Source organism: Cheilinus undulatus, linkage group 4 (assembly GCF_018320785.1).
Source record: "Cheilinus undulatus linkage group 4, ASM1832078v1, whole genome shotgun sequence".
Taxonomy (NCBI): Eukaryota; Metazoa; Chordata; class Actinopteri; order Labriformes; family Labridae; genus Cheilinus; species Cheilinus undulatus.
This window is the reverse complement of record NC_054868.1, coordinates 17,067,570-17,189,465: the sequence shown is the minus strand read 5'-3', so window position 1 is coordinate 17,189,465 and position 121,896 is coordinate 17,067,570. Positions and strand designations below refer to the sequence as shown.

Sequence of the window (121,896 nt, the reverse complement as noted above, 5' to 3'; positions counted from 1 at the left end):
TGTTATCAGAAAAGAAATACGTCATGTGTATTAAAGTACAAAAGCACGGTGCAGGTTCTGAATTAGAGGTCCATTTTTTAAGTAAAACATTCACAGCTCAAATATAAAATTGCCTGGGCCAACGTTGCAGTAAAATAACAAAATATGTAGAAATATGTATAAGCTTTTAATTATCAATGGGGAATCTTACTCAAAGAGTATGAGAGTAGAAATTTGTTGGTCATGAAATAATGGGAAAAATTTGGATTTTGTCTACTACTTCAACGTAGAAAAGGAAGCGGGACTTCTGCTTACAAGATGACGCTATGTCAACAAGAACCAATCAGGGGACAGGATCCTGCCCGGTTGGCGTTTTCCGTTTGTAAACCTCGCACATGCGCATTTCATTTTTAAAATGGCGGCCGTGCAGGGTGGTATGGTGGACGCGGTTGAGGAGAAAGAAATAAAAGCAGAACCATCGAACGATAGCAGTGGAAGTAACAATGCAAGCGATAACAGAATTCTTTCTCCGTCCCCCGGCTCCAGTGCTTCGACAGGAGGGACTAAAAATGCGGCGGGAGCCCCGGAGGACCAGCAGACTCTGTTGGCTGTCCTGCAGTTCCTCAGGAAGAACAATCTCACCGAGTCCGTTGACATTTTACGTCGTGAGGCGGGATTACCGGAGGATTCATTGGAACTGAAAGGGAATGATTCCTCCGGGGCTGGTTCGGGTGCTGCAGGGGGGAATGCGGACACAGAAGGCGTAGATGCGAGCGCTTTACTCAGCAGGGTGACTGGTTCATCCTCCGCTAGTGCCCCGGCGCCAACCAAAGGTAGAACCTGGCCAATGCTGTTTAAAAATGACCCTCTGTTTTAATGCTGAAGGCTACCTCTTACTGTTGTCATGATAGTACCAAACTTTACCCTCATGGCTGCCACCATTGCAATAATAGTATTACTACAACGTACTGTGAAGGTTAATATTTACATTGACTGTTACAATATTTTATGATTTTCTAAGAAGTTGTAAGCAGTGATGGGAGCATGTTGCTGACTGTACTACGTAGATAAGTATTTTTCAGTGTCTTGTACAGTTGGGATCACTTTTGATTGAACTTAAGGGGAGCCGATTTAAATATGGGGAGAAGATGACTTTACCCGAAGTAACCAAAAATGAAAAATGAGGATGAAAAAATAAGAAAAAAACTTTTTCTGGTGTAGATCAGGTTAAAAACTGCAAAAAGTAGAATTAAAGTACAGACATATATTGCTGATATGCGTTGCCAATATGTCTACACGCATGTTCATGAAAGTGATTGGTATCCCAAATTTCCACTGTACCTTTTTTGTCCTCAAATCTTACGCTAATTTCTATGGATTGATAAAAAAAGTTATATGCTATTTGAAATGCCCAACAAAGTTGAAAATATCATCCAGTGTGTCCTTAAGCCCAGCATTATGTGCTTATTGCTTTTATCCTATTAATTAATTTATTTAGTTTCCTGTCATTACAGAGTGAAGAAATCATACAGTATTTGTATTTGAAAAGCTGAAATCTGAGATTTTCCCTCAAAACAAATTATCCAAACAAGCAACCCTCAAAGTTAAATTTCCCATTATAAAAGGAGAAACTTGGCATAACATAAAAGGCTCAATTTTAAAGACTCCAACAGCATTTGAGAATGACCTCCTGAAGGTTTTTCTAAGTGCCTATAGGGGAGATTCTGAACTTAAAATAATCTCAAGAATATATAGAGGGCTTCACCATGTGAAATCAGAAATCACTTTATCCATAAAAGAAATTTGGGACAAATACTGTGAGTTTCAATGGAAAATAACAAACTTTATCCCACCTGCACAGAAACATCATCAGTTAGGATTTCCCAATTGTTGGAGAAACTATGGCTCCCATGAAGCTAATTATTTTCAGCTGTTTTGAGCTTGTCCTGAAATCAACAGGTTCTGATGTGATCTTCACAAAGTATTAACAAATATAGTTGGGACAAATTTACAAAAAAAAAAAACAAAATTGACAGACAAACTTTACTGGGATTGGGACTGGTATGATAGAATTTATGAAATAGCCTATATGTAATGGAAACAATCACCTATCCACTGTGCTTTCAGAAAGACAAATTTCAAGAGTAAATACATCCTCCCTAACCAACTATGTTTTTTTAAGGCAGATATTTATTTTTATGGACAACTGTATGAAAAGATTTTTCCTATATTATAACGTTAGATAGACACCCATGGTCTAATGTTTCAAATTCTAAATTTCACCCCTCTATTTCTTCTATTTGTATAAATTTGTCTTTTTATAATTTCCATTGTTTCTTGTATTTCATATCATTAAGATATGATTGAAAAAACTGTAAGAAATTTAAATGAGGGATCATGCTGGAAGCCACTATACCAGTTTTTGTATTAATGCTGATAAAGTGTGATTCCAAATAAAATTTAGAAAAGAAAAGGGGGCTGATCATAGCAGCTCCTTAGAATCTGTTGTAATATTTACTAGGCAGTCACCACATCTCACACTGTCTCTAGCAACAGTTAAAGTTTTCAGTGTCATCTTTAGGTCTTCTCAGTTTTCAGCTCTGACCCTGAATCAGGAATTTAAACCAAACAATTTTATAAAAAGAATATTTAAATGTTACCACTGATTTTAACATCTGAAAATGGCCTCTACTGAGAGAATGTATGTCTCACCTGGACGTTATTTTATCTAACAGCTCCTGGGGAGGATCAACCAGACGTCAACGTGGTGCTGTCAGCTTACAGCCAACAGGGAGATCCGGCTCTGTATGGGGTTTATTACAGCGGCCTGAAGAAGTTTATAGAATCTGTTTTAGACTGTCACCGAGCAGAACTGTCCCAGGTGTTTTACCCGCTGTTTGTGCACATGTATCTGGAGCTGGTGTACAACAATCATGAAAATGAGGCCAAGACATTCTTTGAAAAGTGAGTTTCCTTACACATTGTGTCCTTCCAGCCATAAACAGCTTACTTGTTTTTAGTACCATGGAATTATTCACATTTAAGTTACCCTGTTTCTTTTATTTCTCCATCCTAGGTTCAGCGGGGATCAGGAGTGCTACTATGAAGACGACTTGCGTGTTTTGTCTGGACTGACAAAGAGGGAGCACTTGAGAGGCAACGAAACTCTTTTGGACTTCCGGACCAGTAAGTTTGTCCTCCGTATCTCCCGTGACTCTTACCAGCTGCTCAAGAGGCACCTGCAAGAGCGTCAGAACAACCAGATCTGGAATATCATCCAAGAGCATCTCTACATTGACATCTTTGATGGCATGCCACGCAGTAAGAGCCAGATCGATGCCATGTCAGGCAGCTTGGCTGGAGAGGCAAAGCGCGAGGCTAATAAGGCCAAGGTAGGTTTTATACCCCAACACACAAATGATGCGTTTTAATTGATTTCCTTAACTTTTCATCAGTTAGTTGAATTAATTGCTTTTTATTATTTCATCATTGTCTGATCAGGTTTATTATGGACTGCTCAAAGAACCAGAAATAGAACTGCCTCTTGATGATGAGGATGAAGAGGCAGAGAATGAGGAGGGTAAACCCAAGAAGAAGAAACCAAAGAAGGATAGCATGGGCTCTAAAAGCAAGAAACAAGACCCTAATGCACCTTCACAGACCAGGTATACAGCGTTATACACTGCCAGCCAGGCATGCAAAGCAGCTGCAGCTGTTTGTTTTACTCACCTGATGATACGGAAAAACATTCACAGACGGCGGCCTAATTGCCAGGGAACAATTCATTTTGAAACCGCAGGATTTTACCTCAGCAACTTCAGTCAAGTTCATTTGCAGACACCTTAAAAACCAGTGTCAGGTTAAAATGCAGGTATTTTTATTAGCTCTGGGGGCTTAATCACTCTGAACGCAGCATTCACAGCAAATGTTCTTCTACTTAACACAAACAATCTCAGATTCTTTCAATCTTTTTTTATTATTGTTATTATTCCAGAGTTTTTTGTCTATCTTTAACATACTTAAGCCTGGAAACCTAAAATAGTACATTAAATTCATTTAGGAGAGTATTGCTAATACTTAACACATTCATAGTTTTCAGAAATATTCAATGCTTTTTTCCAAGATCCAGCCCATCCAATGAATGCCAAATGCCTTGGAATTTCCACTTTTCCCAATTTTTCAACCTCTTTCAAACCTTTATAATCTACTTATGTATTCACTGAGAAACTCCATTCAACCTTTAAAACACTACCCAAAAAATTGGTATCACATATCATTCATGCTTTTCTCACATGGACCTTTTTCAAATTAATTAATTTTTCCAGGCCTTCATGGTATTTTACAATAGAGCCTGTTTAACGTCTTCAACAAGCAAAACGAGCAGTTTAACAACAGCTTTTCCTCAATAAACAGGACTGGAATTGTTTAGACAGTGAAACAATTTTCATCATTTTGCTTCTCTAAACCGCCACAAAGAATCTGAGGTAAAATAATGAATATGTGACTGAAGTGTAGACTTTGTTAAGTCCAATCACATCTTGATTGCTTCATTTTACATCCAGTATGGTGGTACATATGAGTGAAAGAATAAAAACTGTGTCACTGTTCAAACAACTCCAGCCCTAACTGTATATAGATATAGATTTAGCATAAGCAGTTTAGCGCCAGCCTTTCCACAATATATTCAACTTGTACTACAGATAATACTCAACTCAACAGAAGCAGTATTGCCAGGAATACATGAGTGTATTCAGCATGCAATGCAATTTCTGAAGAAACTGCATTCTCTATTTCAATAAATACTCACATTCAGATTAATTACTTAAAAAGGTTGTCATATTTATGCTTTTTTACCTGGAAGCTTAGTGTTTGTTTTTGAAACCTCTCAAACAAACACTGCAATGAATAAAAAATGTTGTTTCTTATTATTAAGGATACCTCTACCAGAATTAAAGGATTCAGACAAGCTGGACAAGATCATGTACATGAAGGAAGCCACCAAGAAGATTCGGCTGGGGCCGGATAACCTCCCTTCGATCTGCTTCTACTCTTTTCTCAATGCTTACCAGGTCATTAAAGAACAGAAACTAACTTAAGGTGTAGCATGTTTTCACATGCAGGTAGTAGGGAGAGGTCATTATTTATTAATATGCAGGAGAATTATTTCTAATTTAGTTTCACATTTGCCCTGCAGGGTTTGACTGCAGTGGATTTCACAGATGACTCCAGCCTGATTGCAGGAGGCTTTGCTGACTCCACAGTACGAGTTTGGAGTGTAACACCGAAAAAGCTTAGAAAAGTCAAGTCTGCAGCAGGTACAGTGTATTACAGTCGCTGATGAATGTTTAATGGCCTCACTGAATGCTTGTTTGGGTTTCTATAAATTGATTAATGTTTCTCCTCTCCTCTCTATAAAGACTTGAATCTGATAGACAAAGAGTCTGACGATGTGCTGGAGAGGATCATGGATGAGAAGACAGCCAGTGAATCAAAGATTCTCTATGGACACAGTGGCCCGGTGTATGGCATCAGCTTCAGCCCAGACAGGTAAAAGTCATTTGGTTACTCATCTGTGCTGTAAATTCAGCCTGAACACATTTTCTCTGTGGATTTGTGGCTCCTCCAGATATACTCCTCATTTTTTGATGAAATTGTCCAGATGAGCTGCATGTGTGGAAAAACAGCTGAATTTTTCATTAAGACTTCACAGTTATTTTTCTGTAAGCCCCCCTCTGAAAGGTCTGCAACAGGTCAGGTTAAGGCCTCAAAATGTGAATACAGTTGGTAATACTCAGAAAACTCAATGAGTAGGGTTTGTACCAGACATTTGTACTCTGTGACCATTAAGTAACTGGTGATATTAGTGCTATTAGGGAACCTCACGATTTAATTCGATCTCGATTCTTTAGGCTGCTATTCGATTTGGTATCGATTCGATTCGATATTGACTTAAATGCTTCAATGTCGATTCAGTAAGAAGTAGAAATACACAAATAACCTGTTGACAATTTTTTAATAATTATTTTCATGCCCATGTGAACATATTTGGTAAGTCACCTCACATTTTTGAGCAACAAAACATCTGAAAATAAAAATTTGCACAATAATAACTTATTTGTGCATATGGAGTACAAAAGTAAAAAACATGACAGTTCTGTATAAACACTGTAAAAGTAAAGTGCATGTAAACTTAAATAATATTTCTGTCCTCTTGGAAATTGTGATAAACCTCACATAACATGGTTATGGTTAGTTGTTGTTTGGTCGAGTGCGGCCTCCGTCCACACAACGCGAATCAGACGCACAGCAACCCCCACTGGCCAGGAGGTGAATCGATTCAGAAGATTTGCTGAATCGATATTGAATTGGGGGAGGAAATATTGCGATGCATTGATTAATCGATATTTTTACCCACCCCTAGGTGATATGTTTATGTGAAGAAGTTGCATTTTTTTGTCAGCTTACGTTGTGAACATTACATTGTGACTCTTGCTTGTTTCTTCCATTTAAAAGGAAAAACGTCTCACTGTGAGGAACATGTTTGAAAGACTGTCCTGAATTTTTCTAGAAAATAAAACCATGTGATAAATACTGAGAAAAACTGTGATTAGAAAAAATGCATGCATAAAGACGCCAGATAAGCCTTTATTGTGTTACGAAAAACAATCTCACGTTACCACTGTTCACCTTTACTTTTGCATTTCAGAAACTATTTATTATCAAGTTCTGAAGATGGCACAATCAGGCTGTGGAGTCTTCAAACATTTACTTGTTTGGTGGGCTACAAAGGCCACAACTACCCAGTGTGGGACACCCACTTTTCCCCTCATGGGTACTACTTTGTCTCTGGGGGACATGACAGAGTTGCCCGGTAGGTTGCTGCAGAACTGTCACTGTGCTTTTATAGCCTAAAGACAACATCATTGTCTCTACACACAGCAGCTTTGTCTACAGATGTACCTCACTGAGTTGTGCTGTGCTTCTTTTACAGACTGTGGGCAACAGATCACTATCAGCCCCTGCGGATATTTTCTGGTCATCTAGCTGATGTCACTTGCACCCGCTTCCATCCCAACTCCAATTATGTTGCCACAGGATCATCTGATCGTACCATTCGCCTCTGGGATGTCCTTAGTGGAAACTGTGTTCGCATCTTCACTGGTCACAAGGTCAGTTGCAGGAAAAACGGAGTGCTCTGAATTTTAACATTCAAACAAACTTCAGAAGGCTTTGCTTCAGTTATCTAAAAGTTGATTTTAAGTACATTGTGAAACCTTTAGACCAAATGTTTTCCCTCGGGATAAACTTTTGTATTTTTCCTGTTTAACACAGAAAGTTTATCCCTCTGGTTCCTAAAAAATAAAGGCTATTATAACTCTTTTCGGCACTTAGGGGTTTAATATGCCTTAGATCACAGTTAGGCATGTGAACCCCAAAATAATTTTAAATTACTGATCAATGTTTTGTCCTTGCAATGATTCTGTGGGGAAGCCTGTTTTTGTAAAAGTTTTATGTGGAATTATGAAAGCTGTTAGAAAATTAAAGAAAAATAGAATTAATAACTGGTTAATCCTTTGATGAAAAATGCATAAATCACTGTGATTCCGTTAGACTGATTAAATAAAGTATTTGATTTAAAAAGTATAAACACTGATACAGTTTTCCTGAAACCTGTTTGTTTCTTTCATTAAATTACAGTGCCGTGAAAAAGTATTTGCCCCTTTTCTGATTCCTGAGTTTTAGCATATTTATCACACTTAAATGTTTCAGATCATCAAAGCATTTTTTTATATCTCACAAAGACAACCCAAGTAAATAGAGAATGCAGTGTTTGAATGATTATTTAAATTTTTAAGGGGTAAAAAAAATCTAAACCTATCTGGCCTTGTGTGAAAAAGTAATTGCCTTCCAGAATCTAACTAGAAAAGCACTCAGAGAGCGCAGACCTCCTCCATTAGCCCTATCTCCCAATAGTGAAAAATCCTTTAAAAACATTCCTGGATCCAGACGGTGATCTGGATAACGCCCAAAATCTAATTTGGCGATTACCCCCCCCCCCAGTGGGGCGGAGACAAGGTGAGGCAAAGCATTGGCTCCGCTACGTGTGGACTGTCATGGCAGAAGCACCCATGGTCTCACTGGACGACTGAAAGTCATGGCAGAGGGTGAATGTTCCTTTATTCCTCCCAGCATTGTGAGTATTCTCGCTACAGTTCACTGTCTTTCTCTCTGTGACGCTCCAACTCGTCTCCTAGACCGGGCGTGCATCTTTCAAACTCTATAAACTCCAAAACTTTCAATAGAAACACACCCAAAAATGCTGCTGGGCTTGAAGTTACTCATGTCCGCCATCTCCTGGTGTAAAGTGGTAACAGCGCAGACCTCTGCCATCAGCCCTATCTCCCAATAGTAAAGAATCCTTTAAAAAATTCCTGGATCCAGACGGTGATCTGGATCACTCCCAAAATCAAATCAGTTCTTCCTTATGCCATTTCTGACATTTCCTGAAAATTTCATGAAAATCTGTCCATGAGTTTTTGAGTTATGTTGCTAACAAACAAACGAATAAACCCACCTGATCACCTAACCTCCTTGGCGGAGGTAACAACTGGTTGTGCCACCCTTGGCAGCATAACTGAAATCAAGCATTTGCGATAACTGGTGATGAGTCTTTTGCATTGCTGTGTAGGAATTTTGGCCCACTCTTCTTTGCAGAATTGTTTTAACTCAGCCATATTAGAGGGTTTTCCAGTATGAACTGCCATTTAAGGTCACACCAAAGCATCTCAGTTGGATTTAAGTCCGGACCCTGACCGGGCCGGTCCAAAACCTTAATTTTCTTTTTCTTTTGAGTCATTCAGAGTTGGACTTGCTGGTATGTTTTGGCTCATTGTCCTGCTGCATAACCCAAGAGTGCTTGAGCTTGAGGACATGAACTGATGGCCAGACGTTGGTCTTCAGGATTTTCTGGTAGACAGCGGAATTCATTGTTCCATTAATCACAGCAAGTGGTCCAGGTCCTGGAGCAGCAAAGCAGCCCCAGACCATCACACTGACACCACCATGTTTGACTGTTTTCATGATGTTCTTTCTGTCAAATTCTGTGTTATTTTTACGCCAGATGTAACGGGCCACACACCTTCCAGAAAGTTCAACTTTTGTCTTGTCAGTCCACAGAATATTTCTCTAAAAGTCTTGGGGACCATCCAGATGTTTTTTGGCAAATGTGAGACGAGCCTTTGTGTTATTTTTTGTCAGCAGTGGTTTTGGCCTTGAAACTCTCCCAGGATGCCATTTTTGCCCAGTGTCTTTCTTATGGTTGAGTCATGAACTCTGACCTTAATTGAGGCCAGTGAGGCCTGCAGGTCTTTGGATGTCATTCTAGGTTCTCATGTGAACTCCTGGATGAGTGGTTGTTGTACCTTTGGAGTAATTTTGGTTGGCTGACCACTCCTGGGAGGGTTCACCACTGTTCCCAGTTTTATCCATTTGTGCACAATGGCTCTGACTGTGGTTTGCTGGAGTCTCAAAGCCATGGAAATGGCTTTTTATAACCTTTTCCAGACAGATTTCAATCACTTTGTTTCTCATTTGTTCTTAAAATTTCTTTGGATCGTGGCATGATGCGTTTCGTTTTGAGATTTTGTAGCCTACTTCACTTTGTCTAACAGCTTCTATTTAAGTGATTTCTTGATTCAACAAATCTGGCGGTAATCAGACCTGGGTGTGGCCAGTGAAATTGACCTCAGCTTTCCAAAAACTGTGGTTACTCACAGTTAACTCATGATTTAACAAGGGGGTGTTACTTTTTCCACACAGGGCCTCTTAGAAAATTAAATAATCATTCAGACACTGCATTTTGTATAATACACAAAACAAATAAATAAATAATAAATAAACAAGTATATTATACTTGGGTTGTCTATGTGAAATATAAAAATTGGTTTCATGATCCGAAACATTTTAGTGTGATAAATATGCAAAAATATCAGGGATCAGAAGGAGGGCAAATACTTTGTCACGGCACTGTATAAGTATTTTAAGTATCTAAGTTGCCTACAGAGTGTAACAAATTTGGCCCTCTGAGTTGCTTGGGTTGGTTAATGTAGCACAAACTTTATCTTCCAGGGTCCAATCCATGCTCTAGCTTTCTCTCCAAATGGAAAGTTCTTGGCCTCAGGCGCCACTGATGGCAGAGTTCTTCTGTGGGATATCGGACATGGAATTATGATAGGAGAACTAAAAGGCCACACGGATACAATCTACTCTCTCAAATTCAGTAGAGATGGCGAGATCCTTGCCTCTGGTGGGTGACCTTCATAAATTTTACATTGGTTCAAAATTCAACAGATTTTCCAAAATTGTTTTAGCTATACCTGTTGATTCTGATGTTTCAAAATATACTGGAGTTGAACATCTTTTCTTGCTTTTTTAGGCTCTATGGACAACACTGCACGTTTGTGGGATGCCATGAAAGCATTTGATGATCTAGAGACTGATGATTTTACAGCCACTACAGGACACATCCACCTACAAGACAACTCCCAGGAGCTTCTGTTGGGAACCTACATGACTAAATCCACACCTGTTATTCACCTTCACTTTACTCGCAGGAACCTGCTTCTGGCTGCAGGGGCCTACAATCCCTGAGACATTATTAAATATTGATAAAATAATTCACAAGAAATTAACAGAAAGCAAGCTTCTGTTCCCACTATGGACAGCCAGTTTGTAGTGCAGTGGGAATAAAATTCAACAAGTAACAAATTACCTCTGGTGAACATTCAACTGTGAATGAAGATATAAGTAAGGTTAGCCAACTTTCGTCAAGGGCCTTCACTTTGACAGATTCAGGCACAGAACCAAGCAGATGGCCTGCAGAAATTCCCTGGACTCCATTAAGTGCCATGTTAACTCAGAACTGTTTTTAAAAATCACTGCCACAAGTTCAGCTGTGTTCAACACGTTGCTGACAATGGATGACTGTATTATAATATTTTATACTGGTGGACACTGTAAATAAAACAAGTGTTTTATATGTTTTGGGCATAAATGTTCTTTATTGTTCACATAGGGAAACCAAATAGTCATTTTTATCACAAGCACATCCAGCAGCTTTCACCACTTCCAGCTGTTAGAAACGATGGTCAAATTTCATACCTGTAAGAACACAAAAAGGGACTTGAGTTACTTGAATAGTGCAACACCTTACTTCCAGAGTCAATGTAAATTGTAGAAACTTTCATGACTTACATGATCACTTTTCTGTGACGGCTGCCTGTTTCTTGGGCTTCAACTTGAAGAAAAGGAAAATGGCTGCTATGCTGGCATATGTAGCCAAAACACACTGAAGAAAAAAAAAAATCAATGAGAAATAAAAGGGGGATGAGGCATGCTGTTTGACAGAAACAAAGTAACAATGTTGTTTTTTGTGGAGTCGGCAAACTCACATTTCTCCTCCCTGTGATTGTGTATGCGTTGAAGTACTTGGCGATCCCAGTGAACTGGTGCTGGGTTCCTGCGTCGTGTCCTCCCATGATGTATTGTTAATGGTCCTACCCAGAAAAACAAATGTTTTTAGCATTTGAGCAAGTTCAGATTTGAGTTTAAGAATATAATGTGACGAATGCATAGAGATAAATGATAAGCCATTCACTAATTTCTGCCGTGGCCTGGTAACTTGTAGATCTAGGCTGTAAGGACTGTTTTTACAAAGCAACATATTTGATGACATCTATAGAAGTGGTAAAAGTTTTAAATGTTTTAAAGATACTATACTGAATTGCTTTTACAGGGGGCGTTTTCTCGACTTTATTTTAAAGAAACACAAGATGATTTCACCCCAGTAAAAAATCTCATTTGAGAGTAGGGATGCACAGACACCGATTCCAGTATCAGGCACTGGCCATAGCTCTCATTTTGTAAGTTTGCAGCTAAAGTTGGAGCTATGGCTGCAGTTTGCAGATTGATATTTTAAGAAATGAAAATGACAAAAGTAGAGGAGAATGAACGCTATGCACTAACAAATTGTCAGGTGGAGCAATGAACGCCTGATGAAAATCAAAAGAAATTTCATAATGCTTAAAAGATAATTTTGTTAATATTACTCATTTGTATTCGGTATGGGTACCAAAGGTAAGAACTCGGCCTCATACTTTGGAAAGAAGTGGTATCAGTGCATCACTAAATTAAGAGGCAATAGCAATGGTTGACAGTCTCATAATAATGCAGTATAATGATTAGGGCTGAACTATTTTGGAAAAAAATTTAATTGGGATTGCCTTTTGGCAGGAACAAGTTTGGGAACACATAAGCTAGAAAAATAATTAAATTCCTCTGAATTTTAGTTTGATAACATCACAGAAAACGAAGCCTGCCCTTGTCTGTACGGAACTGAGGACTGGCGCTTTATAAAACAAAATGTTCAACCTCACAGGCGTTACCTTCTTACAACAAGGGCGCAAACTTTGACGCAAATATTTTAAGCAATGTATTTCATTGACACTTTTAACATCCGAAATACACGAACACTGAATTTCCCATTCAGACTGACTTTCATTGGCACTTATCTGCATTTGTATTTAGCTAGCACACTCTACTAACGTTAGCATGCTAGGTTAGCCGGCCAGCTAGTTGAATGTTCGCACCATTAGCTACATAGTACCTTAACCTACAGGTTTTGTAAACACCACACGATTGTGTTTCGAAATCTTAAAACACCAGCGTGAAAATATTTCTTGGACATTTTAAAAATCAAATGTCTTACCTTTAGCCCACGACCCCTATGGAAACCGAATGTGACAAGTGCCCTTCAGCAGAGGCCGGAGTGCTGTATTCGCAAGGAAATCCCACCCACTCTCATGAGTCCAGAGGTGTGTTATTATTGGCTCAAATCATTGTCACTCAAAGCTAAGAGTTCTCAGTGGCCAATGAATGGCTCAGGGCACTGTCAATCATTTTTGTTGTCTACGATTGGGCAAAACTACACTACGCCCATTTGCGTTTTGCTTCCGGGTCGTACCATGGCGTGTAGCCGAAAAACATGTGAGTTGTGATTCCAGTGAAACGGAGACTAAATGTAAGTAAGCATTTATCATTGATTTTTTTTAATAACCATCAAAAAGCTTTCACTGCACTCATGTTTCACTTCATCTTGTTTGTTTGGCACGCTTGGTCAGTGTTTGCCCGGAGTCCCTATTAAAACAGATAGCTTGTTTTTACGGTAGTAGCGTTAACTACGTGCTACATTGATGCGTATGTGGAGCTCCTATGCTAACTTAATTTATGTCTTTCTATTTGATATTTGCCTTTTGGTGAAGCTAAAAATAATGCCAACTAGCATACGTCTTCAGGCGCACACGTGAACCTATCCACCTTTGTATTAACATGTTTCAGCATCTTGAACAGTGGATGATTGAACCAGTGAGGCTAGATTGAATGATGATTTTTTAAATGACCGATTTGATGACGACACACTTGGTTTCCCTCAGACATCTGAAATATTATCAGTAATGGCATCGTTGGAGGAGGACTTCCCTCGAGGAGGAACAGCAAAGAAACCCTCTGAGAGCAAGATAGTGGTGCATCGGACAGAAGTGGACAACTTGTTTCAGGTACTTTTCCTGTCTTTTCCATCTTTTTTTTTGTGAGAAACTAATATTACTACCTTCAGAAAGACTTTCTGACAACCCATGCCTTTAACAGATTGTAAACCAGTGTATTATTGACCTGAGAGCCTGCAAAAGTAGTTCTTAATATTTACCTCTATTCACTGTATACATCTAGAAAAATTAGGGTATAATAAAAAAATCATTTTATGCTTTTATTCATTTAAAAAAGTGAAACTTTAATAGATTCTAGATCCATTTCATACAAAGTGAAATACTTAAAGACTTTTTTTAATCTTGATGATTACAGGTTACAGAAAATCCACTATCTCAAAACATTAGAATATTGTGGAAAGTTCAATTTTCAAAGGTTTACTGACCTTCTGCTCGCTCACTCTGGTTCAGTATACACAACCACAAACATAGGGAAGACTGCAGACATTATGGTTGTCCGGAAGTCAGTCATAGGCACCCTCCACCAGGAGCATAAGTCACACAAGGTCATTGCTTAAACGAAAGGCAGATTCAGGAACGTAGAGGAGCTTTTCATGGAATGGACTGAGGCTGGAGTCAGTGGATCAAGAGCCACCCCACACAGACATGTCTAGGAAATTGACCACAAGTGTCTTGTTCTTAGTGTTTAACCACTCCTGAAGCAAAAGCAAACAGTTTCTCACCTGGGCAAAGTGGAAAAAGAACGGGGTTGTTGCTCGGTGGTAAAAGTCAACTTGGCATTTCATTTGGAAATCAAGATCCCAGAGTCTGGAGGAAGATTGGAGAGGAATAGAATTCAGGGTGCTTGAAGTCCAGTGTCTAAAGTTTACAAAGTCATTGATAGTTTGGGGTGCTATGTCATCTGTTGCTGTTGGTCCTCTGTGCTTTATCAAGCCCAGAGTCAACACTGTCAGCTGTCTATCTATGTTTCCAACTTTTAAAGATTTATGGAGGTACTGATTTACTGTTCCAGCAGGACTTGGCACCAGCCCATAGTGAAGCTGAAACTACCAGAAACTGGTTTGCTGATTGTTGTATAACTGTGGTTGATTGGCCTGTCAACTCACCTGACCTGAACCCTGTAGAGAATCTTTGGAAAAACGTCGAGGAAGATGAGAGACACTAGACTCAACGATACAGACGAGCTGAAGGCTGCTATCAAAGCAACCTGGCCTTTCACAACAGCCTATGAAAGCAACAGACTGATTGCTGCTGTGCTAAGTTGCACTGATGCAGTAATTCATGCAAAAGAAGCCAGACCAAGTACTGAGTAGATACATTAACAAGGTTAACTTTACTATATCCCAAATCCTTTTTTTGATTTGTGTTTTGAGATATTCTCTTATTATGAGATAGTATAATTTTGTTTTTCATGAGCTGTAAGCTGTAATAATCAAGATTTAAACAAAAAAAACGTCTTTAAATATTTCACTTTGTTTGAAATGAAGCTGGAGTATATGGAAGTTTCACTTTGTGGGTTAAATTACAAGAAAATTTTCTCATGATATATGTATTTTTTTGAGATGCGCTGGTGGTAGTATGGCTTATATTTTGAATCATATACTCTTTTTAAAAGTTATAAGCTACATGTTCTCTGTTTTTTGAAAGTTTATTGCTTCTCTTTTTCAGTCAAATGAACAAGTGGAAACAAAGAAAAGAAAGGGTGCAGTCAAAGATGACGGCAAGAAGCTTAAGAAGCAAAAGAGTGAAAAAGAAAAAGATGGTGGTCTGACACTGAATGCAGCTGCGAAGTGTGTTGAGATTCTGCACATCAAGGTAATATCAGTGTCAAGGACATAACTAATTAAATTGATTGAACATGCAAATTACTTTTAGGTTATTTAAGCTATCCAGCCCTGTACCAGACTTGATCTTGTGTGTGTATTTTGCATTTCTTAGAATATCAAGGAGGGTATGTCCATGCTGGGATGTGTAAAGGAGGTTACAGACTTTGAGGTGACTGTTGGCCTCCCTTGTGGCCTGCAAGGTTTCCTCAGCATCAAAAACATCTGTGACTCATATGCCAAGCTACTCAGTGAGCAACTGGATTCAGCTGATACAGAGGTAGTTCTGCAGAATAATGGTTTTCCACATAGAAGATGCTTAATGATAGTCATAATGGGCACATAATAGAGATTAAACACACATATATTGAAAACTATCTGAAAATCTGGGTTAAGTTTGGGGTGATGTTTTGTATTGATCTGTAGAACCAAGAATCAGACCAAGTTTTATTAATTAAGATTTTGTTATAGAAATCTTTTAAATAGTTCTTTGGATATAGTGTGATAGTTCAGTGGTGGGTGTGGTTTACTTACTTCACAGGAGATCTGCTCTCTCCCTCACCTCTTCTACCCTGGCATGGTGTTGAGGTGTGTGATTGCCAAGTTGGATGTTTCCAAAGGAGGATCTCTCAGCATCCAGTTGTCAGTCAATCCAAAGGAGGTCAACAAGGCGCTTACTTCAAGCTCTCTGAAAGCAGGCATGGTGAGCAGTTAAAAGTAGTCTTTGAACTACATGTTTGGTTTTTAAATTCTAATATTTCCCTTGTTTGTTTCTATCAAACATGTTATGAAAATGTTATTTTGTGCTCAGGTCTTGAGTGGATGTGTGGACAGTGTGGAGGATCATGGATACATAGTTGACATTGGCATCAGTGGAACAAAAGCCTTCCTACCCAAGAAACCTGCAAAAGATACTCAGAGTACAAATGGTATGAATTATTTTGGTTAAACATATTAACTTGGAGTCTGTCTTACTTCAGTCAAAAGTAAGGGACTGCAATGACTTGACCAGATTTCTCTTAAGCTCCTGTGTGTTTTCTTGTTTCCAGAACTAAAAGTGGGTCAGTATTTGACTTCTCAAGTTGAGGAGGTAAAGAATGAGGGCCGTGTGGTCCACCTTTCAGTCAGCCCCCCCAACATCAGCCAGGCTTGTGCTGAATCCAAACAGGGCTGGAACCTTACCAACCTTCTGCCTGGACTCCTGGTCAAAGCTACTATCAAAAAGGTAAAGACAACATATGTTTAGGAGATGTTTGTTCTGCATTTTTTTATTAAAAACATAATATATTTCCTTTCAAAGATCACAGGGAACTCTGATTCAACCAAAACCTTTTATATTTGTTTAATAAATTATCCAACATTGAATTATATCCATTGAGCACTAACTGTGGGTTTTAACATTGAAATCTGGTTGAAAAGAGGGGGCATCATCCAAGATCTCGTTATAACAGTTATTCACTGGTTTAAAATACAGTTCTAACATCAGCTAGAAACATTTGATAGAAAAAAATCCTTTAAAGCATTGAAATGCCTACAGAAATGAGTGGGTAAAATCATATGTGAAGACATGAGCTTGTTTGACAATGCATTTCTGCAACAGTGCCAAAAAAAAGCTCTACAGTCATTATGCTTAAGAAATATCATACTCCAGTGGGGTAGTATTGGTATCCTTGTCTTTTAATTCACATTGGATTAAGGCGCTGCAGAAGTGTGAGAGAGCACAGCACAGTGGGAACTCCACACGCACGCAACATGCACAGACATGCGCACACAAAAACAGCATTGCATCCCCCCACTGGTGCTGCCGATTCTGTCTCACCTCTGTAAAAAAATATTTAAACTAAGCACAAAAAATAAGGCAATTTGTTTTTGGTAGATTATATCTTTGTTGTAAAAATGCTTGGTAACAAACCTGATATCACTGGATAGCCTGTTTATTTCCCTTTTAAATGGTGTCACATTTGTAAAGAACATGCATTTATGGGCTGAATATGTAGGTTGCGCCCGTAAAAGAATACCAAAGCTTCTCTGCTAATGCCAAACAGCTTATTTTGCTGTTGCTATTGACTCTTGTTTTGAGCTTCTGGTACCCCTGGGTACTGACAATCAGGTGCCAGTCCTGACCTTAACCCCACTGAACACTTGTGGGGTCAACCACATTGACTGACTTGCGAAAAATGCTGGTTGAATAATGGGATGCCATCCCACAGCAGTGTGTGACCAGGCTGGTGACCAGCATGAGGAGGAGGTGCCAGGCTGTTGTGGCTGTGTATGGTTCTTCCACACGCTAATGAGGCTCCTGTTTGTCAAATGAATAAATTGTTAAATTGCCAATATGCCTTATATCTTCAAACTTCAATCATCCAATCCACCAAACACCAAACAAGAGTCAGTGGCAGAATAAGCTGTTTGACATTGGCAGAGAAGATTTGTGAATTTTTTTTATGGGCACAACCCACATACTCAGCTCTAAACAGGCTTTCCAGCAGTATAAGATTTATTTCCAAGAAGCATTTTTACAACAGAGAACTGATCTACCAAACACAAATTTCCTTACTTTTTGTGCTAAGTTAAGAACTGTAGAACTAGAACTTTGTCTGAAAAGCACACTGGACTTGAATGTAGGCAGTTGTGAGTTTGAAACCAAGTCTTCTTCCTTGTGTGCATGTCTATCTTTGGGGATGGTGATGTACTACTGTCTTAAAGGTACAGTGTGTAGAGTTTGGCTGTATTTCGCCGAACAGAAACGGTGTACATGGGATATAATGTTTACATATCTATGTGAAGAATGTTAAAATAAGTACACAATCATACCCTTTAAACTTTCGTTTTCTTTTTACAACATTAGAAAAAAGCTTTTTAAATTTACATTACCGTGAGTCGCCCTCACGGAGGCTGACATAACGAACCACCATGTTGTCTACAGCAACGTTTTGGGGACAGAAAGAGCAAAACACGATTTTTAAATACGAACCTGCCCGTCGGTCCTGAAAGCTACCTGGAAGGCAGGTGGAGAAGAAGACTGACCTATAATCTATAAAAACAATGGTTACAAAAATGAATGAATAAACCCTCACATCATCACTGCTGTAAATGATGTCCGGCTCACGATCTTTTTTGGACTTCACAGGCTCTCGTCGCTTAGTGATGTGAAGTTTTGGTAACAGATCGGCTCATTCCAAAATCTGAACGCTAGATGTCGCTAAAATGCCAAATTCTACACACTGTACCTTCAAACAATCATTTTAGCTGCATTTAAGTGGAGTTGCATCTTGAAAATTGCCATGTGTGGATGTGTTATTAATCCTGTGGTAGAAACAGGTTTCCTGAAAAAACTGGTCTAATCTTTGTCATTTTATCAGTGTCCGCACAGAGTTGTTGAAAAATCATTTGTGAAAAAGAAGGATTTGTGGAAAAATGCTCAGTTTAGAGTTGCTGAAAACTCAGTGGAAGCAAAAGTTAGATTTCAGTAAGTTTTCGTGTTTGTGTTACAGGTGACAAAACATGGTCTGCTCTTGGACTTCCTGTCCTCCTTCAGTGGCCAGGTGGACTTTCTCCACATGGAGCCAAACCAGGAATCCAGCTACACTGAGGGATCTGAGGTAAACACACCTGGATCAAATGGGCCACTTTGGCTCATACAAAACAGTAAAACACATTTCTCAGCTTTCTGATGTGGCCAATAATTCTGTTATACATCATCACTCTTTCAAGGTGCGAGCCTGTGTGTTGTATGTGGAGCCATCCACTCGTCTGGTGGGTCTGAGCTTACGGAGCTACCTCGTTCAGCCTGGGAGAAGAGTTGAGGCCTCTCCTGCAGGCAGAGATCGCATTGGTGAAGTGGTGAAGGCCTGTAAGATGACTTGTATGCACCACATGTCTGGAGCCATGTTGGAACTGCCAGACAAAACAGTAGCTTTTGTACATGTGAGTAGGCGGAATACTTCAGCTACTGACCTGCTTTTACTGATGATAATATACATGCTATGACTCCATTTCAACGAATATATTTTTTCAGAGGAACCACCTGAAGGAGCCAAATGTTCCATTAAATGAGAACAGAGTATTAGCAATGCCTGAGCACACCTGCAGGATCCTGACCTACAGCCCCATGGATGAAATTTATTTTGCTTCTCTGCGCAAGTATGCAACACCTCCTTTGTCTTTTGCCATTCAGTATTTATGACAACTCTTTTTTTATTAAATAATCTATAAACCTTTTTTTTCAGGAGTGTGATTGGAAAGCCTTTTTTTAGATACCATGATCTTCAGGCCGGTCAGGTTGTAGAGGTAAGAAGAAGAGCTTATTCATGTGTTTAAGTACTCTGTAACACACATGAATCAGATGTACCTTTCTAAAACTGCAAAGTGAAGAGGGTCAAAGTTGATCCTAGGCTGCCAGTTACATGGACTATTTCCTCTGTATAAGCCACACCTCCTTGGATATAGTTTTAAACTGTCCATTAAACAAATATGACAAGTAGAGACCAGCACTGCACAGTTCCATCCACCTCCACTGGTTAGTTCTTGTTTTGATCACACATAATATCAGGGGATTCCAAACTTTCCATCCTCCAACCCCCAAAATACCAGCTCCATGATAGTTTATTGAACTATTTAATTGATCAGTAGTTTGTCTCCATCCTGCTTTTCTGCTCTATGATGACAAAAGAACTACAATGCACTCTTATACTATGATCCTGGTTTGTTTAAATCCTTGGTGTCCTGTAAGCCCATGTGGGCTCGGCATATGGTTGTATGTAAGACACTATAACAGTATTGATGTGTTGATTTATTGTAGAGGCATTTCAGTGCAAACATTCTGTATATTGTAGTTTTAAAGCATCTCTAAATTTGAAAGAGCAAACTCTAGGAGTAATTTTAGACCACTTTTTTTTTGTTTTGTTTTTAAGATTTATTTTTGGCCTTTTTGCCTTTATTAGATAGGACAGTGGATAGAGTCGGAAATAGGGAAGGGAGCGGGGAGAGACGTGCAGAAAATAGTGCCACGGGCCAGATTCGAACCCGGGTTGCCTGCGTACATGGCACGCGCCTTAACCACTCGATTACTGGCACGCCACTTTAAACCACTTTTATAACACCTGTTATTTTCTTTGAAAACTGTAAATTGATCTATGCTTCCAACCCATCTGAAATATATTACATAATTTACATAGAATTACGCAACACAACATATTTATTGGGGGGGGTGTATGATCATGCTTCTGTTACGGTTCGATATTGTTGCGATTTCAAACATTTTGCAGTACACTGAGTATTGCGATACCATGTATTAGGATAAATTGCGATTTATACCTTGTTCCAACTGCATTTACAGCCACAAAGGAAAACATAATCAACAAAGGCTTTATCAAGTGAGAAAAAGATTCCAAGTCTGTATTCAACTCATTTTAGTCAGCCCTCATGCTTGCTGTATTTCCACAGTATTTTATTTTTATGTGGCCCTTTTTGAAAACTCTGTGAGTCACGTCCATCTCGTTTCACCTTGCTTGATAAAAAAAAAATCCAATGTTTGATTGAAATGCCCACAGTGTGTTTCCAATGTCCAACTCTGGTGCTGCCATATTTGTTTTACTGACTTTCTCCGGCTCCATCACCTGCCGACCTCACTGGACAAAGGGCACTACAATACCATCAAGTGGATGGAAAAAGCGATTGATTTTATTTTTCTAGCATCACTGGCTTCAGTTCATGTTAGAAATTAATATGAAAAAAAAAGGTAATTGGCAGACATAAATCAATAATACCACACAAAATATTGCAATACTATGCTGCATTGTTTCTCCTCTCCCTCCTAATATTAACTAGAGTAATCACACTTTTTATTTGAAATATTATTAATATTAGAATATTGTGTGTCTTTTAACCTTTCAAAACATATGAGCAAATATGACACATAGTTTTTCTGTGAGGTTTGTCTCAGACTATTTCAAGGTCAGGCTCAGTTACTTTCTGGATATTTGGCATTCTTGCTTAGATGCTTTACACAGAGTTTCAATTGATAATTAGTGTATTTCCAAAATATTTGTTCAAAGGCCTTGTCTTGCTGTCAAGGATTGAGTTTGAGTATTTAGTTTTCTTTTCCACCAAACCAGAAACAGACACACTACATTTTAGATCTTTACACTTCTGGTTCTTTTATGGCTGTTGAATCAAACTATTTAACGAGGTTTTTTACAGGGCATTCAAATTTAATAATTAAAAATTTATATGTTAACTGCCTGCAACAGTCTTTCTAACATCAGTGTTATGGGTAACAGCCATAAAAAGATAAAGGTTTTATTTATACACAGGCTAACTACACCCTTTCTAAGGTGTTCCTGTCTCATCCTGTATCTATTATTTGTTCTCTCACTGCCTTTCCTCCGTGTGTCTGTCCCTCCCAGGGGACGGTGTCAGTCTTGCTCAATCATGGCATGGTGGTGCATCTGTCTGACCACATTAAGGGCCTCGTGCCGCGGACACACCTGTCTGATATAATTCTCAGGAACCCCGAGAAGAAGTACATGGAGGGCATGAAGGTCAAATGTCGGGTCAGTCCTCTTTTCTGCTTTGTATTACAATATCTGACTAGACCTTTAAGCTGCGTCAGAAACCTACATGTCATCTTTCATCAGTGTTTTAATCTCTTGTGTTTGTGTTCATTCAGGTAATGTCAGTGGATGCTGAGAATAAGAAGCTGTATCTAACCAGGAAGAAGGCTTTGGTTGAAAGTTCCCTGCCGTTGTTCCTCAGCTACAGCGATGCCCGTCCTGGCCGCGTGTCACATGGCCACATCGTCTGCATCAAAGACTTTGGCTGCATCGTTCGTTTCTACAACAATGTAAAAGGTCTAGTGCCCCCTAGTGAGCTCAGCTCTGAGCCCATCACCTCTCCTGAGGAGGTCTTCTATGTGGGCCAGGTGAGGAGTTGATTGTGTCTGGATGGAATTACTCTGCCTTATGAAAGATGAAATTATAGTTTTCAATGAGCTCCTTAATTATTTTGACATTTTCATATATAATTTCTCTTTATGGTGAGCCATTTCTGCTCTGTTAAGCCTCGTATGTCTTTGGCGACTTGTCTTAATTTCTCTTTAAGATATGTGCTATCAAGTTTCTGTGACTGTCATCCTATCTTTGTCGTTCAAAAGTTACATTTTACATGTTAAATTATAGCACATTAATTTAGCATATCATACTAACAGATGCACACTCTAAGGCTTTGGCAAATATTTTTTCCTTGACCATTTGGTATGCTGTAATCAGCCTTCTTCAATATTTTCATTTGTGATATTACATTCTTGCAGGTTGTTATGTTCATGTATGTTTATGTATTAGCCATGTTGTGGCAGAATTCATAAAGAAATGTAACTTGTTAAACAGTTTTAACAAGGTTGACTTTTCCTAATTATTAATGCTTATAATTTATTTTCAATATCAACGAATAGTTATCAATTGCTTAAAAAGGAGCATTCATCAGTTACTTGAAATAACTTACAAACTGTTGACAACCTGCTTTAAACTTTTACCCTCATTATGCACTTTTGGCAAAACTTTTGATAGCTTGAAACAGCATGTTTGGGGTTATTTTGGTTAATGGTAATATTGAAAAGTTCCTAAGCTTTAAAGGAAAGTAATGTCTAAATTGCACAAACATGTTGAGAGGGGTCTGGCTGAAGACAGCCACTCTCAGACGCCCCCTATTACAGACAACTACTGTGAGACGCTGACTCTGTCAAGAAGTAGTTACATGCTAAAACTTATGAAATAATATTGGATTAAACTCATGGTTTGGGTAAGGGTCAGAGTTAAGGTAAAGGTTAGGATACCAGAAGTTAAAAGTTAAAAGCCTTGCTTTCAAAACCAAATGTTTAATAAAGTTAACTTAACAGTCTGCTTAAAGGAAACAGACCTTCTCCTTCATGAAAACTAATGCAGCAAAAGTAGCTAAGGCTAAAGCTAATGAAGCTACAGTGCTTAACAAATTCATTAGACCACCTATCATATTTGTCTCAGTGACCATCCAGCATCATGAAGTGCTTTAATGCGGACTCTTTCATTTTCAGTGAGCTCTCCACGTTTTACCATTTTGAACAGGAACGAGGAATTTTTAAACTGTATTTACCTTTTCATACCCAAATTTGAGCCGGCTCACTGGGCTTCTCTGAGAAGTCAGAAATTAATCAAGCATAACATTCAACTACTAAAACTAATTTTTCTGTTCAGGAATTCAAGTAAATAACTATAATTTGATGTATTAATCAAGAAGTAATAATGTGCTTTACTGTTTTTTTGTAATTCAGTAAATTTGAAAATTCATGGATAACAATAATAATTATATTTTAGCATTAAAAATATCATTTTGGTTAAAGAGCTTCTACATATTGGTGTATTAACCGTTGCAGAAACATAAAAAATAATTTTGGTAATTACCAATAGTGTTAATTAAGGGCAGCTGTGGCATAAACCTTACTTTGGGTGGTGGTCTAATAAATTTGTTAAGCACTGTATGTTAGCTACGTAAGCTATATAGGCAACGTAAATGAAGACTGTTCACCTATTATAGTTTTGCAAATCTCATAAACCCATATTTTATTCACGTTAAAAGCTAGGTAGGCAACATAGCTAAAGCTAAAACTAACTTAGCGCTTTTACTTTTGTAGCTTCGTTAGCTTTAGCTGCATTTAATAAAGCTCGCATTGATATAGCTATCGTGACTACATTGGCAATAGGGTGATGAGTAGCGGAGCTGCTCTTGCTTTAGCTAAAGCTAATTAAGCAAAAGCGAGCCACTGATCGCCTAACTACTTCTAAAAGGGGTCCGTATGTAGTTTAATCCCAGATTATACCGCTGACCTTTTCCTGTTTTATTTATACAGCGTTCCCTAGTTTGTAATGTTTGCAATGTGGGTATTTCATTATTGTTAATACCAGAATTTGTTTTCGATAAAGTTGAATTAACAACAAACAATCTGTATCACAAGCTGCTGTCTGCAGCCAGACTGTCTTGAACATATTACCAGCACATTGCCAGTGTATTTGTGCAGGAGTTTGCTGCCTAATATTTGATGCCAAAGACTTTAATTTCTGTTGTGATGGTCTTGGTTAAGGTTTTTATATTGTTTGATGTCTGCCATGTCAATGTTTTAAATTCTGGACAATCATAGTGCTATTTTTTTCCTATTTCTTTATGATCTTTTGAACCACATTTCTTTCATTCATGTTGTTAATTTTCTAGGTGTTAAAGGCTAAAGTTCTTCAGTGTGATCCGGATAAGGCAAAAATGATTCTGTCCTTCAAATCTGCAGTGGAACGAAACACGGAAGAAGCTGTTCAGCCCCAGCTTGAATGTGAAGTAGGACAGGTAAGTTTTAGAGTTTTGTGCCTCTTTTAGGTTTCTTATGTCCAAATTAATCACATTTTGACCCATTTATTCCTGTTATGTAGAATCTGGAGGTCAGGGTGGTGAAAAAGTTACTGCACGGTCTTGAGGTGGCAATCCTCCCTGATGAGATTTGTGCCGTTCTACCTACAATGCACCTTTCTGATCACATGTCCAACTGTCCTCTGCTGTGGGAGAGCCTGAAGGAGGGAGACAGCATCTCCAACCTCATCTGCTGCAACAAGAACAAGCAGAATATTGTATCCTGTTCATTCAAATCTGGGGATGTGATATAATCTTTATTGGCTTCAGTGGTAACTGGAAAGTGAATCAAACTTTCAGTATTCAAATTTGCAGAAAATTGTTTCAGTTTTCCTTAGCTATTCCTCTCTTAAAGACCCTCACCAAGAAACCAACAGTGAGACTGGCTCTTGAACAAGGAATGGTTGCTAAAGATTTCTCTGAAATAACAGTTGGGATGCATTTGGTCGGCTGGATCAAGAACATGATGTCCTATGGCGTCTTTGTAGAGTTCCCATACGGCCTTGTTGGTCTTGCACCCAAGTCGGTGAGTGAAGGGTTTAATGTAGCGTCTTTTAACCTGAGAGCTTGTACTTTAAATTATGTTTTACGTCTTCATTTATTTCTCTGCTTTCTTTAGGCCATGACCCACAAGTTCATCACTGATGCAACAGCAGTCTTCCAGCTGGGCCAGACAGTGATCGCTAAAGTCACCAACCTGGATGAGGAAAAGCGGCGTTTCCTGGTCACTCTGAAGATTTCAGAGATTGAATCACCAGAGGGAGATACAGAGACCAGACTCATTAGTGGTCTGGAGGAGAGAAGAGCTGTGACTGAAATGTTAGTTATAAGAGGTATGATTGCATCACTGTCATCTTTTTCTTTATTTCAGTATTGTGTTGAATGCTTAAATAAATTGTTTTCTCATACAATTGTTTTCATATGTGTATTTTACGTGCATTGCTTCTTTTTAATTTTGCCATCCATGTTTACCTATCATTATTTTTCTCTTTACTCTTAGAAAACAGTGATCTTCGCCAGCAGCTGGCTGCTCTGTCTGTCGGGGAGAAGCTGAAGCTTACAGTAGATACAATGAAGGAAAACGGTGCCACCTTTACGTCAGATTATATGGCAGGTGCTACCATAATGGCCACAAAATACCATATCATGGGTATGTATTCAGCCATAAACATGTAAAGTTTATCAAATAACATATCACTCAACAGTGATTTTAACAGTAGTCTGCCATCATGTACATGCAATGCAACGTCTTGATGCATTCTGCATAAGTGAACAAGTGCCTCTATTTTTGATCAAATTTAGCAAAATCAAGACTTAATGGGCATTTAAGTCTTTGTTACAAAGAGAAGAGCAAAAACAGGTAACAATTTGTATTTTTGTATCTTAAACTGGAACTTTATCAACCAATAACCCACTGGTTTCCAACAATGATGCCAGTGTGAAAGCGCAAAAAGCTGTAGTTCCTACTTTCCAATTTTGGCTGGCTGAAGAGCCAAAGAATCCCCATTAGACCAGCGTATTATTACCCATTTTTATGCCTGCCTGCCAGCCTCAGCCAGAGGGGTTATGTTTTAGGGGAGTCCATCAGTTGGTCAACTTGTCTAGACCATTCTTATCAGGGAAATAGCTGAAGATTACGGATTAAACTTTGCACAAATGACAACTGCATCTCATGGATGAACTGATCACATTTGGTATCAAAAGTAAAAGTCACTGGGCCTTACATTCATCCCTTGCTTGGAGGATTTCTATAAATGACACAACCACATAAACCAACCCAGCCTTTCTTCTCGACCCACCACTGAGCTTTAACTGTCTGGCAACTGGATACCTCACGGGGGTGTAGCCATGAACTCCTGGACAAAAAAGATCTTACATTTTGTATACTTTTAGGTTCAGAATTTAGGATAAATATGCATTATTAGGGGCATGGGTGGTCTGCTGACAGCTGGCGTACTGGACCACTGCAACACTGATAAAAGGTTAGGTTAGGATAACTTTTCCGATAACATCTCTTCTGAAACCAGTAGGGGGGTGTTTGGGGGCTCCTGAGATGCAGAAGAAAAAAGAGCAATGCTATAATGCTGCATTTGAAGTTCATGTATCTTGACTATTAAGCTGTTGAATATATCTATGCCTGAAATGTTGGATCCTACTTTTCCCACAATGCAATTGCACTTTTTACCAGGCTTTCACTGACTATTCTATGCCTGTCTGTAACAATGTTGGGTTTATATTTTAAATGTATGGCCAAACCCTAGCCACTAATGATTTAGTTGATGCGAGGTGCGTCTTTTTATTTGACTCTAGAGAGTTACCTACACAGCTACAGATGGTAGTTACCTTACGGCTCTTAGGTTTGTGTTGTGTTATAATGCTTGTCATATTTGTGATTCTGCTTTTTGTCAAAGCATATTTTAAACATCTGTTTTCTATACAAATAAAGTTTTATTATCCTTATTATTATTATTATTTTAATTATTCTCATTATTATTATATACCATCCATAGCTGCGTAGGTAACTCAGAGTCAAATAAAAGGACTTAAGCTGCATCAACTAAATCATCAGTGGCTAGGGTTTGGAGATACATTGGAGGGTTTGAAGGTAAGCATAAGGTTTTATAGTAATAATAATAAGAATAATAATCAGTTAAAAGATATGAAAGCAAAAAGAGGTGAAAACCATAAAGAAGGAGGGAGGGGTTAAAAGTTCAAAATCAAGAGAAGAGAGAGAGAGGGGCAATAAGAATCAAATCAAAGCATAAAACAGAATGGAATAGACATAAAAGCTTTAAGAAAAATAAGAGTACTAAGTGAACATTTAAAAGAGGGAAAATTGACCAAAAACTGGAGGAGACAATAAAAGACAGAGGAGGACATAACATAAATGTAAGTATAAAAATGAGTTTTTATTGAATCAGCATGCCTAATCTTGCCCTGTCCCCTTTAGTTTTGAGTTTCAATTTCATTAGACCAGACAGGAGACATCACAGGCCTAGTAGTTTTAAGACTGGGACTAGTTTACGGATCTTCAATTTTTTTTTAATTAGTCATATTTCCCCAGAGCCTGTAAGCTCCTGGGCTTCCTTAAAAGTGATTTCCGTAAATGATGTAATGTACCGTAATGTTTTTTTTTTTTTTTTCATTTTGTTTCCAGGTGTTAACCTGAACCCTGGACAAAAAGTGACTGCAGTTGTCCTCCATGTTGACATCCTGTCCTCATGTGTCCACGTGTCTGTACTTTCCAAACTTGTGGGGAAGAAGACATCCGTAAGTTTACTTTTCTTGTTACCATTTTGAAGTTTCAAAAGGATGATGATGTTTCAGTTTTTATGAAACAGTTCAATGTAACCATGTTTGACATGCTTCGCACTGCTTGTAATGCAACAGCCTGACATCACACCAAAATGTAGACACAGTATAATGACTGTTAGGATACTCACACTGGGTCTCTTTGTAATTATTCATGTAGTGACTGGCTTTCATTGTTTGCATTTTCTGTTGTATTTGCAGCTAACCAAGGGATTAAAGTGCCAAGCCTTGTTGCAGTACATTGACAATGACTTTGCCGTCATCTCCTTGGACAATACCGCACAGTTGACTGTGATCCAAACGACAAATCACCTGAATGAGATATTTCGGTCCGAGTCAGAAAAGCTGAAGGTTGGGATGAGTTTGGCCATTGAGGTAATAGAACCCAGCTGTCAGGGACTGCAAGGGCTCCCTCTGGTGGCGTGGGCGCGCACTACACCAAATAGACAGCGCACAACCTCAGAGAATCAGAGAGGTCACAGATTTGGTGAAATTGTGCAAGGAAAGGTGAAAACTGTGAAGGCTACTTCCATTCAAGTCACACTTGAGGACGGGAGCACAGGCAGCGTGCACATGTCAGAGGTTTTGGAGGGTTCAGAGGTTTGCCAGGGGTCCTTCCCCACATCTTCTGTAAAAGTTGGCAGCATGGTCACTGCCAGGGTCATCGGAGGACGAGAAGCTTCCAGTCACAGGTGAGGACCACTAGAAGGTCTTATTGGACAAAGTGGGAAATAAATTTTTAATTAAAAGCCTCCTTTTTTATGTTTTTATCACTTTTTAATCTCAAAACCAACAAGAAGTGAAAAAGTAGGTTTGATTTTACACAGTGAACTAACAGTTACACTTAACTGTTTTATTTCAGATTTTTACCCTTTTCCCATCCCAAATTCACCTACACCATTCCTGAGCTCACTCTGATACCAAGGTAATTATATGGTAAAGTGTAATGAATAATGTATTTACCATGGACAGCATTTTCCTTACCTTACCTTCATGATATGCTGCATTACAAGTAACCTGACTAATGTAAGGTGGAATTATCTACACTGTATCTTTTTTCTGTTTGTTTGTGTCTGCAGCAAAATGGACAAGAGTACAGAACTCAAACCAGTCACAACAAAAGACAAACTACGCAGCTACAAGGTCGGGGATGAAATTATATGCTTTGTATCAAAGGTAAGTTCATGAGACTATAAAAGAATGTTGTAGCTTGATTTTGTAAATGAGAATTTTAGAAGCATAGTTTAAAATAAACTGAAGTCCACACTGACTTTGTGTTGCTGCTTCTTCCTCCAGTTTCACCCAGCAAAGAAGTCTTTAGAGGTCGCCATTGATCCATGTCTTACTGGGACAGTTGAACTGTTGGCCATGATCACTGATCCAAAAGTAAGTTTACAAACTGTACCCCCTAATCAAATAGAGAATTTCAGATGTATATTAAATAGCACAGATTGCTTAAATTCTGCATATTTTTAGGATGCTGGCCACCCAGAGAAACTTTTCAAGCTGGGCAGTGCAGCATATGCCACAGTGGTTGAAGTGAGCTCCAAACCTCAGCGCTTAGTGCTATCATTCACAGGTAACAAAAGCTCAGACTGAGTTAAACTACTTTTTATTATTGCAGCTAACATGCTGAGTTGTCTTCTGCAGTCTGCAGCTTTTCATGAAGTTAAGTAAAAGCCAACATGAATTGAAGTAGTTTTTTTTTTTTAATCAGGAGTCCATAAACTTGAAAAGGGCAGCGTTTCTCTTGGGATAGTGACGAATATTCAGCCACATGTTGGCCTTTCTGTCAAACTTCCCTTTGGCGGCACGGGCATTGTTGCTGTCACTGACCTGGCTGACACATACAGGCCGAACCCCCTGGAGAAGTACAGCAAGGATCAGTTGCTGAGGTGAGTTTAATGTGTCAGAAATACTTAAACACATAGCTTTAGCAGTAAAAAGACTGATATAACCTTCATTTTTCTTTAAAATGTTTATTTTTTGTTGGAACCTAAAAAGAACCAACAATTAATCTATTTTTTTACAGAAATATAGGCCAAAAAGAGGATGTTTGAATAATTGGAGTCGTATTCTGAGATTTTATTAGCAGCAGAATTTATACATTTGAGGTGTCACAAAAACCCACTTATATGATTCTTGCAGTGAAAATGTTTCTTTTTTTAATGTCCTCAGGGTTTTCCTTCTTTCAAATGAAAACGGCAAATGGCATTTGTCTCTACGCCTCTCAAGGTATCAGCACCTTTCATTGCTTTGAACATATTCAGGGCTTCTTATGAAAAGTATCTTATTTTACATTTGCCTGCCTGTCTGGTTCATCTGTCTTCAGGCTGAACCCACAGCAGGCCAAGGCAGTGAAGGACCCAGAGCTTTTGTCTTTAGACAACCTAAAGGCAGGACAGATCATCAGGGGCTATGTCAAGTCTGTAGGAGAGCAAGGGGTCTTCATCAGGTACCTGAGAAATACATTAACATTTAGCCCTACCCTTTCATGGCCTGTGGGCAGACAGATAATTAATATTTAATGGGACATTATATTCCAGTTTTTACGTTTTATAGCATACTTATATTCTTGTTCATGAAAACATATTTTTTCTTCTAGATTGTCAAGAAGCATCACAGGAAGAGCTCAGCTTCAGCATTCCACCAATTTCTTTATCAAAAATCCCCAAGTCCTCCGTGATCACCTTCCTCCTCACACCCTGCTCACTACCAAGATTCTCAGGTAAAAAACAACAACAACAAAAAAAAAAAAACAGATAAAACTTGTGTATGCAAATAAAGATAAGATCAAGTCATCACCAGAAATAGATATGGTCAAATCAAGATTGCTTTTACACATGATCTAGTGCAGTGTAATACTGTCATCATGCCATTTTTAGCCTGCAGCTCTTTCTATTTTCATCCTCAGTATTGACAAAGAGGAGGAGTTGGTTGACTTGTCTCTGCTCCCGGTGGACACTGGGAAGTCAGACATCCTCCCAGAGTCTCTGGGTCTGCCACTGCGTCTCATTGGAGAGGAGAAAAAGAAATATGATGCTCTGAAGAAGACCAAACGCCCACTGTCTGAAACTGAACAGGTAACAGCTCCAGTCAAATTTCTTCTTCCTGCTTTACATTAAGGAGCAAAAATTATATATGTGCTCGACTTGGGCTTTAGTTTGCCGAGGTCCTAGAGGTGGAAGGTACTTAATGAAGGGAAAACCACTTTCTTGTGGATCAATACAGTCTTTAGTCATCATTCACTCATAATCTTTTGGTTAGACAGTAATGAATTCTGCATTGATCTGAACCTCTGTTTCAAACTGTCTGCATACTGTGAAAGTTAAATTTCAGCCAGATGGTCAGTGAAGCACTTATCACAACAAGTATGTATTATGCTCTATTTAATCCTCGATGATGTTATTTCCTATTGTTTTACTCACCAGAAAGAAGCAGAGGCTCAGGTCCCAAAGAAGAAGAAAAAAAACAAGAAAGCAAGGGCTGAAGACAGTGACAGTGGAGTGGAAGTTTACTTCAGAGAAGAGGAGGACAAGGAAGATGAGGAGGATCCAAAATCTGGGCCTGTGAAAGTAAGCACATACATACACTGCTCCTATGTTGATTTGGCACAGTGTTGTCATTGTCCAGAACAAGCAAAAATGATTCCCCCTCACCTTCTTACAGCAGGTGGCGCAAAGCTTATCTGGTCCATCCAGACTGCAGGTGGCAGCTGGTTTCTCCTGGGATGTGGGTCTGAGCTCCCTTAAGCCTGCTTCTGCAGCACAAGAGGGAGATTTAAGTGATGGAGATGATCAAGAAGGAAGCAGCAAGGTAAGCTGATGATGACTTGTTCCTGCTTCCCTTTTTGCATCTACACAGGAGCCCTTGAACATTGCAAGTCCACAACACAACAGTGCTTTAACAAAGCCTGCTACCAAATTTATTTGTTGTTTTGCTTTGTAGTGTCGTCGTATTAGAGACTTAGCATGTGATATTACAGAATAATCAAGAGGTCACTATGTGTAAACAAACAGTAGTGGTTTCAAATACATATACCCAGACATGCACACACGCCAAAATTTTACAGTGAAGCTATTTCACCTTTGATATATGTACAGGTACATCTAAAAAAGTTAGAATATCATGAAAAAGTTTATTATTTTTTGTCACTCATTTCAGAAAGTGAAACCCATGTATTATATAGACTCATTACACATAGAGTGAAATATTTCAAGCCTTTATTTCTTGAAATATTGATGATTATGGCTTACAGATAATGAAAACCCAAAATTCAGTGTCTCAGAAAATTAGAATATGGAGGAAGAGTGAAGAGGCACAGAATCCACATTGCTTGAAGTCAAGTGTGAAGTTTCCACAGTCAGTGATGATTTGGGCTGCCATGGCATCTGCTGGTGTTGGTCCACTGTGTTTTCTGAAGTCCACAGTCAATGCAGCCATGACCAGGAAATTTTAGAGCACTTCATGGTTCCTTCTGCTGACAAGCTTTATGGAGATGCTGATTTCATTTTCCAGCAGGACTTGGCACCTGCCCACACTGCCAAAGGTACCAAAAGCTGGTTCAATGACCATGGTGTTACTGTGCTTGATTGGCCAGCAAACTGGCCTGACCTGAACCCCATAGAAAACCTATGGGGTATTGTCAAGAGGAAGATGAGAGACACCAGACCCAACAATGCAGATGACCTGAAGGTCACTATCAAAGCAACCTGGGCTTCCATTACACCTGAGCAGTGCCACAGACTGATCGCCTCCATTCCACCCCGCATTGATGCAATAATTCATGCAGATGGAAGCCCAACCAAGTATTGAGTGCATAGAACTGAACATACTTTTCAGAAGCCTGACATTTCTGTTTAAATTATCCTTTTTTTATTGATCTTATGTAGTATTCTAATTTTCTGAGACACTGAATTTTGGGTTTTCATTATCTGTAAGCCAAAATCATCAAAGTTTCAAGAAATAAAGGCTTGAAATATTTCACTGTGTAATGAGTCTATATAATACATGGGTTTCACTTTCTGAAATGAGTGACAAAAAAATTGAACCTATACCCTGTGACAAAGTAATAATGATGTTTAACTGGAGCCCAAAAGTGCCCCTTAAACTGGCAGTGCTGTTTTCTTTTGTCAAATAATCACTTTTTTGTTTTTGTTCTCTTTTGGCAGCCCCAAAAGAAGTCACGCCATGAGCTTGAGCAGGAGAAGAAGGCGGCAGAGAAGGCCCTGGTGCAGCGAGAAATGGAGCTGATGGATCCCAACCTGAGACCTAAGGATGCTGCCGCCTTTGAGCGCCTGCTCCTTGCTTCACCCAACAGCTCCCTGCTGTGGCTCCAGTACATGGCTCACCACCTACAGGCCACAGAGATCGAGCAGGCCCGCACAGTGGCTGAGAGGGCTCTCAAAACTATCTCTTTCAGGTGGCATATCTTGTTTTATGTATTTTATTTCACTAAATGCGGAGTGTCTTTAAAAATAAGACTTATTTATTTGTGTGGTTATAACAGGGAGACAGCTGTTAAGCAGCAGGAAAGAAGCAAAAGGTGTCAAACTTAATTTGTTTGATGATTGTTTTAGCACCTTCCAGCAGTGTTAAGTTCGTCGACTAAAACTATGAAAAAATGTTCAACAGCTTTTTTTTTCCATGACAAAAAGTAGACTAAGACAAACAAAAATAGATCTGACTAAAACTTAAAAAAATAGAAAAGACTAAAATGTGACTAAAACAAAAACAATTCTCTAAAAAATAAATTTCATTTAAAGACTAAAACTAAGACTAAAATTAAAAATAGCTGCCAAAATTAACACTGCCTCCCAGAGCAATGATAATCAACCAGCGGCCCAGAGGCCATGTTAGGCCTCCAAAAGGCTAGAAATTTCAGAAAAACTCTGGTTTTTGGGGCATCTTTTGTGTTAATATCCCTAAAGCTATTAAATCAACCCCAAAAGAGATTAATACTGAAAATAACTTCAGGCTCTTAGAGAGCAATTTTCCTGGTCTGAGATTTAAAAGTAAAGGCCTGTTTCCTGCGTATGTTGCTCACTAATCAGGACACAGCATAGTAGTGTAAACCGCAGCGATAATCAACATGGCAGCCCCAGAAATGTGGAGCTAAAATATCTCAATTGCTTCCTTGTGGCTGGCTGTACTATAGGAGGTAGGGGTTGATGTCATCATAAATGATGTTCTATCTTGTGTCCAGGGAAGAACAGGAAAAGTTGAACGTGTGGGTTGCTCTATTGAACTTGGAGAACATGTATGGCACAGAGGAGAGCCTCAAGAAAGTGTTTGAGCGAGCGCTGCAGTTCTGTGAGCCCATGCCTGTATACCAGCAGCTGACAGACATTTATGCGAAGTCCAGCAAGATCAAGGTGGGCAGTAAAATACTATACTCGCTTTAGCTTTTTTAAGTTTAAACTGTTGCTGAAAACTGTTTTGTAGTCACTAATATCCGTTCTTGTCCTTTGTGTATCATGTTACTGTGCAGGAGGCAGAGGGTCTGTACAAGACGATGGTGAAGCGTTTCCGTCAGCATAAGGCAGTGTGGCTGAGCTATGGGACCTTCCTGCTCCAGCAGGGTCAGAGTGATGAGGCTAGTGCTCTCCTGCAGAGAGCGCTGAAAAGTCTACCCTCCAAAGAAAGTAAGATGCCCTGTCCAAATAATCAAATGTAATGTTAATTAAATACTTGAAGTGGGGGTTTCTTTTCATTTTGTTGTATAATTTCACTGCTGAATGAAACCAGTAGATTTTCCAGCACCTTGCCATTTTTTGTTTTCCTGCCCCAGCTAAATGCCTCAAAAGGTTTGAACCACTTTCACATTGTCATTTTTCTCTCAGGTGTGGATGTGATTGGAAAGTTCGCTCAGTTGGAGTTCCGTTATGGTGATGCAGAGAAAGGTCGGGCCATGTTAGATAAAGTCCTGACGAGCTACCCCAAACGTACAGATCTCTGGTCAGTCTTCATCGACCTCATGGTCAAACATGGATCACAGAAGGATGTCAGGTAAACACAATTCCTTTGTTGTTTTTTCTAAATCCTCATGTTCCCTTTTTCTGTTAGATTAAGGGCTGTCAAAAGATTAAACATTTTAATCATAATATCTCAGAATTTCTGTACTAAGTCATGATTAATTTCTTTTTATGGCATTTTGAAATTAAATTATTTCGGATTTCAATTTTTGTGTACAGTTTTTGATTTTTCTACCATCTAAAACTAGGGGTAACTGACTTCCTGTTTAGATACAGACCTGCTTTATAGGTAGATTGAAGACTTTAACATAAACTTAACCATGGAAAAAGGAACTTGTTATTGATTGAAAGTGAAATAAGAGAACATTAAAAAGGTTCTGAGGACTTTGACTTGTCCACCTAGTTGTCATTAAAGAGCAGTGGTGGGCTTATTTTACATCACTGTGGCTGCATGGAGAGGCCGACATGCCTTTACCAAAGTGTATTGAAAGGGACAATAAAGTAAGCTATTAATCACAATTAAAAGAAATTTGGCACTAATTAAGGGCTTTGATTAATCATGATTGACTCAATTAATCTTGAAAGTCCTAGTTATGTTGTATCATGTGCAAAATCATATGCCTTAATGGTTTTACATACTGAGAAACAACATAATTGATCTTGTTACATGCAAACATTTTTATAGCCTCACATGAAAATTTCCTCATACAGTTGTGTAACATGTTGCCTCCTGCAGGGCACTGTTTGATCGTGTGATCCACCTGAGTGTTTCAGTGAAAAAGATCAAGTTCTTCTTCAAGCGCTACCTGGAGTATGAGAAGAAGCATGGCACTCCGCAGAGCATCCAGGCAGTCAAAGAAAAAGCCATGGAGTTTGTGGAAGCCAAGGGAACTGAGGCTGCCAACTAATGACCAATTCCATGTAATAACACAAAAAAGATCAAAGAAATGTGACTGATGTCGTGAACCCTGAATAAATCTAAAGCAGCAGAGAGGAGGTGGCCCAGCTGCATGCAGATGCTTCTGCCTTCTCTCCTGACTGTTACCTTTGTGATTTATTCCAAGATTATCATTTGTATGAAGAGGATCCCAAAGTTGTGTTTGTGAGTGGACAGCAATGTGCTGAAATGGATCTGAGCCTCAGTGTTTGGAGGAACATTTTGCACAGGTTTCTCCTGGCAGTGTTCACTTTCTAATCATGTATTTTTTAAAGATTGTGGACTGGGGGCAGAAAAGTGTGGGTATGATAAGGAAACAAACCTTTGTAAAGTTCATCTGTAATCTTCTATAAATGTTAAAAACATTTCAACATAACATCAATTACATGTAACTCTTTTTCATGGGGATGAGTATGAGCCCAGAATTATTAATGTTATGACTCTAACTTTACTGAATTTTGAATACAGTTACATTTTTGTGAAGATTTTCTATTACTTCAGCCAGCCTTTCAATAAATCCAAACACCATTACAATACATTACGTGACGTTTTATTTAAAAGCAACAAATACAAAATAACAATATATAGGGACATGTTTACATACAATACATACAGGCAAGACTAGTTTTCTATCAGTCTCATTTTTTTAAAAGGGAAGGGCCTGGGACACAAAATTGGTAACAATATTGTCTACTTAATCTTCATGGTTCTAATCCCGCTGGTCCTGTGTTCAGCTGGAGGTTGTGGCTACCTCTGACTGCTGGAGAATTTTACCTACATTGGCAGTACTGAAGATGCATGTGTGGCACAAGGTTATAGGGTGATGGACATGGTTTGTGCTGGCTGTAGTGGTAACACCCCTGAGATATTAGAGGTATCCATACTGATCCTGTTCTCTGGTGTCCTGCTCAAAGCCCAAACTGTTGTTGGTCTCTGGCAGTGCTGCACTAGCCATCCTTGACAGTGGCGATGATATCCTGCTTTCTAATGTGGCTCCTTTTTTCCTGTCAAGTCTATTGGTGAACAGTGCAATATGGAAGTAGAACTCGGAGCATTTTTATGAGAAGGTCCTATTCATCCACCACTTCCCTGTTCATGTGACCAAAAAGTTTTGGTGCTGTCGGTATCCAATTTTCACAAAGGCATATTGCTTAGAAGTCAGCAGCAGAGCAGCCACTCGGATCATTATCAATGTTTCCTGTGAGATGTCTTAAAGATGACCGCCGTCCATTATCCCTCGAGTCTTCAGTTTTTTTCTACAAGGTTGATTTTCCTTTTTTCAGTTCCTTCACACCTCCTCAGGGTCCATTGGACCCTCAGCGCCCTGGGGAGCATCTGTGTGGAGCCGGAGGATGGGTTTGTTACACATGGGGCACACACTGCGGATCTCCAGCCACTTAAGCAGGCACCTGACAGGAAAAAGACAGCGATTGTTTCAAAATAAAAAAAAATATGGGCAGATGCAGGATTACCTGGGGCAACTCTGTCCAGCACACACAATGCTTGTTTTGATCTTTTACAGCACTAAAAAAATACTGTTTCCTAGTTTAGTGTTTAAATTGTTTAAAATGTATTGCACCACCACCTATAATGTGTATTTTGTTGACTAAAACTTTGACTAAAAATGTAAGTCAACTACCCTTTTCCATGAAGAGGAGATGAAGACGAGCTAAAAAATATATCTTTGTTGATAAAGACTAAAACGAGACTTGAATGCTAGTGCTGGCCTGTTGGATGATCAAAGTCTCATATTTCTCCACTGAGTATATAGACAAAGCAAAAAAGGAGAGATTGGGTAGAGTGCATTCAAGGTATGTCAGTATTTTCTTTAGTATTTTAAAAAGAATTATTAATAGTGCATTAATATAAACATTTTGAAAGATATTAATTTCTCAAATGCCTTATAAAATTGGTTCAAAGTGCATGTTTGTTTTGACTAAAATAAGAGACTAAACTGTAAATCTTAAAATCTGACAAACTAAAAGGCTAAGCCTTAAATCAGTATAGCTGCCAATATTAACACTTTGGAACATTTTGGAATCACTTATTTGTGCCATTTTTAATCCCTTTTGAACATATTTTTGCCACTTTTATCTCCCACTTTTTTTTGCCTCTTTCTTTTCAGTGGCCATTTTTTGCAACTTCAACCACATTTAGCCACATTTGAACCCCTTTTCGACACATTTTTCTGCCATTTTGAACTTATTTTTGCTGCTTTTAGCCCTTTTCTGCTACTTTAAAAATCCTTTCACTGTCTTTTCCGCCCATTTTTGCAATGTTTAACCCATTTTAATCATATTTTAAGAAAGGTAGTTTACATTTTCAAGAGGAATACATACTATGGCCTGATTTCTTGCCTTGATAAGACTAGTTATTATTTAGGTAAAAATGGTTATGACAGCTTTACTTTACAATGGACGATGATTTTGCTGACCTCCACGGGCCTCCAGTTTGGCTGGGCCCCAAAACATTTTCCCTTTCTCCCTGCTTATGGGTGGCCTTGGCTATACTAATTCCAATATTTGACTGAAACTGAACACATACCAGGCAACCCAACATTGTTTCTGCTGCATTTTGGTACTCTGTGTCTGGATGCCACAGCACATCAGTGGTATGTGAATGTCTACATTCACTTTTAAAATGAACTAAATTTAACATGAAACCAGTAAAATTAGATTTTTTTTTCTGGTACTTGTGGATAAGTAGCTAATTATAGTTACTCAAATATTGTAATTTAGTTCTTTTTTTGGGTGCTTGTACTTTTTTGAGAAATCAGTGCTTTTTCTTCTACCTAAGTTTTAACCAGAGTGATTGTTCTTTTACTTCAGTGAAATACTGTTGTACTTTTTCCACCTCTGTTGACTACACAGTAGTACACAGCAAGAGAATGATTCCATATCACATCCCAAAACAGCTGTTTTTCCCCGTCATGCCTTTGCGTAAAGTATTTAGATGCATTTTATATGTGTTTAGTTGTGTTTGGATGTTGCCTGTTTTACAGTAATCCCTGCTGGGGTACTTTTTGTGAAATACACATTTGCACCATGAGTGAAGTTATCCACTTTGTTAAGCCTCCCACCTGTGGCTTTAGGTGTTACTAAAGGACATACAGTGAATATTCTTCATCAGCTTACATTGCCTCGCTATGAGCTTGACTCTGCTTTTTTGCAAGAGGAGGTCCACCTTGTCACAGATTTTCTGGAGTTACTGCATCTGTCATATTGTAAAATATTTAACACTTTCAAAAGACTAGTTTTACTGCATGTAGTGTAGACCAACAGAGATGCATTTGAAGTTTTGAATTTAGCTCTAAGTTATATTAACACTGTCAATTTTGCAATGTATTTTACTTTATTATCGAGGTGTGACTTTACATACTGCTCCTCTGTAGCTACCCAGTACTTAAAGTAAACTTTAAATTAAATACTTTTACCTGAGCAGATTAACAGGCCAGTACTTTTGCATTTACAATACTTAACTAAATTTTGCCCAGAGTAACTGTACTTTTACTTAAGTACAATAGTCGTGTATGTTTTCGACCTTTGGATATGGGATTGATTGGTAAAGAGAAATGACTTATGGCTGAGGCGGATTAATACTATGGAAGTGGCGTTCTGGTATATCACTGACAGCTACTTGACATTTTTTGCCAATTTTTACAGATTTACCAGATAAAAGAAAAGCAATGCAATTAATACTATATCTGGCTAACTTGTACATTTTAAGATTATCTGAGATAAGTAACATTTGTGACTTCTACAAAAAGACACAAGATAATATATTGCAGTTATTTCATGAATGGCCACAATCATTCTGGAAGGCTGCTAAAAACCCTTTTATAGATAATATACAATGCAGAAGAAGTTGTACACCAAAATATATAATTTTACTGTATAACAACAACAACAACAACAAAAATACTACAAACAACCTCCTAATATTACTAGGTAATGTTATATCCATAAATTATCCAAATTCCACAGAACTCACCCACACCAAAAGCATTCAACACTGAATGAAAAAAAAATCTGAGACCATTATAATGATCAAAAATAAGAAATCTATTCACACTTCAAACCAAAGTTCTTTTTTTAAAGATTAGAATGTTAACACACCCTAACCCTTTAGTTGACTGTTTTTCTGTTTATTTTTTAAATCATTATTTCAAGTCTTCTAACTAAATTTCGATTAGCCTACTTTAGTTGATTGTAAGTGCCCCGTAGCTACTGTTAAATTAGCTGTTGTTGTACACAACGTTTTAAATAAAGATTATTTAAAAAGAATAATACACGTGCGGAACCAACGCGTGTTGTAGATAGTCCATTGATAGGTTAGTTAAAATATAACAGCTAACAGTAATATCAGTAGCTAAAGGGTCAGATAAGAATGTTATGTAGCCAATTATTATTTATTTAATTAACGAGCAAACAGTAATTTTCGGTGCTACAGTTACGTTATGAAACGCTTTATCGACGCTTTATTTAAATAAGACGTACAGTCGATGCTTGATGGGAGTTGTAGTTGTTTGTTAGTGGTAAGCTAAGCTAATACATTTTTTGCCATTCCTCCACATTTGAGTACATGCGATATAATAACTGTGCCTAAATTTTTACTCATATATTTGTCATTTCCAGTTGATGAACACTCACTTCTTGTGAAATGCATGTGAGCAAGGGCACACTCCCAGTTCATCTCGAGTCCTGAATTCTTCCAGACACACAGCACAGGTTTGCTGCAAGAAAAAATATTTCTAAGGTAAGTTTTTGTGAGATTTCTTTGTTCAAAACAGATGTAACAGCACGGTTAGTCCAAGTATGAATTTATTTTGACTTAGGCGCAATGGAGCATTATACACAAGTATGAACGGGAATTGTTATTTTTTCTTCAACATCTTTTTACAGCTGACATTATTATTTAAACCTTGCTGTGGACAGAAAGCTGCCTTAAAAAAAAGAAGAAAGAACTTAGTAGTCTTCTAGGACACTGACAAGACCTTTTTAAAATGCATTTTGAATGAGTGCAGTTATTCTCGGAGTCCTACATTCTGCTACAAATAGAGAGCCACTCACTTTTTAGGGCTGCATTTTAGATAGCCTGCAAGATGTTCTCTGGACTCAGTATGTGTGACAAGATAATCAAATCTGAGATGAGGAATTGATTGAGTTAACAAACCAGATCCTCCCAGCTACTAATGGGTCATCTGATGTAAAAGAGAAGCAGCATGGGCAAGATGAAGCAGATACAGCTGCCAGGTTTTGACAAATATGTTGAAAATGAGAGTGATTTTCAAAAGGAGGGGCTTACTCCAAGGAGGCTGAGTTTCTTGCTTGCTCCCTTCAGCACCACCTGCAGTCAAGAGAATAAAAAGAGAGACAAGCATTGGGTCATATGAATGATGTGTCAGCACTACTGTGCTGGCATAAAATCAGAAGAGTAAAAAAAAAAAAACTTCAAATGGGTTGAATGTCCTGATTTGACCAGTGTAGAAATATCTGCAAGAGCAGAGCACATTTTTGTAACATTGTTTAAAATGCCTTTATAGACAATGAAAGAGCTGCAGCTGGAGTTTAACCTTCCCTTAAGCCATAAACAATGTCAACTATCACCACACCTACAGCTCCACATTGTCACATACTGCTACCTGCTGGGTTAACAGTTTTAAATCAGAGCTAAGGTAATGTTATATATATGGAGTCAAGGTCAGCTATAAGGGGTGGTGTTGGGTTTCACCTCTGACATTGATAACAGTGTGACATGCTATAGTAGTATTAATAACCTTCCTCAGAAGCTGGTGTTACATGTTCACCCACTGTGACACATACAACAGCAACATACCTCATTGTAGCTGAACTGCTCCCTTGTTCCTTGTTGTTTCAACCTGAGAGAAGCAGAAAAACAACAACATCTGAGCAGGAGTGGTTGCTGGGACACCCATAACTTAAAACAGTAGTTACAAAAGTTGGGGGTTTCAAACCCATCAGAGTTGGAGAGATGAATCTAAGAACATGCAAGTTGATTGTCAAGGTAGAAAATACTCCTTATTTGTTTTGCCCAGTTATTTATTTTTTTTTTTTGTAAATAGTCTTTCAATTCTAACATTCTCCTAACAATCAACTTTAATAGTTAACAACAGGTAAACATTTTTATGAATAAATATTCCTGTTGATATTCATTTGTTACATTCAGAACTACTTTTGTAGTTTTACTTTTCAGATGAATAGTCCAGCTAGCTGGGATAGAAAACGATAAATCAGATATGCATTATCAGATATGTAGTTAAAATGCTGTCACAAAAAATGTCACTATTGAGTTTTATTTTTGTTCCATTCCCCCCATTTCCTCCAAGTTTTACTCCAATAATGCTCTGAAAACACCCTGGAACCCCTAGGGGATTCAGACTCAGTATTAACCAGTTTAACCACCACTGCACTGCAGTCCAAATACTACACACTGATGTTCATTCACAATGAACAATTAGGTACGTAAATCTGCAAGTATTTTTATGTCCATATTGTGACAGCACAAAAAGCTGTTGATACAAAACTGATTTCGAGTTGGTTACTTGCACATCCATACACAGAGAAACAGTATTATACATTGAATCTGTGTATGGATGTTCAAATAAACAACTTGGGTGTGTGTGTGCGGGTGTGTGCGTGTGGGATTGAACCTGATTAATGATAGTCCAAAATCCACATTACTACTTGTCAGCAAGTTAATCACTAACTATACTCATCTACTTTTCACAAGGGAGGGAGTAGTGTATCATACTATTTGACCCTTTTAAAAAAGATAATGGGAGCACTGGGAGGAAAATAAATCAGTTAAAACATGACAGAAGCTGTAATGCTCCATGAAAGTGGATGTTTATGGTTTCTTTTGGGGTTTTCAGCACCTACCCTTTTTACATTTCACATTTGTTCTTAGCTTCAATTGAAAACAAAACACAAGGTGATTTAATAAGCGTTAACCAACCGGCCAAACCCCTATTAAATAATAGGGACCAATATTTACATTTGGCCCATAATGCATATCAGTCTTATTTTGATGATTGCCAATAAAGTGTATTAATTTAGAAGTGTGCTACTTTGGCCTTGTTTTTTTTACTTCTCCACATCTACACATACACGATATCATCAAGCGCTCTTGCATGCCTTTTGCAGCTAATCTACTAAATTGTTTCCCTTTTAACTACAGCCTACTTTCTCTCACTGTGGTTTATTTTTCTTCCTCTTCCTCTCCAGCTGGTGTGCCAAATATTTGGCTATTCTTCATCTTTATACTGACAATGGTACATTTATTACATTTTGTTTATTTCTGTCTTTGGAGGTAAGTGTTTTTCAATTAGAGATGTCTCTGTTCAGAATTGATTCAAAGCCCTTGTTTGCAGCAGTAGTTAGCCAGCCCACTGTAGATGATGTGGGCTGGCATTGCTTCTCCACTATGCAGCTCCCTAGTAGGTGGGAGGCAGCGGCTGGTTACTGTCCGCAGTCAGTCAGCAGTGTCTTTGAACTCCAGCTTTATCATTTGCAACACTTAAGCAGTTTTACTATAAATTATTCTGAAATGCCATTTTACCAAGCAACAACAAGTTTATTTTGTAGAAATGCAGAAATGCGTCAGTTTAACTTTGATAATGGATAATATTGGCCCTTTTGACAAGGGGTAGACCAATTATTGGTCCGGCTGATAATTGATGCCATTATTTGGCATTGAATCAGTTAATGGTGTAGGCATTTTATTTTACCAACAGTTTATACAATTTATTGATTAAAAGGTGTCCTACTCCACTACAAGTGTCTTCCCCTGTGGCTTTATTTTAACTCTCTATTCTCACCTGATGTCCAACCTACAACACTGTCTGACTGGCTAAATGTCACACAACTACCAGTCAATCAACACTGAGGCCTGGGTGGCACTGACACAAGGTGTGTATGGCATCCCTTCCTGTTTCCTGCTGCTGCAGTGTTGCTCTGCACCGTTTCTCACATTGATAGAGCTAGTGCTGGTTAATTTTCCTTCATTTTTAACATGCAGTTTTACTTTGATCACATAAAGTACATTTTGTTCGTCATTTCAGGTACACACTGATTGCAAATATCAATTATGAACTACTAGGGCTGGGCAATTAATTGCAAGTTAGATTTAATCGCAATATGGCTTGCTGCAATTTTCAAATTGCAGACAGTGCAATATTTCAAAAGCCTGAATTGTGTCAAAATGAATGTTTCAATATTTTTTAAAGCAGAGATGTTATGCTCTACAAATTATGCAAACATCCAAGGTTCTTATTTATTTTATTTTATTTTATTTACAAAAATCCTACTTTTCTTCTTCATGTAAATGTTTATCTTATTCAGAACAAGAATAACAGAACTGATGTACCCTTCAATGTAACAATTGATGTCTGGCTTAAATTATGTGAGCCAAAATTTCAATTACATTGTTTTTTGAAATTGTTTATCCCTAGTTTAATTTATCTAATATTGTGCTGGTTATGATAAAGAATGATTCATTGCTTGTGTTTGTTGAACAACACATTAGACGAGGAACCTTGAAATAATCCCATATTAAATTGCAATATTGGCAAAAAAATTGCAAATAGATTATTTTCGCAAATTGTTCAGCCCTATGAACTACTAATACTTTGTTTCGGCTCTGAAAAATATCGGCTGACCCTTACTTTTGACAAACATTGGCTATTTATAAATAATAAGGGCATAAACATATATCAGTGTGGTAGATGTTTATCTTTTGTGTCCTGACAACTTGATGCTGGCATTTAGCACTCCTAACTGCTTATTTCGAGAAGAGATTTACTATAGAAGATGTGACCTGTTGGACAAACTCAGATTTGTTTTCATGGTCAAACATGAGATTAGATGATGGCATTGTGAGAGTGTTACATGAGCACAAGTTATGGAAAAACATCAGCATCAGTATCAGTCATTAGCAAAATTTTTATTCTAAATACTGGTATGAACATCAGCCCTGATTTTTCAGATGGTGCATCTGTATCATTTTGTTTGTCCTAATTACATAAGTAAGATTTCTATTACAAGACTTCAGTGTTTTTTACTCTAGCTTGTTTTACTTAATTGAAAAACTGGAGCACTGGTACTACAGGTTAATACATAAACTGTAAAAGTTGTACAGTTTTCACTGATAAAAACTCACTTTTATTGCTGGTGCACCTATTCATCTATATTATTGACTGGTGTACACCCCATCACATGCTGTAAATCTAACAATAACATTACTTAAACTTACTGATAGCTTAGGTTTACTATTGATACGTATTGGCTCTCAATACGGTTTTTCCATCTCATGTACCACCAATAATAGATGTCAGTGTTTGCCTTGAAAATCAATATCAGTCAATCCCTGTTATTTCATCTTAGAAATATTTTTTGTCTTATTTACTGTTTTATTTTATAACCAGAGACCTAATAATAAAACAAATGCTGTGACAAAAGACAAAAGAAAAAAAAACTCATAATCTGGGCAAACACAAGTATACAGTAGGTCTGCACAGTTATTTCATTTAGCACTAGCTAACCATACAAGGTGACAAAGAAAAGAATATTGTTAGAATAAGCAACAGTTTGCAGGGATTCTCCCCGGACGCTCTCCTGTGTAGTCAGGCAGTCCATCCAGTTGTAATTAGGATTACATTTTAGCATCATGATACACATGATTTTTCTCACCCCACAGAGTTTCTTCATACCCCAAACTGCATACCCCAATTTATGTTGGAAAAATATTCATTATTGCTGCAGCAGGATATTTAATATCCTGTATGTTGAATGCAAAATAGCACTTGATGTTTAATTTACTATAAGTGGTGTGCATTTGTACATTAAATGTTGCAAATGCAAGTGTTATTGGCAGCTTTTCAAGGCAAAACTCACATTTGTAGTATGTTTTCTGCCCATGTAATATAATGTTATTTTGTCATCAAGATAGTTTCATAGTTGTATAGTTAGTTTTAAAGTATTTTTAGATGTGTCTTACAATACTTGTTCAAATTGCCAAAACAGTCCTAACTGGATTGACAGTAACTCTCTCACCCAGTCTGTCGTCCTCCCAAAACTCCTGTACCTACCTGAAAAGGTAGCAGCAGAAGATGAGGCTGAGCATAAAGACGAAGAGGCCAATGCCCAGCACAATGACATATACATTGAGCGGGAGGTGATAGATGTCAGACGTCATGCTGCAGTAGTGTTCAGAGCGCTGAGAAGCCAAACCACACAGGCACCCTGCAAGGAGGATTTTGTATAGTTTAGATGCTTAACTGTCACCACTGATTTAGCTTCAGTAACTTTAGTGAATCTTGTATGATTGAATGTCTTTCTGCAAGAGCATAATGACAGTTAACCTGAAAAACATTTATGTATTTCTGTGTTTTATGTTTGCCTCAGCCTCAGGCTTTGAACAGGATATACTTCCTGCAGAGAGCTACTAACACAACAATATCCAGTTGGGCAAGTTTGTTATTTACTTTCTCATTATAAGCACCTTGGCTCCATCATTGCTTTGACAAAGGCAGGTTAGTACAAATCCAAATGGTTGCATCTAAGTTTAGAAGCTGTGATTTGTACAATAAATTGCCCTGCTGTGATCTTAGAGAGCATTCCAACCTTGAGATCTGTGTAAATGATTTTACTTTGTCAATGAATAAGTAAGCCATTTGCAAGCAGTAAAAAACTGTAATTAAAGCATACAGTAAGAAGGCATCTTGGCAGAGAAATTGGAGATTGTAGATCATTAACCACACAGCAAATCTGCATGACAAACACAGGCTTTTAGTGCCACAAGGTTTTTAGTCAATGGCTGCAGACATATACCATTTCACCCTGTGTTTGATTGACGATGAATGTTGGGGTCATTTTTACAAAATAAAACAATCAGTTGAAGTTTTTGATGTAATAATTGCTGTTTGTGTGAATGCAGGTGTGTCCTGGGAGCTGTGACTGGCACTGTGGTGGCAACTGAGGCACCCATAGGACTCCCTGTTAATTAGCTGTGAACAAGACAAACATGGAGGACAGACAGCACTTCCGCCACACCACCATCTGTTCTACAGACTATCGAGGTGACTGGTGGAGTGTGAGTGTGTGTCACAGCCCTGAAGGGTGGAAGGGTGCGGGTGTGGGGTCTGTCTGTGTGTATCTTGAAGACTGATATATATGTGTGTGAGTGTGTGCATGTTGCAGGTGGCAGGGGGTGGGGTCTATTAGACAGAATGAACTCTGGGGACTAAAGGACCATTTGGTAAAACAATAGCTGAGGAAGCCCCACTTCCATGCCACATGTGCTCCTATTAATTTGCAGCGAGGATGCTCTTTGCCAGCCTCTAGATGTCTATGTGTCTCTCTTTAGGGGGAATCAATAAGTACAGCTTGCACACTGTGGGGGGTACGGGTTGGATAATTTAACATGGCTGGGGGTTGGGGGATTTACAAGCCAAGGCAGGGGGAGCTCTAGTGTAGGGAAGACCTAGGGTAGCACAATGAGAGTTGCAAATGTAAACCCAGCACTGATGAACTTCAGACTTGGTCAACAGTAGCAAAACAAGAATGTGGATTGACAAACATGACCTTGAATGCAGCTTTTTGGAACACTACTCCTCCACTCTCTCTGTGATTTGATATTTCACAAGAACATTTGTTCTGTGAATTCAAAAAGCTTGCAGACTACAGATAAGAGTTTATGAGTTACAAGTAAGTACACGTGCTGCCACCTCTTGTGTTTGGCAGACGGTAAAAGAATCAGTTCACTTACCGTTACACCATTGGAATGGTTGCATGAAATATGACTCCCAGCTTAGCAGCAGTAAATTCAGGCCCTGTCAGGAGAAGGCTGGAGAGGAGCCAAACTCGTGGGCTGGCGCTTGGGACACTGGATCTGCTTGGAGCCTGGAGTCAGACACCCTGACCTGAATCGCTCTCTTATAGAGTGGTGTTCTTTCCTCAAAAAACAACCATTAAGATTTCCAGATTTGCTCAGATTCCACAAATCCTCAGGAGGTGCGGTTTTGTTGGCTCAGCAGTCTGTGACGCCCAGCATTCCCAAATCTGGATTAACCCTTCGGTGTAAAGATTGGGAGATTTGGGACTGGGGTTTGGACTGGGACTGAAGACCTCATGTGCTCCTAGATCCCAGTGAGAATGATGTCATCGCAGGAGAGAGAAGGAGAGACAAAGAAATGTTGAGAAGGAGTGATTGTTTTTCACATGCCTCACACCATGTGTTATGCAGGAGTTGTTATTGTCACAAGCTGAATCTCACTCAGTCACAAAATCAGAAACAACACAGACTGCTGGGTGACAAAAATACTCACATTTCCAGCAGAAAACGGGCCTCTTCACTGTACATCTGCAGTATCACCCCTTCTTCAGATTCAATGACAGCCACCCTTCAACATGACAGTCCTCATCCACTGAAGGTAATTATCTGGCATTAGTCTGTGCTTTGTCTTCCTCCCAAAGCTGCTTTTTTAACAGAGGATTTTCACAAGTCTCATCCCCCTCTCCTCTCCTCTGTTGTCTCCTCCTCCAGTCCTCTGATCTTGCGGTGGGTATTCCTCCTCAGTAAGGAAAGACAAAGATGTGCCTCCCTCTAAGCCCAGACAAACTGAGGACAGCTCCATGCAACAACAGTCCTGTAGCTGGGTTTGGTGTTTTGCTGTTGAGCTTGTGTTTGTGTGTCAGTCAGTGCATGTGTGCGTGTTTGCATAGGAGAGGAGGGGGGATCCTACTCTCCCTCTAACCATCTGCTCGTTCAATTGAGAAAAAAAATCTGAGACAAAGGCAGTGTGTGTGCAGGAGTGTGTCTGCGTGTGTCGTATTTAGTCTCTCCCACCTCCAGCTGGCTTTGTCATGGCAGGCTTCCCCTCTTCCTCTTTCAGTCCTTAATGGTGCTCAGAGAGAGCCTGCAGTTCGCCTTTCCCTTCCTCCCCTTGCTCTCGCTCTGCTCTGCCTTGGGTTTGTAAACAGATCTGTGCTCATGTGACCAGCCGTTTTGCCTCGCAACTCTCCTCTCCCTCAGCCCTCCCTCGCTACCTCTGTCCTCCAATCTGTAGGCAGAAGGAAGGCAGAATGAGCCAGACACTGACGAATAGGGCGCCTGCAAGCATGCTGATGTGTATGTGGCTGTATGCGCACACCCATGTGCATGTATATGTGAGAGGGAGACAAGAAAGACATTTGCAGCAAAGTCAAGCAAGGCCTTGGTCAGTTATATGCACATGGCCGATATCCTGACAACCAAAACAAAGCCATTTGTGTGAAGTAAAAGTCAGTGAAGGAAGAGATGACACAACCTCAGGCACTACTGCCTTCCTCTGCACAGACACAGACAGTATTTTTAGAGATGCAGCAGATTCTTTTTCATGTTTGATTTGTTTGATCTATATATAAACATGTTGTCACTCTTTGCAGAGGATGGAGAGGTAGAGCAGCAAAGGAGGGAGGAGGTAGAAATCAATACAAAGAAAAGCTGAAAAGATAGATTTTAAAGAAATTAACTATATAAGGGGAAAAGGGAAAATAGCACAGCTTGGACAAAGACATTGCCTGCGTGTCCACCCCTACACCAGTGGCCATGGCTGCCAATTCACCAAGGGAGAGAACAGCTGCTGGGCTACTGGGCGAGCTGTAGACGGTCAAGGGAGAGCTGCTCCACCAATCCCCAGGGGGAGGGAGGGAGAGGCTTCAATGGGACCCATGCCATTTTCATTCACCCTACTTCCTCCCTCCCCCCTCCTGCTCTAGTAATGACATTAATGTTGGATACTGAGGAACAGCTGGATTGACCGCACAGATGCATGGGCATTAACAGGCATTTGATGTTTACAGGTTTCAGTAGTAGCTACAGGTTTGTTTGCTTTGTTAGTTTTTACAGGGTAGTGGTTCTTGTAGAGCCCATGCCCTTGAGTAAAATAATATGAATAGATGCTAAATCATGAGTTTGTTTTATGAGTTCTGTAATAAGTTTGAAAAATCTGAACTATAAGTGCACAGCTGCAAAGCAATAGTGGTTTTCGATGAAAAGGCTCAATTGACTGACAAAACTTGGAACAGAGCGAGGGAGTGAGAAGCATGCAAATTCTGACCTTGTTTTCTAAGTGACATGTAAATTCTTTTAGCGCAACCTTTTGTTTTTGCATCATAGGTTTAGCTGATGGGAACTATGGTAGCATTACAGGGTTATGTCATGTTGAAGGCCATACATATTTGCAAAGCATGATAATTTTTCATTATAATGTTGTCAGCATGTTTAGACAGCAAAGAGTTATTCGTATACTCTGATATGCTCTTGTTTTGTGCTCCAGTAAAGAGAAACAGTTTGTCTATAAGTTGGCCTCGAATGTAAGGAATAGTGTGCCTTTGTACACCTTTCTCTGTAGGGACCACTGTGAGTCAGAATGTAGCATAACAAAGGTGCTTATGGCCTAGTAGTTTTGTTGATCCCCATGTACAGAGTCTGTTGTCCTCCAAATGGGAAGCCTAGATTCAATGTCCTATCAAAATAAAGGCAAAAAGAAGCTGGACTGAAGCAACAAACAAAGTGCCTTGGCTTATTATGGTCACTGATACTTATAAATGTCATTTTGCATTTTTAATTGACATCTTTAAAACACGCACAGTCATGTTTTCAAGTTAGACACAGTAGAGGTTTGAACTCAGCTATTTTCATCTACCCATCTTCAAACTTTTCATTCTTTTGTCCTGTGTTTTGTGGAATATTTGAGGTGACCAAACCGTTAAAATCAGGACACAGTCAAGTTAAAAATTAAGAATTTTATCCAGGAAATTTAGATTTCTATCAGGCCAATGCAGCTGCTTTACTTTTGTAACCCAGAAATATAACCTCTTTGGATGTTTGCCATTGTAAACTCTTAAAATTTTGGACAGAACATGTATAGTTGGAATGTCCTGATCTGTTTATGACTTGATTTGAATGTTTTGTTTTTCTGTGAAAGGACTCTGGAGACAGATTTCCCTTACAGAGCACTTTAAGCAAATAACCTAATCTAAATCAGTCTTCAAGAGAGCAGTGATGTGCTTTCAGTACTTCATGGCTTTATCAATTGTAAATAAAACATGTTTTGATGGGGGAAAAGTCATTTTAGATTTAAACTCCCTATGTGCTGACTAAAAGCAAGTGGAGTTCTTATTCTGACCAGTGGCAGATCCTGTGGTAGCCAAGGCCGATTAGAGGCACCCTAAAATCCTAAACAGTGTATTTAGGGACGCACAGGCAGCTGGTAGCTGATAGCAAAACTGACACCAATATATTCACATCTTTTTTATTGTAAAAAACACAAAGTGCCTCCAGTGCAAAGAGATGCTGAGTCAAGCGGAGCTGAGAGAGGAGCAGGAAAGTGGACAGTTTGGTGGTTGTTTTGCACTTGGGGCTTAATTCTGAGTGTTCAGGGCTCACAGGTGGTTGCCCTAGGCAACAACCTGCATCTGATGGTACATTTGTAGATCTGGCCAATATTTAAGGCTGATATATAATGCAGTCAGGCAGTATTCAGACCCCCTTTGTTTTTTTTCAGTTTTATTATGTCGCAGACTTATGCTATAATCGAAAAAATAACAAAACGAAACATTTTTTTCTCTCATTAATCTACAATCAGTACCACATCAAGTCAAAACAGAATTTTATACATTTTTGCAAACATATTAGAAATAAAATATTACATTGACACAAATATTTATAGGGCCCTATGAAATCCATTTTATTTTTTTCCAAATTCTGTTTTATTTTTGTCCAAATTCCATTTTTTTCTGTTTTAATTTTTTTTGAATTACTTTTTAAACCTTTCCACTAATTTTACCATTAAAATTGTAAATGACTGAAATGTTCACTAATTAAATAGAAACAACCTTAGATTTATTTATAAAGGGTCACAGTTGGCCCAGGAGCCGTTGTTTGGATAATCCTGATATAAAACAAATATAACCAGTGTAACAGTCAGATATTTCCAACATTTTAAGACACATCCATGTGTATAATCACATCCTAACTGTTGTTTATAATGTGAATGAAGAAATCCTTCTGTTCTCTCAAAGATAATAACTTAATTAAAGTTAAATGGTTCTTAGAAAACCTGTTACCTAAACTTTTCTTTACTCTCACAGTATGTAGCAGTGCATGTAGTGTGACGTTGCATTGTGTTTTACTCTCCTCATCTCTCTGCATGCATTGCTGTCTGTCCATCTGCTTCATATCAGACCGCTACGTTAATGCAGACACGTGTTGGCTCGTTAGGCAACCAAATGGAAAAGTATCTGCAGGAGGAATGATTAAGCTAATTGTTACTCGAATGTAACATCATTTAGACAACGGGACTTCATAAAATCTCGAGTCTCGAGTTTGAAGCCTCCGAGAGGTGAGTAGATCTTCAAGTTGTGACTTCAGCTGTGTTCCTCGTGCGCAGACACACCTCTCTCTCTCTGTGACTCTCTGGTGTGGTGAGGTAAAATAACTCGAAGCATGGGTGAGTTTTCTTGGAAGGTGCAACATTATATTGCCCTGCACTGCCCTGTGTTGAGCTACGTGATGTTTGCCGGTGTTTCATGCAGCTGCTTTGACATGCTGTTATTGTTTAGGAGGGGGCAGGGTGAGCGTTTCTGAAGTGAGGCACAAGTTATGCCACACTTTTGTGTTCCCCGGAATATATTCCTCAAATATACGTTCCTCTTTCTAAAAAACGCAGCATTTTCAGTCAAATTCATTCAATTTCCGTGTTAAATTGTAAATTTGCCAATTCCGCGATTCCATTACTGGGAAATCATAGGGCCCTATATTTAGACCCTTCACAAAAACATTTAAAATTTAGCTCAGGTTCCTCACATTTCTCTTGATCACTGCTGAGAAGTTTTCTGCACCTTGATTGGAGTCCACCTGTGGTAAATTACATTGATTGGACATGATTTGGAAATGCACACACCCTCTATAGAAGGCCTCACAGCTGACAGTGCACATCAGAGCACAAGCCAAGCCATGAGGTCAAAGGAACTTCCTGCATCTCCATGCAGGATCTTTGGTGCTCAGTCAGAGTCACCATTGGGCTCTTTGTCACTTCTCTTACTAAGGGCCCTCTCTCCCGATTGCTCAGTTTGGCCGGGCAACCAGCTCTCAAGAGTCCTGGTTGTACCAAACTTCTTCCATTTGAGGATTATGGAGGCCAGTGTGCTCTTGGGAACCTTCAAGGTAAGATAATTCTACTGTACCCTTGCCCAGATCTGTGCCTTGCAACAATCCTGTCTCTGAGCTCTGAGGGAAGTTCCTTTGAACTCATGACTTGGGTTTTACATTGATATGCATTGTCAGCTGTGACGCCTTGTGTGCCTTTCCAAATCATGCTCAATCAGTTTAATTTACCACAGGTGGACTCCAGTCAAGGTGTAGAAACATCTAAACAGAAATATAAGATGCCTGAGCTAAATTTTAAACATTTAATGCAAAGGGTCTGAATACTTATGTCAATGTGATATTTCAGTTTTGAATTTTTAACATATTTTCAAAAAATTCTAAAGTTCTGTTTTCACTTTGCCATTAGGGGTTACTGAGGTTACTGAGTGTAAAAGAGAACACATTTTTTTAACTGTAGCATCAGGCTGCAGCATAACAAAATTGAAAAAGGTAAAGGGGGTCTGAATGCTTTCTGAATGCATTGTATATACTGTTGATGTGTTGGCTGTAAATATTGGCAGAAATTTCCATACCAGCTAACCTAATTTTTACTTTTTTAGCTATTATCTGCCAAAATTGATGTCACGCCAAATTTATCAATTTTATTTGTGTTGTTTGCCATTCATGGGAGTCTGTATTGTTGGTGTATTTTTTTCTTAAAGCACAATCAATTCCTAAGTACATCTTAAACTACACTGGATTGGTTTTACTCACTTACTAACGGAAAAAAGTTTGGACACAACTTACTTCTTGAATGAAATTGATACTGATTTTTAAAGTTAACTGCATTTGAACTGTTTATATATATTGATAGTTTATTTTTCCCTTTTTGTGGATGACACATGATATGGTATCATCAGTCGAACTATTACATGGAAATTAAATCACATTCCCTCATATGTTGTATGCATTGAAGTAAAACCGTAATGCTACTTTATCATGGTGATGTATATTTTGACTTTCTTTTAATGCAGTAACTAAATGTAATGCAGGCATATACCATAAAATCCCTGAGACTCTGAAACCATATGTTTCAAAGTGAAAGAAGAGCCAGTAAAGTGTTTCATTGTCCTTTTAGCTCTTCAAACTTTGCTGTAATAAACTGCCCATTCCTTTTTCTCCACCTCATGGGTGTGTCCCTTTACAAATCCATTTGCTGCCCCATTGGCAGTGCCATTCATTCTGCCATTGTTTTCTCCATCTATTTGGTCCTTTCTCAAAATCAGAGCTGGCTTGCAGGTGTGCCAGTTCCATAACACTTTGTTCATGTCATCCTGAGCTCTGATACCCAAGAGCTTTTCCTCATCACTTTTCTTCTCATCCTCATCATCGTCATCGCTGTCATCTTGGTTGGAGCGATGTTTGTGAAAGCTGCGCATCTCTCCACTGATGCCCTCGAAGTACTGCTGGATGCAAACCTTGGCGAAACTCTTGGCATGCTCTTTACACGTCTCATCAAACATCTTGCGCTCAATGTCAATATAATGAGACCAGTACTTCGTCTTGAGGAAGGCAGCTTGAGTGAAACATGGTCGGATAGCTCGGATCAGGAAGGCAGTCAAGGTCATCATGAGTAGAAACATCCATCCGCACGCCTGTAACGTAAGGATATTTTTCAGATGTGGGTGTGGCTATGTCACAACTACAATGAGAACTCAAAAACTTAAACCAACACATTTCAACAGAATTAAGACAGAAATCAAATAGACAAATCTGACTACAGCAGAAACTAAATATAACGGGAGTCACACAGCCAACATGATCAAAAAAAGCATTCCTAGCTTTCTGACAGTTTCTCAGCTCATTAACACAATCTGCGTATCAATAGACTTTACAGAGACATGTTACTTTTAGGCCTGAATAATTGCCCTTCAGCTGATCAAAGACCTAAATAACAGTGTGGGTGTATTTGGATGGATTGAAATAGGTCCCAGTTCCATGAATAATAAATTTAGAAGGCTTATCTATGCCCTTAATAAGCGCACAGGAAAGCTTCAAGAGCTCAAAGTGCAGAGCCAGAGTCTGGCAGGGAGATTGAAGTTAACTACGGTTTTTGAGGAATAAAGCAGGGAAATTAAATTCGCAGAGTCATCAGATCCTGTGATGAAGTTAAAAAAGTAGCCTTTTAGAGGGTCTTAAATTGGTTCATGCCTTTGATGGTTTTGATCAGGCTCAACACATGTTTTTTTGATAGAAATTTCCACATGGCGATGTTCTCAAGCTCAAGATGCTTTATTGGCTGGAATGGTAACAACTAATGTTGTTAAGCCCAAATAATAAATCAACATCATAAGATACAAAGTATCTGAAAGTTGTGTTTAAACGTTTCTCACCAAGCTGTGCTGGAGACAACCAACAATAACAGGCATCAAAATGGACTATGTACTTCCTTTATGTCCCTATTCACGTATTTTTTTTCCTACTGTGACAAAATGCCTGTTTGACACTGCCTATAAAAACTGTACACCTACAATGGATGTTCTACACTTTGATTGATTTTATAAATCAGCCATGATCAATATAAATGGGCTTTTTTGACAAAACCTCTTTAATGTCAAAGTGCAAACAGGTTTCTACAAAGTAATGTCAAATATGCCAAAAAAAAAAAAAATGTAATGTCAACAGAGGTCCAGCCAGTTGGTGTTAATTGTCTCACAGTTAGTGAAATGGCGATCACCTGAGTGCTGTGAATGTGTCTCAAGCAATTGTAGAACAAAGACACCTGTGTCTGGAAGGTCCAGTCACTGGTTAATCAGTATTCCTGGCAACTATTACACCATGAAAGTAAAAGAACACTCCAAGCAACTCAGAGAAACAGCTATTGGAAAGTTGAAGTCAAAAGATGGATACAGAAAAAATTCCAAGGCACTGAACATCTCCAAAAGTTCAGTTAAATTCATCTTCAACAAATGTAAGGAATATGTCACGTGTAAATCTGCCTAGATCAGGGCATCCTCACAAACTGAGTGAGCGTGCAAGAAGGAGAGTAGTGAGAGAGACCACCAAGACACCTAAGACTACTTGGAAGGAATTACAAGTTCCAACTGTTGCCTGGTTTCTTCACGTGTCAAGGCTTTATGAGAGAGTGGCAAAGAGAAAACTACTGTTAAAGAAACTCATATTAAATCTGGACTGGAGTTTGTCAAAAGGCATGTGGGAGACTCCATGGCCAATTGGAAGAAAGTTCTGTGGTCTGTTGAGACCAAGATGATGCTTTTGGCCATCAGACAAGGCGCTATGTTTGGTGGACACCAAACACTGCACATAGCCACAAACACAACATCCCCACTGTGAAGCACAGTGGTGGCAGCATCATGAAGTGAGGATTCTTCTCAGCAGCTGGCCTTACGATGCTTGTAAAGGTAGAGGGTAAAATGAATGCAATAAAATATAGGAAAAATCACGGAGGACAATCTTATTCTGTCTGCAGAGAACTCAAGCTTGGGAGAAGATTTATTTTTCAACGTAACTGACTGGAAGCAAACAGTGAAAACTGCACGGAAATGGTTTAAGGACAGCAAGGTGAAACTTCTGGAGTGGTCAAGTCAACGCCAAGACCTTAGTCCATGTGGCTGTTCTTGAAAAGGGCTGGTTGCGTTTGATCCTCGTGCAACCTGACGGAGCTTGAGCAGTTTTGAAAAGAAGAATGGGGCAGTGTCCAGATGTGCAAGCCTGATTGAGACCTATCCACACAGACTCCGTGCTGTGATTCGGTGACATTTTATACAGTAACTTATTTTACATTACATATCTTTATTTAATTGACATTACTTAGCAACTAAAATCTGTTTTCACTTTGACATTAAAGAGGTTTCATTCTTAATTTTTTGTCGAAAATGCCAAATTAAATTGACCATAATTGATTTACATTTTCTCTGTATTTAGAAATTTTGATTTAAGTGTTTGTTTTATTTATTTTTCTTTTTAACTTTTGTACTCCAAAGTTTAACAGTTTACAAACATTCAAGTAGGAAGAGATTGGCATGCTACCTGTGATAAACACTTGATGTACAGCGATGCTGCAATTCTTATTTCTTGATGCTCAAACAGGTCTTTACATGGAATCCTTGCCAACAGCTTAAGTCTCTCTGCCTCTGACAACCCCCTCATCAGACTGTAATTCCCAAACCTGTCCAGATCCAGGTTGACGCTGAAAGCACAGAGGAAGCTCTTCCCATCCATGAGAGTGACAGACACCCATACTGCAGGTGCTATCAAGGATCTCTGAGTGATAGAACAAAACATGTAGCGCAGGATTGTTGGGTCCTTCCTTCGTTTGCCTGTGGGTCTTTTCCACTCCTCTGCTAGCACTGAAACATTATTGTTCATCACAAACCCCAGCATAAAGAACCATATGGGTGGAATGATTAACAGTCCAATCCCATACATGTAGTTATATTCAGGCATACAAGGGCAGCTGAACTCGAAGGAAGAGTACATCTGAGCACTAGCTAGTGCCATGATACCACAGATCCCATTCATGAAAGACTCCTGGTTGGACTGGAGGAACTGGAACATCATACGAAACTTATCCATCTTGGGATGTGTGGTGGAACTTTTATTCAGATGGAACAGAAAAATCTGTAAATTGTAAAATAGAGAATTTGAAAGCACTCAGTTAAAAGAGGTTTTGTTTTTACAATTGATGTTATTACACGTATTAAAGTGTGTTGTTCCTCAGTGAGAAGAACCTTTGGAATTAAGAGCAATAAATGATGGCTTTTCAATAATTAACACATAGTAAAGCAACAAACTGAGCACAGCTGCTTAGACTAACACATTGTGAAACATCAACCTGGTGGAAAGCCCAGCTTTATATTTATATCTCTGTATTTGTTATTTATTTGTTAAGATAAAAGTTAGCGAGCAAAAGGAATAGTGAATGATGTTTGCTAAACAACGGGCCTACAGTGGGGAGGATTGAGGAGCCTGGAATAGAAAGTATTTTTTACTTTTATTTTTTTATCTTTTGAATAGTCAAATAAAGGGCTCCCTACATAAGGGCAGCAACACCTAGAGGAGAGGTGAAAGGTGACCGTTTATCGGAGGAATGATACTGTAAACAGTTTAAATTAGGTGCCCCCCCCCCCAAAAAAAAAGAACACAAAAAAGTGAAAGTAGTCGGACTGAGGGGGAACAACTCCTCACACACAGTGGTTTAGTTGACGGCTTTAAGGCTTTCAGCCTTTGCTTGCCTGGAGCATTGTGTTCTACAAAGTTAACTAATTAGTGTAAGTCTGAATCAGAGGAGGCAACAATGTCATACTTTTCTCTCTATGGTTCCAAGTGATTATTCTCAACATTAACAATGTTAGTTACCACTGATCTCCCAATATGGCAGGACTGAGAGAGCCTATCAATCTCTGTCCCTATCTTTGCATCTCTAGCACCTGAACACTAAAATGGAGTGTATTGTCTCATACTTTGGGAATAGGCCTATAAACACATAAAATAATGTGAAGGAAATAAAAGTAAATTTTATTTAACGATAGTTAAAATATTGCTCATTAATATATGGAAATTGTTGTTCAAAAATGCATTATAATTCATAGATATTTGTAAAATGAAACTTTTTTTTACTGATATTTCACCATTAGTGCACATCCATAGGAATCTGTTCATGCAATGAATGTGTTTATTCCTCACTCATTAACCAACAGTGATAAACTAAATTTCCTCTTGTGGCTAAATAAAGTTGATCTTCTTCTTCTCTTCTTCTTGAATTAACTTAGTAGAAGCCTTTTTCCATGATATTTTAGGCTCAACATTTACCATATTTTGATCAATTAAAAGATGATGCCTTTATTAATGACTTAACATGGTTCTATAAAGCAACAAAAATAATGTATTAACTTTTAATAAAGCTATAAGAAAACTAATAGAGGTATCACTCTATTGGTAAGTCCTTCAAGATTTTCAAACCCATCCTTAAGCCCCTCATGTGTTCCAAACTACTGTATTTTTAGACCAGATGTGCAAAATTTCCTCATTAATTCAGTTTTACGTAGAAAACATAATACAAAAAGCAGCCGTGCAAAGACATTGAAGAAAGCTTCATGAATACAATGACACATAAATGCACACACTTACCTACGTTCTTGAGAGTGGATAAGTCAAAGGAAAGGAAAAGTCATAAAGCACCAGTCTCCATAGTGGATAACTTGCAGTTCTTTATGTGCGTATCAGACATTGTTTCTCTGACCGTCTGTCCAGTGTTTTACAAACTCTCTGTGATGATATTCAAAGCCGACCACATCATCTGTGGTCATGCCCCTCCCTGCACAGGCACCTGTATTTAATTTGACATGACAAAATATCATTTAAAACACATTTCCTCTGATGTAAATATTTTATATTTCTCAGAAAATATTAACAGTCAACATTTTCATTGTTAACAATAATGATTGTTAGTCTTTGTTATCATATAGTTTGTTGTCCCTCAGCTTACCTCAGCCCTGGGTTCAGTGTTGTTCAGCTGTGGCCATCACAATCCAGACATGCAAAAAAGGTTTGGAACAATTCAAATATCTGCGGGTTTGACTGGAAAATTTGTTTGCTGTTAAGGAGATGGAAGGTGAGTCTGTTTCTGTTTGTTAAGCCAAAACCAAAGAAATTAAAGCAAAATGACTTATCTGATCTTATAACCTTTGTTAAATCTATAAGGGATCATTTTAGCAACATTTCACATTACACTTTGATCTCGCCTGCACTCATTGAGCAAGCAGAGCTTGACAAACCAGTTAGAAGCCCACAGAAAGATAAAAGGCTTGGGCTTATTCTCTTATCTCCTACACACAAACCATTTTCTGTGTAGCTTTTCAACAGTTACATGTAACCTGATGTGTCATCCTTCATCTATTGACTTTCAAACTGTGTGATTTATTCAGTGATACCCTGCAGGATGCTGATTTCATGCAGTTTTGAGTATGCAGTTGAGCTTACAGGAAGTCTGTGCTATCTGCTTTCTCCTGTGTATTGCACAGGAAGATGTTACAGCAGAGCACATGGGCAGGGTGAGCAGGAAATAAGTCACAACTGACAACCTACAACAGTTTCTAAAATAGGAAGAGATCGCTGAGACTGCCTGTGCAAGGTCAGCCTGTTCCTTCCTTCTTTGCACCTATTCAGACAAAACCTTAACACTTTTCAGTGACAGTTAATCTCTTATTCAGGTATGTATACCTATTATGTTTTTAATGTAATGTGCCTTGATTTATTAGTGTTTGCTCTGTAATGTGATTCAAAGAAATAAGGATGCTTTAAAGTATCAAGGAAGTAGCTTTGTTTCTACTTGCTGTGCATCACCTTCTCAGTGTTAAACTGAAGTTTTTTTTCCTGTGTATTGTTTTGTCATATTAAAAAGACTATGAATACACTTTATTAGATAAAGCACTTTTTATTGATGCTTTTGATGTATTCACAGACAGCAGTGAAGATGCAGGATATTCTGCTGAGAGTGTTCATGGTGACTGTGGGTCTTCTAACATGTCTGAGGGATGATCCTGAGCCCCAAGATTGGGATGATTCACCCACAGTGCCACTGCAAATTCAGGAGGACAGGCTGGTGGTAGAGGATGAAAAACTGCACCACATAATGACATCTGTCAACAAGGAAATGACCCACGATGACAATAGAGGGCCTCTGAATGATGGACAAAACATTGACAACGAGGAAAATCAAGCCAGAAATGTGCCAGTAATGGAGGATTTGAGTCATCACAAGCCTTCACAAATTGACCAAGAGCATAAGGAGAAATCAGAGATGGACATAAAGAATGAACAGGGAGAAGAACCCATGGCTGATAGCTCTTTCAGAGACCAGAACAGACCGAAGGTGACTCAAGTAAAGCCTGAGGAGAATACAGTGCTCCACTCAGAAGACAAGGAATCTCCTCCATCACACGTTCACACTAAGACATCAGAAAATGAAACTTCTGAGGTGGCCATCACTGACTGGGAGAGGGATTTCCTCTGGTACCTATGGAACACATTTTCCATTATTTCCTTCATTCGCTTCTTAAGGAAATACCTGGGGAGAAATTCCCAAATTAAAGAAGGAGAAACCTGCGTGTTCCCAGGGACTTGCAATGCTGTTGAATTACCACGCTTAGACAGTGACACCCTGCAGAGATTTCATACTAAATATGTGAACGTTTCCTCCAGTAAGATGTGGAAAGAGGAGTTCTTGGAGGGTTTTACAAATGATCTATTGGAGGTCATGAAGACTGTGTGTGATAAAAATGGTGGAATGGCGATTGGAGACTTCCGGATGGTAGATGTGTATAACATCATCGTTCCCTTCACTCCACCTGATCGATGCAGTTTTCAGTGTTCACTCTGGAACAACCAGGCGAGTGACCTGCTGCCAGATATGCAAGTCTGTGGTCAAATAAAGCTGGTGGAAAATAAGGTAATCCAGGATAGCTGCCCCTGCCAGTCCCCTGACGCAGATGATGATATGGTGTGCCTGCTGCATTGTGAGCAAGAGAAAGTACAGATTAAAGTTTGTGATGACCATCTTTGTGGGAAGAACTCCTCTTTCCTGTCAAAGTCACAGGTAACCAGATGGTTTCAGAGCACCATTAAACAAGCATGGGCACAGATTTCACACAAGTATGAATTTGAGCTGAATATACGCTACATTGATGCTCCAGGTGCTTTGGTAGTTCGATTCAGATCAGGGAAGAAGATCTGCTTTAGTATGAACCCTGTGGTTAGATTCAACAACGATGCGCATTTTATCATCACGACTTGCTCCCCACCAGACTTGGATACTTTCTGGACTCTCTCCCTGATCACCTATGAGGACCAATTTTTCAAAAACATGTCTGAACATCTGCCTAAAAACTCATGCCACAGCCAAACTCTTGAAATTGCACGTTTTCTTCACAGGAGGCAAACAGCTCTGTCAGGAAGTACCACTATTAATGATTTTCATTTCAAGACTGCGCTGATGCATCTGCTTTTGACCACAGAGCCTTCACAGTGGGAACCTGATCATGTAGCTTCTAGGCTACAAGACTTACTGGCCTTCATGGGGAGAAGCCTAGAGAAAAAGCTGCTACACCATGCCATTATTGGGAACCCTTTAACTCAGAGGGTTATTGAACTGCCTGCTGAATTTAGTCAAACAAAGCCAGTGAATCTCTTCCATCCCCTTGTGGTACACAGCTGTATCTACAGAAATGCAGTGATGCATTTCCAGGAAATGCTTAAAAACGCACAAATGCTAATACAAGAATATATCTGTCAGTGCATGGACAACTAGAATGTGACAAATTCAAGAAATCACTTGTAAATATTGGCAAGCCACAAACACAACCCACTGGTATTGCTGCTTATACCTCCGTTAGTGCAGAAGTGAGGGTATTACCTGGGCTTGAACCAAGGATCTCATGATTTGCTGGCAGCTGCCCATCCTGCTGAGCTACACTAACCCTGTCCCTTTCCAAGACCTGAGGCAATGACAATGTGTGAAAAACTTTTTCTTCAAATCCTTCAAATGCTTGTGACATTCAAAAATTTATCATTTGAAACATTTTAATGTGAAAGATTTTCCTGTAAATGATTCAATACCTAAAAAAACACAAGGATTAATGTCTTTAAGTGTCTGTGAGGATATCTTGGTACTAGCAGGTTTGAGACTTATTTACTCTCTTGCTTGTGGGACTTACAACCAGTTTGTCCAACAAACTGAGCCAGAAGAAGAGTGGGAACAAAACAGGCATTTCCAGGATATAAGACAGACGGCAGATAGAAAAACCTCTTTTTGCCATGAAACTTAAAACCCTTCTGATATTCTAAATATTGCTCAAAAATTTCTAAAATAAAATGTCCTGAAAGCTTAGAAACTATTATCAATAACTGTGGGAAAGTATGAGCAAATATTTAGTAAGGAAAAACGATATTTTTAATACAGAACTGGTTACAGTAAAAAACATTTACTGTCACCATGGGCACATTTAGGATTGGAACATAATTTAACATGTTCGATAGTGATTATCCAAACAATGTCTGTGCCAATATTGGGATCATTTAAATTATGACTAACGCCCAGTTCACACAGGACTAGTAATACCTAGGGACCTCTTGTAATTTGTAATAATCTCACAAGACGTCTGTGTTTTTAATGCTGACTGAATCAACCATGTTGTAATTTGTGGTGTAGAAATTCCTGGGCAAATTGCCTACCATATTAAGTACACACAGAGGTCCAAAGGTAATTCTCATCCTGTGTGAATCTGCACCTCTGTAATTGAGAGTGGTAATTATGTTCTTTTTAAGATCTGTGCAGCTTTTTCTGCTCTTTTTACTGATCAAAAAAAAAAATAATAGAGGCTTCGCAGGACATTGTTAGCAAAGTTTTGACATTTGGCTATAGATAGTGCTTAGCTTTCAGTTCATTTCAGATATGTGTAAAATGGCTTTATTTTACTTAATTTATTGAAACTCTTGTGTCCAAATGTGCGTGTGCACACAGCTCCTCTCCTCTACTTTCTGCCTGAACTTACATCAGTTTTATTTAACTGTACATTTCATGCACAACACAATTTATGATTTGAAATATCGCTCAACGTTCAGTTGTTAGGCTGCAACAGCTGATCTCTGCGAGAAGGGTTTTTGTGGATGCGTAATGATTCAAATTGAATAGAGTGCAGAATATTCACAGCATCAACTGCATAAAGACTGTTAAAAGTAAAAGGAAAGTTTCATATTGACATGCGGTTAACAGTATGTGAAAGACATGAAGAAAATGTCACCTGAAGAACTTTATGTGCACAACATTGCATCTTTTTTTTTTGCATGAATTTTGGAAATGTAAATTGTGCAATTTCAATGCTGCAGCCATGCAGCACCCTTATGTTTTCCTTCAGAAATGTCTGTAAATTTGAGTACATTACAGACTTTCCTTATCCTGTGCAAATGCACGGCACCAAGCAATGATGTCAGGGGGTAATTCACAAATTACCAGGGCCCTAGGTAAACTCATCCTGTACAAATAGGGCGTTAGAGTTACAGTAGTTGATTGTGCACACTTTTAAATTTAGTGATGAACTTCTGAGTTGACCATAGGTTGCAGCATATTCAGGATCATTCTAGGAACACACTGTGCAAAATTAACTTTCACTTACTGTTAGCAAGTTATTAGCATGCCAAGCTAAGCACTTTGACCACCAAGTGGCATTTTGTAGTATTTTGAGATCATAAATCAAAGTCCAATTTCAGCACCTTAGCACTCTGATTTTGAGATGGTCCAACATTTTCTGCCAAAGACAAAATTCATAGGTATGTTAGTGTCAGGAAACATTCGTGCATATCTCCTGCATAAGATGCATTGTTGAAAGCTTTAATCTTCAAGAAACTAGAGACCATCCAAAAACAGCAAAACAAGATAAAGACTAAGGATAACAGTGAGAGCTGCTGTCCAGGGACTCGCACTAATGAGTTAAGTTATAAGATAGGACACCTTACTTTTGAGGATTACCTCATTTTGGAATGCCATTCATAAAAATCTCAAGGCACAAAAGATAAAGCAAATAGTTTATTTAAAAGTAGTCATCATATTTTAATAATCATGCTCCCAGTAGTTTAGGAAGTCTTTATGCTCCTCCATGTTGATGTCCTCTAGATTGAAACCATCTACAGCCATTTTCATCTCAGGTTCAAAATCCACATTTCCTTCCTTGCTGAAGTCGACCCTCCAAGAGTGACTGGAGATCATGTTCCTTGAAGCTGTCCAGAAAACAAATTTAAAAAATCTTTATATTTTAAGGCAGGTCATGTTACTAGCTTAGATTGTACAAATTTAAAGATTGGCACTGGAGTGTATAACATGTAAGACCAACTGAGTCACTAATGCAATTAGAAAATTTTTTAAACAGGGGGATCAGTTCAGAGCCCCCAAATTCATGTTGATGGTGGAAAAAACAAAAATTTCATGATGTTTCAACTTGCCCTTAGGATAAGCAGAGGAGCAGGTGGAATCACAGCAGGTGCATACAGAATCATCACCGTACAGCTCCTTCCACCTAAAACCACAAGAGTTCATGAGGGCTGATTGATCACTTGGAAATATGACATCAGTATACCCAAGGAGGCAACAAAACTCATCTTTCCCCAGCCAAGCCACGTTTTTGGAGAGTTTGTCCACATTTAACTTGTTAGAATTAACTCACTTTTTAGTTTTTGCATCATAGTTGCAGGCCTTCAAACTTGAAGTTGGTGCAAGTTTCCCCATAGAAACCTCACAGTGCATGTAAAGTTGCTGAAAGACAAAGTTTCATTGTTAAAACAGATTTTATTTATGTTAAACCACAGCACTGCTTGCTTTTACCTGTGACGATGAAGAGGAAGAAGAAACTGACGAACTGAAAATCAATGCACCAACACTGAATTTCTGGACCATCTTTGAGTCTCCAGGGAGAAACTTCGACTGATCAGTCAGCTTTCCATCAATCATACAGCTGCAATTACAGATGAATGCCAATTACCCTTAAGTTTACAGAAAGATGTGCAGGTCTCCTGGTTATGATTTTAGTTTTACCCTTGGTTGTCGATGACTGTATATTTAGTATTCGAGTCTGGGTTCTTGGAGGCTGTCATAAAGCACTTGTTGACATACATTCTCTGATCTCCAGATTTTGCAGCACCACTGGATTTCTTTGTTTCAAAGTACATTGGCTGGCCCAAGGTGTAGGTTTTAGCTCCAACAATTTCATTCCCTGATGCTGTGGGAGAGAAGATAGTCAATCACTGAACAGGACAACATTTAAAAATCAGTCTTAAAAGATGCAACATGAAGTGACCAATTCTTTGGTGTTGAGATATTGTAAATAGTTAAACTAATAAACAAATGTTGAAAGCAGCTCATCACAAAAGCAAATTGTGCTTTAAAAAATGTTAAAATTTAAAGCAAGTGTCTCAAAACTGTCTTCCCTCCATTAAAAGAAAAAAAAATGTCTAAAAATGATTTAGAAGTTATGGGAACCCAATCATGCGTTAGAACCATGTCACATTAAGATCTCAATTCTTTTATTCACATTTTCCTGGTGACTGTTCCATCTTTCAGTTATGATTTTTCAACTCTCTAGGAGGTTTCTTGCCTGCCAGTGACCAAATGACTTACACATATCAATTCACAAATGAGGCATTGAGCAGAGAACTGTAACACATTAGAAAGGCACATACCATCCTGAGGAGTGAGGGTGTAACTACTCTTTGGGGTGAGTGCTTTGAAGACTGTGCCTCCCTGCAGCTTAGGGTAGAAGCCAACTTTGTAAGAGCGGAAAAACCTGCAAGTCAGGACATGAAATTCAATTATACAAAATTTAAGTTAGAACTCCCCTGTAAGAGTTATAGTATGGAATTGCTGCAAAACTTCTCCATGTGAAACTGATCAACAATCTGGCCAAAACGTGGTATAAACTGTACCTGGGGTATTTACACTGCAGTGGGATGTCAAATGGCAGTTCCCTTATGACTGGTGTGGTTGGCTTGTAGCTCAACATGTTGCCAATTTTTAGATCATCTACATTATACTGTGGAAAAAAAAATCAATTTGTTGGTAAAAAGAGATGACTTTTACCAAGATAAAGAAATGCTGAAAACTCACAGACCTCTTTTTTGAATCCACAATCTTTGCTCAGTTGGTACAGGAAGAAGTAATACTCCTTGGTACCTGCGTTAACAGGGCACTTGCCTAATTTCAAATATTTATAAGCATCCCTAGTCTTAAAAATTTCTCGCCTGATTCTGACATAAATTCTGTCCACATGGCAAAGGATATCAATCATCTTCTTTCTGGATGCAGCCTGTTGACTAGGCGGGGCAGTTACTTGTAGCATTTCTTTGATTGAGTTAGGGAGAGGTCTGGCACCCTTTTCTGGCTTGAAAAGCTCTTTCTGGACCTTGGAGGCCGGAATAACCACATACTCAGGGAGCTTCTTTGCAGTAGGTGTTGAAGATCCAGAGCTTGATGAGCTTCTCCAAAGTTTGGCATCAGGAACAGGTGCTTGTGTCTCTGATTCCCCCACTATTGTCTCCATTCTCTCCCACTCTAAATTAGGTTCTCTAAGAAAAGGACTAGATCCAGTCCCACCTTTGAACCGAGAACTACAGGCAGAACAAAAAAGCAATAAAAACAGGCAAGCATGCATGAGCGCCATTTTCACCTAAGCAACTGCCTCCCTCTGAAGCCTACCCCTCACCTAAACAGGTTGTCTGTGATAGAAGTGACTCACCTGGCTTTTGTGTCTTGCAATTAACAGAGAAATCCACCAGCTGTTGCAAATCTCAATCGAGAACAACCAATGAGAAGTGATAAATGATAATCACACTGAACAAGTTCATCTGTCAATTTCAGTTGCCAGAAAACACCAGCTAGATTTCATTGTCAGTCCAAGTCAAAGGATGGATTTACTTGTTAAAAAATATAAACAATGTCAGGCTATATTACCACACCTATTTCAATTCCAAAGGGCTATGGGAAACATATAACCTACGAAAAAAATTACGCAACTGTTAGGGTTTACATTTTCCTTGTGATCAGGCGACAGCAGTGCAATCCCATCGATTTTTGGTAAGTTTACATGCAAATTTTGATCCATTATTTGCATATCTTTTATTGTACATTTGAATTAACATAATATGTCTGTGTATCAAATAAAAAGATAAAGATTTTATCAATAAAGGGTGTTGCAGACATATTTCGTAATGTAATACATATGCAAAGACGCCTACGTCACTAATAGATTTGAAAGTCTAAATAAATTAAAATAAAAAATAATAATAATTAAAAATACTAAAGAACGTGCAGACTTCGACTCTAGCGCTTACAATGTGAGTAATAAAGTTGATATAAAATTATATTTGGTTTATATTGCCTTTTATTTTTAAATGCGCAAACAGGAAGTTACGCGGAGAACGTCATTATAACCAGGAAGTTCCAACATAGTTGACCAAGCTAACCAGACGTTTTTTCGGTAGCTAATAACCCTCGTAGTTAAAAAAAAAAACATTTAAACATAGTGCAGTGCTCGTTTTTGTGTTGTAGAGTTTGATTTTATTCAAGAACCACCGGAAACGTGTAATTGTAACATAGGTATTGGCAAGAACTTATTATTATATGTTTTAGCAAGTGAGCTAGCTAGCAGGCTAACAGCCAGTTAAGGTTGTTTTGATTATAAACGTGAACAGCTACGTTACATAGACAATGTCTGGTATCTGCTTTTGGTAACAAAGTCGTACAAGGACAGTTTTAGTTGCTCGACACAGTGTTTGTAAAGACGTAATTTATGTGGTTGACCATAAAACAGCGACGTGATGTAAATTGTTTGTAATGTATCCGCTAGCTGGTTAGCTAAAATAACGTCAAACGGTAAAAAAGCATCGCAGGGTCCCGTCAGTTTAGTCCCTCGGTGGACATCTGGTGAGCTTTTAAGCTCTCCTTGAGCCGGATCCAATGCGTGGAATGATGGGGACCCAGAGCAGCCCAGTCAAGAGTTACGATTATCTTCTGAAATTTCTTCTGGTGGGAGACAGCGATGTTGGAAAGGGAGAAATCTTGGAAAGCTTGCAAGACGGATCAGTAGAGTCGCCTTATGCCTACAGCAGTGGTAAGTATCCTTTTGCCTTTGTTCAGGATTTTATTAAAAACTATCAAGATCCAGCATTAACGACCATGGTTTGGATTTTTTTCCATCACAGGGATTGATTACAAAACAACTACGATTTTGCTCGATGGACGAAGAGTGAAACTCGAATTATGGTAAGTGTTTAACTCTAAATTGCTACGTCAGTATTGGCTACAGATTTGAACAAACCCAGAGCACATGGTTTGCTAACATAATCGTACGTTTCTATGAATACAGGGACACATCAGGGCAGGGTAGATTCTGCACAATCTTCAGATCGTACTCTCGTGGAGCACAGGTGAGATCATGTGAAGCAGATTTGTTAAAATCCTTGTGGAATTTTATGATGTATTATCATCATTCTCTTTTGACATGTTATCTTGTGTTTGTATTGGTTTTTCGCAGGGCATCCTACTTGTTTACGACATCACTAACGGTTGGTCATTTGATGGCATTGATCGATGGATCCGGGAAATTGACGAGGTAATCAAATACAACCTATTATTAATGGTACAAGAACAACAGAAAATGGTGGTATCCATCTTTCTAGGACTATTTTCTTCAGTCATTTGAGAGGGGCACTGGGCATAAGATTGTGATACTACCTGGAATAGTGAACAAGCTTAATGAAACCATGGTTTTGTAGATTCTTTAATATATGTTATGTGTATAAAGCAGCAATATATATATTTTTTCACATCAGCATGCCCCAGGTGTACCCAGGATCTTAGTAGGCAACAGACTCCACCTGGCTTTCAAGCGGCAGGTGCCAACTGAGCAAGCGAGGGCTTATGCAGAGAAGAACAGCATGACTTTCTTTGAGGTCAGTCCACTGTGCAACTTTAACGTCATCGAGTCCTTCACAGAGCTCTCACGCATCGTGCTGATGAGACATGGGATGGAGAAATTCTGGAGGCCAAACAGAGGTGAGCTTTGTTAATAGATTTTAATTTACACAAATGTAGTCTATAAGAATAAGGTTGTCTTTCATAGAAAAGGGGTGAAGTATCATGACAGAAAATTAATCATGCTATAAATTGCATTTGTTAGTTTTTAAGATTTCTAAATATTCTCTGTAAATTGTAAATTCTCAGAAATAGCCTACCAGTTACTCTGAAAAATCCAGTTCCCTGTCAGCAGTTGCACTGATTCTACTTTCAGTGAAAGCCACTTAAATTAAGACTGATTAAGAGTATTTACAAAGCTGCAACCTCTATCGAGCTTGGACAGCAAACATAAAATAATGGACTTGTCCACATGTAGGTGGGTGTTTTTTGACAAATTAATCCTGTTCACATGTCCTTTACGCCCAAAAACCTTTTATTAACAAGACATAAAGTCATACTTTAACATGCTATTAGAAGCATGTCATGTCAACACCTGTGATATGTAATGAGGATTCATTGGTTTCTATAAACAAGCACTGCGAGACAGTAACTATGTTTGAAAGTTTTCCTTGTTCCTGTGCAGTGACCATTTCATTTTCAAAGTTGTCCTAACAACCCAAACTGAGTCTTATCCAGAAGTGCAAATATTCACGGCAGTGGTTCTATCTTTGGGATGTTGCCATAAAATGAAAGGGATACCACTGCACACCAGTGACATCAAATATGAAAGAAACTGGCACACAGTGTGATGTCACAAGCCCAAGTCTCCGTTTACCTTGTCCACACCAGAAATGCTATAAGCAGGGTTTCTAAAATATTCATCCAGGTATTTTTAAGAAGGTGTGTTTTCAGTGAACAAAAAGCCTTAAAGAAAGATCAAAACGTACACATAAGCCTCTATTAAAAAAAAAAAAAAAAAAAAAGAAATACCTGCCGACATTTGGACAAGTCCTAAAATAGCACACTAGTACAGCAAGAAAATGTCATTGTAAAATGGTAGAATAGGTTTTGTCCTTGCCAAAATCAACCATTTAAAATTATTCATTCTTGCCTTCAAAAAATAACATTAACAGGTGTTTAATTGTATTGTTGATGTGACTGCAAAAAAATGAGATGGGTGTGTACTGATTTAATGATATGACTTTCAACTTCCCTAAAAGAATTAAACAACAGACATCAGAGTGCAAAAACACATTAGTGATCTTTTTGAAACCTAAATCTTCACAGGGCCTCAGTGTGGTCCAAGAAGCTAAGTTTTCGATCAAACTGTAGAGAGATTAGGAGAACTATAGCAGTAAAACTTAACCCTTCACCTACTGACCCGGCGCCGGTGATGTGTTTTATATGTCTGTAGTATTATTACCATAACTCTGTCAAAGTTTGTCCAATCAGAAAAATTCGGACAGTGTTGGAAAGCTGAGAATTGTGGGGATGCACACATGTATGGCTCATTACGGTACAACCATATGACGTGGGCATTCATAGCAAAACACCAGTTTTTTATTGTTCTTCTTTTACACTGCTGACAATTTCATATAATGTGCAATAATCATTAACCAGATGTTGAAAAGTGAAGTTCAAGTACTCCTGGGAAAAAAGGGACCAAAACTTTCAAACTTCCAGCCATAATAACAAAATATGTCCAAATGGCCATGTTAAACTCAGTAGGTAAAGGGTTAAGGTAGTAGCTGACATCACATTGTCTGTTATTGGTTTACAGTGTTCAGTCTCCAGGATCTGTGCTGCCGCTCCATCGTCTCCTGTACGCCTGTTCACCTTATTGACAAACTGCCTCTCCCTGTGGCCATCAAGTCCCACCTCAAGTCTTTCTCCATGGCAAATGGCATGAATGCAGTTATGATGCATGGACGCTCCTACTCAGTGGCCAACAGTGCAGCAACAGGTGGAGGCAGTGGAAGTAAAGCAAACAGTCTCAAACGATCAAAGTCCTTCAGGCCTCCACAGAGTCCTCCAAAGAACTCATCGTCATCCTCTAAAGGGAACTGTAAGATTTCATAGTGAAGGTGTTGGCTTATGGTTTCCCTCATAGAGCCAGGATTAAAGGTGTTATTACTCCAAGAGGTCATAGGGCAACTGAGCAGCATGGAGAGCCAACAAGAATCTTCACCAGAGGTGGGAACAGCCGTGAACTGACACTGACCTTTGGAACTGACTTGGGTGGTTGGGTTGGTATCTAATCTCCTTGCGCTTGCTGGTGCCATCTTGTGGATGTCTGTTTACCTGTACTCTTTACTACAGAGGCTCACTGTGATCAAGTAATACATGATTTCCCTGGGACCAACAGATGTGAATTGAGGTTCTCCTGATAACACTACAATGAGTGGAGGAACATTAGCTAACTTGTATTTGGAAATGGGTAATTAATGTATTTAAATGTGTAAATAAGCATTGTGTGCTCCATGTCTTAGTCTATGTCTGGTAATCAAGCTCAGAGAAGGGCTTCTTATGCTTGTTATGTCTTGAATGTTTGGGAGACGTGCTGTAGTGTACAACGAATTTGTGTCTTATACTCTTTTGTATAAATTCCTCTTTGTTACCTCAAGGGTGCTGAGCTACTTACTTAAAAGTCACATTACTTTTAAATAAAGTTGGCTCGAATTGAATGTCATTACAAGAGTAGGATTGGTTTTCTAAGCAGATTTGTGCTAGACTTTAGGAATGTTCAGAACGATTTTTATGACAAAAAAAAAAAAAATTCTCTAGCACTACTTGATCTGTGAAACTGTCCAGAAAAGTTGAGCCAAGTACTGATGTTTTTAGACATCCTGCAGTGCCCTTAAAACCCAGCTCTAAATGACTTTACCCTCCATCACCATCAGTCTTTGGCTTTGACATCTGTTTACTTTCTCAGGCCATTTATGCCTCTTAATCTAATATCCTCAGTTGTATTATTGCTTTAACCATCAACAGGATCAATTTAAATGTCCTCCCTCTCTGGTAGTTCAGAGATTGCTTGGTGCTGCTGAGGAAACTTTTTACAAACTGATGTACAGATTGCTCAGTCACAGCGTCAGTGCTGATGTGTCTTGGTTCTTTACAGGAATAAATAAACTGTGGTAAGAGGAGTCTTTTAATTTGATGTTTTGGGATATGTTATGTATTTGCTACGTATTTATGAATGTAAAACAATATTCATTCTGTGGCCATGTGGTAAAAATGTGGAATTGAAAGAAACTAAGGTTTGAAAGCCATTGGGTACATCTGCTGCTTTGATATCATTATAAGCATTGCATATTGTTGGAGTATGTGTAATTTTATACTAAAGCTATTTCTTTTTCTCCATGTGGCATGAAGGGCTTTTTGCAAGAGAAAATTTTAAATGGATATTGGGTTAACAGTAATGAACCTTGTTCTGACAGATGAAATATCTCTGAAATTTCATAGGAAGTTATGTCTGATCAATAAAAACTTAATTCAAAAATATAGAAAGTGTACAGAAACACCTTTTCCTTCATAAATGCTGCCTTTCTTTCCACCTCTGATAACCAAGTTCTGTACTTTGACTAACATTCCCTGTATTACGGCTGTGTGTCAGTGATGAGGCCATTAAGGACAAAAAAGTTGGTGCGTGTTTTCTTATGGGGCCAGTTTTCTGTGATGCATCAAGAGCAGTTTTGAAGACAGAACTTAGAAAGCACTATTTTGAGCTTTGAGTAAAGGTGTTATCAGAACTTTGTGTCTATAGGTTTGGATACGGGATTAGTTCTAACCTTGTCAACAGTCATCGATCAAAATAAAAAAGTGAAACTCCTGGTATTCTCATGAGTTTGCTTGAGTGCTTAGCTGTTGTGTCATTTTCCTTCTAACATTTATCAAGGTCGTTGTGGGAACATTTTTGTACCCTTTGTCCACCCCGGGGCCACCGGTGCTAAAGTGTAATAAAACCGGTGGGGGTGCTGAATTGATTCGCTGCTGTCTCGGTATTGGCTAGTTTTTTGGATAACCGGCACGTTGCTGCAGCGCCTGAATGCAGCGCGGTCAAAAGTCACCCAAAGGTTGCAGGGTCACCTCCCATGAAAAGATGAGGGCTGCTGCTTCTCATCGCCTCGGAGCTGCGCGAGGACAAAGATGAGTCGCACACCATTGAAAATGTGGCGCTTTACGCCTTCCCACCTGACCGTGGCATCTCTGAGCTCCGTGTGAATGAGGGATGGTGGTAAATTGAGGGACGTCTAGACAAGACGGACGTAAACAACATGTTTTCGAGACGTGATTTGGCACGCCCCGTGTTTGTGTTTCACGCTTCGCGCTCCTGTCCACTGCTGACAATTTGCCCATCAACTGGTACAAAAACAAATAACTGCACAGGTGTTGAGATGCGTAAAACAGACGCAAAAACACAATACTTACGGATTATTACATTTTAACCTGCAGCACCAACATCTCCGTGATAAAATGGCTCATTACCTTATTTATGGATAGCACCTCTATAAATTCTGTCTGGACACATTAAACGTTGGATTTCTCACCGGAATGAGTAGTACTGTGCGCAATGTTGTTGAGACAGCTTGCCACCACCGTCCTACGTTTTCTTTGATGTTTTTACAATGTTTGTCCAGTTGCTTAGCGCATGGTGCTGCTTCATAAGAGTTTCAGACACTGAACTAGCATGGGGGCGGTCAGAGGGGCTGCCCTTTCCACCTCCATTCACACTCTGAAAGGCTGATGTTGCGTCTTTCTCCCTCTCATTGTGCACTCTTCGTTCGCTTATTTCACTGCTCGCGGAGTTCAACCTGAATGAGGGTTTGTCCGCTGTTGCAAGAATTTTGTTTTTGATTATCAGGTGCAATTTGAGTGTATTTTAATGCGTTTTTGGAATATATTTTGTCCAGATGTCCGGCGCGTGACACTCCTTATTCTCTGGGATTAACACAACTATCATCTCTGCGCACAACAAACTGATACCCACAATGTTTACGCACCATACACAACTTCGTGTAGAGATCTACTTTTGTCTTACTCCAACTTTGAAGATCTAAGGGAGGAATGGATTTACCTTTTGGACTACTCATGCAAAACAGCAATAATGTATAAAGACCCTCTAAAACTTTCGGAGGATAGATGGAAAAAGAGCCACATTTGGCACAAACATCCCGAAACAAATAAACCAATTCTAGGATGGATACGTGCGTGTTTCTTGATGCTCTGCATTTGCAAACTACCAGAACTTTCTCTGTGTGCTAGCGTGGCAGGATCCAAGGTTGAACATGAAGGATTTTGTCCTAACAAGCTGAATTCCAATCTGTGGGTTGATGCGCAAAGCACCTGTGAGAGGGAATGCAACGTCGATGAGGTAATGATATCCACGTTCATCTTGTCATTGATAAGTCATTAATTATTCTTCTAATTCTTTTTTAAGCTTGCTTTCAGAAATGCTGCTTTATGTGTGTTCTTTGCCTGTGCAGGACTGCGCTGGCTTTGAGAAATGCTGCACCAACGTGTGTGGCCTCAACAGCTGTGTGGCTGCACGTTTCTCTGATGGCACTCCTGCTCAGCCAGACGGGCAAGGTGGAGAAAAAGGAGGTGATACCCCCGCCACAGCTACCTGTGAGGGCTTCATCTGCAGCCAGCAGGGAGCAGTTTGTGACATCTGGGATGGACAACCCATCTGCAAGTGCCAAGACCGTTGTGAGAAAGAGCCCAACTTCACCTGTGCCTCAGATGGCCTCACCTACTTCAACCGCTGCTACATGGACGCGGAGGCCTGTATCCGTGGGGTGACTTTAACTGTGGTCACCTGCCGCTTCTACCTGGCTGGGCCTAACACCAGCCCACTGCCTCAGGACACCACTGCAAACCCTACTCCTACATCCTCCCATGAGGACCCTTTGCCCCCCACGTTGTACTCCAACCCTCACCATCAGTCCATCTATGTGGGAGGCACGATCAGCTTCCACTGTGATGTTGTTGGAGTCCCTAGACCTGATGTGACCTGGGAGAAGCAGAGTGAGCGGCGAGAACGTTTGGTCATGAGACCTGACCAGATGTATGGCAATGTTGTCATCACCAACATTGGTCAGCTTGTGATTTATAATGCCCAGGTGTGGGATACAGGTGTCTACACTTGCATTGCACGAAACTCTGTGGGAGTACTTCGTGCAGACTACCCACTGTCTGTCATTCGGCGGACTGATGATGATTTCTCTGAAGATCCCGAGATGCCCATGGGGCGGCCTTTCTCCCCCGCAGACTGCCTAGCTGAAGTAGACTTGAGGGTGTGCAGCAGTGAGCGTCACGTTGACTGGTATTATGACAGTAAACTGGGCTCCTGCATGGCCTTCAGCAATGGTGGATGTGATGATAGCCGCAATAGATTTGAGACTTTTGAGGAATGTAAGGCATCCTGTCAGAGAGAAGGGATGGGAATCTGCTCCCTGCCTGCAGTCCAGGGACCCTGCAAAGCCTGGGAGCCACGTTGGGCCTGGAATTCTATCATGAAACAGTGCCAAGCTTTTGCGTATGGTGGCTGCCATGGGAATGCCAACAGCTTCCGCACAAAGAAGGAATGTGAGGCAAACTGCCCTCAAGCCAAAAAGAAACCTTGTAAAACATGTCGGGTGAAAGGGAAGATGCTTCCAAGCCTATGTCGGAGTGACTTTGCCATTGTGGGGCGTCTGACGGAGCTGGTGGAGGATCTGGATTCTGGGTTAGCCCGCTTCAGCTTAGAAGAGGTCCTGAGAGATGAAAAGATGGGCTTGACTTTCTTTAACACCAAACACCTCGAGGTGACTATTGCCAAGATTGACTGGAGCTGCCCCTGTCCCAACATCACCATGGAGGAGAGCCCTCTGCTTGTGATGGGTGTAGTTCAAGAAGGCATGGCTATCATCCAATCAGACAGCTACGTGAGAACCATACCTGAACGCAGACTCAAGAGGCTACGAGATGCTCTGGGTAAAAAGGCCTGTGAGACATTGTAAGAGGGTTGGTAGATGCCTTTACCTTCAGGACTGAAGAAAAGTATCTGAGCTGCTTAAAGGAAGACTGATTTTTATAAGATAAGTTCAGCATCTGTTACTGACAATATTTGGGGCAAATATATTTAGGACAGCACAGGTTGTACAACATTCCAGATGTGTTGCGAGTCTGGTGAAATGCCCATTTTTAACATGTTTGAATATACAGTATATTGTTTCTTTTGTATATTAACCCTGTATGTATTTTATAAGAAAAGGTATCAAAAGGTTTCAAGAGGAACACACTCCAAACAACTTCAGGTGCATGGCAATAAAAGACTAAAAGAAAACTTAAATGTAAACACACAAAAATGTCCTTTATGGGTCTTAAATTCAAAGCAGTGGCAGGACAAGGACCAGAAATAAAGACTCTTAAAGGACATTTTTGTATGCTGACTATTCAGTTTTCAAAAACGAACACGTTCAGTGTGAAACCTCAACTGTGCTTAAGTGTTTCTTTTATTATGATTATTTTGTATTAGGTTATTGTTTTCAGTCATTAACTTAATTTTCTAACATAGTTCCCCTTTGTTATAATGTATCACTGAATTACCTTACAACCAGTACATTAACACAGAAAAAGACCTCCTTCTGTAAAGCACTTCTGCAGCCTGAATTAAGGTTTCAGCCTCTGTAAACTTGGTGAAGAAATAAAAAAAGATCATTGCTGTATCATGGAAAATATAAAAAACACAAACAAAATTTATATTGGAGCCTCATTAATTTTACTCAAGTGTGCAATACAGAAGCATGTTGTATAAGATATTACATAATTTCAGTCCTGACTGAACACTTTCTTATGTAGATGTGTATTACATTAGGGAAAATGATTCACTATTAGCTTGTCACATTTTTTTGGCACTGTGACTGATCATTAAGTCTAAGTTAAGGCGTTTTGACAGCCCTGCTCCAGTACTGGTTAGCATCCAGAACAGCACTGATGAGAGCCCTCACACCAAACTCTCCTTCCTGAAGAGGAGACACTTGTTGTTTGCCGGCATATCTATCTGCAAAAGAAAATATTGACATTTCCCAAATCAGTGAACATGATAGCAGTGATCATATCATAGCATTTTTCAAGTTTAGAGTTCAAAGTTGTAATAGATGATCTAATGACCTGTTAACTTACTATTTTCTCCAGGAATAAACAATTTTGTTGTGCTATAGAACTGAGGAGGGAAATATCCCTGAGTCCCCACTCTGGGTTTCTGAAAGATAAAAATGATGTTTTTTTTTTTTACATATACATAAATATATCCCACAATAACTTTTGCTTTAGGGATGCACAATATTGGATTTTTGATAATATGCCAAGTTTTACAAAATACCCATACCCATATCAATATTTAGATGTAGTTCAGACCTAAAACTTCAGTCCTTAAAACACTTTTTAAAGTTTTGAAGTTTAAGGATGAAACAAATTTCAGCCCCTAAATCCAAGGTTGTTATAATCAAATTAACTTAATCTAGAATGTAAAAATCATTTCAGTTAACTGAAATAAAAAATAAGCTTTACAAAAAATTAAAACTTACTAAAGCTTAAAAAATCATTTTAAACAATGTATATATTTACCTTTTCTGACCTTTTTGGGTTTCACCCCTCACAAGTATCCCTTATTGCTGAGCTAAAACTAACTCCACAAATAGTAAAAACTAAAATAAACAAAGCATTTTTCAAATTAAAATGAAACCATCAAACCAGCAGGACATACTAATTAAAACTAAACTGAAATTTAAAATAGGAATTAAAAACTGAATTAAAAATAATAACCAAAATCATTATAACCTTGCTTAAAACACACTTTAAAGTGTAAGGAATGATGATGTGTAAAGAAAAAGACTTCAGCTGATGTAGGTCTGTTGGTCCTGCCTAAAACTCTAACTCTAACTAATGTGTTTACATGGCCAATATTTACAGCTAATATAGGCAGTTTATTATAGTTAGTTTATTATAACCAAAATATTGGTTGTAAATATCAAGAGAAATGTTCATATCTGCCAATACCAATATTGTGCATCCTTACTTTGCATAATTTATTACGTGAAGGATAACAAAGACACACAGTCTTTTGGCAAGGTAAGATATCACACAGTCCATTCCTTTTAAATATTTTATAGCACACTTAACCTGCATGAAGCATTTAAAAAGATTTATAAAACACATTACCTCCGCCGTAGGCTGTAGTCAAAGTCCACATTACTCTGGGGAGTGATTTGACCATTCACTGCATATGGCTGAGGGTAAAAACAAAGATGTCACATTGTACAGACTGTGTTATTACTTGATTGTAATAAGGCAGGTGGTGTATGTTAATAACAGAGGTAAATTGCTTTTCACTCACCCCGTATGTGAGTAGAAGACCCTGTGGCTTCAGCACAGCTCCAGCCCCTCTAAATAAACCCTAGAAAAGAATAGAGATGGAATAAGGTACCAGAATTACATCACATGTGGTAGGAGGTGAGTGGGAGGAAGGACACCTACTCTGACCCTCCAGAAATAACACAATCGTTCACTTACAAATGAAGAGTTGCATGTAAAGCAGTCATACTCCCTTGTCCAAAGAGATACACTCAAGTATTTTTTCATTCTATGGCATTATTTGGTCAGGTTGCATATGACTTGACAAATCCTTCCTACTTACAATAGAAAATATAAAATAAAATAAAGCATGAAAACTAGGTCTTATCAATGGATCATGGTTATATAAGCCTTAAAATGAGCTAACAGGTAGGTTCTGACAAAAAATGTAGCATTTTGTCTATTTTGTGTTTACGTTGTACTAACATTGTTGAAAACGTGCCATCTACAGTATATTTCCATTGACTATAAGCCATGCATTAATCATCGGCTGCTGGTAAATTAGTTGTTATTAAGTTCTTTGGGTTTCATTGGGAGGTCTATACAGTCAGCAGTCCTACCTCTGTGCAAGCCATGGGAGAGATGTGGATCATGTTGATGTTGACTACCAGATCCAGGCTCTGTGGCTGGATGCCTCCCCAGTACTGATGGGGCAGAGAAGCATCCAGGTGGATGACTGGTTTCACATTATGCAGCTGGTAGTGAGCTCTGTACGCTTCTATACTAAGAATGGAAACAAAGGACATTATTGTTAATGCAGTTTTGTCAGCGGAGTATGCGTCCTTTATTGACTGTAGCAAATTAACATACTAAAGCAACAAAACGGCCCCTTTCTTGAAGTTTAATGTATGAACGGGGTTAACTGGTGTCTATCAGCCGAATGCGCCTGTTGTCGTGGTTGCAGCAGATGTTGAAGACGTAAAATGTCCCACCACACAGCTATGCTCAGATTTTATTCAAAGACGTATCCAATGAAGCTTTTTATTATGATAATGAATGAAATAAAAGACCTACCTTTTTAGGATTCGTCATAAACAAAAGTAGCTAATTACGACAAGCACAGACGCATTCTCTAATTAACATGGACACTTTATAAACCATAACACTGATCATGTCTGACTATAGCGGTCTATAAGATATGCATGACAAATAGGTACCACCTGAGTTTACCTCGCTAGGGACTGTCGGTCGTATTCAGAAGGCTGCCAGATTATATTCCGTAGGGCCTGAGCAAAGTGTGTAACATGCTGCCCGGTACCGGAGGAGATCTCGAGAGCCTGCAGGGGTCTCCCGATGTTCACGCTCTCCCGGAGCACAGCCAGGATGGGCTCCTTATTCCTCTCCGCGGCGGCAGCGCTCAGCATCGTGTGAAACCCCGGGTATAACTGCCGAGTTATACGGTAAAGTGTACGCAACCACTCCAGTGGACCCGAGTTACGTCAGTGCAGACTGACTTACTCAACACCACTTACGGATGTTTTGTTTTTCGGCTTAAAATGGTCCACTTCCGCACTGCGTCACGTGACAGAGCAGGTCTCCAATAAGAACACTTGCTGGTTAATGATTTTTTTTGCGAGGTTATAAAAGAATGACAACGCAATTGTATATTTTACATTTAGGGTTTATTTGAAGGAAAATAGCATTCAGGTACACTTAATATTTTACAAGATTTACACAAATTCTCACATATGAACAACACATTCCCAGGTTCGACATTAAATTAGACAGACACTATTAAAACAAACAATAAATTAGAATTGCTGTGAAGTAAGAACATAAACAAAAACGGCAGAAATTCACAAATGTTCAGGCAAATGACAATGTGATTAACAGGATTCTCTGTGAGGTAAGGTAAGAAGGCATGAGTCACCAAAAATATTTTTTTATGGTCAAGAGATATCTACTCAGTTTATGTTAAGTTAAAATAAACAGAGCTTGTTCAAAATGAGAGAAAACTAGGATTATAAAACTCTGCAGTTTGGGATCTAGGGCTATTACATGGGTTAAGCGACAAAAACTCTTAATGGTACTAAAACGATGGGAAATAAGAGTTAAAAACCAAATGATCTTTTACTTACATCTTTAAAGGTTAATGCATAAGTAGGTTATCAGTAGAATAAAAGTCATATATATATATGTATGGTACTGTGCAGAAGTTTTAGGCATGTTTGCCTAGTACGCCCACCTGAGGGCCCCATTGGGCGGGAAGGAGGATTCACACAACCCAGGTCATGCTCTGGATGTCTTTGTACATTACCAAGGGCATGGGAACATAATCTGATGAAAACAAAAAACAAAAACCACAGCTTTAGGGTGGAGTTATGGGCAGATGTGGCGCTTAAACATAGCCTAGGGTACTGTTAGGGCGGGTATGAGGGTTGCCACAACCCCCCGGTTGTCGTGTGTATGTTCTAAGCACCTGAAAACTGTTGGTGGTTGCTGGGCGTATTACCAGGGGTGCAAAGGCCTGGACAAAAGAAATGCTGTTAAGCTTGGCTGCTCAGCGACACAGGTACATGTCAAATGTGTCAAAATTGACTCTGGCCACCCCTCCTCCTCTCTTCAGCCCGGGGCTGTGGAACATCAGGACCTGTGAAGAACCGTTAGCGCTCTACATGCCTAAAACTTCTGCACAGTACTGTGTATATATATGAGAACAGTGACTTAGCTGTGTTGTTACAAAAATTTGGCCTTGCTTCTTCCTGCTTTGGTTGAATTATACAATATTCACTGGTATGACAGCTGCTCCTAAGCAATTGTTAGCAGTTTATCCTTCTCCTCCAGCCCAGCTGTATGTTCTGTGGTTTGAATCTGCTCATTTTCTGTGCTGAGTGTTTCTGTTTGTGGTGTGCTTGACTCCTGATGCACCAGAGATGGATTTGGACAGAAGAAGGTCTGGGTATTGCTAAATGCATCAAGACTGGTTGTGGTAGTGACAACAGAATCACTGAAGATAGTGTTGGAAAAGACAGAGTTAAAAGTAAATGAGGATCCAAAAATGGACTCCTGCACAGGGGATTTGGGTTCCGTGGGAACAACTGTTGGGTCTCTGGGAGGTTTAATGGGGGGAATGGGCTCAGGCTCGCTGGTATTGGTCTCTGGTTCTGCTTGTTTGTGATTTACTATTTTCTCTTGATTATTCATCTCTTCTGGAGCTTGTACAGGTAGCTGGTCAGTCTTGATGGTCACCCTGCAATCACTGTTTACACTAGAGCGTCTGGATGATCCCTCTGCAGTGGAAATCACACTGCTGGCTCGGGGGAGACTTTTTGGTGACCTTGACCCTTTCAGTCGCCCTTCTTTTCCCAGAGGCGTGGAGAAGCAGTTCAGACAGCCAGACATTGATGAAGACTTACCCTGAACATATAACACTGTGACAGGTGAACAGGCTGAGGCTCGAGTAGCTTCAACTTCCCCAGAGCACAACTTTGGATCTATCCCATTTAGCTCTAGGTTCTCTTTGGGTGAGCCCACTGAGTCTGATGAGCGACGTGTAACTTTTGCTCTAGACCCCCTTCGGATGCTTTTTGTACCTCTTGTAAGCCAGAAGTCCTGAGAGAGCCCAGGATCTCTCTGCTTGGGTGCTGACTGCATATCTGACTTCTCACTGTTCATGACTGGCATGGTAGCAGCTTTTTCTTTTTGTTGCTGCTGCTTCTGTGTGTGTCGGGGGGTGGAAGTATCAGTGGGCTGCTGGTAGGAAGAGGAGGAGCGTCGGGATGGGGGCTGCTGAACAGGGCTGCTGCCATTTGACCATGGCTCATTTTCCATACTGAGGCTAAACTCACCGCTGCTCTCACTTTGGGCTCGACTCTGAATGCCATTTACCCCTGCAAAGAGGAAATGAAGAGATAAAATAAATATCCACCAGGTCAGATGATTGAGATATCATCACAGATTTTTTATCTGACCAACAGGGGGCAGGAGAGTCAAATCCTTCTACAACATTTGTTTGCCTCTGTTGTCAACACAGAGATTAATATGAAATGAGGTCATGATTGCAATTTGATGGATTTACTCTAATTCCAGTGCGGGTAATACATCTGTATGCTTGCTGAATCCTCTAAACAAGTATCCACAAGGCTTTACCGTGATTTTGCAGCTCATCGTTGTCCTCAAACCCAGATGGCACAGCACTGTCATTAGATTCCTTGTCTGTGGGACATAAAATGAGCAATTAGACTTGTCTGCGTTTAATTGAAAAGCCCTTAAGGTTGCTGTTTTTACTCTACTTTTCTCAAAACTGAACTCTAGTTTTAACTACTGAAAATGAAATTCACAAGAGGGACTGGCAGTGCTTCTAACCTGTCACCCAAAGCTCAGAAACATCTACAGCAGTGTCGACTGAGTCAGAGGTTGTGGTGGTGATGGGGCCAGATGGTGAAGCAGTGGAATGATTAAGGTGGAGCATGGACAAGATGGATGTGGTAAGGGATGATGTCAATGCCATCTTCCTGTCCTCCTCAGAGAACTGCAGTCTTTCTGAACTCTTAGCCCATCCCTCCTCCTCTGATGGGGCAGATGGGAATGCCAAGCTGCTCAGAGCTGCAGTGTGGGACCAGGGAGTTGATGAAGTGGGATTTGGATGAGGGGGAGAGGACAGGTGAAACGGTTGTGGATATTAGGAGATGTGTTTGTTCTATGACGTGGCAAATGTGGATATGGGGAAGGTTTGCAAACAATAGCCTAATATTGTGGTTTTATACTTTTTATTTCCCTTTTGAACAACTTGCTCCTTCTAGGACAGAGCTTATGCAGCACCAGTGTTGTCCTGCAATGCAGCATTTTTTTTAACCTCAGCTGTTCTAATTAAATACTGCAGATAGCCTTCATTTATTATCACATTGCAAGAAACAGTATTGCAGCACATGCTTAAATCTCAAATATACCTTAGTTTGTTTAAGTTAGCATGGTAATGAGCTATGGATGGACATTCTACCAAGTATGAAGTGATTTACAACCACTGGGGAACAATCTTGCCATCTGTATAATCCTACTCATGCTATAATTACTATAGTGTAAAGGCATGTAGAATCAAAGGAAATAGAGCAAACATATGCCTTGTGTTAATATGTTGCCATTTAATTAAAAGACTACAGTCAATATAATGGCAGACAAAGGTTCACAGTGTTTCTTACACATGGAACGACGGAAGAGGGACTTGACTTTGCCTCTGTCCTTCATTCTGTTCCTCATGCGGGGAAACATTTTCAGAGTCGCTACATAACAGCAGACACATTGAAGGTATACAGAGGAATGGATGTCATCAGAGGGAAGGGTGTAGGAGAGGAGAGAGGGAGAAAAGGGAAGGAAAAGAAAGGGGGAAAGGAGGATGACAGGAGTGAAGAAATAGATTAACAAACAAGATAGACACAAGGAAGACACTGAGGACTGTTGAGGAGAGATCACAAACATCATGCTTCATGGAGAATGACTCTAGGGACTTGACACACACCCATATAAATCTCATCATTCAGTTATAGAGAAGACTGAAATTTTGTATGAGCAACTTTTACTGGGGTTTTGAAAACAAACAAACAAACTAACAAACAAAAAAAACAGAGAAGGCTCTTAAAATGATAATGGCAGGGCTGAAAATCGTGTCACAAAGAAATGTGCACAACAAAGCAGCCAGACATTTTTACTTTAATTATCAATTTATTTTAAGCTGTTGTGACCTCAAAATCTTCTGAGGTCTTTTCCTCTAGTTGTGGGCAGATCTTACTTGAACTCACCCCTGAGTGTCCTTTGTACCTGTCCCTGATGATAACTTCACTCCCTGTTCTTGGCTAAAGCTGTGAGAAGATACTTTAAGTCTTTGATGACATCGGTTCAGCTAGGCTGTGGGAGATGATCTGGTGAATTCAAAGGCCATACTCACTGCTGTTATGTCGTGGGGAGATGGCATCGCCTGCAGCGGTGGAGGCTGAGCCTCCTGAGCCATCTGAGCTGATGAAGGAACTGTTGTCGTTGCAGGGGAGGTGGGTCTCTGCACCACTTGTGTGTGTGGGTTGGAGGTAAAGTCCATGATCACGGCTATTGGATTTAATTAACTTCTTCAGTTTGTGAGCAATCCAGTTCCCACGTCTGTAGAGAAGCAGAGCAACATTTACAGCCATGGACGACAGTATTGGCACCCCTGGAATTTTTCCAGAAAATGCACCTTTCTCCCAGAAATTGTTGCAATTACAAATGCTTTTGGTATACACATGTTCATTTCCTTTATGTGCATTGGAACAACACAAAAAATCTGAAGAAAAAAGGGCTGGACAAAATTATTGGCACCCTCAACTTAATATTTGGTTGCACACCCTTGGAAAAAAGTAAATGAAGCCAATCGCTTCCTATAACCATCAACAGCTTCTTACACCTCTCAACTGGAATTTTGGACCACTCTTCTTTTGCAAAATGCTCCAGGTCTCTCAGATTTGAAGGGTGCTTCTTGCAACAGCAATTTTAAGATCTCTCCATAGGTGCTCAATGAGATTTAGATCAGGACTCATCGCTGGCCACTTCAGAACTCTCCAGCACTTTGTCTCCAACCATTTCTTGGTGCTTTTTGAGGTATGTTTTAGGTCATTGTCCTGCTAGAACACCCATGACCTCTGACGCAAACCTAGCTTTCTGACACTAGGTCCTACATTGCGGCCCACAATTTTTTGATAGTCTACAGATTTCATGATTCCTTGCACACAGTCAAGGCACCCAGTGCCAGAGGTAGCAAAACAACCCCAAAACATCTTGGAACCTCCACCATGTTTGACTGTAGGTACTGTGTTCTTTTCTTTGTAGGCCTCATTCTGTTTTCTGTAAACGGTAGAATGACGTGCTTTTCCAAAAAGCTCTACCTTAGTCTCATCTGTCCACAAAATGTTATCCCAGAAGGATTGAGGCTTACTCAGGTACATTTTTGCAAACTCCAGTCTGTTTATTTTATGTCTCTTTGTCAGCAGTGGGGTTCTCCTCGGTCTCCTGCCATAGCACTTCATCTCATTCAGATGACGACGTATGGTCTGAGCTGACACTTATGCTCCCTGAGTCTGCAGGACAGCCTGAATTTGTGTGGAAGTTGACTGAGGATGTTTATCCACCATTCCAACTATCCTGCGTTGCATTCTTTGGTCAATTTTTCTCTTCCGTCCACATCCAGGGTGATTAGCCACAGTTCCATGGTTGTAAACTTCTTGATTATATAATGCACATTGGACAAAGGAATTTCAGGATCTCTGGAGATGGTCTTGAAACCTTGAGATTGTTCATATTTTTCCACAGTTTTGCTTCCTAAGTCCTCAGACAATTCTCGGCTCTTCTTTCTCTTCTCCATGCTTGGTGTGACACACACAGGCACACAACACAAAGGTTGAGTCAACTTTTAGACATTCTAACTGGCTTCAGGTGTGATTTTTATATTGGCAGCACCTGTTACTGCCACAGGTGAGTTTAAATGAGCATCACATGCTTGAAATAAAATGATTTACCCACAATTTTAAAAGGGTGGCAATAATTTTGTCCGGCCCATGTTTTGAGTTTTGTGTAAAATTGTGTCAATTATGTCTTTTTTCTTTGGATTTTTTTATGTTGTTCCAATGCACATAAAGGAAATAAACACATGTATACCAAAAACATTTGTAATTGCAACAATTTCTGGGAGAAATGGTGTATTTTCTGGAAAAATTCTAGGGGTGCCAATACTTTCATCCATGACTGTATGTCAACAGAATTCCACACAACAAATGCGTTGGTAAGCTCAAGTAGTGATGAATGTGAATGTTTGACCAATATTTAGAGTTAACACTAAAAAATGTAAAGCTGCTTCATATTCTTCCATTAGTACAGGCTGCAGGCAGCCAATATGAAAATGGTCTTATGACGATGAATCAGTTTTAAATTAGTTCAACTATGCAGATCCTTTAGTCTTTACAAAGAGTTTTAGGATGCACTTAAACTAGGGCTAATTGCCCCTTACCCTGCTGAGGCATGATTATAACCCCCTCCCCCAATTCCCCCAGTCCCCCACTAGCCTGGACTCAGATTGTTCCAAGCCCACACCAGGCCTGAGCACAGATACACAATCAAGGACCAGATCTACTAAAGGTTTGGGTGTATAAAAACGTGTGCAAACTCATTGCACAAGCAAAAAACAGTACAAACTGATTTACTAACAGTGCGCGCTAAGGGTTGCGTCTTTCAAAGGTGCAGAATGGCGTGACTGCATCCAGTTAGTACGTTGGCCTCTGTGAATATGCAATATGGAGCATTTACATGCAATTGTGCGTTTACTGTGAGGAGAAAATGTAAATATATAATTTTAGTGCACGCAAAGCGATTTATCAAACCTGAAAGCAATTTTGCTCATAGTTACTGCGTCTATATTTAACATGTCTTGAAGGGAGCTGCAAACGGTTTGTATGCAGAATTGCGCAGATATGGCTGAGACGCAGAGAACGCATTTTTCACCCTCGTGTGAACATTTTTTGAATGAATGAGGAAACAGTCATTAAAACATATCGCCTATCCAGCCTTGCCATTTTGGAGCTGTGGGAAGAATTCAGAGCGGATTTAGAGCCAGCTATGAGGAGGAGTCACGCAATACCTGCAATGACAAAACTCCTTGCAAGTTTACATTTTTTTGCATCTAATCCACCAGTCTCCTTAGAAAAAAAACAACCACAATAAATCCACACAGCAAAACCCCCCAAAACACCCAAATCCAGGAAGCATAATCTAACAGGGAAAACTCTTTTTCTTCTCCCCGACTCCCCGAGGGCTTCTTTGCTGTAGCTTATTTAAGTATTTGGCTTCATCCATCAACTCCTCTAATTCTGTAAGTTTGAATTTCATTTTGCGTCTTTGGCTTTCATGCTGCAAACCATGCAACACGCAAAACCCTCATTAAAATAGGCGTGTCTCCAACATGTTTACACCTCTTGTCATTTGCGCATTTACTCTTAATAAATCACCCGCAAACCGTGGTCCAACTTCAAATTCTAGATTGCGCATGCAAATCAGTACATACAAATTGGGATCTTAGTAGATCTGGCCCCAAGTCGTAATTTGACATGCAAATTACAAGACTACAGTTTAAAATTCAGTACAATGGAGAAAAACACAAAACACAAGATGACAACTTAACACACGTTGCTGCTTATTTTCAAATTTGGAATCTCCCCTGGCAGGACTAATAAAGGAATATCTTATCTTATCTTATCTTATCTTTTGAGTCTTCTTAGTCATAAACATCTCTCTAACACTCTGCCATAGTTCTAAATGATTTTTGAGAGCAATGGTCTCATCCATCACATGTCATGTCCACGTTACACACCTGTGCTTGTACGTGAGCAAGTGTATTGTTCTTGAGGCCCTTCTTCAGTCTGTACCAGGACCAAATAAGGGCTTGAAAATGGTACAGAGCACTCCTCATACAAATTGGACTTAGGAGGTTAAGCTTGCTTAGGTATGGTATGGACTTTCTAGAATCAGTTTGCACCTAATGCCTTGTACCTCAGTGTTTTAGTTTTGGGGCCTGGATATCTGTTCACTTTCACCACTTCTTAACTCTTTACAGATCTTGTCCTGAACAAGTTTGAGTTGCATTTTCCAAACAAAAATCCAACATTGCTGACTTTTAACTATCAAATATGCAACTCACTGTGATTCTGTAAGTCTAAGAAAAAAAAAATTACATTTTGGACAGTTAAAGGCCTCATCTTACACTTACAGTATAAATTACTGAATTAAGCATCAAGTCAATCTTATTAAAGGTCTTATTTGCTTTTGTTGATCATACAGAGGCATCAGTATTCATTTTCATTCCATCTCAAAACTAGCTAAAATGCCCTTACAAGAGCTTTAAATCCATACAATAATTTCCAATTCCAAACTCCAAAAAGTTTAGATGATTCTTTGCAAGAAAGTAAAACATAAATATCCGTTGATAAATTTAGTAACTATGTATTTTAAACAGAAATCTGTTTGAACTGAAATTACATTAACGGAGAATTAACCAATTACCACTCAACGATTGTGCAGAATGTGAACATTATGTTTCTAATATTGCTATAAGCATCTTACCTGCGAGGAGGGGATGGCTCATAAAACTTGTACTGGTCCATTATTTTCTCCTCCAGCTTTTCCTTCTGCCTCCTCAAATCATTAAGCTTGTCACTGAACAGACACAGAGATATAAAGAACGTAGGTACGTAATTACTATAGCTGTGGGGGTTGGGTGACTGTACATACAGTGGTGTTTGTTTAATGGAAAAAAATAGTGTATTGGGTTGCGAATCCACATGTTAGATCCTCTATAATGTTGCACGCAATTGCCACAGTGTTAGTTCTGATAGCTCACATATATTGCCGCTCCTCAACATGAAACATATCCTTGCTTTCCATAGTTTGCTCCAACAAAGTTCGGTTCTGTAGCATTAGTGTCTCGATCTGGCTCAGCAGGTGGCGGTTCTCCTCCTCTAGGTTGCCTTTTAGCTGGCTCAGCAACTAAAGATCACATTAATATGCAGGAATATGTTCAATATTATCAGAGAAGACATACACTTTCATGCCATTTTAACAACAAAAAACTCTAAATACTATACTGGGTATGAACTACCTTCGTGTAGCCCTGACAACCCGGCAAACTATCTTGTAATTATAAGGTAAATTGTTTAACTTATTAGGGAAAACCATAATAACTCAAGCAGCTACCCATCCTACCTCGCACTGGTTTGTGAGTTTTGTGGAGTTAATGTCCATCTGCTGAAACTCCTTTTTGAGTTTGGAGAAGTCTGCCTCCAGCCAGGTGTGTTCCAGCTTGGTCTCATTGAGCTGGCTCTTCAGCTGCTTGTGATCAGCTGTCAGCACCTCATTGTCGTTAAGAAGCTGACGGTAGGTCTGGTTTAGCCTTTAAAAGAGATGCATAGTGAAGTTCACATGCATGTTTTGCTCTCATGTGCATGTAATCAATGGGGCATGTTTGTGTGCTCTCACCAGTCCTTCTCATCGCGTAGCCTGCAGCATTCAGCAGCAGTGGTCCTGTGCTGCTCTTTCTCTAGAGTCATTCTCATCTGCTCCTCCTTCAGGGCTTTTTCAAGGTCCTCTAGCTTAGTCCGCTTCTGCAGCAGACTATTGTATCTAAAGATAGCATAAAAAACACACAAACACAGAAAATGAGCATGAACTATATGGTGTGACAGTACATCTATGCTCTCTAGGTTGTAGCTGTTCTTTCCCTACCTGTCCTGCAGTGTACGATGCTCTAGCTCCAGGGTGCGATGGGCATTTTTCAGACAACCATGTTTGCCCATCAGGGCCTCGTACTCCATGGCTTGCCGCTCATGCAAAGCTGCTAGTCGTTCATGATCTCGAAGAAGCTGTTCATGAACACCTCGCAGCTCTTCACGCTCCCGTATTGCGCTGTCCCGCTCGCTTTCTGTCCCAGTCTGCTGCTGCTGCAGCTGAGCATTCTGGGCCATAAGGGAGGCGCACTGTGAGTTTAGAGTGGATTTCTCCACCTGAAAAAGGAGGCAAACATTTAGAATCATTATTGGGTTTTAATACTCTAGAAATGCTTTCACTGTATTGTCTTCATACATAATGACGTGGAAGCTTAAGTAGTATATTTAGACATATATTTGTGTGTAGGCTGTTATGCTAAGTGTTTCACAGTGATCAGTGTGCTATTGTGGTACCTGCAGGTTAGCGTTGTGTGTCTGTAGGGCTGTGTTGTTTTCTTGCAGTGATGCAGCCTGCCTCTGTAGAGCGAGGACCTGGGCTTGCTGACTGTCTGACTGACTCTCCAGCTGCTTCTGCTGGGCCTGCATAGCCTGGCGCTCTGCCTCCAGTGTGGCATTCTGCAGCGGAAGATGGGAGAGGAGGAGTATGAAGGGAGACCAAGACAGAGAGGTAAATTGTGAGGGCACTAGTCCAGTATTTTCACTGTGCTACTGCACAATGAAATTACTGGGGTGAAGAACATGAAAATCAGGAAGTTCAAAATTCAAGCCCTCAGTCTGAGTTTCTGTTAGCCGGTAATTACCGGTCATTGGCCGGTAAAAAGGGCGGAAGTCTGGCAGATAAAAATATAACTGGTCAAAATGTCCAGCAGAAAACATGCAAATGACCAGATAAGTAAATACTGAACACTTGCATATTATATTTTGTGTAACCTAGAAGATATGTTGCGAAAATGCATTAACTAAAAGTTGTCTAATCTTACACCTTCTCTCCTGGTGCTGGGGTTCTTTATCTCTTCAGACGGCAAGCACATGGCTAATTATGTATGCACGATGACGTCAAAGCAAGCGTATCTCTCTGGGCATGCTCAGTATTCCTGGGGACTATGCAGGGAAAGTTTCACCAGAGCTCTCTCATACAACAGAATTTTAGTCTCAGTGAGGTTTTCCTGGTTAACCAAAGGCTTAATATCATCAGCGGTATGGAGGGATTTTGAGTGTGTCACTGCTGCCAGTAATGAAGAGGCTGAAACAAAGGGAACTGTCTTAAACACCAATGTAGCAGCAGAGAGAGAGAGACCTATGCCAGCTAATTAGCAGAAGTAGTCTTGGATAAGCCGTTAATGAGAGGAGGACTGGCCTGAACTATCTGCTGTGGAGCTTTTGTCTTTTCAGGACTAGTCCAAATAAACCGGGATAGTTGGATTTACTGGTTTAGCAGATGCTACAGTTATAAAATCATGAGGACTGATATTAGCAACTGATGGTAAAACTCATTTTTCTTTTGAAATGTCGAGTTCTAACACGGTGTCCAGTTAACAGAGCACTGGGGAGTTATGTTTGGATGCTTCGTTGTTGTAGGTGGAGGATGGTATTTGGCTGTTATAAGCAGCTAAGTTATGGTACGTGATAACAGGCTAACGGTGCTAATGTGTAGCTAACCGTTGTTGTTTATGAGTTTAACGTGGGCGTATATTGTGTAACTGACTGCGTGTGTCAGGAAAAGCGAGCAGCCTTTATTTTGATACTTTAAACCACTTACACAAAGAAAAAAAAGAGAAAGTCTTGGTGCAGTCGGTTCCAGGGTCTAATCATGTGTCTGTAATAGCAGGGTAATGATTACTCAGGTTTACTGTCGGCTTGGTTTCTGTCTCAATTTTGGGTCAGGTCTGGAAATAAAAATGTGTCCTCTCTCCCGTTTAGCACAGACTTGTATCAATGTACCACAGAATATCAGATTTATGCGTTTTGCTGCTGTTAATGCAGCAAAATAATATTAAAGCAAATTTCCGGTAGTTGTTCTAAATGGCTGGAATTCTTGAGGACTGCTGGTCATTTTGACTGAGGACAAAAAAGTCTAGCGGAAACGCTGCCCTCAGCACACAACTTTTTCTATCACTAAGAAAAATTGACATAAAAATAAAAATGCTTGATAATTTTTGGGAAAATGTGCAAAGTGTGAATACAAAATAGAATACAGTAATTTGCTAATCCCATCAACCTATATGCAGCTGAAAACAGCACAAACAAAAGATATTCAATGTTTAAACTAAAAAACTTTACAGTTTTTTAAAATATAGACCCTTTATAAATTTTATGCTTACAACACACTACAAGAAAAGTTGGGACAGAGGCAATTAAAGACTTGCGAAGCTGTGGAATGTTCATAAAACACCTGGAGCATTCCACAGGTACTGTATGCAGGTTAATTGGTAATAGGTGATAGTCTCATTTTTGGGTATGAAAGAAGTACTCCTTTACAGGCAAAGTTATTCAAAATTGACGGTGGTGCAAGGTTCTCCACTTTGTAAAAGACAAAGTGAGCAAATATTCCAACAGTTTATGAACAACGTTCAATAACGTGCAGTTACAAGGAATTTCTAGATTTCACATGTTGAAACAGTAAAGCTATACACTAAATGAGTGTGGGCTCTAGACTTGCCTGCATACAGTCCTGAACTGTCCCCCATGGAAAATTTATGAAACATTATGGAGCGCAAAATATGTCATTAGAAACACTACACTGTAGAGCAACATAAGATGTAAAACAAGCAGGAATGGGACACTTTTACTTACAGTACCTGCAAAAGTGCTTTCAGTCCTTGTATTCATTAAATGTTTTGTAAGAAAAAAAGGTAATGTGCTCTTGTCCAAACTTTTTAGGAATTCGATGTAGCGTAAGATTCAGAATATGTGTGTATTTCCAAAAGATAATAAAGTTTAGCAGTTTAAACAATAAACAACTTGTCTTTATGCTGTATTCAATTGAATAAAGATGGAGAAGGATTGAGGAAAGATTGAATTCAACAAAATGTCTCAATGTTTATGGCATTGGGGTTTGTGTTAAACAGTTACTACATGAGTTATCCTCTTTAAAAGATGATAACTAGGGCTGCACGATATTTGATTTTTGCTTATGTTTGATATGCCAATATTTACAGATTGACCAGACCTAAAACTTCAGTTCTTAAAAGACACCTTTTAAAGTTTGAGGATGAACAAGTTAACAAATTTCAGTCCTTAAAGTCCTTAAACACATGCTGAAAATGTAAGGAATGGTGATGAATGAAGATACAGACTTCAGCTGATGTAGGTCTGTCGTTTTAGCCAAAAACTCCACTATCTTATTTGTTCCTTTGGCCAGTCTTTACAGCTGATATAGGCCGATTTCAATAACCAAAATATCATTTATAAAATCTGCAGAAATTTTCATATTTGCTGATACAATAATTAACTTTTAGGTCTGCCGATACTAATGTCAAGCCAATAATATCATGCATTCCTAATGATATCTACTTACATTCCTCTCCACCTCAATGAGACGGTCTTTGAGCTTTAACAGTTCACGTGTGGCCTCCTGGCTCTCACGCAGCCATTCGCTCATTGCCCTGCCAGTCTCTCTGGGAGGGGTGGAACTCAATGATGTCCATTCCTCCTCATGTCTCTGCTGCAAGGCCTCATAGCTCAGCTTCACCTGTGGGGTCAAATGTGTCAAAGATTTTTCTCCCATGCAACACCAACAGGACTGCAGCTGTGAGTTTTTATGCCATGGCTTACGGTTTTTAGCTCGTGTTGAAGGTGCTGGTTCAGGTTGGAGGATTCCTGCAGACGAGCTTCCAAAGCTGCCATCTTGTCCTCTTTAATCTGAAGAGATCTCTTCAGAGATGACTCCAGCTCTGATTCCAGTATCTTGAACCTACTACAGAGAGGTAGCTATCGTAGTATGTATCGATATTTCTTAAATTACAATTACAAATTACGCAATAGGAACTCCTTGGAGTATATAAGCACCTGTTGTCTGGCATTTCCCGTTCAGCCTGTTGTATACTCTCCTGGTTGAGCACTTTCATTTCCAACTCATGAGCCAGCCTCTCCAGATCATTGTCTCTCTGCTGGGTTTTCAGTTTCTCACTCACTAGCTCCTAAAATGTTTTCAGGTAACAATTATTAGCATTTTTGGAACTTAATCATCAAGAAAACAAACATTTTACTGTAAAAAAGGTTCCAAATATCCAAGGTGGTTTTAAAACCAACCAATCAGGTTAAGAACTAATAGTTGATAATCTTAATTGTCTGTTAATCTTTTTTATGTTATGTTATTCTGCATGTTCACTTAAAAACACAAATCAAACATCCAACAATGGATAGAAAAAGGCAGAAGGTTGCATTTAGCCAGCCTTCAAATATTAATTGTACAGAACTTTTGCATGCTTTTATGTCTTATATTTCAAATAAAATGGTTCAATGCAAAGGATGGTATGTTTGGTATGTATGGCAAATTTTCATCTGTTAAAATCATAAACTTGTACGAAAACTGAACAGTCAAACAATGCTCTTGAACATCTTTAATCTAGGAACATCAACACCAAACAGACCAGTAATGAATGCATTTCAGCAAGAAGCCTTCATAGACATCAATGCTGTTCGCTGCTGTTTTGCCAAGATTAAAAGACCTAAAAGTAAATTATGTGTGCTCACTGTTCTGTTTTCCTTGAAGTTTTCTTTTGGTGGTACAACTGAGGAATTTAAAGTTTTGAGTCTTTCCCATTTTCTGCCCCTTTAAACCATAAACTCTCTTCATAGGTTCCACATGCACACTGCTGCAGTAAAAAAACACTGCTTTATCAGTGGAATGTCAGGTTTGTCAAGGCAGATTATCTATTTGGTCAGCGTAATCTCTACAGCCTTCCCCTCACCTCTCTAAAGGTTGCCAGGGTCCTTTGGTCGATAGCAGCTTGCTTGCTCAGTTCTCTGTTTTCTCCCTCCAGGCCTTTGACCCTCTCAGCAGTCTCCCTTAACCCTTCCACCTCCTTCACAAGAAAACGCATCTCCCTCTCCAGGCTGGCCATACAGACGTTGCTGCTGTCTAGATTTGCTTCCTGGATTTCAGTCTGAGACGGGGAGAAAAAAATGCCATGTTATTTAGAGCAACATAACTGACACCTTGCCCATAGGCAATATGTCTTCCTACCTGTTGTCGGAGTCTGCGATTCTCTTTCTCTAGCTGCCTTTTTTCCCTCTCTAGGACTGTGGTTTCTTGCTCCAGGCTTTGCTTCTCTGTTTCCAGTTGCTCCAGGCGTCGCACAGAGATCCGAAGTTCCTCCAAAGTGGCCTGTAGGCTTTGATTCTCTGCCTCCAGCTCCTGAACCTCTGCCTCCAGGCGCTGAACTTTACGCTCTAAAGAGAAGGGGAAGGACAGCATAAACAAATCAATTTAACAATAAATCATAGCAGTAGTGTAGTTTTGTTCTTATTCTAACCACAAACCCTACCTGTGTTATCAAGTGAAGTCTGTAGATGCTGATTAACTGTGTCCAAAGCCCTGCACTTGGCCTCCATCCGCTGTGTGTGCTTACTGGCATAGGAGGAGCGTGTTGGCAGACCTGTGAAGATACTGTTGTGGCATGGACTGCTGCTCTTTGAGCCAGGGGAGTGATCACGGGATCCAACAAAACAATGAAGCCCATTATGATTGTTCTCTAACACTTCCAGGTCAGACATGAGTTCTTTGAAAGCGTCTCCACTGCCTTCCTCCTCTAGCTGTCCTTTCTCTTGAATATGAAAATGTGGGCTACTCCTAAGAAGGGTCTCACTCTGGACTCCATCTGCTTCTCCTGCACCATTCCTTCTGAGACACTGATGGCAGTTTGAGTCTCCACTCTGCAGGATGACATTAGTGCAGTTATCTAGTGTGCAGGAGCTGTTCAGCCCAGTCCTTTCTCCTGCTGATGAAGTATCATTGTTGGTGCTACACATATCCTCAGAAACATAGTTACACTCAGTGTTTTGGCTGTGTTTCTGCTTTGCACTGTTTTTCAAGGAGGTAGCTCTGAGTTCCTCTATGGTCCTTAGGAGACTTTGGTTCTCTTTCTCCAGCTTTAGCATGCGACTGCAGGTCCTTTCGCTCACCTCCTCACTCAGAGTCTGCTGGCCTTTAAGCAAACACAGAAAATAATGGTTATAAACTTTAAAAGTTACATACTCAGAGTGAGACATACTGGTGGATAACTTTTAAAGTTTGCATATGTGACAGGGTTTATGCTGCCTGTTATTACAGTTCTGACAATCAGATCCACAAGTCATTGGACCCTCTTCATAGTTGGGTCAAAAATGACCTGTATTACTTTGACTATGTTTACATGCAATTTGTGTCATTGTTAAAACAATCATATATTGTATTGTACTCAGGATTATATTTTGGTCCAACCAGAAAATTCAGTTTTTAAATATTTCTTATTTATGATTAGTATCTTTTATTAAACATTTTTTACAGCCTTAAAAATGATTTTTGTTGGAGTAGTTCATACACTATTAGTTCATACTGGAATAGTTAATATCTGTACAGGTCGAGATTTTCTTGTGGTAATGAAATGGTTAATTGACTTGAGCTTGCGTAGTGGTTTTCTAGTCATCTGGCTACTTGAAATGCTTTTACACAGTAGGTCACACTTATCCATTAACACCCATTCACTCCACATTCACACACTGCTGGTGAAGGCTGGTATGTAGAGTAGCCATAAGTATTAGCTAATCCCATTTATACACTTCATTACACATTCACATACCACTGACCCAGCAGTAAGAGCAAACTGGAGTTAAGTGTCTTGCCCAAGGATGCACCGAACCCACAAGATGACCAAGCTACCTTCTAAGCCACAGAACGTCTTTGTTTTGATTTTAAAAAGGATATAAGTTTCGCATAATTACATGCATAGCCGATATGACTGCATAGCAGCAGTGTTTATAAGCTGTTTCATTAAAGGCTCAGGAAATGTTTACTACTAGGGGTGTGAATCCCTCCTTCTCAAGATGATTTGGTTTGAATCTCGATTGACAGGCTACAATTTGATTCATGAAAAAAACTGAACGATTGGGTCCAATTTGATCTGATACAAACTGATTATGGAATCAAACTAACTTTTTGCTTTAACATAAATGTAAAAAAAAAGGGGGGGGGGGGTAAGATCATTTCAAAATAGTCTATGTGTCTTTGAGCTTATTTATCAAAGAGACTAAATCCCAGACCTCCTGTAAAAAAAATAATGAAATTATTTAATCACACATATGCCAAGGCATCTTACTTTGATAGTTAGCGTTATTAATCCTGATAACAGTAAAAACTAAATATCAAATTTGACAGTTTAATATAATAAAAGAATAAAATAAATAGAATAAAAGAATCCCATAATACTGAAGAGGAAATGCATTCAGTTTATTTTTGACCAACCACAGAAGCTTTGAATGGTGATAGAAAAACTAAATTTAAAAAATGATAAAAAAATTTGAAAAATCCATCCATCCATCCATCCATCCTCTATAAGGCTTTTCCTGTTCGGGGCCATTTGGAAAATTTTAATGTGATTATTCCAAAAACATGTTTTAGGAATACAAAGAGTATTAATAATATAAGAAAAAAACAACCTCACTGGTTTATTTTTGTCCCACTTTGACATTCAAGGGTTAAAGTGGGACTTATCCTCTTTCCATATGTCTCCAGCAACCTCCTTCAGGTATAGTACATATTTCTGGTGGGCAGAAATAATGCTGTGACAATCTATGAGAATGAATGAAGTATGACTAGATATGACCCGAGTATTTCACTGCAACACTGTACACTTATTGGCTAACTATAACTTCTGTGTTAAATTCATGTATTATCCTTTTGTAGGGTGTTACCTGAGAGCTGCAGAAATGAGCCAAATGTATAACTGACCAGTGTTTTCCTCTCCATTCGGGTAAGCATATGCTTTCGCAGAATTGTTTTTTTATTCCACACAAGCTGTAATATTTGAGCTGTTTATGATAGCTGAGTGTGCTGTGTGCAAGATGCTGAAACAAAAGACATAACTAGCCAGAACTTACTTTGTTCCTGTTCAGATAATGAAAAGCAATATAAACAGTCACAAGCCTCTAGCTCATTACTCCTCATACAACCAGAACTGAACCAAGCTGCTGTGGAGAGTAACGGAATATGGATACACACGTTTGAGTGTTTGCTGGGTCCGCATTAGTTTAGCTAATCTCTTACACTGAATCCTACTAACTGCATTCTCTAGATGTACTGTATGTAAATCAATGTTAAAAAAAGTTAGGACATCATAAACATATTAATCAAAATTTAGTGTTTCAAATCACTCTATTGACCATGGACATTCATGATAATAATTGTTCAAACTGCACGCAGAGTAAGACAGAAAGATGTTTCCAAAGTATTCTTCTGAACCTGATGCAAAGTCTGTAAAGAAGTTCTTAAAAATAAAACAATCATGTATTTGTTCACAGAGATCCTATTCATAATAAATCTGCTTGTTACTAATCCTGTCACATCCATTAATTTTCCATGTATTTAATTTTAAATATATATCACCAGCTCTTACCCTGAGAGTTCTCACTGGTCTTGGACAGCTGCTCTAACTCCCACCCCAAGTGTTGGGACTCCTCCATACTCCTCCTCTGAGCCAAACACAAAGCCAGGTTCTCCTCCTGAAGCTCCTCAATACGCCTTCGATCTGCCTCCCTCTCCTACAGAGAGAACAAAGAGTAATGAAAGCAGCGTGAGAAAGGATAAGTCTTGATGCTAGAAGTCAATAAAAATAAAGCTAGAAGATTAACTTTTATATTACCACTGATCTTTATTTGTTAGTTGTGTAAGATACTAAATAAAAGGCTAACAAAGGTAACACAAAGGACTGCGTGCAGATGTCTGACCTGTTCCATGTCATGGACCTGGGCCTTCAGCAGCAGACTGTGCTTCTCCAGCTGGTGGATTTTATCTGAACGTGCTCTCCAACCTTCCAACTGATCCTCTAACACCTCTTTGGTCTCCTGTAGCACCCTGTTATCCTCTTTTAGCTCCTAAAAACAAAAACATGATGTAAAATATGTCTTTCAGATCCCAATGTTTAGCTCAAATTCATGTCATGACTCTTGTACTATTTTTATTTTTATCTTTAGTCATGTTTTCCACATCTAGAAAAATCTTACTTGTCATTTCAAACGTTGAAAAGTAAATACTACATAATTCATAAGTATGTGACTTCTCAAGCTGATTTCCTATGTCACAAATTCAAGATCAACATGCACATGCCAAATTTCACTAGCATCATGTATAGACCGCATTCTTCACTCTGGATTCTCCATTTTCCAACCTCCACTTTAGCCTTGTAAAACTCAATCTTGTGCAGTTGCTCTCTGTAGCGTCCAACTTCACTCTCCAACTTGTCTGCCTTTATGGCTCTCTCTCTTAGGGCGTCCAACTCATCGCGATAGGTACGGGCTGCTCGGGCGTCTACAAGTAGCTGGGAGTTCTGAAGAAGGTTGAGAGAGAGGAATGATTTAAAGCAAAACTCAAACGAAAAATTCATAGCAAAATGGATATGGCTCAGTGACTTATAAGGCTCCATTCATTTGCAGTTGCACCACCTGAAATTTGCAACTAATTCCAAATTACACAGGCAAATACTTTGACATGGTTTGAATTTCATTCTTGTCAGAAAGTATGCACATATATTCTTTGAAATGAAATTAATTTTATGGCTGAATAGAAGTTTGCTGTTTTTAGACTGTACCACCTCACATGGAAAGTGTACCTGCTCAACTAAGCAAAACTGTAATTAATCATTTTTTCTTTAAACTTGTGATACCTCGTTTAACTAATTAGAAGTAAAGTTAATAGTTCTACAGCTTTAAATAATATCATTTATTTCATTTATTGACACTTTTTGCCATTTCAACACCTAACATACTGGTTGCACCACTTGACATCTGTGACTAATGTTGGATTTAACAGGCAAAACATGTTACTTTTGCACTTGTTAGAAAGTGGAAACATATATATATATATTTTCAAATATCTATGTAGTTTTAGTAGTTTTAAATAGGTTATACCAGCTGACAGTGAAAGTGCACCCATCCACCTATGACAGATTTTTTTAAATTTTTTATCTTTACTTTAAAAAAGATCTATAAACCATTTCACTTGGCTATGAGTTTCAGCTGGAGTCAAATGGATGATACATTTATTTACATGTAAATGTATTTTTCTGTTTTTATCCCTTCATTTCAAAATGAAATACCCATGATTACAGTTGCACCACCCTGATATTTTAGAACTTGCCAAATCCAAGACAAAAGTTTTTCAATTATCTCACTAACTTTATATTGATATTTTTTAAATAACATTTATTTAAAGATTTCAACCATAAAATAATGCCAAATTTTCTAACTTGAGCTTCTCACTATTAAAATGCAATTTCAACAGTGTCAGTAATCTGTTAATTTTAAAATATGAAATCAATCATATGATTCAAATCTTTAAATAAACTGAAAATGTACGCTGTAACTGATTTTTTTTTTTTCAAAAGGAAATAACAGACCCAGACACAAAAACATGTATGTCATGGGAGTGACCCATGTACAGCCTTGTTTGGCTGTGAAGGCTCTGCTTAAAAGATGCTCCCTGGGTTAGCAAAGCACCCCCCCACCCCCCCCCCAATTTAGATATACAGATACATTATTGACAACCATACCAAATACCACGAAATATACTTTGGCAGCAATCCACTCCTTAGCACCATAAAAGGGAGTGTGAGGGTGCAACTAAAGCTTAAGGCTATAAATCAGGAGGCTGGGCTGGTGGAGGCAAAGTTTTGCCAACATTAGTGCAGTGTCATCTGCACTAGGTTAGTGGACAGAAGTGAGAAAGAGAGCATATCTAAATGGACCGCCTTGTTGAGGGAATATGCTGAGGTTGGTTGTGTGTGCTTGGAGACATTAAGTCAATGAGCAGGCAGCCATTGGATTCCAAAATTGTGTATGACTTCTATGTCCTGTATTAGCTAAACATAAGCTTAAATTTTCCGGCTGCCGTTTTTACTGGAAGCATTCAAATACCTGCTGCAATATTGGCCCAGAATTAATACAGACATGATTAATAACTAACATTTGTTACATTTAGTTTATAGTAAAAGGGCTGAATATTTACCTCATAAAACCTTGAAGGTAAAATCCCAATTTTGGAGGAGTGACATTTGAATGCTATTTATTGATCAGATGGAAAGATACAAAAGCTGATGTTGGTCTGTTTTTGTATGTACAAGGCAGCTAAAACTAGCATATTTGACGTATCAACTTGATACATATCACATGAACCTGATGTGTAAGTAAAAAGTTGAATTAATGCTTCTGTCTGTTTTTAGTGGCATTGCTGTTGACACATGAACCATATTAACTTGTGCAGCCAACGTAGGCCGATCAAACAAATCCATAGAAGCTTTAGTTGTATCTCTGAGTCAGAGTTCAGAGGTTTAAATGTGTTGTCATTAAGCGCTGCTCTGCAGTAAAGTATGCTGTGCAATAATCTGTGTAATCTGCAGAGCGGTCAGGGGTTACAGTGTGTCACCATCAGGAGGAACTGCAATCTACTCTTTAATTTCTCAAACCTCCTGCTGAATCCTCTTCAGCTCTGCCTCCAGGTTCTCCAGCTCATGTCTGCAGTCCAGCGTCTGCTCACTCTTCTCCTCTCTGCAAGGCCAGATGTGCAGTAAGGAACACACACAGGAAGGCTGGTTAGTGCATTTTTAAATACTACAAATGACTTACTGCATGGATCAGCAGCACATTAAAACACATCCTGTCCTACTTTTGATCTCATTTAACTGATTTACACTGTTTTTATTAGTTGTTGCTACAAACTTGCAAAACACAACCCCCCAAAAAATTCAACACAAGCTTCATTGTACTCCATATTATTCATCTCCTAGTATGGCTCTTACAGCAGATCCATGCAACAAGAGCTATCAAGGATAGGATGTATGTGCACATGAAAGATCTGCGTAACCCATACTTGATGCTTTAAGTGATACATTGTGTTTGTTCAGAGGCAGCAGTAAGGGAATCCTTGCATGCCAACAAGAGAGAACAATACCGCTGAGAAGATGGGATGAAGTGGAAAGATGGAGATCTTGATCGGATCAAGATTAGTGTGTGTGTATGTGTGCAAGCGGTATCCACTGAAATTCAGAGCCAATGTGGGTCAGTGGTAGTGAACAACCATGGACCTTGCCAAGCAGGCTGCAATGTGGGCCAAACTCCCTGGGGCATCTCTAGTATCCCTCTCTCTGCCTCTCATTCACTCTCTATTGGCAGTTCCCCAGAGGAAACACTTACTCTCTTTACCAGCAGCCATCCTGTAGAGAAAGCTAACCCTAGAGACAATATTAGCAGCTACTCCTGAGAATTTATTACTCTATGAACTTAAAAAAATACAGAGATGAAAAGTGATTTTGTGGAAAAATCCATGTTCAGGGACTAAGGTGGATCATTTATTTACACTGAGACCACTACCTTCTTATGGTACTTACAGTTCTTGTCTAAGTCGTCTGATTTTGGCCTTAGAGTCAGCCAGCTCCACTGCTAGGTGTTGCTGAGTTCCTGCCTGCTGCTGCTGTATGCTGGGGGAGTAGCTGGCCGACTGTGGGCTGGAGGGGCTACTGAGCAAGCTGACCACACCCTCCTTCTCCTGCATTAGCTCTGCTATGGTCTGCAAAAGGAAGAGATTACCTTTCGCATACAGCATGACAATTCACAAGCTGATTAGAACTGTTAAAATGTGATCCTTTAAAGCTCAAGTATGTAACATTGGCTGAGAACCATGTAGAATCAACTCTACTACCCCTTCCTTCCTGTTCTTCTCTGTGTTTGAGCTCCATAGCTTCGCCCCTCTTCTCATATCCCTCCTCGTGGAAATGCATGTCTGCTGAATTGAATACTGATGGTGGCAAAGCTCTCATGGACTCATTTTGCTCCGCTGTTCCACTGAAATCAGTCGCCGAATTACAGGCAAGAAACCACTTCATGTCAGCATGAACAAATTCTACACAGGAGCGAACACAGCCAGTAACTCCACCATTGTACCAACCTCTCACTGAGCTGAGAGGCGGAAGCGCACCAGCGGCCAATAGGAATGCTCCCTCTGGCCTAAGCCATGATTGGCTGCGAGTGCTAGCCTCCTCATTGGCTGGAGCATCATCCCTTGCTGGTTTTCCTTAAGTGAGTTTGCAGAGCGAGGAGGCATTGCAGAAGTGTTTTATTCTGTTAGATGGCTTTAATAACAAGACCCTGATGGGTTGTGTTGTTTTTATGGGCAGACGATAATAGAAAAAAAATCGCTTACTACAGCTTTAAGTTATTTTACCATAAGAAAGAATGTTCATATGTTTGACAATGCATTAGGGCCACTGCAAAATAAAGAGGATCTGTTATTTTCTGAGTAAAAAACCCAATATTGTTTAGCGAAAGAGTCATACATTTCAAAGAAAAAACTGAACATATTCAAATTTTAAAAAAAGGTTGAGATCATATAGTCAAAAATTGCCCACTGGATGGAGGAAAATCAGACCAGATGTAGCCGTTTTTCCTGCACAAGTACTGCAGCTCAGAGCCTAATTAAATTATTCTTTTTAGTCCAGAATCATCACATTCTCAGTATCATTTGGCAGAGGTGGAAAAAGTACGCAACTATTGTACTAGAGCTGGGCAATTAATCAAAAAAAAAAAAAAAAAAAAAAAATCGAAACCGGCATTTAGAGCCTCTAACTGTCATAAACCTGCTGTTCCAATTATTTCATTTTTTTTCTCTTGTAAGTCTCTCTCTCTTCTAATGTACGACCCCCTTAAAAACAAACTACTGGCGGTGTAATCACATGATAGGTAGCCAGGTGTTGCAAGGCATGAAGCCTCATGTAAACCCGAGAGAAGAAGAAGTACTGAGCTCATTCCCATCCAGTCCACTAAATCTCAAACAAGGAGCTGTGCAATGTGAGCAGCAGTTATTTTTTACTTTTTATGCAACAGTACAATTTATTTTTTTTTAGCAAGAAATACAAGTTGTTTATTTTCTTGGAAAATTTGACGTTTTACAAAAAAGGTTTTTATTTCAGCTGATTTGTGTTTTGATTTAAACTGTTTCAATAAATAACCATAAATTGTTTATCTGTGCCTGTTCCTTTCAGTTATTAGTTTTACAATTGTACAAGTATTTTCAGAATGACCAGAGTCAGAGTTTAGGGGTGGAATAAATGTGCATTAAACATAAGCGAGGTAAAAAGTTCAAATAATCGTGATTTTGATTTTTGCCATAATCGCACAGCCCTATATTGTACCCAAGTAAAAATACTGTTAATCTGGTTAAAAATGACTTAAGTAATAGTAAAAGCACTGGTCTATAAATCTACTCCAATAAAAGTATCTCAATTAAAGTTTACTAAAAGCACTGAGTGCTGAGTATCAACTGATGAGTTGTGCAGTAAAATATGACCTTTCCTTATTGGCAAGAACAACAAAGAATTAGATCTCCAACCAGGCCTTTGAGGTAAACTCAAACCTCAATATTAAAAGTCAAAAACACAGCAAAATTGAAAGTGTTTATTAAAATCAAATAGAGTTAAATGTAACACTTTAAAATAGTTGAGTATATTGCTCCATACTACATACAGTTAAACTACACTTTTGAGAGAAATGTTTTATAATTAAGAAGGGCAGTGTATTTCTTGAAAATCTGTGGCAATATGGGCCTCCTTTGTCATCAACAAAGCAAAAAGTTTTGGGATGTGATGTGGAATCATTCTCTTACTATGTGCTACTTTGTAGTCAACAGAAGTGGAAAAAGCACAATTGTATTTTACTCAAGTAGAAGTACAGTTACTCTGGTTAAAACTTACTTAAGTAGAAGAACTGATTTCAAAATGTAATTAAAAAAAAGCACAAGTCCCTCCCCAAAATACTCAATTACAGTACTTTGGGTAAATGTAAATAGTTGAAACCCCTATCCTGGACTTAAAAAAACATCTCTGTAAACTGGCTATTCAACCACTGTTTTCAGTTGGATTCTTGTAGATTAAGGACTTTAAAATTTCAGGTTTATAAATTCAATTTTGAGTTTTTCTCATAAAAGTATGCATTTTAAACTCACAAATGGCGATTTTAGTTTCTAGTCAATTTACAGCTTCATAATCTCAAAAATGTTGGGTTCTATTCTCTTATATGAACAGATCCTCATAATTTTTTTATTTTTCAAGAGTGACCCTAATACGCCTTTGTACATGTGCCATTATGCAGACTGTGGTTATTGTCTAATCCACACATGAATCTACCATTACTGCTGGGATTAATTCTATAAATCAATCATGTGTAGTTTAACTTCATTTCATAAAAAAAATACAGTAAAGGGAAAAGTGATTTCTACAAAGTAATGTCAATTAAACAAAAATATGTAAGGTAAACAATTGGCTGCATAAGTATTTAGGCTCTTTTAAGTTGTCTGAAATTAGTCAACAGTGGTCTAGCCAGTTGGTGCTAGAAGTCTCACAGTTAGTGAAATGGGACATTGGCTGAGTGCAGTGAATGTGTCTCAAGTGATCGTAGTAAAATGGCACCTGTGTCTGGAAGGCCCGGTCAGTGGTTAATCAATATTCCTGGCTACCATACAACCATGAAGATAAAATAACACTCCAAGCAATTCAGAAAAAGGGTTATTGAAAATTATAAGTCAGGGGATGGATACAAAAAAACATCCAAGTCATTTACCATCCACCAAAGTTAAATTAAATCCATCATCAAGACATGGAAGGAATATGACACATGTGTAAGTCTGCTTAGATCAGGCTGTCCTCACAAACTAAAGGACCGCGCAAGAAGGAGACTAGTGAGGGAGGCCACCAAGTCACCTATGACCACTCTGAAGGAGATACAAGCTTCAGCAGCTAAGATAGAAGAGACTCTGTATACAAATGTTGCCTGGGTTCTTCACCGGTGAAAACTCCTTGGGAGAGTTGCATAATAAAGAAAACTAGATTTAGCAAAAAGCATGTGGGAGACTCTATGGTCAAGTGGTCAGATAAGACTACAATTGGTGCACACCAAACACAACATCCCCACTGTGTAGCACAGTCATGGCAGCATCATACTGCGGGGGATGCCTCTCAGCAGCCGGCCCTAAAAGGCTTGTAAAGCTAGAAGAAGGACAACTGTATTCACACTGCAAGAGAACTAAGGCTTGGGACTTTCCAGTAACACAATGATCTGCAGTATTCAGCAAAAGCTACACAGAAATGGTTTAAAGACAACAAGGTGAATGTTCTGGGGTGGCCGAGTAAAAGCACAGACCTCAATCCAATAGAGAATTTGCATCTCACTCTGGACTTGAAAGGGGCTGTTCGCTCCAAATCCCTGTGCAACCTGACAGAGCTTGAGCAGTCTTGCAAAGAGAATGGAGTAAAATTGCAGTATCAAGATGTACAAGCCCAACTGAGACCTATCCACACAGACTCAATGCTGTGATTGCAGCCAAAGGTGCATCTACAAAATACTGACTTGAAGGACTGAGTATTTATGCAGTCACTTATTTTACCTTACATATTTTTTCATTTTATTTACATCACTTTGTAGAAACCTTTTTTGTCAAAAAAGCCAAATTAGAGTGACCATGTTTTATTCAATAAAAGTATAAAACATCCAGGGGGGTTAGCACTTTTTTAGGCACTGTAGCTCAGAACAGGAGTCTAGTTCTGCTTGAAGTTTCTGCCTGTTAAAAAGAAAGGATTTCCTTTCAAGTGTTTTTTTTTTGCTAAATGATTTGGATTTGGATTTTGAAAAACTTTATTGTCCGAGGGGGGCAATTTGGTTTGCAGCAGAAGTCAAACATACATTCCAATCATGCAGCACAATGGCATAATGATGCCTTGGCTTTACTCATGGTGGATTAATATTGAGGCTTTGTAAATAATGTAAGAAACCTGATATAATTCAAAATATGACTTCATGTGAAACCTTCATTAGATTCATACAAGTTTTAACAGCTTGCAAAATAAATAGAGACAGATCATGACATATATTTATGACTCTTAGAATGAGAGTAACTAATGAAAAAAGACCTCTAGATAGGTGTCCCTCTGGTCCAGCAGATGTTGGAGGTGAGTTGCCATGTTTCTCGCTAAAGCTTCTAGCTCATCTGGATGCACCTCACTCGACTCCAACCAATGCAGATCCAGAACATTATCCTGACTGTGGGTCAACTGGTGAACATGTAAAGGGTGGCAGGAAGAAGAATACTTTATTAAAATGACACAATGACATCAAAAAGATCATTTGTTTTAGTTGTAATGATATAGTGAATGCTGTTCTAACTCTTGTTTTTGTTTTATTATCCTAGAGTAATTTATTTTTTAAGAATTTTCTAACATTTTCTACAGCAGAATTAGTTAAAATGTCATTTGCCCATCTCTGCCCTTTTTCATCATGTGTCACAGAAACAGCCCAACAAATCAGATACCTCCTGTATATGTGCAGCAATGGCAGCTTTTGTGTCAAAGTCAAGCGTCTGAATCCTCTCGATGTACTCCTCTTTCCTCTCACTCTGTAATTAAAAATAGTAACATATTCAGATAAAAATAGATGCAGATTTAAATCTCCTTAGCTCTTGCAGAAGGTTTTTCTAGAACAAAGAATCTGACAGTGAAGGATTACCTGGACTGCACATCCCAGCAGTAGTAGTAAAAGCTTCTTTATTTCCTCCAGACTTTGTTCTGTGGGGAGTGGAAAAAGTTCATCATCTGAAAAAATACTTATCAGATTGAAGCTATGAGGGCTCCTGACATGGATTTAAGTTGAATAATGGGTTGGCTGGTGAATTTGGGTCACCACTTGCCAAAGCATCACCGTCAAAGGCCGGTGTGGTTATCAGACTGAAAGAGTGCAATTAAATTTAAACAGTATCAGACAGCGCTACCGCTGTCTGTCAGGACATCATTCTAGTACTCTCATTACTGGAAAGCTGTGTCGAATATCACACTTGAATTTATTTGTTTACTATCTGGAAACTAAGGTAGAACAAGTTCTGCTTTGCTGTAGTTAATTTAAGTTTCATTGCAAGGGTTGTACAGATTTCGGACCTCAGAATCTTTGGTACATTTTACAAAACCAAAGAAGCAAAGCGACAAAAGTTTTCAATCATATAATGAGCACTCTGCTACAATAGAGACAATAGAAGAAGAAATCTTAAAAAAAAAAAAAAACCATACCAGAGTAAGGAGTCCTGCCAAGCAGCAACACATTTGGCAAAGGAATCATGATTAGCTGTCTCAGATTCTCCTGAAACAGAACATAAGCACATTTTAGGCCAAACCAAAACAAGGAAAGAGTACAAAGCTTCTAGCATTCTAGCCAAAGTGTTTGAAAGGACAGGGCTGTATGTATGTACAGCACATAGCAGCTGCTTGAAGACATGTATAGAAACACAGCCAAAGTGGAGGAGTTTCCTGAATGGGTGAACAACTTAGCAAGTTTCCCTGCTGCACTGGTGAATGTAACCAAAACTTGTACCAGGCTATAAGTGGATTGCACTTGTGTGTGATTGTATGTGTGTGCACTGTGTGTTAATAGCTCCTAATAAGGATAAGTGGCCCTATAAGGTTCAGGAAACTATTACTTATTCCCTTGTGCAAGGAAAGCCACAGTTGGCTGGAGTCATTTGGCCTTCAAAGTATCACAGCCAAAACTGCATCAACAGTCCAATGACTTCCAGTGCAACCCTTTCAGAGAAGTTCATTTTACAGCCATGAAACCCCCCATCATCCTCTACTGTCCTAGCTCAGATTATAGCTGTGATTATAGAGTGTGGCGCCTGGGGCAAGTCTGAAATCTTCAGAGGAATTAGAAAACCCTGCTTAGGAAACATGTTTAAAAAAGTAAAGAGGATGAAATGGAAATATATTTGCAATATAGCAAAATACTGCAATTCTGAACAATAATGCTACTTAGCTGTCCCTTTTTTAACTTTCCAGAGGACAAAAAAAGACAATGACAGTCATGGAGTTACTCTGATGACCACTCAACAGTCACAGTGTCAGAAAGCAGAAAACACCTTAGCCCTGCTTAATGCAAAATGTCCTGCCTGTCTTTAAGTGCTTTACTGTATCTCAAAAACTGTAAAGAAGGCTCACTGTGGTAAAAGCCCCACCTCATACACACATTTGCAAACTATCTAGTCGTACTTAAATCGCTGCAGTTTAATGCCTCACCTCATATGCATATTTGCACTAGTTAAGCTATCTACCTTACTAATTACTAATATAATCTATTTACTGTACTGAAATGCTGTAAGCAAAATCTTTTCATTGTAACTAAAATGCTGTAGGGAGGTTCTCTGTGGTAAACTGCCTCATCTCATCGGCACATTGCACTAGTCAACTATCTTAAATTATCTTATCTAAATCTGCCAACATCCTTGCGTGCTTTATACAGCATCCTTGCACCCTTTGCACATCTTGCAACCATACTATCAAAGCACACAGGCTTGCATATATTAGAAAAAATAAAATACCTTTCAGGGCTTCTAAACTGGATTTAACTGGAGTCAAATGCCTTGTGTAAGCATACTTGGCCAATAAAGCTGATTCTAATTCTAACATACAACACACAAAAAGACAAGGCCATGGGGAAACCATGCACCACAGGTCCTGGGTGGCAGCAGATCAACACTGTTCTGCATAAGCATGCCTATATAATTCTGGGGCAGAATATTATCCCATCATTTTGTGTGATGATAGTTCATGTGGCATCTACGCCAATATAATACTCACTAAGACTTGAGACTGCACTCTCCAATGATAGCAAGTCAAAAAAGTCCTTAAATCATTATGTTCTGTATGTTATGGCAATTTGGGTTGTAGATTTTCCAGTTCAACTCTCTTTACAACAAAAAAATGCTAATGCCATTATACGTGGCGGAGCCCTTGACTGTGCCATTTCCATCACATTTCAAGTATATGTACAACAGGGCATAGAGGAATATCAACAGTCATTAACCCCTGTAAAAAAACAACAATCATAGTCAAAACTTTTGTAATCATTGGACAACCCCACCTTAATTTTATAAGCTCAATGCAATAGTTGTTTTATGTTGAAACCGTTTCTAAATGCTAAATGCCATATGTGAAGACCCCAAGTCTTCTGGTAGCATCAGGGAGTGACAATTATGTTCAGAGTAGACATTTATAAATTAGTTCCAAGATTACTTGACTCTAGGTTGGCACCTTGGCTGACATATAAGAGAATAGAGTGAAATATATCCACAACTACTGCATTGATTACTATGAAATTTTATTCAAAGACATCAGGTCTTTCTTAAGATAAATCAAAATCACTGTAGCAATCGCCTAACTGTTATGTTATGTTGCCATTATTAGCATGCAAACAAGCTAAACATTATACTTGCAAAACATGATGAAGATGATTTGCATTTTATATCACTAACATGTTAGCATGCATGCATTAGCATGTAGCTCAAAGTAAAATAATGTCAAAGTTCAGCTTTAAAACAATCCATGACCACAGCAAGAGCACTGCAGAGACTCTTTTGTCTTTTGATTAACAAATGAACAGATTTTTTAATCAGTGGAGAAGTTCACTTCCTCAGCTGGCATGAAAGTAATCAAAAGATTATGCCATGAAAACAGTTACAAGATCAAAGAGCTGTACTAGATCCACTTCTACTAAAGTGAACTTCATTTGCAAGACTGTTTCAAATGTAATGTTTGAAGCAAGCAGTTACGATTGACTTAACTCTGGCGTTTTGGGGAGCTGCATTTAGTGTGATTACAAAATTATTGGACATGCTACTTGTTTTATTGGAAACACCATCAATCTATGGTATTAAAAAGTCATTTCTTTGCAGTGCTTATCTAAACAGCTTGAGCATCCTGTCCTCAGAAAATGACAGTCACTGAGATGTTATCAGATCTTAACAGATGAAAGCTCAGCTGGCTTTATACTTAATGTCTCTGACACAGACAGAAAATCCAGAGCAAACCTCAGTGGTGAAGCTGGTGACTTTATGTGTCACTCTGAAGCTCAGTCTGTGTGTGGCACCGACTGCAGCTTTACTCCAGCTCTCTGCTGTGTGCTAACCTCACTGCTGTGCTGATTACACAGATGTGTACGTGGATGATATTTAGGCCATGCATCTTAACAAGAACTAGTTGATCTGCTGGGACACAAGTGCCGCCAACGATGGGGTTTGCGCATGTGTGGACCTGTGTGTGTGAATGGATGATGCAAAACTGTAGGACAAGGGAAGATCCTGTAGAAACAGACACCATAATCGGATGTAGAGTTGGCTGAAAACCTTAGCGTGAAGTAACATGGAAACATTATATAACTTATCATACAGCTGAAAAACCATGAAAACAAAGCAAAAACATTCTGTACTCACCAGATAAAATGTCTTGATTTGATGAACAAGGAAGTTCAGGTTCTGGATCCTTTGACTTGGATCCCTGCTCACTTTGTTTGCACCCTGAGATGTAGCCGAGGGATTTCTGAGGATTGGGTGAAAAAAGACACTTCCCAAGTCAACCTTTGAAAGTCAAAAATGGTGGTCAGTGGAATAGAATGAGGAGAGGGTGCAAGTTGGTGAAAGACTTGGCTCTAGGATCCCCATGAAAACATGTATGAGGTCCCCATTCATTCCTAACTTTAGCCTGTGTGACGCCATTCCTTTTAGACAAAAAACTGGACTGTTTTTGAGCCAAATGGGATGGCCTTGGATTTTCCACCTAAAGGGAACCCTTTCGCTCGACTCTGAAGACTTTTGACTTGGGCCCATGTTGTCTGAGGTTGAACTGTCTTTAATGTTATCATTCATGAAACGTTGTGATTTAAATAAGCCTGACACCCTTGCATATGAGGAAATCTATACATTCTGAAAACCAATAAAAATACAGGGACAGAAGAAAAATCTAATGGATATAGAAGAGACTGAAACATGACTTTAATTTAGTGCATGGTGCTTTTAGGCTGCCTGTCTCCATCTCTGTGCTGTGTGCCCTGTTTCTCTGCCTCCTCTTCCCTCCCATCTGCTTCCGACTGCCACTAAACACCAGCAACAAGGCCCTAATCCCAGAGGGTCTCCCAATCCAGGAGATTATCCCGCCTCTTCCCCTCCCTTTGGCACAGCATTGTTTTGCATTTAGAGCTGGTTATTGTGACCCTGGGGGGATAAGTGGGATGAAAGAATACTGTAGACTTGGGGTGGCCAGACAGCATTATCCACAAGTGCAGTGGGTCATCAGTTTTTAACCCTTTCTTTGCAAGTCATCAATTTCAGGCTGTGCTCTACTGTCACTGCCTGAAGTGTTATTTTATACTGACAGGGAGGCTAAAGTAAATCTTTCAAAATCTTTGAGAGACTAAGCTTTCAAAGTGCCATGAGTTTGTTTGTGAAGGTAATACCCTCAGAACATAAGGTACCCCAATCATAATCTCTTAAGTAGCATCTTGACAGTTTCTATTAAGTCCCTCATGTCTGTTACGCTAGTTTTCTTAAAAGTGATACATCTCTTTGTAGTCTGAATATCTGCATCTCCAGTTTTTTTCCTATGACTTTAAGAGATATTCTGTGATAAGGATGTTGCATTTAAATACTGATGCAGACTACAAAGATCCTTTTTATTACTGCAAAGTAACAAAGACAGCTCTGTTGGTGCTTGGTTAAGAATGTTAGCAGATGCTTGATACTGTATCAGTTTCTTCTTAACATGTCAGGAGGGAAAAAGGATGAATGATTAAAGAAAAATGCAGACCTCATTCTGCTGACATATCCCTGCTTTTTTTCTTTAATCTTCAGTCAATCATGACTTAACTACATCAAGTCAACAGCTTTTCAACAGAAACAAATAGTATGGGCACAGATGACAACCTGGATTAACAATCTGACAAATATATAATCAGTTTGAAAAAACAAAGCTGGCATCAAGTGACTCACATTTCTGTCATTATGTCAATCAGAAAGACTCCATCCAGTAATTCAGAGAAGTCCAGGTGTGTGCCCCCATCTCTTGGCATGAATGTCTTCACCTAAATAAATATAAAAAATAGCACAGGGTGAGAAGATGATACCACAATTTCTGGAAAGATATCAGTCCTCTGCATCACTTACCCAAGTGACAAGTGGGCTCAGCATGAATTGATCCAGACAAGGCAGGAAAACTCCACTTTCCATCGTTACCAAGGTTGTGGGTTAAATATTTCAACACAATATTGCAGTTGTTTCACCCAGAAAAAAACCTGGTGGTAGCCAAGGGACTAGCCTACATGTTTAGAAGGGACTCAGTCCTGCAGGAGTGCATCATTCAGTTCGTCCAATCCATCTTTTTTAACTAGTTAGAAATGTCCTCCTCTCGGTGTTTCTCTCAGACTTTAATCGCAGCGGTTAAATCCACGCAATCGAGCAGTTAAAGGAAAACAAGCAGTCCTAGCTGCATTTGTCCCGCAACACCACACACACCAACATCCTCCTTCGTCCTCTGCTGCAAAGGCATCTGCCGTCAGCTCTCCCTCCCTCCTCCTCACAGCCTCCCTGCTCGTCACCCGAAGAGTAAGCGCTGCTGTAGGACTGACTCCCAAAGTGCCAAACCGCCGTATGTACAAGTTTTGTCCGAGTGTTCCAACTCCTTTCAAGCAATCAGAATCTGAACTACAAAAAAGAGAAACATCCCTCTCAGCTGGTTCACGGTTTTTAGGCAGACGCATTTATAAAGCTATCTTAAATATCATTGCCTTTAATCTGTTACCGTAGCAACCTTGCCTTGCCCCTCCCCATCGCCAGACTATCGTTCTCACGACAACAAAAGCAGCTCTAATGCTAACCGTTAATAAATCACAAACACTGCACCGTTGGCCACTTAGCTGGAGATGTAGTTTTTATTGTCTAATTAGGCTTTAACACGCCATTACAGACACTATAATCAACCAGCATAACTCTCAGTAAAGTTCTGAGCCTGTCTTTAAACTCACTTCTCTAAAATTCCTTGATTCATTTTTATAAAGTAGCCAAATTCCTCTAGATAATCGATGTAAAGTTCTCATATGTCAACACCCGTTCAAAATTTCCGAGAAAATTTCAAAAGAAGGTTCTGGTTGCCTTACTATGTTACGTAGTCTGTGATTTTACACATGACTCCTGGTGACAAGATAGGCTGTTAAAAAAAACCCAACAAATTCAAGTAGCTAGAAATGTCCTATATTGCTGTCAATTTGGTGTAGCTCTTATTTTATAAAAGACCCACGAACTCATAATAGCAAACTTCAGCTTCCAGAAGTAGCTTTCGGTGGTACTATTGCGCCACCTTGTGCTAATTTCCGGAAACAAAGCTGTATCTAAAATAAAGTCGTTATCAAAAATATCGATTACATCCTCACATGGTGGCCCACACTTTTGACTAATTTGTTGCTTATGTACACTTTTGACCCTAGCTTATCATCATTCAAGTTATAGCATAATAAGATTTAATAGGGGGAGTTCTGTATAAGTTTATGCTAACGGTCTATATGACTATCCAATATTTGTTGCACAAGATCTAATACCTTTATACATGGACCCTTGAATATTTATGTGGTAAAAATAATATGGGGAAAAATGAATTATCATAGCAAGACTATGCAGAGCCAGATACTTACTGTATTCAGGTAAAATGGGCCAATAGGGATTTCATATGACATTATTGTAAATTTTATAGCAAATTGAGACAAGACATTTTATTTTATGGCAGACAGAAACAACACTGTCAAAATATATTTCTTTGAAAAATCAATCTGATATTGAGCTAGTTATGTTGAACAGTTTCTACATAGATGTTGCTGTTTTTGTTTACGTTTTCATGTGCTGATTGCTCATGTGAGAATTATTTCTTAAAGATTTACTTACAATTTTAATATTTGACAAAATTACAAATAAAAATAGCTAAAGACAACATCTGCTGCTTTGCATCTCAGCAAAGAGATGTCTGAAAGGCTCAAGACTGTGCTAAAAAATAAACATTGAGTGTCCCCCTTATTAGCCTACCTTATATTCATCACTGATATCACCCTCACTCTGTAACATCTAGTAATGTATTGATCTCTCTTTTCCTGCCTCTCACTAAACACTGGACGTCCACAGGACGTGCAGATCTGGTCTAAATCAAGTCGTTCGGTTCCAAGGACCCAATCTGCACGTCATTCTGACCTCTAAATCAAGTTGTGGATCTGGACGTCGAAGTGCGACCTCTCCTGGACGTTGATATGCAGTTCAGTATTTGAACGCTTGTGTAGTCGTTTTTTTCAACGTCTTGTGGACATGAATGCCAGGTGCAGAATATTTACATAAATTAAAAAGCGCTGGAAAAAGACATTATTCAATATACTGCTCACACCAACATTTTTCTTCTTACAAATAAATAAAGATATTTACTGAAATTAAAACAAACGTTTTCTCAGGCTACACCAAGGTAACTGCTCACACGCTGACAGGAGGAGCTAATCTGCGCAAGCGTGAAACCATCGGCGGGAAAAATGACGTATGGTTTAAACTGGACTCTCGCGCCGCCTGCCAACAGCAGTCGCAGACCGACTTGATCACACCTTTAAAGACTTCTCAATTATTATGTCTAATTTATTCACAAACAATATGGATGTATAAAATCACATTTATAATCCAAGGTTTTATTTGATTTTTCCAACAAACTTTCATTGTTAGTGTTTTTAAACAGTGGCTGCCTTTCAAAACACAAATAATACATGAAAAAAAAAATCAAAAAGTGTATCTCTTTGGCTTTAAATATACGTTTTTTTTTAAAAATCTCTGTGTTGTTGAGGCTCTACTGTAATAATAATAATAATAATAATAATAATAATAATATTTTATTTGTCAGCTCTTTCAATAAAACTCAAAGACACTTTACAAGAATAAAACAATTACATAATATGAACATATTGATTGCAATATATAAAGTTAAATAATAGAATATTAAAAAAAAATACAAGTAATACTATTACTACTACTACGACTACTACTACTACTACTACTACTACTACTAATAATAATAGGAGGGGAGAGAGTCTGAGTTTCTGGTGGATGAGGGGAAGGAGTTTGTGGTGTAATGTGTTCCTCTGAGTAACTTACACTTTGACTTCTAAAGAAGTCTCTTATATCCAGTTTTCTTCTTTTCGACATCTTGCCACCTGGCTGCGCCTAATTACCAAACACACATACACACGCATGCACGCACGCACACACACAGACACACATTCAATGTTAATGTTAACGAAACCTCTGATATTAAAATCCGTCTAGCTGACGTGACCAAGGCAGAACAAATGCCCAACATGTTAAAAACTTACAGTGGCAGATGAACTTGGACTCATGGCCAACTAGCTAAACACCGGTGTGCTCATGTGCTATAGTCCAGGAGCTGTTTACAACCAGATGGAGTGACAGCGGGGACGGCCAATCACACGTTAGCAAGAAACGACAGAGCCAATCGATGAGCTTGTGGGCCAGTGGGCGGTCTAAAGGGAAACAGGCTTCAGCTTGAGCAGCTGTTTTCTGCTTGATCCTAGTGCTCAACTCGTTTCCATTTAATATAGCCTAACATTGTTTTTTGGATGGTAAAAACTGCAGGGGACCAAAACTGCCTTTTTAAAAAGCGCAGGGGACATGTCCCCCCTGTCCCCCCCACAAATTACGTCCTTGTTCACACATCGGTGAAAAACAAGGAAATGGGCGTATCCATCTGCTTTGCAAGGTTAACCCCGTCCAACTGCACTCACAGGCAGTCCAATCCTCGCGCAGCGTCCCCCTCAGCTGCAGTCAGAGCAGGAGATGCTCACGTCTCCAGACTGCAAATTAACCGCGCTGTGAAGACCCCATGACTGTTTTTTCTATTGTCTCTCTTTGGTCAATTTAAAATTGTTAATGAAGACTTTATATATAAATATATATATATAAACATATTATAAGTGGTATGGTCAAAAATGTTAATGTTAACTGGGATTTGGTGTAAGTGGACCACAAGGTTTTAAACTAAACCAAACATAAGAAAACTAACTTTCTAAGAAAAATAGAATAATAAACTAAAAATAAAAATTAAAGTAACTCTGCCAGAGTATCTCTAGAGTCATTTTTGCCTGTCCCAAGCCCAGATAAGGGAGGAGGGTTGGAATTGTGACGTTATAAAAACAAGAATCAACAGAAGCGCGTTCATTTGTAGTTCAACACATATTAAAGTTCTTTTAACTCACTTTTTCTCTCTCCTAGGACGTTTTTTTTCTCTCCTGCAGCGTCCATTACAATTAAATGCATACTGCTGATTATGCAAATTAGGCGGTTACGTCATTTAGCGACCATTAACTTTTACTATATTGCAGTCAGATCCAGTACTTTTGTCGCTATTGGCCTTCCTATGTATACGTCCCCCACCCGGGAAAAAGTTCAGGCTCAGGATATTTTTTCACTGTCAGCCATGCATTTCTTAGTAAACTGTTTACATTTTTTATTAATATTTGTGACTGTAGAAAACTTGACCCGTTTGAGCTGAGTGTTTTGTTAATAGTTTGTTGTAAAAATTAAAATACAACATAAACTCCCTTTATCTGTAAGACCACATTGCTGCCACCACCACTGCTCTTCCAGAATGCCTGGTGTACATTGCTCTGTAATTGTAGTTTTTCATACTTGAAATGTGTCTGATGCAGCAGTGCTAATGCACCAAAGACATTTGTACCTTTTGGTTTATCAGTCTTTATGCCTGCATACAACAATGCTAGAAACTGATTGGCTAACCGGGAGGCATTTAATTCTGTATACTTGGTCACATATGAAGTAGATGTATGATTCTGTTTGTAGGTGCAGCACTTTTCAAGATATGTATTTTACTGAGGTAGCCTGTTATGCCAAAAAAATAAATCCACACTGTAGCTATCTGCAATGCACGCAGTGCATTCAAGTGCATGGCTTACAGATTGCCTTTGCATTGCTAAAACTTTTTGTCTTCCAACTTTTACAGATGTTGAATTGAATTCACTTGGGGGGAAAAGGAGATGCTGTCTGAACACATGCAACCGAACATCAAAACATGAATCAGTGAAAAGAGGGGGTCGGCATAACCAAATTTAAATCTGTATTCTGTGACTGTGGCTACCCACCTGTCTGCTTCAGCATTGCCATGTTTTTACATGGTGTCTGCGGGGTCTTAAAAAGTATTGAAAGTTGATAAATACATTCAGTCAAAATTAAGGCTCTAAAAGTTTCTTAAATTTTGTAGATTTCTTTATTGATAAAAATATGTGTTTTTACTTTTTATGGCAAAGAGGTTGTTTTTTTTTCTACTTTTTATATTTAATCACCGGAGATTTTTTGAAACTCCACCACATCTAACCTAAATCCTTCCCATGGTTATGAATATAAACTACTGAAATAAATACAACTCATTTATTGTGAGCCATGGCTGATCAGCTGCAACAGTAAGGCCATTATTGACACATCAATGCTTTACAATCACAGTTGGTGATTATAAGTATCCTGAAATGGGCATTTATACCTTGTATTGAATTTTTTTTTTCTTTAATTAGTGCTGCTCAATTTTTCTAACTGCAATTGCAATGTCAGGCTGTGTAATTACATATTTGCCTAAAGTACTGCCAGTATTTCTCTTTGTAGAAGTACTTATATTTTCAACAAAGGAAGACCCTTAATTGGGGAAATAGGTTATTTTCAAAGCAGTACTGTAGACTTACTCTGTGTATTTTTTTATGTTACTTAGTACTTGAATTTTTTAGATTGAGAAATACATACTTCTTTTCCTTCAAAACCAATCAAGTGACACCATTTGTTTTATACTGTAATCACAAATTGCAGTAGAGCCCAGTTTAATTACAATCACACATCATTTACTTGCGCAGCATTAACTGGAACCTAATTGTAGGCTGTTAATCTTTTTGGTTTTATATGCAGTGCTTGTAAATAGACACTTTTATATTGTAATAGAACTACTCTTAGTCGACTTAAGTAAAAAATAAGACCTTCAATTCAGCTGTCTTGTGGTATGAGCTTATTTTTTTCTTACTGTCTTATCTCAAAAGCTCCAAGAAAATATTGACATACTAAAACACTGGCATTTCTTTTTGCTAATTTTTCGCCTTCCTCTCAGCACAAAACACAAGTAACTGTCTTTAATGTAACTGATTAAAAGTTAAGGATGTGATGGGTATAAAAATGTATGAAGAGGGTCTAAAGTATCAAATCTAATGTCAGTTTTATCCTGTTTTAGGCAGCCTATTTTAACATCTGGACCGAGACAGTGCATTTATGCTAGTCTTTTTGCTAACTGAATATTAAATACACTGCACGCAGCATGTAAAAAAATCTTTAAAGTTTTTATTTGCAATAAAAGTTCATTTTGAATGCTGTGTGGGACTACATTTGTTTGAGATGGTCTTTGTTTAATGACACTAGGCTATTGTGGTCAGAAAAAATATGGTATTTTAAATTATAGTGAGGATTGCATTGTAATAAAGCTGTAAATAAGGATATATTGTGGACAAATACTATGTCTAAAATAAGTCAGTGTGAGACATTAAAACAACGTCCAAACCGACCATTTTTGAACTGTATTTGTACCTTGTGTAGACGTCTTGTAGACGTTCACACGAGGCACATCGCTCACCCTTCGGAGGCTCAAAATCAAGTCAGATGGACCCGAGATTTTATGGAGTACTGCAGTCTAAATGATGTTAACAGTTCACTTAATAATTCCTCCTGTAGATGCTGTAGTTCCCTTTGGCTGCTTAACGAGCCTACACGTGTCTGGATTAACGTAGCGGTCTGATATGAGGCAGACGGACAGATAGCGAAGGATGGAGAGAGATGAGGAGGGAACCGTTGCAGTCAGGAGTAGAACAATGCAACATCAAACTGCATGGACTGTTAGAGACTGTGAGAGTAAATACAGGTTTAGGTAACAGGTTTACTTTTAACCATTTAACTTTAATGTGACCTTCTTATTAAGTTACTACCACTAACTTATGTTAGTGATAGTAATATGGGATAGAAAATATGTGACTGTTACACTGATTATAATTATTTTATATCAGGGTTATCCAAACAACGGCTCCTGGGCCAACTGTGGCCCTCATTCAATAAATGTAAGGTTATTTCTATTTAATTAGTGAGCATTTGATTCAATTACATAAACAAGACACTCTTTTTTTCTGCTAAAATTAGTGGCAAGGTTAAAAAACGGAATACCAAAAAACATTCAAATGGAAAAAACTGAATTTGGCAAAAAATAAAACAGATTTCATAGGGCCCTACATATACTTTGCAAGTAATTCTGGGCCTTCGATTTTGTCTTTTTTACTTTTTTGCCAGTATGGATGTGAAATGGGTCTTAAATTGTATTTATTATGGTCTTTAAAAGTCTTAGAAAGTCTTAAATGTAACTTATTAAAATCCGCAGAGACCAATCCAGCGGTGGCTTTGTTTTTGACATGTATTAAAAAGAGTCAGATAGGCCAAAATTTATGTTTTCATTTCCAAAGACCATTTCTATGCAATCAAAGTTGTTCATGAGATCTTATTAAGATAGTGTCAGAGAGTATGCCTTACTGTTTCTCTAAGCTTTTAAGGGAAGTGTAAACTGTAAGCTCTAAAACTGATGTATTGAATTGCAGCAGTGGTTTTAGATTTATACTTAAAAAATTTACTGAGGACAGAATATGATTTCATATTAATGGAGTCTGCTGACCTGTAAATGGTTATAAGTACCTTCATGATTTTACACATTTGATAAATAAAGTGATCTTAATGGAAAGTGATCTTGGATTTACTGCCCTTTATTACATTTACAGGAAAGAAAATGTAAGTTATGATGTTTAATACAACCATTGATGAAAATAATTGCTCTTGTACTACATGTGGTGTTATGAACAGTTCTTTATTCCACCAAACACAACAAGGGAGAGGGTACAAAAATCTATTGAAGTCAAAGGTAGATCTATATTAAGTGGAAAATAGATCTGTTTGGAGAAAATTAAATTCTTTATGAAGCAAAAAACATTTCTTTATGGAAGAAAAAAAAAATTCTGTATTGAGTGGAAAACATTTCTGTATAGAATGAAAAATATCTCTTGGAGGATTAAATACAACACTGTAATGAGTAAAAAAATACCCTGTAATAAGTAAAAAAAAATACTCTGTAAAAAAGTAAAAAAAAATGCTCTGTGTAGAGCATAATGGCAGCAGAGTTGTTTTTATTTTGTTCCTCACGGAGTGAAAAATCATCCCTCAGAGTTGCATGAAAACACTATATAGAGTAAAAATTACTCTGAAAATGTAATAGATAGATACTTTATTATACATTCATACTGTCTTGTATTTCTGCTTGATTTTTCCTCTCAAAATGCATCAGATTGATACTTTTTGAGAGAAATATTCAAAATTTTCTTTTGGGGGAGCATGCCCCCAGGCCCCCCTAGAGGGGTCATATCCTTCTCACCTTTTT

General features: G+C 39.0%; 11 protein-coding genes across 12 annotated transcripts; 5 read left to right on the top strand and 6 right to left on the bottom strand.

The window, feature by feature from the left end:
- Positions 1-394: 394 nt before the first annotated feature.
- taf5 (TAF5 RNA polymerase II, TATA box binding protein (TBP)-associated factor) lies at positions 395-11,017 on the top strand. Its single transcript, XM_041784034.1, has 11 exons — positions 395-812; positions 2,715-2,943; positions 3,056-3,371; positions 3,481-3,644; positions 4,913-5,048; positions 5,174-5,294; positions 5,397-5,526; positions 6,686-6,850; positions 6,971-7,148; positions 10,108-10,285; positions 10,415-11,017. The coding sequence occupies exons 1-11, from the start codon at positions 395-397 to the stop codon at positions 10,627-10,629; spliced, it is 2,250 nt and encodes a 749-aa protein (XP_041639968.1). The 3' UTR covers positions 10,630-11,017.
- On the bottom strand, positions 11,016-12,831 carry atp5md (ATP synthase membrane subunit k). The gene is made up of 4 exons (XM_041784035.1): positions 12,746-12,831; positions 11,430-11,534; positions 11,233-11,326; positions 11,016-11,139 (listed from the first exon to the last, which is right to left on the bottom strand). The coding sequence occupies exons 2-3, from the start codon at positions 11,514-11,516 to the stop codon at positions 11,237-11,239; spliced, it is 177 nt and encodes a 58-aa protein (XP_041639969.1). The 5' UTR covers positions 11,517-11,534; positions 12,746-12,831; the 3' UTR covers positions 11,016-11,139; positions 11,233-11,236.
- Positions 12,832-12,975: 144 nt separating this feature from the next.
- On the top strand, positions 12,976-35,984 carry pdcd11 (programmed cell death 11). The gene is made up of 36 exons (XM_041784769.1): positions 12,976-13,057; positions 13,470-13,592; positions 15,210-15,356; positions 15,480-15,644; positions 15,906-16,067; positions 16,176-16,293; positions 16,414-16,589; positions 18,859-18,966; positions 19,079-19,291; positions 19,383-19,507; positions 19,594-19,654; positions 21,772-21,918; positions 22,035-22,286; positions 24,605-24,730; positions 24,814-25,008; positions 25,146-25,316; positions 25,410-25,623; positions 25,791-25,940; positions 27,948-28,060; positions 28,304-28,794; positions 28,965-29,027; positions 29,182-29,278; positions 29,399-29,488; positions 29,579-29,681; positions 29,820-29,997; positions 30,281-30,337; positions 30,435-30,557; positions 30,708-30,830; positions 31,017-31,185; positions 31,534-31,677; positions 31,772-31,918; positions 33,274-33,524; positions 34,308-34,476; positions 34,593-34,746; positions 34,945-35,110; positions 35,813-35,984. Exons 2-36 carry the CDS (start codon positions 13,491-13,493, stop codon positions 35,982-35,984), a joined length of 5,442 nt encoding a protein of 1,813 aa, XP_041640703.1. The 5' UTR covers positions 12,976-13,057; positions 13,470-13,490.
- Positions 35,985-37,285: 1,301 nt separating this feature from the next.
- Positions 37,286-48,582, bottom strand: zgc:175214 (uncharacterized protein LOC557610 homolog). The gene is made up of 7 exons (XM_041784770.1): positions 48,357-48,582; positions 47,798-48,167; positions 46,119-46,272; positions 41,849-41,891; positions 41,318-41,359; positions 40,663-40,745; positions 37,286-37,422 (listed from the first exon to the last, which is right to left on the bottom strand). Exons 2-7 carry the CDS (start codon positions 47,820-47,822, stop codon positions 37,302-37,304), a joined length of 468 nt encoding a protein of 155 aa, XP_041640704.1. The 5' UTR covers positions 47,823-48,167; positions 48,357-48,582; the 3' UTR covers positions 37,286-37,301.
- Positions 48,583-54,303: 5,721 nt separating this feature from the next.
- Positions 54,304-57,757, bottom strand: LOC121508794 (calcium homeostasis modulator protein 1). Its single transcript, XM_041785881.1, has 2 exons — positions 57,212-57,757; positions 54,304-54,816 (listed from the first exon to the last, which is right to left on the bottom strand). The coding sequence occupies exons 1-2, from the start codon at positions 57,755-57,757 to the stop codon at positions 54,304-54,306; spliced, it is 1,059 nt and encodes a 352-aa protein (XP_041641815.1).
- Positions 57,758-60,291: 2,534 nt separating this feature from the next.
- On the top strand, positions 60,292-63,665 carry LOC121508753 (inositol 1,4,5-trisphosphate receptor-interacting protein). The gene is made up of 2 exons (XM_041785820.1): positions 60,292-60,393; positions 60,645-63,665. The coding sequence occupies exon 2, from the start codon at positions 60,657-60,659 to the stop codon at positions 62,487-62,489; it is 1,833 nt and encodes a 610-aa protein (XP_041641754.1). The 5' UTR covers positions 60,292-60,393; positions 60,645-60,656; the 3' UTR covers positions 62,490-63,665.
- Positions 63,666-64,750: 1,085 nt separating this feature from the next.
- On the bottom strand, positions 64,751-67,457 carry zp3c (zona pellucida glycoprotein 3c). The gene is made up of 8 exons (XM_041784732.1): positions 66,838-67,457; positions 66,653-66,759; positions 66,410-66,513; positions 65,766-65,949; positions 65,556-65,685; positions 65,398-65,486; positions 65,177-65,250; positions 64,751-64,954 (listed from the first exon to the last, which is right to left on the bottom strand). The coding sequence occupies exons 1-8, from the start codon at positions 67,384-67,386 to the stop codon at positions 64,788-64,790; spliced, it is 1,404 nt and encodes a 467-aa protein (XP_041640666.1). The 5' UTR covers positions 67,387-67,457; the 3' UTR covers positions 64,751-64,787.
- Positions 67,458-67,489: 32 nt separating this feature from the next.
- Positions 67,490-77,338, top strand: wfikkn1 (WAP, follistatin/kazal, immunoglobulin, kunitz and netrin domain containing 1). 2 transcript variants are annotated; one of them, XM_041784729.1, is made up of 3 exons: positions 67,490-67,799; positions 74,946-75,054; positions 75,167-77,338. In XM_041784729.1, the coding sequence occupies exons 1-3, from the start codon at positions 67,660-67,662 to the stop codon at positions 76,679-76,681; spliced, it is 1,764 nt and encodes a 587-aa protein (XP_041640663.1). In that variant the 5' UTR covers positions 67,490-67,659; the 3' UTR covers positions 76,682-77,338. The 2 variants fall into 2 exon arrangements, with proteins under 2 accessions (XP_041640663.1, XP_041640662.1); XM_041784728.1 differs by lacking the exon at positions 67,490-67,799 and having other exon boundaries at positions 74,788-75,054.
- LOC121508146 (ras-related protein Rab-40C-like) lies at positions 67,878-73,509 on the top strand. The gene is made up of 6 exons (XM_041784730.1): positions 67,878-68,835; positions 68,927-68,987; positions 69,091-69,151; positions 69,259-69,336; positions 69,557-69,779; positions 71,461-73,509. The coding sequence occupies exons 1-6, from the start codon at positions 68,682-68,684 to the stop codon at positions 71,757-71,759; spliced, it is 876 nt and encodes a 291-aa protein (XP_041640664.1). The 5' UTR covers positions 67,878-68,681; the 3' UTR covers positions 71,760-73,509.
- Positions 77,339-77,419: 81 nt separating the features above from the next.
- On the bottom strand, positions 77,420-80,580 carry mettl26 (methyltransferase like 26). Its single transcript, XM_041784731.1, has 6 exons — positions 80,247-80,580; positions 79,637-79,799; positions 79,060-79,119; positions 78,885-78,952; positions 77,847-77,925; positions 77,420-77,724 (listed from the first exon to the last, which is right to left on the bottom strand). Exons 1-6 carry the CDS (start codon positions 80,438-80,440, stop codon positions 77,668-77,670), a joined length of 621 nt encoding a protein of 206 aa, XP_041640665.1. The 5' UTR covers positions 80,441-80,580; the 3' UTR covers positions 77,420-77,667.
- Positions 80,581-81,525: 945 nt separating this feature from the next.
- LOC121508657 (girdin-like) lies at positions 81,526-113,579 on the bottom strand. The gene is made up of 29 exons (XM_041785648.1): positions 113,517-113,579; positions 113,343-113,434; positions 111,792-111,897; positions 108,601-108,670; positions 108,047-108,105; positions 107,853-107,936; positions 107,455-107,595; positions 102,886-103,064; positions 101,965-102,046; positions 99,673-99,831; positions 99,233-99,379; positions 98,902-99,046; positions 95,797-96,456; positions 95,496-95,701; positions 95,221-95,415; positions 94,316-94,446; positions 94,082-94,223; positions 93,825-93,998; positions 90,761-90,922; positions 90,306-90,583; positions 90,060-90,203; positions 89,787-89,973; positions 89,425-89,570; positions 89,148-89,240; positions 84,958-85,163; positions 84,215-84,295; positions 83,382-83,621; positions 83,166-83,231; positions 81,526-82,906 (listed from the first exon to the last, which is right to left on the bottom strand). Exons 1-29 carry the CDS (start codon positions 113,577-113,579, stop codon positions 81,825-81,827), a joined length of 5,520 nt encoding a protein of 1,839 aa, XP_041641582.1. The 3' UTR covers positions 81,526-81,824.
- Positions 113,580-121,896: the final 8,317 nt, after the last annotated feature.

Excerpts from the sequence above, each read along its gene's own strand:
- taf5 (XM_041784034.1), top strand. The coding sequence starts at position 395 with ATGGCGGCCGTGCAGGGTGGTATGGTGGACGCGGTTGAGGAGAAAGAA. Across the intron at positions 2,944-3,055 it reads GCCAAGACATTCTTTGAAAA|GTTCAGCGGGGATCAGGAGT; the intron begins GTGAGTTTCCTT and ends TCTCCATCCTAG. Across the intron at positions 3,372-3,480 it reads GCGAGGCTAATAAGGCCAAG|GTTTATTATGGACTGCTCAA; the intron begins GTAGGTTTTATA and ends TTGTCTGATCAG.
- atp5md (XM_041784035.1), bottom strand. The coding sequence starts at position 11,516 with ATGGGAGGACACGACGCAGGAACCCAGCACCAGTTCACTGGGATCGCC. Across the intron at positions 11,327-11,429 it reads CAATCACAGGGAGGAGAAAT|TGTGTTTTGGCTACATATGC; the intron begins GTGAGTTTGCCG and ends TTTTTTCTTCAG.
- pdcd11 (XM_041784769.1), top strand. The coding sequence starts at position 13,491 with ATGGCATCGTTGGAGGAGGACTTCCCTCGAGGAGGAACAGCAAAGAAA. Across the intron at positions 25,941-27,947 it reads CACAAAATACCATATCATGG|GTGTTAACCTGAACCCTGGA; the intron begins GTATGTATTCAG and ends TTTTGTTTCCAG. Across the intron at positions 29,279-29,398 it reads TTATATGCTTTGTATCAAAG|TTTCACCCAGCAAAGAAGTC; the intron begins GTAAGTTCATGA and ends TTCTTCCTCCAG.
- zgc:175214 (XM_041784770.1), bottom strand. The coding sequence starts at position 47,822 with ATGCAACCATTCCAATGGTGTAACG. Across the intron at positions 46,273-47,797 it reads ACCATTCCAATGGTGTAACG|GGTGCCTGTGTGGTTTGGCT; the intron begins GTAAGTGAACTG and ends TCCTCCTTGCAG. Across the intron at positions 41,892-46,118 it reads TTCTGCTGCTACCTTTTCAG|GTTGAAACAACAAGGAACAA; the intron begins GTAGGTACAGGA and ends TGCTTCTCTCAG.
- LOC121508794 (XM_041785881.1), bottom strand. The coding sequence starts at position 57,757 with ATGGATAAGTTTCGTATGATGTTCCAGTTCCTCCAGTCCAACCAGGAG. Across the intron at positions 54,817-57,211 it reads ACATCAAGTGTTTATCACAG|GCGTGCGGATGGATGTTTCT; the intron begins GTAGCATGCCAA and ends CTTACGTTACAG.
- LOC121508753 (XM_041785820.1), top strand. The coding sequence starts at position 60,657 with ATGCAGGATATTCTGCTGAGAGTGTTCATGGTGACTGTGGGTCTTCTA.
- zp3c (XM_041784732.1), bottom strand. The coding sequence starts at position 67,386 with ATGGCGCTCATGCATGCTTGCCTGTTTTTATTGCTTTTTTGTTCTGCC. Across the intron at positions 65,487-65,555 it reads CTTCCTCTTCATCGTCACAG|CAACTTTACATGCACTGTGA; the intron begins GTAAAAGCAAGC and ends TTTGTCTTTCAG. Across the intron at positions 64,955-65,176 it reads CTCCTCTGCTTATCCTAAGG|CTTCAAGGAACATGATCTCC; the intron begins GCAAGTTGAAAC and ends TTTTCTGGACAG.
- LOC121508146 (XM_041784730.1), top strand. The coding sequence starts at position 68,682 with ATGCGTGGAATGATGGGGACCCAGAGCAGCCCAGTCAAGAGTTACGAT. Across the intron at positions 68,836-68,926 it reads GCCTTATGCCTACAGCAGTG|GGATTGATTACAAAACAACT; the intron begins GTAAGTATCCTT and ends TTTCCATCACAG. Across the intron at positions 68,988-69,090 it reads AGAGTGAAACTCGAATTATG|GGACACATCAGGGCAGGGTA; the intron begins GTAAGTGTTTAA and ends CTATGAATACAG.
- wfikkn1 (XM_041784728.1), top strand. The coding sequence starts at position 74,788 with ATGTATAAAGACCCTCTAAAACTTTCGGAGGATAGATGGAAAAAGAGC. Across the intron at positions 75,055-75,166 it reads GGGAATGCAACGTCGATGAG|GACTGCGCTGGCTTTGAGAA; the intron begins GTAATGATATCC and ends TTGCCTGTGCAG.
- mettl26 (XM_041784731.1), bottom strand. The coding sequence starts at position 80,440 with ATGCTGAGCGCTGCCGCCGCGGAGAGGAATAAGGAGCCCATCCTGGCT. Across the intron at positions 78,953-79,059 it reads GTCTTCTACTCACATACGGG|CCATATGCAGTGAATGGTCA; the intron begins GTGAGTGAAAAG and ends TTTTACCCTCAG. Across the intron at positions 77,725-77,846 it reads GTTTATTCCTGGAGAAAATA|ATAGATATGCCGGCAAACAA; the intron begins GTAAGTTAACAG and ends TTTCTTTTGCAG.
- LOC121508657 (XM_041785648.1), bottom strand. The coding sequence starts at position 113,579 with ATGGAAAGTGGAGTTTTCCTGCCTTGTCTGGATCAATTCATGCTGAGC. Across the intron at positions 103,065-107,454 it reads AGAGGGACACCTATCTAGAG|ACCATAGCAGAGCTAATGCA; the intron begins GTCTTTTTTCAT and ends TTCCTTTTGCAG. Across the intron at positions 89,974-90,059 it reads CTACGCGATGAGAAGGACTG|GCTAAACCAGACCTACCGTC; the intron begins GTGAGAGCACAC and ends TCTCTTTTAAAG.